Genomic DNA, 144,179 nt, shown 5'->3' with positions numbered 1-144,179 from the left:
CTGAAATCTGTGATTACTTAGAAAACAATCTTGTTAAAGTGCAAAGCTGTATCAGCTGGTTAAGTTTTGATTTATGGTTTATTAAAGATTCCCATTACATGATAAGATGAACAAAAGTAACGAGTTCCTTCAAACTCTTTGCAACCCTACGGCAAAACATACTGATGGCATACGCAAAAGTTGCTGTGAACACAGACATAATCGAGAATTGGACATGTATTCAGAATATGTAGCAACGATCAGTTTTTCATACCAGATTTTATGATATGAATAATCACAAGAGCTGTCTATAGCAAACAGCATATTGTTCAAGGTGGAATAACTGAATAAATGTACTAGGATAGGCGAAACAAGGGTTGATCAACCAACTTGCATTGAAAATCTATGGTAAGAACTGAAGATCACAGCTTTCCATAACCTTTTAGATTTGAAGATAGTTTGTTTGGAGGAATGGATCCAAATCCCACCTGAACAACGCATAAGGCAAGTTTCCTGATACAGGAGATGTCTGGAAGTTGCCAAACAGGCTTTTCTAAAGCACATTGAATACTTTTACAATGCATTTCCCTTGCCATTCCACTTATGAATAGAGTTAAATGTCAACTGCATTATTAGACACATATTTGTTGCATAGATTTACTGATACAACTTAAATAAGAATATTGATGATTAAGTAAAAAAAAAAAAGCAGTATGATGCAAGGAGAACAAGATGCTAAACAATAAATCAAACATTATGACTACTTAATATTACCTCTCTTAAGTATTCGTAATCCCTTCTAATCCTCTATATTTCAATAGCATTTTGACTATTCGGCTAACCCCAAAGAAACCTCTGTATTTTTGTTTTTCTTCTCAGTCAAATGATTTTTGAAGCAGCCTCCTATTTGCTAACCCATCAGCATGAGTAAGTCAAATTAAAACACAGTTACAACAACGAGATAAATCCTGTCCCACCCACAGTTGTTGCTTCAGGAGCTGAGCTGTTCACTGTATTTACTTGTTCGCAGTTTCATAGAACTGTAATTATTCCTGGGCCTCTTGGGTGTGTTATATGTTCTGCCTCAGGTACAATATCTATCTATCCATCCATCCATTTTGTATACCCATGTGATCCCACTAGGGCCTGTAATTATCAGTATGCTGCAGGAATCATTTTCTTATTGTTTATTTATCTCACATGTCTTTGTTACCGAATCTTCCCAAGGGAGTTTCCTTTTAACTTTTCCCCATTCTTCACTTGTGATAAATTTGCTGAATCAGTTTTATTGGACTCTTTATGTCAAACCCTTTTTGTTTTTGGTAACACTTGTCAGTAATTGCTGAATCTGATCTCAAATTTCTTACGTTATTTTTTCCTTATTCTCTTCAAATTGATCTGATTCACTGTACAAGAAAATAAATCTAGCAAACATGCAAAAAAGGAAGAAACCAAGGACTTACTTTTTGGTGGAATAATAACTTCTTTGACTCTGAGGGGGAGAAATAAAACTAGTTAGGATCACACAAAATAAGGTAAAGAAGACATTTGTGGGTATTTAGGACAATAACGACATGTCTTCTATTTTTGGTTATTTCCATATGAATAGAAAAACGTTCAACTATTTAAATTTTAAAGATAAAGCTTCCGTGTCTAACACTAACAAGCACTGATTTACTCTATCTTTGAAGATAGCAAATTTACATGCTAAAATTCATAATTTAACAATAATTGTTTAGGTTTAAGGACTAACTCTTGTCAAAATATTTTCATTCCACCCACTTAGCATACTGCAGTTTTTCAGTTTTCATTGTTTCATGCCTGAGTTTTTAGAAATGAAAAGGATCCTTCTCATTTAATACATTGTAAAATGGCCGCCGTGTGTCAATTCAGTCTCAATTTGACAATCAATAATTTGGAAATTGTTTTCTAAAAAGTGCTTGTTGACTTCAATGAATAATGACCACAAAAAAAGAGGTTGCTCAGTGCTATTTTGGTTAGATGCAATATAATCTGTTAAACCATATTTCAAACAGGGATCAGAATGACATTAGGACTAATTAGAAAATAACATCAAATTACTTTAAATCAATTGTGATTTTAGTTTTTAAAATGTTATTTATCTCCATAATTTATCAAAAATATTTAACTATGAGATTAAAAAAAGTAATGGGCATGAACTCTTGGAAGATACAGTTCATCTCCATGAACAACAATGGCAATATGTATGGAATACAAAATAAGGTTACAAATAGATAAGGAGCAATTTGACTCAAAGGCAGAATATATTATTTGAAATAACATAGATTGGTGCCATCTGAGCAATAGGTACATTTTTATCTGAAGGACGTGATAATAAATGAGGAAGTATAAATGTACTGTGAACCATCTCTACTTTACATTTAAATTACAACCAAAGTATTTTGTTTTCTTGATCTGTTGTGATGACAGCCGACTTTCCCATGTTATTAATGTAAACTCTATTTAAAGGCACACTGTTTTCAAACATCTGGTGGGGTGGGTTCTTACATGAATGAGGGTTTGCTCTTTGTACAAGTATACAGTCAGTTAGTAAGGAGCGGTGTTGTGTCTTTACATAAAATGGCAAACATGGGAATATGTCTACAAAGGAATGCCTGCAGCTTAAAAATGGAGTCTGTACATCGGAAAGTGATTTATTGGTCCATGCATCATTAAGGAACCTATACAACTTTAAGGTATTATTTCAGCACTGGTACCAGACAAAACAAAGCAAGAAATACCCAGCCTAAGTTGTAATCCATGAGAAAACAATGTGTGCAACCATGCAACTCAACTGCAAGGTGGGTCACAGCTGAGCCAGAAAAACAGACAACAAAATTAAGTTAACATCTTTTCCTGCCTGAGTTTGTAACTTGATTAATTAGCAAAAAAATCTAAGCAATATAACTTTTCTCGTAAGCCTGAAGCCTGAAAAGCTTTGTTAGCATCATTACTCACGTTTCCTCTCCCTCCAACAGGCGCCTATAGGTAGCAATCTCCATTTCCAGGTTCTGCTTGATGCGGAGAAGCTGCTCATAGTCGGTCTTGTTGCGCTGCATGTCCAGCCTGAGCTGGGACAGGTCGTCCTCCATCTGGCTCAGGGTGACCTGCAGCCGCTCCATCTCAGAAGAATACTTCTGACCCGTCTCAGCCAGGTTACCCTCCAGAGCTGCTATCTGGGGGAAGAAAAGTGAAAATAACAGATTACACCCTGAATGTCAGTTTAAACAGACCATGGATTTAGCAAGCTCTTATTTATGCCAGTGAAAGCTTTGTCATATACAACGCACCAAGAATGAGATTTATTAAAGTTAAATAAGTTATTGTGAGAATGTAAAATGCAGAAATTATTGATGTAATGTTATTCTTTGAGCTTACAAGGGTTCCTCTGACGCGCAAAGGGAAAATCTCTAAACACATATAGGTTAAGCTACAGTCATATTTTCCACATCTTCCCAAAGTCCACTTCTAAATGATCTCATTAGTCCGTCCTGGAAGGGAAATCTTCTAAGAATGGATCCAAGAAACCATTGATCCAGCAAGCTTGCATATCAAATCCAGAAAAAATTTGGTTGATTGCTGATTCTCTAATTCTGCGTGTTAAATGACCTGTTGGTGCACATTGTAAGTTTCATCTGTTTTCTGTACAGTTTGTGCAAAGTTTAAGACTCCATGTTTTCTATTTGCTGTAAAGATGATCTCAGTTTAATTCTATGAATTACTTAAGTGGTGTTACTCTTTGCTTTAGCACCTGTGTCCAAAGTGTTTCAGAGTTACATTGATTAGGTTTGTTTATCTTTTGTTTTTTTTTAGTGTGAGTTTATCTGCTGTGAGTTAGTGGTTTCCTATCTTACCATCTATACTATTACATGTGTCTAAACAAGAGGAAATTAAGTTTCAATTATGTGTCTCACTATCAATACACTTTCAATCCAAATAGTGCATGTTTATCGGAATCAAGGTGTGGAATTAACAGGACTTTGCTGCATCAGAACAAGATTGTTTTCTTTTTTCATAATGTCACCGTCACTGACTCATTTTCAAATTTACAGATCAACTAACTGCCTGGGAATTAAATTTCAATGCTATGAGTGATACCAAGTAGTTATTATCAGAAAGTAGGCCAAGCCGTCAGTTTCACTTTCAGACATGCTGAGCTGAGTCAACTTTGATCATCTCAGCATGCTTAGATAGATGGTTTCCATGCAGCTAAATGTTTTCCAAGCATTCTGGCTTAGCTGGGGATCAAATTATGTATGATACAGTGTCAAATGTTTAGTAACGTGGGGCTGGAGCGTTATTTTACTGGAATATATTGACTGACTACAGATTTGACTCGTAATTTCAGTGATTTCTGGATCTCATTATTAAGTTTTACATTTTTACTGGTGCTGATTTTAAATAATTTTTATATACTGAAGAATACCCAGAGATCTCAATGTGTGTGTTTTTTTTTAGTTTGACAAAGATAATTCACAGAACTGCTCAGTCCTCAAGTTGATTGAGAGATGAATTTCATCTAAAACTTAATGCAGTTTAACTTCAACAAATATCAAAATTATTAATTAACTGAAGCATAAGGTTGTAGTAATGGAGTCTGTTTAAAATACTGCATGCATAAAAAGCTTTAGTGTTATTACCATGTTGCAGTGTTTTACATGGTACAGTTGGATACTTTAGAGTGCCTGATAAAAGCTAATGATCCCTCGACCGCTCCAGTTGCATCAGAAGGCGTTTTGCTGTGGTAATTTAGCCACAAGAATGTCTCCTACTATAATATCTAAAATAGCTTCTCCAACAACAATCAGCAGATTCCTGTGAACTGATAACACCTTGGTACCCAAAGCAAATACACCCACCTCAAAAACAATTAGCCGTCTCAGCGTTGTACGTAACCCAATACTATTCAACAACTGAATCCCATGTGCTGTTGCGTGTCTTATCAACGTGGGAGAACATGTTCACTGTCAACATGGGATTACAAGTGGAAAGAAAACAAAATGCAAAAAAAAAAAGTAGAGTTCCCCGACTGTAGAGTGCTATAGTTTGGAAAGGCATGAAAGATGCAACAAAGAAAAAACTTGTCTGGTTGAGACTGAAGGTTAATTCCTTTAAAGATTTTCTTTGTAATTGCTCTCTCTCATGAAACCAGCCTCTCTTTCACACTGTTAAATAACCCACTGTGGTTTTGTTCTAGGTTAATACATATAACCGTCATCTTAGAGTACAGGCTGCGGTGTTTACATTGCTTTATTTACATAAGTTGATGTTTGTACAGCTCCAGAAGAGGAGATTTGACTCCGATTATCATTTTCAACGTACTTACTCCTTTTTTCTCCCGTTTATCTGTGTCTCCTCAAGACTTATCAGGAGATGCAGACTAACTAAACACTCCACATTATGTTGGAGTGTCCATTCTGTCTGACCTCTTCATTCCAGCAGCAGCAGCTCACCTGTTTGTGCAGACTGTCCAGCTCCACCTCCAGTGTCTGCAGGAAGCGCTGCCTCTCAGTCAGCTCTCCCTGGGCTCCTCTCAAGGCCTCGTTGCTCTCCTTCACCTCATTCTGCACCATCTCCAGCTGCACAAATGACGTGTTTCAATTGTGTGACTTTTGCCCTTTTAAATCGATATATTGTGGGTATAAACTGAAGAGTGCTTTGAATTGTCCCACACCTTCTTGCGGTACCACTGCTCTGCTTGCTCCTTATTTTTCTTAACAATTCCCTCATACTGAGAGCGCAGTTCAGACAGAATGGTACCCAGCTCCGGTCCGCTGGCAGGGTCCACCTCGACATTCACTTCATCCCTGGCAATGCGAGACCTCATCTGCTCCAGTTCCTTCAGGGGCATAAATATTAGCACACTTTGTGTTTGCACTGTCATACTGAGAGCATGTATTTCAAACATGTTTAACATCTGTGCAAACATGTCTAATAAAACTGAGAGCAGTTCCTGTGAAACAAAAACTCCAAGTTGCAAAGTAGATTTTCATTATTTAGATGTCCCTCATTAATATTTGATTGGACCAAGCTCATCTTACCACCGGCTTTTCTTCTTACCCTCTTTTATTCCTGCTCAGGTGTACTCAGTAAATCTACTCCATCACGTACATATAGGTATACCATGCCTCAAAAACATATTCAACTCTTTACATTCTGTGACGTTACAATCATAAAAGATATTCTCACAGGATTTTATGTGACAGAACAACAATAAATAGATCATAATTGTAAAGTGCAAGTTTGATGATACCTGTTTGAAAAAAAAATCCGAAAAGACTGGTGTATGTTTGCATTGAAGGGGAATAAATATTTTTAAGATATTGTGGACTAAAAGGTTTTACAACTGAGGAAATTGTCCTATAAACAGGTAAAAAACTGCAGACGTACAACACAACATAAAATGCAATACTTTGTCATTATTAATTCAAAAATTGTCAAAATGTAGAAACAATGACTGAAATCCAAGTACACCCATCCTGTTTTAGCAAAATTAAGAAGCTAATTTGAAGTTGACGACTGTAAAGTTAAAATGAATCAAAATAGTATGGCTAGTTTTGAAGGTTTGCCAGGACAAAAGTCAATCTTCTCTAAAAATAACCTGCCGTTTAATCTCAGCTTTGCAAAGTGGAAACTTATTTAATAGTTCTGAAACATTCTTCTAAGGTCAAATGGCACTAAAGAAAATATGTTCTGGCCAAAACGCACAAATCCATTATTAGAGAAACCTAAAAACGGCATGAACACCTTTCTGTGTCGAGCATGGAGTGTTAATTTAGGCTTTCTTTATAGAGTATGCTACTCTATAAAGTAACGTACTATATGCATATCCTACTGCATATTATATTATATTTAAACTTGAGGGAAAAGGAGGTGGAGAATGTTCAATTGAAAGTTCTTCACACTCTGTAAAAACACAGTAAAATGAAGTAGAGATTACAAAAAAAGGGATGGATTGTAGATCAGTGTATCATTTAGTGGGAGCAGAGTAAGCTTATCTTCTTTTGAGGCCACTTTGGATCAGCTGATTTCATCCAAAGTGCATTTTTGGAGCAATCAGATCTGCTTGCCTTTTGTCCACAGTAACCAGAGTTCCACCTCAGTTTGGCTCCACAAAATCTACTTAGACCACTAAATTGGGTCAGGCTTGTATCAAACAATGTGCTGCCTGTAGGTTCAGGTGCTACAATAAAAGATAGCAAGGGGAAAACAGGATAGCACAAATGTGGGGTAAATGCTGCCAAACAGGTGGCTGAAATAACTGCAGTTCACGTGAATCTGGAGATAGACGAGGAGAGAACAGGGAAACATGTCTTACTTACCTCCTCGTGGTTTTTCTTGAGGAAATAAAGCTCCTCTTTGAGGCTGTCTAGGTCTCCTCTCAGAGAAGCAATGATCTGCTCGTGGTCGGTCTTAGCCTTCTTCAGGGCAACGCAGTCTCTCTCCACAGACTGACACATCACCAATTCAGTTTCCCATCTTCCAAAGTTTGGGAAAGTGGACAAAAATGGTCAGCAGAACATCAATTTGAATAATCAAAAAGAAACCTCTACTGTTTGAAACAGAAGGTTATTGGTAAACATAGGAGAAATGCTTCTCCTAACCAGAGATTGTGTCTAATTTTCTTTAAATTAATATTACAGAACTGACTAAACTAATATCTATAACTTACAAATACAGCTCTTGCATGTGGGTACATGTAGTTTCCTTAGTTATATTCTGTGTCATTGATGCAACAGAAACCTAAATTACCAGAGAGCTCTTTACACAGTGAGGTCAAGATCTTAAAATAGAAAAAAACAAAGTGCATGAAATTGTATTTTTCATAGAAGCGCTTTGCTAATAACAGTACAGGTTCCTCACATATTTTTTCTCTGTTGTCAGAGAACATCAGGTCTCTCAAGGTGACATAATTACATATTATTACAACATATCTGCAACAAATTGTATGTTGAAGGATTGTGTGTCTCCCATTTCCTTTAGACATGCCCTGACCTAAGTAATCATTGCAAATATCTACCTTGGTGTCAGTTTTCTGCAGGAACCAAGATGTACACTGTAAAAAAAAGTATTTCCCCCATTTCTGCTTTTGTCTTTCTTAGATATTTCAAATCCTCAAACAAAATTTAATGTCAATGATAACCTAAGTAAAAACAAAGTGGTCCTATGAAAACACAATTCAACCCTTGTTTAATCACGAATTAACTGTTAACCACATTGTTTGGTCAGTTTCATTAGTTACACTCAGGGCTGATCATTGACAGACTAGTAGCATCAAGAAAGCATGTAAATGTTAGCATGGAGGCTAAAGTTCTCAAAATCAACACATCAGGTCCCAAACTAAAGAAATTAAAAAATTACATGGAACAATTGTGAGTCTGTGTGAGAGTAGTTCAATTAAAATTAATTCAAAATTAATCCTGCTCACCCAGGAAGCCACAAACAAATACAGAAGAACACCTTCAGTATAGCAGACCTCACTCGTCTCAGTCAAGGTCAACATCTTCAGTCACACATGGTGGTATTATGACATCAGCAACCTCACCATCGACTTTGGAGCAAGAAGTCAGTCTTTATACCGATTGAGATGTTTTGACCATAAACAAGCAATTCAAGCATCCGATATGGAAAACAAACAGCGACGTGAGGAACATGATATTTTCCACTTGTTCATTGCCAGTTATTGTACAAGCTTAATGACAGTTAAAGGCAGTTATGTTTTCACACAGAAACAGATTGGTATGGATCAGATTTTAACCACAACAGATCAAGTAAACATCTGGAAAAAATAATTCTGCATTTGCTCAGGTCATCTTTGTATAAAATTAAGAATTATTTAATTATCTGAAACATTAAAATGTGACCAAACAAAACTGTATGCAAAAAAGCATGATACAATTGAGCCATTTTGAGTCTGTTTTAAGCTGTTTGTTTTCCACCTTTTATTAGATGTGATGCCGATTTTTTTAAGATCAATTCTCCGTTAAAGATTGAAAAAAGGCTCTGATAGAATAAGACCTAGGTTCTATTTAACAAGTTTTATCACATGAAAGACAAACAATTTGCTTATCGTGATGTAATCTTTAACCACTCACTTGATTCTGAAGTCATCAGCGGCCAGTTTAGCGTTATCGATCTCTAACATGAGACGAGCATTCTCCAGGGTCTTCTTCCGCACCTGATTAATATTAACAGAGGTTAAACACAGCTCATCCAATCTCAGAGTGAAGGCTAAATCCCTTCATTCTTCTGGTTTCTGTTCATGTTTTATGACCTTGTAAAGACACATGCACAGCAGGGTAACTTAGTAACAGGCAGCAGTCTGATTTAGTTGCACAGCTTGCAGTAAAATAAATAATTTTCAAGGATAAAATGATGGAATTTTCAAAAAAAATATGACAGTATGTAGAGTACTTAATAATTTAAGTTTTAAAATATACATACCAAGAAAATATCAAGTGGTTAATGCAGGTCAGTAATCACACCATGAAAATACAGAAATATTTTTATAACGCTTTATTTATCCTTAATTTTTATGCTATTTAAATAAATCAAATGTTGTTTTCGGAAACAACATTTGAAGTGACAAAGTAAAAACATGTCAAAGTTACAAAATATGGTCAAGTAATAAGGTGTTAAAATAAGTTTTAACTTCCTTTTTAATCATTTGAGAGGGAAATGCCTGTTGATCCTAAAAGACTAGGAAATGGCTGCAACTATTGCTACAGTGAAATCAATATAGAGACAACTCCAGGTATGTGATTTTGTGCTTCTGTAATAAAAAACTTATTTAAGGGTTTCTTCACGTTTAACAGTAGTACCTACTACTGTTTCCTTTGGGTTTTAAGCACCTCACAACTGTTATCATGAATGTTTTGTTTCTATAAAATTATGCAATAAAATGAATTATTTTGACCCTTGTAGAATTCTATATGTTATTCTGTATCTTTCATGCCCACCTCTTGCTCAACAGCATGTGCCTGGGCCATCATTGAATCAAGGTCATGACCTTTGGGGATGCGCTCGATCATCAGCTGTTTGATCTTTATCTCCAGGTCGGCATTGGAGCGCTCCAGTGAGCGCACCTTAAAGAAACAAAGAGAAAGGAAGTGTTTCGGGTTACGTCGAGCTGGATCCTTTCCCCATTTCCTGTGACCTGACAATGCTGTTCTCTTATTACACTTCATACCTTATCCAGGTAGTTGGCCAGACGGCTGTTGAGACTCTGCATGGCCTCCTTCTCATTGGTGCTGTTGCCGTGCAGTCCGTTCAGCTGGAGACTCACTGGTCCGTTGAGATCTTGGCTGATGGAGGCTGAACGGGTCAGCGGGCTGGATGCAGCAAAAGAGACGGATGCCCTGGACCGTGCGCGGCCAGTGTCCATCAGAGAACGACTGGAAAACGAGGGGCGGTTCATGGAGAAGCTTCTCACAGAGATGCTAGAGGCCATGATGGTCAGCTGTCAGAGCAGACGAAATGAGGTCAAGCTCTTGTTGCACTGATAACATGTTTTCTATTTATTTGGATGTTCACTGAGTGGTAAGCAGATGAACCCTGTGCCGTGCACAGCAAGCACTGTAAGGAGAAGTGGCTATCAGAAGGCTAGATGCTTCTGATTCTGTTACATTAAGAGGATGTTTTGCCTTTTTAAATGGATTAAGACTGCATTTGTAAAAATATCTAAAAGGAATCAGGTACAGGATTTGTTTCCGTCTCTGATGGCTTTAACAGGTTCACATTTAAAAAGTAATCATTACGAAAACAGACAAGTTTAAATGTCAGCCTGAAGGACCTTTTTAAGACATTTAAGTTGTTTAAAGCTACCCTTACACTGTATCTAGTTTCAGAAAAAGCCCTTAAGCAAATGGGTTGCACTGGACGGTGCTTGGCTAGCCTTTTTTTAAATGGAAACACAAGTAGAGCCTAATAGTCAATTCAACTGATCGCCCACTGAAGATGATGAAAGAAGCTTTTCAGTGAGTGGATTTACAGGCGGCCAGTAGCCATTCAGGCTAACCATCTGCATCTGAGAGACGGACGACTTTATGGTCAGAGCCACTTCAGCGTGTTATTCTCAGCTGTGTGCAAATTCAGCTTCGACTCCAGCCATCATGAAATCAAAATGTAAATGAGCACAGCTTGGCTCTGAGTCAAAGAAGAGCCTCTCAGGACGTGCTGAGGACACTTTTGCAGCCTTTCACTGCGGTAATAAGATTTGTGGTGAATTTAAAAGAAGAATAAAAAGAAGAGAGAATCTAACTAGGGTTAATGTTTTATTTTTTAATGCTTAATCCTCAGATTTTATCTTCTCTTAAACAGGTATTCACATTACTTCCTGTGCATGAAACATGACAGTTGTTTGGATGTGAAACAGTGTGCAAGGCAGCATATCTTCGTCCGGGTGTACGTGTGTGTGTGTGTGTGTGTGTGTGTTGTGCAGGGCTTTGGTGGCTGATTAGTAGTCAAGTGAACCTCTCTGTGTCTCTGTCACTTGATCCTCGCAACACCGTTCCCACAACACCACAAAGGACCCACAGCGGGAGACAGGCAGCCCTTGTTCAGATAAAAGATTGAACTCAGGAAAATGATCTAGAAAATATTCAGAGGGAATTCCACCTGCACAAGGAGACACTTTGTTCTGCAGGAAATTAACTGTCATTTCAGTTTTTCATATCAGCTTCCTAGCAGTTGACAAGTAGCTGGGATGATACAGTAGCTCTGAATAGAACTGAACAGGGGAAAAAAATCCTAATTAATTTTCACATGGAAGGTTGTTGTTGTTTTTTACAATATTTTCTTTATAATATTACATTGAATTTTATCTAAAATGTGTTTTTAAACAATTTCTTTATTCACTACCAATCTTATAAACACATTTTTATATAATTATTTTCTATATTACTTGATAAACTACAACAACAATAGTAGTAGTTTTGAAAATGTTTCCTTCTTACCAGGTTTTACTTCAGATGGAGTGAAGCTGTGATCCAGAAGGATGCAGGAGGCTCTGTGTTGCTGATACCACCACAGGTGAGCATGTGCAGGCTATATATAGCCTGCACAGGTATGCAGGAAGTGGGAGGAGCTATTCTTTCAGGAGGTGTGTTTATTGCACTCCACCTGAATCATGACTCTATGCTTTTTGAATAGAAAAAATGTTTAATTTTACAGTAGCACTGCCGCACTACACAACAGAGGATGTAGAAATAGTGTCAAGTATTTTATTATCTCCTTTTGAGAAGATATTATGCACAGATTATCTCCTTAAAAGGATGATGTTCAATATATTAACTAGGAAAGTAAAAACGGATCAGTATCACAGTAGTTGTTAGCAGGCAAGCACCAAAGTACTGTAGACTGTTTTCTAAAAAATTATGTATTCTGAAATTGTTTTAAACTCTTACTTTTCTAACCTCCAGCAGCTGATGTTCAAACATTATGTAAATAGCAACAATATACAGAAATTTAGATTTTGATTTCTTTCCTCTTCTACAGCAGTAACACAGCTAACATGTTTGTCTGCTGCTGTTTTTAAGTTATAGCTGAGTTATGCTGTCTAGAAAACCACCACAAAGACTTGCTCTCAGGACTCTTCGTCCCATCCACCTTCTGCCTCTTGCTAATGCAAGTTGGCTATATGTGCATTTAGCTTTCTGAGCTAGCTTTGCAACATCAGGTTTCTAAACTTTAAAGAGAGTGATGGGTGTTAAAAAAGAGGATAATTTAATGTTAACTTTGGACAAAACGTTTGGCTCTTTCCTCTTTAATTTTCCCGGGATCCTCAGCGAGTGGCGGCGTGCTCTAAAGTGAAAACAACAACAAAGCGTGTTGACGTCACAGATCACAGAGTTTAATCTCATACAAAGCAATCAACAACAAAACTGCAGAGGAACAGAGATATGCATTTTTCTCATAAAAATAAAGACAGACAAGGGGAGACAAACAAACACAAAGCAAAGACAAAAAGGCAAAGACGCGTCTTTGGAGAGAGCCGATGCAAAAAAGGCAAAATGTTGGCCGCTCTCTGTATTTTTTCTCCTGACACATAATCTTATAGTAAGGAGGTGTTTTTCTATTTAATTTATGCACTCAAGGCGTTCCTCCTGTTGACCAACAGGAAACTCCCTTAAGCACTCAGAGAAACTTGGAACTCCCCCTGATCTACAGCAAAGATCAAAAGGCCATCTGGCTCCTGGCGAAACAAAGAGCGCATCGCTGCGCCCTGACCCCCCGTGGCTCCCATGGTCATTCTGAGTACAGAACAATCCTGAGATAAGACTTCACAGATACCTGTGAAATCTAAAGTCCTCTCTCCCAAACTCAATTTATTGCCCTGCAGGAAAATGCTAATTTTATGGCTGCGTGGTTTGGCCTCACAGCAGGGAGGCCCCATTGAGTGATCTGCATTTTGGCCCCTGTTTGTCTGAATGCCTGCTCATCTGCTCAATCCCAAATGTTCGACACAAAGCTGTTCCAAATAAGAGTGTTGAATATACCTTTTACACATGTCGTAAGATTAACTGTATTAAGCACTAAAAATAATCATTTTTCCTTAACGCAAACTTGCTGGCGCCAAAACAGTAAATCATTAACCAATCCTTAGGAACCCAACACCCACTGTAAGTGACTTACTTTTTAAGTATTATAAAGTAGGTGGTGGAGAAATAGAGAAGGTTAACAGAATGTTAACCATCTGTTTAGCTCTATGTTGCTATCCATATACATATATTAATCTGTTTCGAATTAAATAGTATAATTGTTTAGAAGTTTCATTTTGATGGGCTGCAGTTTTGTAATTTTGCAATGTAGCAAACCTCACAGGAGAAAAATACACTTTAATGTCCATCAACTTTGAATTCTTGCCATAGATTGCAAAGCAGATATGTTTTCTCTGAAGAAGCACTTCCTGTGTTTGGTTCAGACATGTTTTCTGTAATTTGACCTGTTTTTCTGCCTGCTGGTGATTAAATATTTAACCTTCTCCTACAGTGCAGACAACCTGCTTTTGTGCTGCTTTGGTTATATAGTCACAACTATATTTGAATTGTAAAAATGTAGGCATCATTTTAAAAGTGTTGATGTATAAATTTGAAATATTCCAATAAAATATCAATCAGTCTCTTTAGATCAGGATGGGAAGTTTTAGATGTTTGTTGTAGCCTTATCAGTTTAGTTGTGTGTGTTTTTCAGTCTTTTGTAAGGCACTTTCCTGTTCCTGTCCAATCAAGTGATGCTCTCATTGCACCTCTGGTGAACTTTGTCCATGCACAGTCCCTCGAAAACACAGAAGAACTTGTGACATTAAAAATGTGTGTGTAAAGCTTTTAATTCTCACATGCAGTCATATTCAAATTACAGCGAGAGGAGTCGTGCAAAATTGCAAATGTTCTATTTGCATTATCACATGTCCTGCAATGAATACCTGCAAATTCCAGTTAACTGTGAGGTGAAGAGCTGATGTTGGTGTCCTTTTTAACTTCTTCTATTTGAGTTCAGAATAACTTGCAAAGTGTTCAAAGGGTAAGCATATTTTTGGAGCAGTTTTCAGTTAAAAAAAACAAACATTTTAAATAGATTGACTGCAGTTCACCACACTTTTTCTTATTACAAGACACAGCAAGACCATTTTATTTTGACAATACTTTAATATTTGTGACAAATAGATGAAAATAAGGCAAATAAGTTATTCGCACAAACTCAAGAAACTTCTTTCTTTTTGCAGCTTTAATTATATCTGAGAGACAATGTTTTTCTTTTATTTCTATAAACTGTATTTGTCTGACTGCTTTAGTTACTTTACATGCTGAAAAACAATTTACTCATCATGAACAACTTATAACATTTTAAGATGAGTAAAAGCCCTTTACACTACTGTTTTGAACTGGGTGAACAATGTGCATCTAATCCATTTCCCTTTTTTAATTTTCAGCCTTTATGGCACAAATTCTTCTCCTTTTAAATAACCTTTGAGCAGAAAAAAATGCCTGCACATGACATGGTGCAAAAGATTAAATATTAACTACTAAGATGCAGTGATACCATCAGACTCACATTCTGTCTCGATTTTTGACGTTAAACCAGACAAAACATTTTTCCAGTTTTGTCAGCAAAGGCAGCAACTCAAAGGAATCAGCTAGGAGAACTGTGGACAAAACTGTGATTCATCCCACAAATCCCAGGTGTCTGAAAGTAACATGTTCATCCATTTATACTGAGCTATAAAGACCGTAGGAATGTCCAGCAATTAGGGAGAGAAAAAATTCTGAGTCATAAAGAAAGACATTTCCTGCTGTGAAATGTGTGTATCAATCCCAGAACAAACCAAAAGACTTTGTTTAGATGCTGCTTTAAGCTGGTAATAATGTCATTGTAGACAGTGGCAAAAACCCTGTTTCAACATGGGCAGAAACACACACAATAAGTACCATAAAAGCCATATTAAAGTTTTTGATGACACATCCCAAGTTCAGATTAATCTAAAATTAAATTGCTTGGTCAGTATGATCGAGTTTGAACTCCTTGAAAACTGTGAAATACAGAGGTGGCAACATAATGTTTTTTGGGGAGATTTGTTGCAGGAGGAAATGATTCACTTCACAAAACAGTGAATCATTTCTTCATAAGGAAACAATGTTATGAGGAAATATTGAAGCAACATGTTACAACATCAGCCAGGAGGTTTAACCATCCAAATATACAGCCAAATTAGTTCCAAACTGATTAAAGCAAGAAATTTCCTAGAGTGACCATCACAAAGCCCTGATCTCAGTGACAGATTATTTGTGTGCAGAACTGAAGAGGTGTGTGTGAGGGCAAGGAGGCCTACAAACCTGACCCTGTGATTGTCAAGCTAGAGAAAGCATACCAACAATGATTCACCTACGTCAGACAATTTAAACATTATAAATACTGAGAGTATGTAACATCTGGCTTAGAAGAAAGTGATAAGAACTCCTAAAAACAATCTCTCATTATGCTTAGCATTTAGCAAATAGGAAAAAATTATAATAGCTAAATCCAACATCATGACTGAAAAGGTTTAGTTATGACACTGAAACAAAAAAAACAAGCGCAACTGTATTTTTATACAGTGTCTGTAAACGTCTGGCTTTTATCTAAGTAAATAATCTAAACACTTCAAATTTAATACATTTGCCTCAAAGCAAAAACTTTGATCTGAGGACTTGACTTCAAATTCATCATTTTGCATCAGTTTGAGATTTAGTGTTACTATTGTCATCTGCCACCACCAAGTGGTAAGAAGATGTAAATACAAGCAAAATAAATCCAAATTGAGCACCTTAAATCCACTAGGGGGCAGCAACAAGCTACACGTAGGTCATCTTACAACACTCACTTTATCGCTTTTCTAACAAATAAGAGTAAAATGTTATTTTAAAAGGGTTTCCATGTAACTAAAGAGAATTTAAAAATGCATAAACTCATTGTTCTCTAAATTTGTTTGTTACTTCTGTATTTTTAAGTTTTTTTGTTTGTTTTTTCATGACCTGAGCTGCATGGTGGAGTAACTTTTACGACTTTCCTAGGGCTGGAAGGTCACTTCAGTGTTTGTTGTTATTGGTGCAAACAAACAGCATGATTCACAATATGATAAGACATGGAGAAAAAATGGATATGGAGAGCAAATTATTATAGTATGGAAATTTAAGTATTTTTCCTGTGTGACATGTATGGTGAAACAGGAAGAGGTGCGGAAATATAGCAAGACATATATAGTAGCACAAGGAGAAAAAAAGCATGTACATATAATACAAGCCTCTGAAGCAAGACAATACGAGTAATAATGATTATTTAAAAAAATAATATCATCTGTATGATGTGAGTCCAAGTAAATATTGACTGAATGCATAAGTCAATATGCATTCACTTCAAAGTGATTGAGAAACAACTCGTGCTGACCACAGATAGTAGCCATGTGATTCTCATCCCAACATGAGATCAGTCATATCAGATGTTTAATTAATCCGCCCTCACTCTCACTTTCACTTTCTGCCTCCTTCAGTCAGTGCAGAGCAGAGTTTGGTCATTAAATAAATAAACAGATGATTAGACTGGCAGGATGTCAGGATGCTACTCATGACCCCACTTGACCCCTTGTGACCTCTGTCACATGTGATCATGTGACCACAGAGGGCAGACCCTGTAGGACTCCAGGAACGGTGATGCTGTGGGTCTGCCAACGTCCAGGTGAGGTACTCACAAAAACAGAAACGAAACATTTACTTGTTCTTTTATAATGCGTAAGTGTTTCAGACAGAAATAACACAAATAAAAACTAAATGTAATTTTTGGGAGGACTTACTTAGTGGAAAAAGCCATCCAAACCAACCAGGCCTTGACTAAGATTTTTATCCAATCTATTTTTGTTTTAGCAAAAATAGATAGCCACAACCAGGCCTGATTTGTGTGAAACCCAAATAATAAAAAACAATCTATTAAGTCAAATCTGTCAGACAATATGAAGTAAGCCACAAAATTTCTAAAGCAGGTTTTACTGACATTAGCTAAGATTAATATTTATTTAACAATGAGAAATAGGCTGGAATCCATTGGAGTTTCAATACAAAAACCTCTCCTGACTGACAAGAATGAAAAAGGTCGCTCCAATGTGTCCCAAAACATACAACTAAAAACAACCTGATGACCCTGAAAAATTTTTAACAATATTTTGAGTGGAACTTTTTAAAAGTATCCGCTGTGTTACTTACAGTGTAAAACTAACAACACCTGATAGAAAAATACCACACTTGTAGTTCAAAATACTATACTTTTTTGCAATCTAATTTAGATTTAACAATATCAGAGTGGTACATATTTAACTAGTTCTCTATATTTGTATCTAACACCAAGCAGCCAAGTGCAGAATTTATCTTCTGATCGTTCAGTGTGGTAATGGCTATTTTACTGAGTTTGTGACCTCTGGTTTTCTATTCAAATCATTGCAGTTTCGAAATATTCTGGTGTCTAAAGAGCATTTTTAAAGAACCACTTCTTCAGTTTAAACACTAAATTAAGAGGATTTAGGGGTCAACAAAGTGCAGGAAACGGTGATTTCATTTTCTAATGACTTGCATTGAATGATTTCCAACACAGATAATTTTTCAGGTAAAAAAAAAAAGCTTACAAAACAACTAAAACAAAGATAAGAATGCAAAAATATATATGAATATTGAGTGAATTAATTCATTTTAGCAGCTCATGCCTCATTTTGTATCTCTGTAACTGAAATATCACTTTTATTTACATATTTTGGATGCACATGTTGAAGCATTTTTCAGAGGCTCAAGATGCCATTAATCAGGTAAATCTCAATGACCAGTGAGCATTTAGCTTTCATCTTATGATCTCATTTCACTTTCACAGGACAAAATTGGCCTTCATAATCAGTTTGCCAAAACATCTGTTGTTCAGATCCCTCCAACAGAGTAAGTCCAAATGTTTCACATCCTCTGATTTGCTCACTGCAACCAAAAATACCTGAACTGAACTCCCTATCATCTTGTTGGACAGAAAGGTTTTGAAGGACAAACGTTCAGCTTTTCTTGCAGTCTGACTGAAGAAAAGTAAGTTTAAAATACAAGCTGGACCCAACAAACTTAGATCATGACGTCAAACTCTCCAGAAGCAAAATTTGGTGAAAATAGATGGAGTCTGGGTAGGTTTTTTTTTGTTACTACTTAAGTTCTGAGAAGCCCTTATCTGCATTGATAAGTAGATCCTTGAAAAGGCTCAATATTCAGTTACTTTTACGTTCATATGAGGGGCATCCAACAGTTTATCTCCAGCAGGTCAATGGGCGAGAGGCGGGGCTCACCCTGGACATGTCGCCAGTTCATCATTGGGCATTTTGAAGCCTAATTTTAAGAAATTATCAATTTTACAGGAGCAAAAATTCCAATAACTATATCTGAACTGTTTTGAGAGTCAGTTCATAGAAATAAACTGACTGCATTTTGTTTTTGTGTTTTTGTTACACTTATATTTAACTCCTTGATTTGGTCTCTTAGCAGTTCAAAAACAGCTGAAATAAATCTTTCATTAATTTGTAGTTACTGCAACAGAGTTAAGAACATAACCCAGTTTAAGTTTTACACTGCCACTAGCTGTAAAGCTATTACATTTTGTGCTGTATGGAAAAATAAAGAGGACCCAAAACTGTAAGGGACAGGTGCGATTCTTTTATTTTATGCCATAATAGTAATGGTGAGCTACAGTTTAAAACAGAATAGTCACTAATTCAATTAAAGGCCTCTGGAGTCTAAAAATATTTTTTATACTCATTCATTTTATACTGAGGAGAGAAAACATTCTAAAAAGGAAGCTTGTGATTTGATTTCTTAAATAGAAACTAACTCCAGAAATTGACCTTATTTTTAATGAATTAATCCTAAAGTTGTATGCTTTCTACTTTCACATGAGTCCCAAAAATAAGTGGGTAGGATAAACTAAAAGAACAATATTCAGAATTCTGTACAGCAATAAAAACAAAGACTGTTTCCTTTGGCACAGATTTGTTCTGCTTCTGCCTTGTTTCTCACTGTTTTCCATCAAAGCTTTAAATCTAAAGCAACCCTATATGGAAGTGCATTTGTTATTCCACCAATTTGAAGCACTGCTTCCCCTTACATGTAATTTAGCCCCCAAGTTGCTGTTTGATGAGTTAGACTTCAGTCCACCAGCCGCACTGCGATAAGGAGATAAGTATCTACGGTGGAGAAATTACACACAGATAACAACATATGTGAGCAACTCTGGAGGTCAGCACCTGCACATGCTTTTTCCTCCTGTTCTTTCGCTTCAAGTATCTGTTGTTTTTTTTCCTTCTTCTTCGTTTGGGTTTTCCTCCCCCCCTGACTAAGTGCAGGTTGCTTTTGTGTGACGGAAACATGTCAGACCACTCAGTGTGTACTTTTAGATGACTATCAGGGAGTTTGGTAATATTTTAGATACAGATCTATATGCATAGCTGGTGACTGTATAAAAGTTGAAAGGAGAAAAAAGCCTGTTTGTGTGCTAGCGTGCGTGTGTATGTGTGTGTTAACCGTTATTTAAGAGAGGAAACTTGACTAAGAGTCTTATTCTGCACATGATCTATAGGAGCAGCAAAAGGACACAGGGCAGGGCTTTTAAAAGCTGCAAAACAACATAGTGCATTTTTGGCCTGTGAGCAACTGTGCAAGTTATTTAAAATAAACTTACTACTTTTTCCAATGTCTGCACCTCTTACGCAACTAAAGTTAGTTTTTATTTTCAGCTCTCACTTTCCTTTCCTTGAATGTTCTCTCACGGTTGATCTCCACTATTTTTGACACTGTCTGATGATTTATACAGTGTTGGCTACAAAAGCAAACTTGGTTGTAACAAGTATGTTTTTGTAATGTAATAAGTTAGTACACGTCACCCATTATTAGCTAATTTGCGGTTCTTTCATGCCATCAGATTAGGTTCTATAAACTAGCAATAAAAACCTTGAAAACATGCCTGTTTCTGTTAATTTCCTTTTATGAGTGACGGGATTAGAATATAAAATTTCCTTCCAAACTGGAAGCACTTTTTGTTATTTCGTGATGACAGCTTATTGTTTTTTTGCATATATTATTTTTCTCCTGGGACAGGAGCTGGACAAAGATGATGTGTGATGACAGTCATGGAGCAGTTTGGAAATACAGCCAAGAATAAATGCAGTCATATCACAGAATTCACAGTCACAGCAAGAGAAACAAATTTGTACATCTTTGACATCTAATTTCATTAAACATATTGCATGAGTATAATGAATGCATAATGGAGTTGGATGTTGTTGTGGAGAGATTTTTAACAGTTTTAAATGCTTTACTTATTAGAAGCACCTGGGGTTTCATCGCATACATAAGAAAGCAACATTTTTCTGTTCACAGTAACAACTCAAAAACTAAGAATAATACAACAGAGAACAGGAAGGAGACAAATAAATGACAGAAGCACTGAGGCTGGTGTACTTTCTATGGGAAAGAAAGAGTGAACATATTTAATGGCAGCACCAATAACTCCATGCAGGAAAGAGAGAGCTTAAAATGGAATCAGGCAGCTAAGTGTACTAATGCACTAATGCTGCATTTAACTGACGGTAAATGCAGCACTGGTTTGTCTCTGTCATGAAAAGGTGCAAGCTCAACAAAGAATCTCCTTGACAAAAAATCTGTCTATGGAAAGGACAGACAATGACCACACACAAAGTGCCAAATTGAGCCAATAGCTTTATCAGTGGCTCCATTCAAGAAAGAGACGCAATTAAACACAAAATCAGTGAGCAAGAACTATTTTCTATCACCAAGATCATATGGCCAGTTATATCCTCTATGGAAAAACAAGCACAACAATGGAAACAATTTCTCTGTTGTTAGTTTTATCCAGGATAAAAACACAGAAACACTCAGCTAGTTCATTTGATGAAATAGAACAACAAAGATATCACAGAACATCAATTTTAACAAAACTTCCATTAATGGTGGAGAAAATGAACACAGAAGGACAGAAGGTATACCAGGTAAATCTTCCATTAACATCAACAATCAATTTTACTGCACTTACTTTATCTTCCAATGTATTTCATTAAAATCAAACAGTGAAGAAAGTAGGCAGAACATTATAGTCATTTAATATACCAAATGCAAGAGGTAACAAGAAAAAAAACATCTTATCAGTATTTCCTGTGAGATAATGCATTTAAGATGAATTTTCTTCAGCAGCTTACCTGTCTAATTAAAATAAAAATGTGTTTGAAAGTAAAATTGGATTTCCCAAGCGATAATCTGAGTTTCATTTGCTTCGTGTTGCTAACTATCAATGTGGTTACTTTGGATAAACTACCAAGAGTTTCACTATGCTTTCTAAAATAAGCTCCCATGAAAATAGCTTTGAACAGAGGCTGAGTCAGAGGGCTTTGGTACTTTAATTTACTCCTTGACTAAAGCATTTAGAAACTTTAAGAAAGCATATCAACCTTGGGGGCATTGCATGTTTCTATTGCGAGCACTTCTATAAAAATTAAAGCCCCAAATCTTCCCTAATTGGCCAGCTAATTTGAAAAGATAACTCTTTACTCTTTCACTGGGGCATGTCAGACCTGCTATCTGTTCAGTTTTGCACACATTACAAACTATGATTTATTTAAGTGCCAGAAGAAAAATTTCAAATAAAAACAAAGAAGGCATTTTAAGCTGCTCATGTTGTGCTGAATTTCTACCTGCGGTGTTGACTAAACATGACCAAAAGGCCTCCAAATATTACTGAGTTCGTATCTCAGTAAACACCTCAGGGTGTCTGAATATTAAATTTATTACATAGAAGCAAAGGTCAATTAGCACTTTTCTAGTTTATTTGAAACAAATTGTGGCGTTGCTATGTATGCTATAGTGTACAGCAGAAAAGGGAAATGTTTACAACTTTTTCTGCCATCCTGAGCCCATCTAGTGTCGGTGATCACAGATCGGTGGTGGGCTTGGTCTGTAAGTGTATTCAGCATTAAAGGACCAGCATTAAAGGACTAGTAGTTTTGTCACCATGCATCTAATGCTGAACACTAATTCCTGCTTGTTATGTTTTGTGATTTCAGCATAAAAAGCTTGATGAAACTGTAAAAAATTTACTTAACATTAAAATATGAAAGATTCTATTGTTGCAACTATTTGTTTTTGAAGCATTGATGGCTAATGCCAAGGCTCTGAATCCAACACTGACCTTAGGGCAACAGTGGCATCTTTCTGTCTGCGATCCGTCGTCCGTCTGATCGTAACATGTTTGTTTTTGTTTCGAGGGAAACGGTTCAGAATCCAGCGTTGCTCAGCTTTCCTACATTTGGTCCAATTTGCTGCTGGCAGCGCTCTTGTTTTTCCGTTGTCGAGAGAGAAGTCCCTTTCATATTCATATGAAACGCTCTGAAGTCTGCAGAGAGTGCATGTGTATTCCCTTAGAAATTATTTAGAGAAAAATATGTATGCTTCAGAGAGAAGTTGATGGCAAAATATTAAGTCAAAACAATCAAAGCAAAATGGAAATTTGATGAAGAAACTAGCTCAGTCCTAACAAACACCTAAAAGAGAATGATTAAACAAAGGTGGTGCAGAGAAACTCACTTCATTAATACCCCTGTATATCAAATAATAAGTCTTCTTGTCCACAATTATCTAAATATTTGTTATTTTCCTGTGTGGGGATGGAAGCAGAAAAACTGGACCTGGATAACATCAAGGAGGGTAAAGAACATCAATCACAGTTAATAAGGTAAACTAAAAGCAGAAATTAATATTTGAGTTAGATCTTAATGACTGTTGTATTTCGCCACAGTTTTTGCGACAGGATGTATTAGCAATTAGCACACGCCTTAGCCTGATTAAAAATAAGTGTTAGTTCATTTTTAAACGGTTTGTCCTACTACATATTACTGTCAAATCTGACAGCAGGACATGAAAGGGGTATTTCTTTCAAAAACTGACAGAGCGACATGATATATTTCACTGATTCTTGCCTTAAGTAAGTTGTTGATCAATATGCCCAGCGGGTGCGATGAATATGCACGAGGCGTCCGCCGCCGCGGCCCGGTAATTGCCGGTCGTCAGGGGTGGCAGGCACCGTAATTTGCATCTCGGGGATCCTGCAATCAGCGTTCTATTCATTACCGCGCCAGCCGCTTCATCTGCTGGCCACTCAAAGCTGCCAATCTCCTCTCAGCAGCCAAAGCATTTGAAAAAAAGAAGAAGAAGAAGAAAAAAAAAAACAGAATAGAAAAGTTTCAATTATAAGCCAAGGCTGCGTGTAGTGGTGTAACAAGTCTTAAACCCTATATTTAGGCTGCTTTATGCAGGTGATTGACTGTTATTGCATTGTGTAAGAGAACTGGAGGAAGAGCTCAGTGTAACGACCATAATCTCTTGTATTTTATATCACCTTTATCTCTGGGTGACGGTCTGCATTCACAGCGGGAGAGGGCAGCGGCCAAGACTTTTCTGCCTGTCTCAAGTAGGCCTTCCATCAAAATAGAGGGGGGGATGAGTTACATGAAAGGAAGCTTGTAATAAGTGAACACTAAGCCTTAAGGCCATTGTCTCATGACAAAACACATAATGGGCACACTTTGGGCCTCCATTCAGGAATATCTATCATTTTCTCTGCAACAAAAGGAAGTGATTGCAATATTTCTGCATCCGATGCATTAATAAAACAGAGTTGGCTGATGTAAAGCAATACTGAAACATTGTTTTTCTTCTTAAAGCCATAATTTCATAAATAAATATGACACATCTAGTGTATGGATTCTCTTTAGTGTCTTTATATATATATATATATATGCACTATACCTATACAATGCAAGGTATAGTGTCCTACCTTGCATTGTTCTGAAAAGTGTTGTTAACAGTTTAGCTCAATTACAAGCCTGAATGTGTTTATCACATTTGGATGGACAAACAAAGTTAGTACATATAGTAGTTGTGAAGTAGAAGGAAAATAACACATGATTATCCACATTATGAATGATACAACAGCTTATTGTTCAGATCTTTGTTCAATAGTTTTGGCTGCATGTTTAGTATCATTTGGCTCTATTTAAAGTCTTTTTTCCAACATTGACCTTTATCTAGCTCCATCCATCCTCCCGGCATCTCTGACTAGCTTTCCTGAGTGGTAAAGACGAGCATCCCCACAGGTAATGCTGCTACCACCAGGGTCATGTGCAGTGTCAGCTCTGCACAAAAGCTTCAGCTTCAGTCCTCAAGGGCCGGTGTCCTGCCAGTCTTAGATGTGTTTGTGTTCCAACACAGCTGATTCAAATGATCCAACTACCTCCTCAGCATGCCAAACATCCGCAGAGTTCTGCATATCGAACCATCATTATATTTAGGTGTGTTAGCTGTAAATCTCTGCAGCTCCTCCAGAGTCATCATGGAGCCTTTTACCCCTGTGCACAATGTCAGGTAAGGTAGACAAGTCATCAGACTAATTTATGCTGCAATTACTCTGGATTTTATCTATTAGTATCAGAGTAAAGGGGAGTAAATGCAAATCTGTCACAACTGTCAGATTTTTATTTGCAAGATCATCGATATCATTCCTTTAATTTTATAATCATGACTTTATACAAGTAGGGGGACAAGAGAAAATGCAAAAAAAAAAAAAAAGGAAATAAGAGTACTTTTGTAAGGATATTTATTTGTTCTACATTATAAAAAAAGTTCTTAATTTACCGTACAATCCTGGCAGCTGTGGTTGCCGTATATGGTACAATTCTGGCAACCACAGCTGCAGGTATTTTACTGTAAAGTATAGAGGAGGATGCATAACATCAGTCACTTTAAGCTGACGTCAAACAGGGGGGGTGTGTTTCTTAGAGCACTTCAGCAGGAAGGGAGTTTCTTGCAGGAGACGCAAGGGCTTTGCTAGACAAGTGAGAGCAAAAATGTTTAATGTGTGTGTAGTTGTGAATTTTCTGCCTATTGTTTTTTAAGTGACACCATCGCTGCTTCCTGCATCATAAATCTAAATACACACATAGCTATAAGCTAGCAGCAGCACCACCACCACTCTTAATGTTCATTAAAATCTACTTCCACAGAAACACAGCTGACCAACATATGAAATAATAGGATGTACTGATACATTTGCCTGCTACCATTGCAAACACAACTCTGTACACAGCTGCTCCGCCAGGCCATTGTCTTGCAGAGGAAGCAATGAGTTTAAGAGGTAGAACCTTGTCTTAAATTGAGGATGAACATGTGATGAAGTTGGTTGTTTGGAGCACACACCAGGATGGAATGATGAAGGTGAAAAGGGAAGAGGAAAGGAACAAATTGTTACTAGAAAAAACAGTTCAAGTTTTGAACTAAAGCTACTTGACATATTACTGATGGAAGTGCAGCTAAATGCCAAATTTTAGTCTTTCATTTCTTTCTGCAGCTTTCCCAGACAAATTACAGCCATTTGACTCCTCAAGGGAAATGTTTTAGGCTTAATAAAGAGCAATAAACTCTCCTTATGCATATGCTCAAAGATATTTTCTCAGTTAAAAATGTTTTATTTAATAATTTAAGTATCCTGAATTTGATCTATTCATTGTATGAAGATGCAGCTATTGTAAAAAGCCAAGTTGGAATTTAATCACAGAGAATCCAGGCAGAATTTCCCCCCATTGAATAAATGAACCCAAACAAAAGGTTAAATTTGTCCTAATGTCTTGGTGTGGTAGATCCCAAATTTGATCCCCCACATAACATTGTTTTTCCAGTTTATGTTGGTTGAGATTATTGTCCATGATGATGATTCAAATCACACCGTAGCGCTCGGGCTGAGTTGATCTGAAACAACCCACAGGTGAAGGAGAACAGAACTGAAACATAGAATGTGTCTATCACATATATTATCATCAGGTTGGTAGTTTTTTTAAGTAAAAAAAGAATTAACTGTGACTAAATGAATTTGTCAGAGTTTGAGATTTTTGTAGAAAATGGAGGAGCAAGAATCTCAGATTGCTCTGCCATTTTCAAAAAACGTAGAAGTTCCTCCACTCACTCCATTGCTTATGATATTGCTAAAAGTTAATTGCGAAGGAAGTTTCATGGTGCCATGTTGAAATTTATTCTTTTACAAATGTGTGTAGAAGCGATATGCGTATGTATGCACCTGTGGTTGTGGAGGTGAAGGGAACGCCTGAGTTTCATATTTTGGAAAATTTTTGTTTTTTTTCAAAGTTGATATCTTCAACTTCTTTAAATAGGTATTATTATTTTGAATTCTGAATAAAGGAATGGGGTTTGTATAGAGACACATGGGTGACTTCATGGCTCATTGTCTTTGGTTACCGAAGGCAGACTCCCATGTTCTAAAGACCTCTTGGTCTAAAGGTATCCATCTGGGTCTTTGCTTAAATTACATTTGAAATCTTATATCAATCAAATATCAAATGGGTCCAATCTGTTTATTTAGAGATACCATTAAGAAGAAACTCCTTGAATGTCAATATATATTTAACAGAGCTCAATAATTTGTCCTAATGTATGTAAAAAGGCAAGCAGATGATGCGTGTCAGGGGTCTGATGACTTTATAATAGTGTCTGCCTACCGGATTGAGCTGGCTGGCAAAGAGCCACTTAACTGATTAAAGCCACCACATCAATCTATGTGTGTATAAACATGGGAGTGATTGATACATTACTTATGTTGCCATAAAGAGTTAACAGCTACCATATTGATGTGAGCAGCATGAAACAAAGGATTTGTCCGATTTAAGGATGTCATATTTTTGTAAGAAGTGTTACTGCGTTATTAGGAAGGGAAACAACACTCCTTTTATCTCAGCTGAAACACAATTTATCTTGTGACCACAACATCTGCATACAAAGTCTTCCTGTGTAAGCAACATACTACTGCGCAGCTTCTGATTTTTGTTTTTTTTACTCATTAAACTGTTTATTTTTAAGGGCAAATATGCTTTGCTTCTAAAAATGATTCATGTGGGGAAAAAAAAGAAAAGCAAAAGTTCAAAATAATGGTGATCCAAAATCACTAACCAGATTATTCACGGGTTTTGATAGAAACTATATTTCAATATGGCAAGTAATTTACTTGTAGATGTAGTAAAGTAATAGAAAACCAACAGAACCAACCGTCATCACATACAGATATCACACAGGCTGTACTTTTTTAAGGACAAAGGCAGCAAATGTTGTACATGCAAGCTTAGGTGCATTCTTTCTAAAATCTGATTAAAATGACTTATTCAGGACATGAGAATAAATTTTCTCAAAAGCTTTAAAATGGAAACCAAAATTTGTCAGTCTGCATGTTTAACCAGGTGGTTAGCAGCACAGGCGGACCTCAGGGGGCTGTACTCTCACCATTTCCTTTCACTCTACACCCCCTCAGACCTCCAAGATAAGTATTTTAGAAATGGTCAAGAAGAGTACAGAGAGCTGGTGGTAATGAGTGACAACAAAAAATGTTTTAAGTATTGAAATTGATCATACTTAATATAAAAATATAATTAAGCAGCATTCTCAATTGTTACATTTATTGGTCCATTGGTCTTTTTTATTCCCTTCTTGACATTCTTCCTCAATAATTGTGTTTGATCCAGTTTAAGGAAACTCCATCATACCAAGCAACATGGATCAAGAATTTATCTTTGCATTTTAGTATTGTATCTGTGAAACAAACAATTCCGTATTCAACTGTGAGAACTGAGACAACCTTTGTGTGGGTGATCTTGCACAAGACTGTCGTAGATTTTTCTGAAACCATGTTGTACACCCTTATTTTAGATTATCACTAAAACCACAAATGTAAGCAATTCCTCTTTCTGCTTTCACTAAACCGACATAATTGATTTGACATGTCTGTGTCAAATTATCGTGTAGCACCTCTCCCATTTCTGCTTCGATGCATATCTCTGCAATGCTTGTTCAACTGGACTCCACACGCGCAGAGACTCCCTGTCTCCAAATGATTGGAATAACACTATTACTCCTGCCATCATCACGTCAAAACTTTTTTCAGTGTCAGTCTGTCTCACGCAGTGCCGATGACCAGACCCACAGCTGTCAAAATTGTGCAAATAAAAGAAAATAATAAATTTTGCCATGAAAAGACTCTCCGGGATGCATAAAGGGGAAGGGAGGAGCCTCTGCAAAGGAAGGTGAATTCCAGGCAAGTCAAATACTGGGAATTTTCGCTGGGAACCCTCCTTTCCCAGTTTAAAACAACAAATCTTTTTTGTTATTGCTCTTAAGAGGTGTGAGCGGTATGCCAACACCGATGCGCCTCTCTGGGCTTGAATAGTAAGAAAGTCTGCGCGGCTCTGTGCAACCGCGGCAAGCTGAACGCCCTGCTCATGCAGACACCTTGACACGCACCTGCCAGCTCCACCAATGCAGCTTCTGCACATGTGCACGAGACACAGAGGGAGCAGCCGAGAATGCTTTGCAGCTTTGTGGGTGGCAGAGGAGAGGGATCACTGGATCTGACAGGAGCTATTTGACTAATCCAAAACAACAGCTGTAAGGTAGGGGTGAGGAGGAGACAGGGGGCAGGAGAGGGTGGAGGTGTAGGTGGAAATGGAGGTGGGCTGTCAGTTGAGGGGGTTTGGGGAAAAGGGAAGCGCAATATTAAAATTAATTCCTCATGTAAGCCCTGGGGTGGAAGAAAACCTAAACTGCAAAAAAAGAAAAAAAGTAAAAGTTGGACATCACAAAATAAGCATGTAGGGTGAGTTCATGTAAAATCAGCTCTATAGACGGAAGAAATGACACGTCTGAACCCCACAATAACTTGGGGTTGCATCCATTAACCTCTCTACAGGGGGCTGGATCCGCACACACACACTATGACCCAGGTGAGAATGATTACACACACACCATCCTCATGTATGCACTGGCCTTCATTACACATCTGGTTGAATTTTGTGGGAGGAAGCTACAATTGGGTGGTCCTCGCGCCTCTAACATGTCTGCCTGTTAACAGGCCAGGCCGCTTCCCTATGCCATCTTTATATCTTTACTTTTCAACATTTCGGCTCAGCACAGTGCAATAAATGTCACCACTCAAGGTTGGATTAGCAGAAGATACTCAGAAAAGTAGAGGTTTTTTGTGCGTTTTTCTTTTACTGTCAAACACAACTCCAACTAGAATTAAAAGCTGATAAAAGGCCATAAGCACAAAAAATGAACAAAACCTGCAACTACAAGTCACTGAAAATAGAGGTCTACTTCATTAAAGGAAAGCATGTAGATGCTGATGTTTTTGTAAAGCTAGCCCTATTAATTACCAACATAGGAAGCTAAATTCAGATTAACATGCCAACTCCAGAATTTTCCATTTGGAAGACCAAGTGTTTTCATCATTTTCTCATAATGCCCTTTATTTTACAATGCACCAGTCCCTCCAGCAGCATATAACCACTGTATCTCACTGTACTTCGGGATGTGTTCTGAAAACAATGAGAAAGCGGGTTTGATGACCTGACTGCCGAAATGTTATTGATTTTAGACAAAATCGTAAATGGCAGCAGTTGAGCAGCAAATACCATTCTGTTCCCTATCTCCAGTAAATGTAAATTAAGTGATTTTTTTAGATAAGCTGCACATTCTGTGTAAAATGCATGCTAACCTACCTGCCATTCCTGGCATATACTAGGCATCAGGCAAAGAGCAGAGTGCAGTTTGACATAGAAAAGGAAACATAAAATTCCTACCTAAAATAGTCTGAACTTGACTCCACATCTAAGTGCATACAAAGTTAGATGATTTGTGATGACCAATATTATGAGAAATACATACATTTTAACGTAATCCCTGAGGATGTGTGAAAACATGCAGTGTGTTTTATCTGTGCTGGTTTGATGTCTGTGGCATGTTTCCTTCTGGTTGAAAGTCATCCATTAGTTTGTGTCCAAAACTACTGGATTTACACAACTGGCATTGCCAACAAACAGCAGACAGATTAAAAATATCTTCAGCAGACTCAAAAAAGGAGCAGATGAGTCAGTAATGAATCATGTTTCAGTTAATTTCATTCACAAACCTGAGTTACAAAATGTACACAAATTGCTTCATCAAGTTAATTTAATCACTTACAATGCAACTTTATCTTGAATGTAAAAAATAAAAATTTTTAATTTTTTAAAATTTCTGCATGTAATGTACAGAGCTCTGTGGCATGGAAGCATTAGGCTTCAGTGTCAACAATTTCTAATTTTTTTTATCTTGCTACTTGCTGTTTTTTAAATGTCATGCTAGTTTTAATAAGAGCAAAGACATTTGTTGTTTAGTTCCAACAGAAATCCTGAGCAAAGTTTCTGAGCAAAAATGTGGTTTTGGGAAATGAAACATCAGTTATATTCTTAAAGATGACGAGTTATGCCGTGGTCATCTTCAACAAGACTAAAGCTACTCAACTTCCTCAGTAATTTACTGTTTTCTCAGTAATCTGATATATGAACTGGAAACACAAATATACTATGAAAGAGACACTACAATAAAGTCATAGACAAGTTTTAATTTTAAACACTATTTTTATAATTAAAACAATGTATTGACATAACTACAATAGACATAATACTAAAACAAATAGTAAAACTCCCACTCACACCGATTTACATTACATGTGGAGGATATGACGTGAATCGTTCTTTAAAGTCACTTTTGAAACTTTAAACATGCCTTCATGTCTGATTGGGTCTCAGCTCTTCTGTAACCTTTACTGATGCGCTCTATGTGTGTGTGTGTGTGTAGGTGTGTGTGTGTGTGCACGTGACTCATGACTTTATTGTGGACATAAGTAGCAACAGATGCTGCTGTGACCTCAGAGACTTCCTGGAAACACAAATTTGTCAAAATGAAGCAGCAGAAAGAGACAATAGAAATTCAGGTAAGTGCAACATGGGGCAGACGTACGCTTACACACACACGCATAAAGGACACACTCATCCCTCGCACTAACTGAACAAATTAGGACAGCAGTCTGCAGCTTTGACAAAATTTTGCCCTCTGTCCTGCAAAATAAAACCCGTCTAGAGCTTTTGAAGGCGACAACTTTAATTTCTGGTACATATCTAATACAGGAAATTTGTGGCCATTTTTTAAATACCAGCATTTTATTTCTTTCTCTTTCGATTTTAAAGTAGAAAAAAAAACATAAACCTTTTGCAAGAAAAGGATGGGCACATTTTCTTGAATCAGATGCTGGTGTTTGTCCAAAATTATGTTGAAAAAGCTCTAGTTTTCAAACTAATAACAAGAAAGACTGATCTAAAATTATTGCTCATAGCCTTAGTAATTTTGTAGCAGCAATTAAGTGCAATTATTCGTTTAAAAAACTGATAAACTACGAAAATCGGCACCTACATTTAAAACATTATTTGTTTGTTTTTTATAATCTTTTGCCAAAGTTATTGCCAGTCATTATGAAAGGTCCAAAAGAAACATGTAACTTTTTAACTCCTCTTTTGCAAACCCCTGAACAATAATTAAGCTTGCATAATATGATTGCACATATTACACATAAAAATAAATATTTACTGAATAACTTTGGGTTTACTGTTAGAACACATGCAATTTACGTAGAATGAGTCCAAAGTGCAAAAATCTGACTTTCTCAATGAAATGCTGATTCTTTATTGAAAAAGTTAAAACAACAGATTAAGCAACGCTAGTGTGTTGCCACAAAAATCCGAAAAAGCAAAAACAAATTTTGCATAAGATGAAATAGGCTGTAGCCAGACCAAAAATCCTCACAGCTGGTCTTTCCTCTTGAGTCATTGAAATCATAGGCTACAGCAAATTATTTTAGCTTTTGATAAAGAGCAATTTCCTCCTGACGTAATCACAGAACATTTAAAATACCAACTTGTAGAAAAGGTCCTGTTCTGACTGTATTTTGGCACATTCTCCATCTATTTTAGCGATAAGTGCGCATGATTTGAAGTGTGATTTACCGACCCAGTACCTCACAGAGAATTATGCTGCCCTCTCATCCATCTTTACTCTCTTTTTTTCTCCGACACCGGAAACAATCACACTATCTCACTGACGAACAAGCAGCCTGAGCGCATGATATCACCTCTTTTAGGAAAACAAGAAGGAAACGCGTGCCAGTGCTCTCACATGCGATCAATTATTTGACGCTGAACTCAATGGGGGGAGAATTTTCAGCCATTAGCCCTTTAGTGCAGGGATCACACTGAGGGTAATAGTGACTAAACACTGAACAAACACATTTGGCTAATAGGTCATTCAAACCTGAAGTGGGCCTGTTGATTGGCTGGAAAGTTGCTGTAAGTACACGCATTAGCAACACTTTCAGTCTGAAGAGCTCAAATGATTCTAAAAATATATTTTATTCTGAGATAGAACAGGTAGAAAGGATATTTAGCAGAAAGTATGAACGATTTAGTGTAATAATTTCCAGAATAACGTGCAAATCTACCACCTTTCTTGGAAGTCCTGGTAAAGGTGTATGAAAAGTCTTCAAATTAACGAGTATTTTACTGTCGTATAATAATCTAAGAAAATCTGAATAAATATAAATAATTTAAATACATCTATTCTGCAAAAATGAATAAATTGTGAATGACATCCGAAACAGTGTAATATAAATTTGAAGCATTTAAAATTTTTTTTGCCACCATTTAACTTGTTTTATTTTTAATATTTTGATGTGTAACTGTGTAAATATAATGTGATAAATGGCATTTTGTTTAGCAACTCTTCCAAATCAGAAAGAAAAGAAAACAGGTGATTTAAAAAGTCAGGAAATCGGTCAAAGAAGCCATGTCTATCTTGGCACCCGGCTGCAAGAAAGTAAGGTAAACTGATTGTTTTGTGTGTGAGAGATTATGCTTCTGCAATAAAATAAATGTTAAAAGCCCCCCCAAAAAATTCTGTATTTTTAATGTGTGTTAATATACACACCCACACACCTTGAGGCAATGCAAGGGCACAGTGAAAAACAACTACTTCCGTAATTACTGAGGACTGAAAGTTCACCCTCTAATTCCAGCACCTTTAACCTCAAAGAGCGATCGAGCCACTCATCAGAAAACCATGACCTCAAGTTCACTGCGGCTCTACTTCAACGGTTGTTCTCATTTTTGATACATTTGCAGTGTAATTCACAATTAGGAGGTTTGGAGTATTGACAGCAGCAGCTTCACTATGCGACTCAACTTGTTTGTTTTCACTGTAGAAATACATTAACAGAGCGGGAACCAAAATGGACGTTTCCTCACTCTTCCCATTGCTTGGGCGTGTTTTGAACCCCGCCCTCTGTCCTCTCCGCCTTCTGTTTATCCTTCTGGTGATGCAGACCGGGCCCCAGAGCCCAGAGGCCAGTCCTGTTCTCAGGGAAACAGCAACTCTCCATAGAGCTGATATCAAAATAGTTTAAAATGTGAATTGTCTGATAGTTCCCAGTGTGTGCAGAGGGAGCCAAACACTTCGAGCTTCCCCCTGCCAGTAGAATGTAAACATAGACGGGCAGAGAGAGAGAGAGAGTTTGTGAACCTGTTGGGTTCTGGAAACACAAAACAGCCTGGCCCGGTCTGCTTGCCTTAGTTGGTTTGTGCCAAGGTTCCCAAATTGTGTTTCTTTTTTCCTGTTGCTGTTGTTTTTGCACAATTATCCGAGAAAGTTCGAGGGGGAAAACCGTCAAGGTTAGAATAGTGAGTCTTTAGCAGACTTTAGTGGTCTGTTATTTACACATTTAAAAGCTGAACAGAGCAGTGAATCTAAAGTTTCACATTCCGCTTTGAGACATCATTAAATAATAGTTTTACAATCAGGTTGCCTTAAGGGGTATCATGTGCTTTTTATTAAAGCCAATAAACTTTCCTTCATTTCCGTTGGGTGGCCTTCAGTGTATATTTTAATGGAAGAAAAATATGTGACAGTCCCTATGAGGGTCATGTCCATGATGCATTATAAGCACATTTGCAGGCCATTAAAATGTGTTTAAGTATTCTTAGAAAGTCTTCACAAATGTTCCTAATGGTACTTAATGGAATGTAAAGAATGGAAAAATTTTATTTTGGAAGTATAAATTATAACTATGAGAATATAGCCAATCCAGATCTCTTAACATTTCATTATAAGTTCAACATACAGCTCAATGTGAGCTCCAGTATAAATATTATAAATTAGTTGCACATGGAAAAATCTCAAAACTTTGTGACAAAATTAATGAAAATTCCAGCAATATACAAAATTGTAAATTGTAAACAAAAGAAGTATTGAAAATAAATAAATACATAAATAAATAAATAAATAAATAATAATAATAATAACGATTGCATTGGTCCTAAACAGCAATAATGTTATATAGAGTACCATAATCTAGCTCTATAGTCATGCCTAAATGCCTCAGTTTTCAGGCATTTACAGCTGAACAAAATTGTACACATTAGAAAAAAATAATAATATGTATATAAACATTTTTGCCTGCTTTATAAATTTATGTTATATTTACATTGTGTTAAGTGCAAGTAATTACTTTTTTAAGGGTTATGAATAGCATTAGAGTATGTTATAGATATAGCCCCCTATAAACTTCTGAAAGGTTTTTGTTATTAGGTATACTTTGCTGCAAGACACAATTCTTTGCTACAGTTTTCAAACAGAGATCTTTAGAGATTTTGCTTATCATCCTCACTATTTTGGTGAAAATACAAACTTTTATTCAGTTCTTTGAAACTTCTTGGTTTTTGCTCTGAGTGTAGATATGAGACATTGAGGTGAGCAGCTATGTTCTGTTGGCATCTCTTTACTAATGAAGAGTAGCACATATCTGCCTTCCTGGCATGTTGCTCTGTTTCCTATTTTGCAGAATAAGTGAGCAACTTTCCCTTCAAAGTTTGACTCTGTGGAAGCAGGCAGTATCACCTTAAAAAATTAAAGAAAGCATTTTAAAAAAATTCATGTGAAATACCTCACATTTTAATTAGTGAAAGGTTAAGATGTTTGAAAGGTTAGTTACCTTTCAAAGATGCTTTTTAAAAACTAGCTTTTCCCCTTAATGAAAGAGTTAAAAGGTTTGAATTTTGAAAATGTTTTTATTATGCTTGTACAAAGTATTTTTTCACATATCATTACCAGACATGCCAAAAATTGTAATATCTGATTGCAAATACAAATGTAGTTTTTCATAAAAATTCAGCAGGACATCTCTCTACCATCAAAGCTTCATGTAGCTTTGTAAAACTGAACGACCAAGCACACATGAAATGTCTGCTGCTTTGTTTGGGTAATATCTGTATCAGTACTTGCCAAAAGTTAATTGCAGGAATCTAGAGATTTCTCCTAACATTTGCATGGCCACTCAGAGCATATTAAAGTTATTAGAAATGATTACTTCCTATAGGTTACGAAGGGCAAACTGAAAACCTTAAGAAACAGACTGAAAATATAAGAAAACACCTCAGTTTCTGTTCAAGCAGGAAAACCACGTGAGGAAAATGAAATAAAGACAGCTGAGTAAAATCTCATTGTCATTTTTCAAACCTTTGTTGATAATAGTGCTGGACTTTTAATCTTTAACCTCTATTAAATGTGGAAAGTTAAATTCTGTTCTTAACCTATTAGCTTAAAGAATGCTGGAAGAATATATTTATCACCTTCTTTTAATCTAAAATAAAGATAATTTTAAAGTATCTCTACTTATCTCTACTTACTTCTTCAGACCTCACACACACAATAGTTCTTTATTAGTGTTTTCATTATCCTTCCAAAATCTTGCAAGGTACTTAGAAATGCATAAAATCTTGTGTGCAAGGTGCCATTAATAATATGTATTTGTATAGGATTAATTGCAAATAAAAGAAAACACTGAAAACAAAAGAAAGTTTTCCATGAGTGTGTTTTTATATGAAGCATTTGTGGGCTTTGCCTGAACGCACACTGGAACTTTCCAACCTTTCTTTTCCTTCTTATTTATTTTTTTGTCTCTGTTGTTTTCTCAGGATTGCAATGCATCACTTGACATTACCCAAGCAGGTTTGAGCAGCGGCGCATCAGCTGAAAGCAATTTTGTCCAGAGCGCAGCTGCCAGGCGGATAAGACTTTCCTTCTTTCGTTTACTTTGAAATGCTCCTTTTTTTCTTCAACATCCAAAATACACAAGGCAGCCAAATTGCTGACATGTGTGCGAGAGGGGCAGCGAGACTTCTGCATTCTTTCATGCCCCACTATGCAAAACTCCACATTGTTTATTTAAAGAACACTGAACACTTTAGCACTATTAAGAAACATGTCATATGGTAAACTAAAGGTTTCCTCTCAGGAAAAATCCCTGTCAGTTTATTTTTCTGTAGTATAAAGTTATTTTAGTTTTGACTCACAAACTGACTACATTCACAATTAAGAATCAGTGTAGTAACATGGTGTAGCGAAAGACGCCAACAGCCTAGGTAAACCTGAAAATGCTGTGTGTTTATTTTGGTGGTAAGAAAAAAAACTCCTGGGTGAAAAGAAAGGACTTTGATTCTTGGTACAAAAACTTTTAACACATATGATCATATTTACTTAAAGAACAAAAAATTAGCTACATAGCAATTTCAATCCAATGCTAGGAGAAAATATTTGCCTCCTTACAGATATCCCAACTTATGTTTTTTTGTTACAATTAAATATTTTGAATTCTCAAACAAGTTGTAATATCATGCTAAGACAGCAATAATTAATAAAAAATAACTATTTTAAGTAATACAATTATTTACCTAAAAATGGAATAGTCTTTCCAAACCAACCTGACTCTCTGCGAAAACAGAAATTGTCTCAAATTAGGAGCAAATTTCATGGTTCTGCCATTTACAGCAAGTCAAGCAGCAAAGAAGTCCCAGATCTTTACATTGTCACATTTGATGGCTGGTTTGATGTTCTTGTATTAAAATGGCTATGTAGTTTTATGCCAGACATCCCAACAAGGTCCACTTTTGTCTTATCAATCCACACAATATTTTTCCTGTTATCTTGGGGGTCATCAAGATCAGTTTAGGGGTAATGCTAGCTGGACATTTGCCTTTGTTTCGTCTGCAGCGTGTTTTGACTTAGAACTCTCAATTGTCTTAATATTGAATCATGAGCACTAATCTTAACACATGTAACAGAGGCCAGCAATTATTTAGATGTTGTGCTGGAGTTCTTCTTTGATCTCCTGGATCAGTCATCGATTAATATCAAATATTGGTTGGTTCACGGTTGTGGGTGTTGACTCTCACTGCAGTTTGCTGGAGCACAAATCCTTAAATATGTAACTCTTCCAAACCGATAGAGTTTCTATACATCAAGGCAAGATGTGTTGCTTTTGAGATGTTTTAGCCTACTTCATGTTGTCAGACAGGTTCCATTTACATAATGTCTTGGCTTTACAAGTCTGGCATTAACCAAACCTGGTTGATCCTTGTGAAGTTGCACCAACAACACATTGGTAATTACAATTGATTCATGATTTAATAAGCAGGAATCAGACACCTTCATACTGGGCTAGGGTGGGTGTGACAGCTTCATTTCTCCTTAACAAATGAAAAACAATTATTTGAAAACTGCTTTTTATATTTACTCAGCTTTCCTGTGTGTGGCAACCTGATAATGATCTTACAAAAAACAACAAAAGCAGAAATTTGTAAGCGGAATGGTCTTTTAATAAAACAATAGGAAATTGCAGAAAGTTAAGGATAAGTGATTTTAGCACAAAAATAACATTAGCAAGCAAGCATTAGCTAGGACACTATCTCAGGATGGATATAACATGGAGCTATATGACGACTTAAATTGAGTACAATGAAATTTGGCTTTCCATTTTCTATTTAAGAAACTGCAAACATTTAAGGTCTGGCAAAGTCATACTTTTAATTCATACAATTTTAAAGATGACAAGTGAATACTGGGCTTTGACACACTGTGACACAAGTGGAAAACGGAGCACAAGACAGCAGGATGTGAGGCCCGACAGAGTCTATAATAGGAAAAACCTGACATCTGAACTCGGGACGATTGTCAGAGGTTGTATTATGTGGCATTGCATACTAGGTGGTGTATGGGAGGCGGCCAGAGAGGGAGGAAAAGTATTGTGAGTAATAGCCCACCAGGGCATCAGAGCAGACTCGGCGCTGGAAGCAGTTAATTTACCTTGACATGCGTAGGAAACCCAAAACTTTCTGAGCTCCGTGTCACATAGGAACCACCCAGAGGAGACCTGCCACAGCCGTGCAGCCCCTGCCTCTGCGCGTCCTTTCTAACTAGCTCTGTTTAGATGAACACACAGTGGAAGAATGCTGCAGTATACCTAGCAGAAACCACAAGCACAACAGGATAAGGGGCAATGTGAACTTCCCAGGGGATTCCATGGGAATAAGACAGCCAGCAGGGTTATAAGTGCTGTACGTCAGCTGATGTGTATCTCTGTGTGTCTGAGTGCACACAACATTATCCCTGTCTCGTCACTTTGATGCTATGATACTGTCAGAAAGCAGTCAATAATAAGAGCTGACGAGGGGGAAGTTCCTCCGAAATGATTTTGACTTATGGGTGGGATTTTAAGTTTTACAGTGGTCATTGAAATCATTCATCTGTTTAAAAGGTATTAAACTGCATATGCATGAAAAAAAATCTGCGAATTAAATTCATCTGGAGATGCGGGTTATTGTCAAGGTTGGACTTCACAGGCAGTGGTTACAAGGAGCAAAAGACATGGTTTGTCCTCCTAAATAAAGCATGGACTTCACCAGGGATGAAACATTTTTATCTAGAAATTCCTGTTTTCCTCTAAGAACATAATTTACGTTATTACTTCAAGTGTAACTGGGTCTATATTGTTGTATATTTTCACAAAATGTTTTCTTTAATTTATTTGCCCTCTTATACTTGTCTGTCTTTGTGTTCCTCTGTGTCTGCTATGAGGGGTTTGGTCCTCCAGCTCCGCCCTACTTTCTTCTTCTTTTGTTCAGGGTCCTCCAGCACCATTATAAATGTTAAGTTGTTCATTTCCTCTTCCCTTTTGTTAATCGTTCCACTGGGAAGAGGCAAGTTTTATAATCTATTGTAATCCTTTCATTTATATTGTCCAAATGTTTATTTTTTTTCTTCTGTATTAATGTTAGGTTAATATTTTCATTCGAGTTGCTATTATGCATTTATAAGATTTGATGCATGCTAACATTATGATTTTGTATAGATCGGGTTGGAGAACTGGAGCACATGCTACGTGCTAATGCTAATATCTCCCGATTGACAGGTATGTTAGCGCGCCCTTTTGTTAATCGTTCCACTGGGAAGAGGCTGAATAAACGGAGTCCGCCTCCAAACCCAGACTCGGTGTTTTTATGGTTTGTCCTATAAACACACAACGCAGAAGTCCACCGGTCACACTTGGTGCCGTTCGACCCGAGACATCTCTGATCGAGTCCGCAGTCAGCGAACCCCAGTCCAGCGGAGCTGTGACAATCTCTGGCTGTCTCGTGATCCCGAGCTGCGCCACTAGAGCCGCTTTGCCCTGAGTGCGGTCTTTCAGGTTTCATATTACTATATATATATATATATATATATATATATATATATATATATATATTTTTTTTTTTTTGCGCTAGACGCTCAACACCGACAACAACAAAATAAGTTTCCCATTAAAAGCTGTGTTTTTTTTGTTTTTTTTTCTGTATTTGCTCTGGGTGTGTGATTATTTTTTTTCTATATATATATTTTTAAGTCATTTTTCTTTTAATTGTTTGCTTTGTTGCAATTCACAGACATGTCTCATGCAAATCTGCCGGACCTTGAATATGTAGGCAGTGGTGTCAGTTTTGGTTCAGCAAACAATCCACATAATGCTTCACCGTGTTTTGGGAGGGGTAGGCCTGTGGTGCCTGGTCACAATGAATGCACAGTTGACCAGTCTGTGATAAATCCACAGTTTGTGCCTGTTGCAAACTCCACGCCAGTTCCTTTTGTTAATTCACAGCCTACACATGTTTCACATGAGGCACTCAGTGGTTTAATATCTGACCTGGCAAAACAAATTGGAGATAATATTACAGCTAAAATGTGCACCGTGCAACAGGCCAGTCACTCCCAGGAGTACCCTGCTAATAATGCATCTCCTACTCTACCGGAGTCTCCCCATGTGAAGGTTGTGGTGCAGTCTGAAGCCAAAGCCCCTCCATTCTTCAGGGGTGACAATAGTGACACATTTTCCATCCAAGAATGGGAAGATCTGATGAGGTGTTACCTGTCTCGGGCTAACTGTGGGACGCCTGAAGAACAATATGGGCTGCTAATGTCAAGGTTAACAGGCAAAGCCCGTGATGTGGTGAAGGTCTCTCTACGGTGCCGTCCTGAACTGTGTGGTGCTGGGTTAATTAATGCTGTTTTTAATGTATTAAAGCACCATTTCAGTGAACTTACATGTTCCAACCTGCCAATGAGAGACTTTTATGGTACTGTTCCCAGGACTGGGGAGGATGCTATGGACTATTGGATCCGTCTTAATAAGACCATTGATGCTGTGGATGAGTGTCTCCACAGGCGTGGTAAATGTGTGGAGGACCCTCATGCAGAGGTTGTGATGATGTTTATCAGTCACTGCCCTGACCCCACCCTTTCCTTGTCATTTCAAATGAAGCCAGCAGAACAGTGGACAGTAGCTGAGGTCCAGCAACGCCTGGATGGTCGTGTGAGAACAGTCAAGAGCATAGTGGCAAATACACAGGCTGTTGACGGTGCCGATACGTTGCATGACCCTGTGGCAAGCCCGCAACCCACTGGGGCGTGCAGTGTTGCCACTATTGAACCTGTTTCTCAACAGATGGTGACCATGTTTGACAGGGTCCTCTCTCTGTGTAATGCGTCTCTGGCTACTGGTCACCAGAGAGCGGGCCGATCTCAGGTTCCCCGGCGAACACAGCCCCTAGCCTGTCGAGTTTGTGGGTCCAGTGAACACTCCACACATTCACACTGCAGACTATACAGGTTATGTCTTAACTGTTTTGAGCCAGGACATGTGAAACGTGACTGCAGGCAGGAAGTGGGACAGAGATCCTCAAATGCTGCTTCGCATGTTGATTTAAACTGACTGGCCTGTGTGATGAGAGGGGCAACATGGGCATTGTACACAACACCCTCACTGATTCTGTTAATCCACACTCAGAGTATGTTGACTGCTGTGAAAGCTTCCCCAACGAGAAAACAATAATTTTGGTTGGGTCCCAAAGAGTTGAGGAAGCAAGTGAGTTGTTTTATGCCCCTGTGTCTATTGGTGGCCAGACGTCACTGAGAGGGATGCTGGACTCGGGCAGCATGTCATGTACACTTAGTGAAATGGGGGAGGCTAAGCTGAGAGCGGCAGGTGTTGTCCTGTCCCCGCAACCTGTCCCTGAAAGAGTTGTCCTTGTTGGTTGTGGTGGACTTATTACACGACCTAAATGCATTTATGAGCTGAGCATGAAGCTCTACGGTCTTAACTGTCTGGTGCCGATGTTCCTTGTTCCTGGACAGAGGGATGAGTTGATTATTGGCACAAATGTGCTTCGACCAGTGATCCAAAGAATGAAGTCTGATGGGAAATACTGGGGGATGGTGTCCTCTCATACGACTGACCCTGATTGTGAACAGTTCCTCCAGTTACTGAGTTGCACCTCCCGGTGGCAGAGCCCAGAGGTACCTGACAAGGTGGGTACTGTGAAATTGCAGCAGGCCGTTACACTGCTCCCCCGAAAGGAATACATTGTTTGGGGAAGGCTTCCTCCCTCTGCCCCTGTGTCTCCTGGGAGCACTGTCGTCGTGGAACCGACTTCAGCTCGCTCCACACCAAAAAACATCTTGGTTGGTCGGGTCATTACACCGATGTGGGGCGATCGTTGGATTCTTATGAAGGTTCTTAATCCCACTGATAAGCCTCTTATATTGCGCCGCAATAGTAAGTTAGCTGATGTGTTCCCTTGTGTGGCTGTTGAGGACTTCCCTGTCACTCCGGTCTCATGTATGGTGCAGTCTAGCCAGACTACTTCTTCATTCTCTCTGGGATGTGAATCATCAGATCCTGTGCAGATGCTAAAGGACTGTGGCCTTGGTGATGTGGACTTGGAGGGTTGTGAAGTGTCTGATGAGTGGAGGAGGAAGCTGGCTGATCTCTTGTTGAGCTTTCAGGATGTGTTCTCCAAGGACCATTTGGACTGTGGAGAAGCAAAAGGGTTTGTCCACCGGATCCATCTATCTGATGCTCGCCCCTTCAGGTTGCCTTTCCGCAGGGTGCCCCCAGCACATTATCAAGTGCTGAGAGAAGTGCTATCAGAGATGGAGATGAAAGGCATAATCAGTAAGTCAATGAGTGAATATGCTTCACCCTTGGTGTTGGTGTGGAAGAAGAATGGCGACTTGAGAATATGTACTGATTTTCGTTGGCTTAATGCTAGGACGGTTAAAGATGCCCATCCACTGCCCCACCAAACTGATTGTCTTGCCGCACTGGGAGGGAATGCCTTTTTCAGCACCATGGATCTGACCTCCGGGTTTTACAACGTGCCTCTGCATGAGTCCGACAGACGTTTGACGGCCTTCACTACACCACTTGGCCTATATGAGTATAATCGTCTCCCCCAAGGTCTCTGTAATAGTCCTGCATCGTTCATGCGCATGATGCTTAGTATCTTTGGTGACTTAAACTTCTCCAGTCTCCTCTGCTACTTGGATGACCTATTGGTGTTCGCGCCTTCTGAAGAGGAGTCGTTAAACCGTTTGAGCGTTGTATTCTCCCGGCTGCGGTCCAGCAACTTGAAACTCTCTCAGAAGAAGTGTCACTTCCTGAGACGGTCTGTAGCATTTCTTGGACATGTAGTGAGTGCATCTGGTGTTTCTGTTGATGAGGAGAAGGTGAGAGTAATATCTGGCTTCACAAAGGCTGATCTAATGGAGGCTGATGGTCACACCCCATCTCAACAGAAGGTTAGATCTTTCCTTGGAATGGTAATATTTTACCAACATTTCATCCCTGCATGTTCTCGTGTTGCCAAACCTCTTTTTGCCTTGACTGCGGGCCAGAAGAGAAGACACAAGGGCAGCAGTCGTTATGTGAGACCTGGGACGTTCAGGAAACTGACACCACTTGATTGGACCCCTGAGTGTGAGGAAGCCTTTGTGCAGTTGAAGAATTCACTCCTCAATTCTGTGGTTTTGGCACACCCGGATTTTGACAGGCCTTTCATCCTCTCCACAGATGCTTCCACTGATGGTCTGGGTGCTGTTCTTTCTCAGGTACCGGTGGGTGAGGAGAGGGCAAGACCAGTTGCTTTTGCTAGCAAGTCTCTCAGTCGTGGCCAAACCAAGTACCCTGCTCACAGACTTGAGTTTTTGGCTCTTAAATGGGCAGTGTGTGATAAATTCAGTCATTGGCTGAAGGGTCATAAATTCACTGTTTGGACCGATAATAACCCTCTCACGTATATTCTGACCAAGCCAAAGCTGGATGCTTGTGAGCAACGCTGGGTCTCCAAGCTTTCTCCATACACTTTTGACATCAAGTATGTCCCGGGCAGGTTGAATATTGTGGCAGATACTCTGAGCAGAAGGCCATTTGTCAGGTCGCTGGCTGAACGTGTGCTGGCGGAACCTTATGTTGACCTCTTGAAGCAGGCTTGTGATGTGACAGATGAGTCTGTGCAGGCGGCTTTCCATCTGACTTGCCACCCCCAGTCTTTGGTTGACTTACCGTTCTCAATGGCTGTCAACGTCTCCATGTCTGAAGATGATGTCTCTTCTGTGCTATCGTCCATCAGCAACTTTGAGGTGGCGTCCAGACACCGAGCTGCGTCCCTAGCTGACCACTTGCCGTCAGTTGTGGTTCCTGATGATGCTTCTTCTGTACTATCCAAGGCAGAGCTTCAGTCTCAACAGGAGCATGATGCCACGCTCTCCAGGGTTCTCCATTATGTGACCAGGAAGCGGAGGCCTTCTAGACGTGAACGCTACAATGAGTGTCAGCAGACCTTAAAACTTTTGAAGCAGTGGGATAGACTTGTGCTTTTGGATGGGATTCTTTACCGTGTCACCAAAGATCCCTTAACGAAGTGCAAGCGCTTCCAATTTGTTGTACCAGAGTCCCTGCGGTCAGTGGTACTTTCTGGCATACATGACAACGCCGGTCACCAAGGCCAGCCGCGCACTTTGTCGCTTGCTCGTCAACGTTTTTTTTGGTTTGATATGGACAAGGATGTGCGTAACTATGTAAGGCAGTGTTCAAGATGTGTTGCCAGTAAGACCCCTGAACCAGCTGCCAGGGCACCACTGGAGAGTATAAAGACCTATGCCCCACTTGAGTTAGTGTGCATTGATTTCTGGTCAGCTGAAGACAGAAACAACAAGTCTGTGGATGTACTTGTGATCACTGACCACTTTACTAAGTTGGCACATGCCTTCACCTGTCGTGACCAGTCAGCTAAGAGTGTGGCAAAGAAGCTGTGGGAGGGTTTCTTCTGCATATATGGTTTCCCTCAGCGCATACACTCTGACCAGGGCCCAAGCTTTGAGAGTGAGTTGGTGGCAGAGTTATTGGACATGGGGGGCATTATGAAATCACACACTACGCCCTACCACCCCATGGGCAATGGTGTTACGGAGAGGTTTAACCGAACTTTGGGGAGCATGCTGAGATCTCTGCCCCCTAGAGTGAAACAGAAGTGGCCACAAATGATTCAGTCAATGACGTTTGTGTACAACTGTACTGCACATGAAACGACTGGGTTTGCGCCATTTTACCTGATGTTTGGACGGGTTCCACGGTTACCGGTTGATCTCATTTTCAAGAGTGTTCTTCGTGATGACACAGTTTGTGATTACAATGCCTATGTCAAGTCACTCATGAATGATCTACATTCTGCTATGGTCCTGGCTCAAGAACACAGTGCTGCTGAGCAGAGACACCAATCAAGGCAGTACAACAAAAGGGTCAGGGGCTTACCTCTGTCGGTGGGGGACCGGGTGCTGTTGGCAAACAAGAGCGCGAGAGGGAAACGTAAACTGTCAGATAAATGGGAGTCTACAGTTTTTGAGGTAGTCGCTTCTAAACCCGGCCTTAACCTCTATAAGATCAGGGATTCCTCAGGACGTGAAAGGACAGTTCATCGCAACCTCCTACTCCAGGTCAACTTCTTGCCCTTGGACCCTTCATTGGATGAGCAGTGCTCTGTTAGTTCTGTTGCTGCCCCAGGGAAGCCCGATACCTCCTCCTCAGAGAGAGGAACTGACACCCTAGGGCCTCTTATCCCTCCTTGTGTCTGTGAGTCTAGTGAGGTCCGTACGGCATCCTGGGTTCAGGCACAGTCATCATGTGAGAGCGAAGACTTACCCTCTCCTGAGGGGATGTGTTCTGCCTCCCTTGGGTGGGCTGGTGCAGGTGCTCCTTCACTCCCTTCCATTGAGTCACATAGTCATCAAGGGGACTTACATGACCTTCAGGACAGGGGTTTAGGTCACAGAGTCACTACGCGTCTTGGCAGGATTATCAAGCCGGTGTGTAGATTGATTGAGTCTATGGCCCAGATTGAGTCTGTTTTTGGGAATCAAAAATCTCCTATCAGAACTGTGTAATTATTTTTTTGTTTGTTTGTTTTGTTTTTCCCCACACTTCATCCTTGGTCTCCTGATTGTTATGCTTCTAGGCAAGTACTTTGTTGAGTATATGGATGGCGTGTACAGGCTTTTATTTCTGAATATTGTAATTAGCCAAAACGGTGTGGTGTATAGGGCACCACATCCTGTCTGATAGGTTTCTGTAACCTCTTAATCTTTTAGTAGATGGCTCTTCCGCCGACTTTGCCCATTGGCTGTGGTAATTTTTGGCCTGTGATGTATGTTTTTTTGTGTGTATGTTTGTTTTCCTTATGGTTTTATAATTTTGTGTAAATCTAGGGGGGTGAATGTAACTGGGTCTATATTGTTGTATATTTTCACAAAATGTTTTCTTTAATTTATTTGCCCTCTTATACTTGTCTGTCTTTGTGTTCCTCTGTGTCTGCTATGAGGGGTTTGGTCCTCCAGCTCCGCCCTACTTTCTTCTTCTTTTGTTCAGGGTCCTCCAGCACCATTATAAATGTTAAGTTGTTCATTTCCTCTTCCCTTTTGTTAATCGTTCCACTGGGAAGAGGCAAGTTTTATAATCTATTGTAATCCTTTCATTTATATTGTCCAAATGTTTATTTTTTTTCTTCTGTATTAATGTTAGGTTAATATTTTCATTCGAGTTGCTATTATGCATTTATAAGATTTGATGCATGCTAACATTATGATTTTGTATAGATCGGGTTGGAGAACTGGAGCACATGCTACGTGCTAATGCTAATATCTCCCGATTGACAGGTATGTTAGCGCGCCCTTTTGTTAATCGTTCCACTGGGAAGAGGCTGAATAAACGGAGTCCGCCTCCAAACCCAGACTCGGTGTTTTTATGGTTTGTCCTATAAACACACAACGCAGAAGTCCACCGGTCACACAAGCACCTTATAAACTTGTCATCATGTCTTGCTATATTTGGGACATTTTTTTCTGTATTTTGGGTTTGCTAATATTTGCTTTGAAAACTGCGTTCATATGGCTTTTACCATAACGGTTCATGTCCTATTGTTGAGTGTCTTGTTTATGTTTCTCTTCTGTCATGGCAGCATACCACCATTACATTACTTATATGTTTATTTTTCTTTCAACAAAAAAAAATGTCTTATTGCTCTCTGTGTTCCCTGTGCTAATTAGTTAACATATTTGTAGATTTACAGCTCTCTGCACCCCCCCTGTTGTTGCCACCAGCCTGTGTTCCTTCCATGATTTATTGTTTTGGATTTCCCCCAGTCTATTTTTTTGTATGTTTTTTCCTCATTAAAAAAAAAAAAAAAGTTTATTTTTTACCTGCCTACAAAATTCTGGACTATGTAAATGGTAACCTTTCAGAACCTTTTGTTAATTTTTTACAGTTTTACAAATTAACACTGAACATCCCAGATGACTTGCGCTTCTAAAATAAATGTGAACTGAGGTCAGGACATTGTGGTAAGAGTTTACCAGGTGGGATAGCTGGGAATTTCTCAACGGTATTTTCCCTTTCCCTCAAGGCCGAGATGAACAACACTCAGACTGAACATTGACTGCCATAAAATGCCAAAAGAAACAATTATCTATTTAGTCGAGATCAAAATTTCTACATGTTGAATATTTCTCTCTTGCAACAATGCTTTTTGGCAATAAATTGTATTCTATTGGGAAAGCCTGTTTATTTTTTCTTTGTTTGGTACCACATTTGCATGGAAAAGGCATTTTGGGGTTGAGCAGCAAAGTTGAAAATGTGGGTTGCGGCCATGTAAAACTTGCAAAATCATCTTTGCCAATGCCAAACAACTTATTCTGCTACTGACTTCTGTTTGGTCTCGCCTGTTGATCAGAGGATTGATGTTTTAAGAAAAAGGATATATTGGCAATATACTACGCATAACAAGCCTGGAGCCTCCTCTTTTTGCAGGTCACCAGCAATAGTCACCCACCACTGTAGGACGGCATTTGTCACAAGTCAGCCAATTAGATTGTGTTGATCATTCTGACAAAAACAGAACCTAAAGTGATCCAACACATGTTCAGTAGGATTGAGGTCAGGAATGAAGGCAGACTATTGCATCCTCTCGACTCTATGAGTGAAAGCATCAATATTTCTTGAGGATGGAAACTCATCCCTAGGAATGGAGAGATGAGATTATAGAATCAGGGAGATTTTGCCCCACAGCATCATGCTACTTCCACCAAGCCTTTCATCAGCTAACTCTCAAACTAAACTCTGCTACACCACTCACACATTAATTTTCTTTACAAATATGGTACCATTTAAATGGAAATTAACTGGATTTCTATTGCATAAGATATACTGACAAAAATCCTTAATACAACAAAGAAATAATCGCAGTTATTTTCTTGTGATCGGTTTGATATGTTATGACGTAATTTCATCTGTGCTCATTCCTGTCCTCTAGTCTCTGCTCAATGAAAAAAAAAAGTAATTCTGCTTTAAATTATTAGAACAAAGAAGATTTGGTATTTAGCCATTGTGCTTCTAGATTGGTATTTTGTGTATTAACCAACAGATCTATGTATCCAATTCAGTCGTTGAAAGGCCTAGCCACATAAAAAACAGTGTGAGAAAATAAAAACTATAAAAAGTTAAGTCTTTACAACACATTTAAAATTATGAGCATGTGCCACACAGACTGTATTTAATCACTGTACATATTAAGCAACGTGGATACTGTTTGGTGGTGAAGTGGAAGAAAGTCCCTCATAGTGAAGTGAACATGTAAATAAATCAAGGTATTGCTTGCAAATAGGGTTTTTCTTTTCAAAGAAACTTGTTGCATTTGCTTCAAGTTGTTTTGTGTGTGTGTTCAAATATTATCTTAAAGATTTTTACCCCCAGCGTGTATCCCCTAAGACCTTACAATGACATATGACTCCTCTCTGGTGTTAACTCTGCTAACTCACAAGTTGTTCCTGTGCTTTCCAACAGTAGAATATCCATAAACAATCCTCTACATGTGCCACAGAGAAAACACACTTCAGATTGTTTTCCCTTTATTTTTGTTTGTGTGGTTCAGTAGAGGGAGGTTCCATCCCACTGCATGTCTACAGTATGGTTTATGAGTGAGATCTGCACAAATACAAAGAAATGCTGAGAGACAACATTGAGATTTTTAAAATACTTTCTTCAAATCTTATAGTTTACACAATTTTTCTTAATATTTGGCACAATTGCCTGTTAAACTGTAGGACTTGTGTAATTGAGTCAGGTTTGTATGCTGCTCCTTGCTCGTACTGTTTTAGCTCTGTCTAAAATGTTCTATGAGACTGATATCAATGAGTTGTGATGGTCTCTCTAAAACTGTTTCTTTTTTTTTTTTTTTTGCTGCTGCTTGTTTCTTATGGTCCTCAAGCCTTTTTGTGACTGATTTGGTAGTATTGTAGGTGCCAGTCTCTATTTTACCTATCTTTTTATGTAGTGTATACACATTTTCTTTCAACTACAAATTATGAAAAAAAAAAACATTTTGTTGAATGCACTGAATGCAATTCCCAACCAAAACTGTCACATCGGCTATGGGAAGCGTCTTGACTTTTTGTCTAATGCAAGTCAACAGAAAGTTTACTTTAGGAGTATTTTAGTCTCCACATGGAGAACAGGAAGGGACAATTAGCATATAAACAATCAATAATACAAAGGGAAAAATGAGTCAAGGATGGATATGGATATACACTTAGTCGGGATTTAATCTGTTTGGCTGAGAACAGGAAGAGCAAGAAAGGGGAGGGTTTTTTTGGAAAGAGAGAGGAGAGAGAGAAAAAAAGTATAGGATGTTGGCATGCGAGGAGAGGCAGTCTGCGGTAGACTTGTAAATAGCCAGAGGGACAGAGGGATGGAGGAATAGAGCTATCAGCGGAGAAGTGATGAAGGTCTGGGATCTGGCCAAGATAAACACACACCAGCCCAAAAGGAGCAGCAGCAACACACACTCACACACATTTCAGAACTTTCCTACACATAGAAATGCAACATATAAGGCTGCAAGCACTTTATATCCATCATACACCTACTTGTACTCAAGCACACATACACACCTGCAGAAAAATAAACAGTGTTCTATATGGATCACCAACCACAGCTTCTTGAGTGTTAAGCTGTGTGACAACAGGCTGGGCTGTCATTTTGACATCTCTTTTCATCACATGCTACATTAGTCCATTTGCTCAGATACCACAGAATAAACATGTAGAGAAAAGAAATGGTTGGAGTTTTATTTTTAAACACGTGAAATAAACAAAGTTCAGTCCTCTGAAAATCCCTCTTGGCAGGGTCATTTCAAAAGTTTCTAATTATCATTAAATTCTCTACTTGAAAAAGCGGTGTCCTGCAGATTTAATCGTGGATGCAAGAAAGATTCCTGCCACTGCTTTTAATGTGTATGCTGGTCTTTTTTTTCTTTTCCCCACTGCTTTTGTGCAACTCTGTATGACTGAGCAGGGATGTTACGGTGTGCGTGTGACCAAGCTTCATTGGTGAGCCATGAAGCGAAGGCTCTCCTGCACTGTCTTGCCTTCAGCTGACACACACCTCGACTGAGACCTTAGAAGTTGCTAAATGTTATCTTAAGAGTGGCATTCAGAGGCAAAACTGCAGCGTGAAAGAGCAGCTGTGAAGCGTGCCGAGCTGGAATGCAAAACACAAGCTATGGTCATCACTCTGTCACCATCCTGATTTGGAGGACCAGTGCGAATCAGCTCAGTTTCGGCTAAAACTGTGTGCATGTCATTGTCGTAAAGCAGATACCTGAAAAAAAGAAGCCAAGATTACCTAAAGCAACTGTGAGGACTACTTAAAAAGCAGTTCAAATTATTTTCATTGATGTGTCAAAGGCTGCTTCTTAAAACAACTCAGCTTAGGCTACATACAGGCTTTGTGGCTTTGATGACTTAGTATTTGAACTGCTCCTTGTCTGGACTAAAATAATTATGCAAGCGACTGCAATTAGATGCAAGAATTGGGCCTGCAAGTTTGAGTTTGAGAAGGATTTTCTCTAATCCACACAGGGTTATACATGTTTACACACACACTCAAATATATGCAGTCATATGGAACAATGTGGACACCTTACAACATCTTGTGTGTTTTCTGACGTACTTTACAGACATTAAATTTCAGTTTTAACAATAGGCCAAGCTGAAGATTAAATATACATCAATAAGCAATACAACTAAAGACCTTTATTTTTTTCTGTGAAATGTAACTAAAAAAAATGCATTTTTTTAGTAAGTAATGGATTAGGATATTTTGACATTTTTTTCAAGCTTAAAATGGTTAAAGTTAGACTTTGGTATAGTTGATTAGGTGGACATTAGAACATTGTTTCTCTGCATTTCTAAAAACTGTAGACTGTAGCATCACATGAGTCTGATGAGGAATTAAAGACATTTGAAGTCAATCACAATCACAGTTTGATTGTCCTCCAGGGGCAGGACGATCAAAACAACTGCACTCATGCCTAGTACAGTTGTTCATCCTGAAAGCAGACTGCAAGATGCTAAAAGAAGACTCAGCAGGTGCTTGCAGCTCTTGACATAAAGGTGGATTCCTGTACAATCAGAAAGAGACTGTTCAAGTGTAACGTTCATGAAAACATTTTCTGTGCAAGAAAATCATAAAGTCCAGACTGAATTTTGCTGGGGAAAAAAACATAAGACAAAGTCCAGGTTCTCTGGAATAATGTTCTTTGGACATTTGAGTCTAAAAGGAAAATAATTGGACACCAGAGGCAATTGCATGTTTGGTGTAAATAAAATACAGCATTCCAGGGGCAAAACCTCACACCAGCAGAGTTCAAATTTGCAGGGTTTTAAAATAAGCTTTAACCACAGCAGAACTGGTCTAACTAACCATTAACACGAGTTCCACCCTGAATCAGAGAGAAATGTGAAACCATTCGTGAAGAAATTAAAGCTGAACAGTAACTGGAGCCTGCTACATGATTAGGATCTATCAAAATATATCGGTGAATCCGCCAAGGATTCGCTTGGAATTAAAAAAAATGGAAAGTCACGGGTCAAGTTCAAGCCCGGATCTTCATCTCATTGATTTGTTGTGGAGTGATTTAAAATAGTCTGAACATGAAATAAACCCCTCAAACATCTCATGGTTACAAGAGGAGTAGGGAATGCTTTCCCTAGACCAATGTCATCTGGTAGATGGAGCTTTTCTGCACTCCTGTTTCCTGTAGAAGCTTAATCTTTTGAAGCTCTCAGATTAGTAATCCCCTTAAGTGCTGGTTGGGGATGCAGTGGTGGTACTTGTGACCTGGTGGGCATGTGCTTTATGCGCCAACCTGCATAGTAGTTCAAAGCCAACCTGTGCAACATGAGGAGGGGGGGGATAATGGGACACATGAAAGTAACACTCACCAGTGTGTAGTGTCTAAAGATCAGAGCCAGTAGGAAGGAGGGAGCGCCAACATAAACAAATCAAAAGCACCTACATTTCAGAGTTTGTCTAGTGAAATATGCCCACATATTGTTGGTTCTTAAAAGTCCTGATGCAACAGATGTGGACATTTCAAAGTAGTGTTTCAGACAAATAAGCAAGCTGAAAATGTCTGATGTGAAAGTGTTTTTTTTTAGAAATTTTCTGAACAAATGTACATTCTCAATATTATTGAAAAAAAATCTTCTCTGGGTTTCTGGTTAACAGATGAACATTTCAAACATTCATTCTGCAAGACAACAGAGATATTGACACATGAACAAGCCAGGCTGCTTCAGTGTTTTAACGCGTCAGTCTCTGAGGCGGGTTGTAGCTTTAAAAGAACTTTGTATTGTATTTCTTTCCTGTGCCAGAGCCCCCTTCCTGTGGCGGTCCTGTGTCAAACACTGATGACCTCCCGCTTCCTGCAAGTCGCATGGAGACAGGCCTGCCACGAGCCCCGGGCCTCACCGCTGGCCCCTGAACAACCTCTGAGCCCCTATTCTTTATCCATCATCAATCTGTTTTGAAATTGTTCCTGACTTTTACTCTCAGCTTTCTTTCAGTTTAGTAGTTTCATTATTTTCTATCATTCTTCACCTGTATATCCTCCTCTTTTTTGCTTTCCTCCCCTTTTTTTCTGTTTGCCACTTCTTGCCAGTAACACCCCCTTCTCCTTACCGCTTCCCTCTGTCCACACCTCTGTGCCCCTCTGCATCCCTTCTTTCTTTGTCTGTCTGTCCAGGTCAGAAGAGGGTCTGTCAGACATTTCCTGTGCAAGCTGCAGATCTAGACCACACCTTGCGAGGGGATTTCTGCAACTGCTGTCACCAACACCTCGTTTGTAAACTTGATGAAATACTACCTGCATTGAAAAAAAAAATAAAACAGTACACACTCACATAGGAGCCATTGGAAATTTATGTTGACTTTTCTCTGCTGAACATGGAATGTATTCATGATAAAGAATGTGATATAAACCTTCATGATATAAAAATGTGGTTATTTCACCTTACCTGTGGATCAATGCAGCTCCTCCATAGTTCTTATGGGTTACTGCTGAAAAACTGCATTTAAATTGATATTAAATTACACAAGCCTAGACTACTAAGTGAGTGATCTGAAGGCAGTAAGTTAAAATCGAAGGGAATCAAAGTAAAGACAAGTAGAGACAAATGACTCTCCATCCATTATGTGGTGCCTACCTCCATCAGTCATCAGACAAGAGGAGGGGTACACCTAGGAAAACCTGCACACCTTCCTTGGATGTTTTATTTTTAAATGCTTTTACAAATCAATTAAATATGTTTTGTCATTATTTTGTAAAACTGAGTTTTTATTTTGACATTAAAAGGGTTTTTCTGAAAATGTTTCTGTCAAAAAAGCCACATTTTGTTGATCTTAATTGCTTTGTTAAAGCAATAAAAGGGTAAACCATCCGAGGGGGTGAATACTTTTTAATAGACACTATGTGTTCCTTTGCTTGAACTCAGTCTCTGTCATACGTGAGCGCCTGTGTGTGAGAGTTGGCACAGTCCCACATGTTCCACAGGCCAGCGCGTCTTTGACTTGGCCTCACTTCTCCTTGGATCCGAGGTCACCGAAGTGTGTTTGTGCACACGTGCCGTCGGCAATAACATACCTTTGCTGTGAATCTGTGCACACTGCCCCTCTGGTCTTCTTCCAGTCCAGGTCAGAGGCAGGAAGAGCACCGAGAGAAAGGGAGGAAGCAGAAGCCTCTTTCTCGCTGGCTGCAGGTACTGACCCTGAGCTTTGACCTTTAACTTCAGCTTGAATCTTTCTGGCAAAACACAGCTCTACAATTACAACTCTAAATACCTGATGCTACGGTTACAGAAAGTTTAATATGGGTCATGTGAGTAACAAGTAATAAGCAAGACACAAAAAACTCATTAAATTCCAGAAATATAATTTAAATCTTTATTTAAACAACAATGTTGTTTTGACACATTGGACAAAACTTGTTGTTTTTGTTCACTCATTACATTTACAGAAATGTTTCAGAAAGCTGCATGAACTGATTTATTTTGTTCTGCCAATCATCTGTTTTTCTTTCCTTCATCAAACTGTTTGACAAAGACGGTGCGGTGCTGCTTTTAAAAAGGCTGTACAGACATGAGTCCTGTCCAAATCCAACCACATCCACAGAAAAAGGTGTAAAACGTTCACACCTGAGTGATTTAAACCACTTGATATCATCATCATCATCATTACATGGATGCTCATAGCTAGCCTCACTGTTTTTGGACAGAAACCATGACTTTGGAGGGTGATAGATTTTTTTTTTCTCCTAGTGCCGTTTCACCAGGTCCAGAAAAATAACCTGCTGCCATGTTTGGCAGGCTCCAGGTTGCCTTCGATGGTCGGGTTGGGCTCAGGACGTGGTCTAGAGTGGTAGGGGTTCTCTGGGAGAGGCCGCGAAGTTGACACTTTGGTTACCTGTCAGAAAGCAAATGGAAAAAAAAAATTCAAAGGTTTATTAGATGTTCATTGCAGAAGCAATCATGTCTTTATGAACAAGTTATCATTATCACAGTATATCAAAGTTTTAAAATTAGAAAAGATTTGTCTATCGCTTATAAGAAAAGCTAATTTGTTTGTTTAAAAATATTAATATGGTTTGATAATCTACAAGCAGCTTTGTAGTGTTTACTAAATGGCCTGGTGCTGGCAGGCTGCCAGTTACAGAGTGCAAATAATTAACCAGGAAAGTCAGTTTATACTCAGTAATACTCTCTGTGCTACTCTATGAAGAGCAAAATGGCAAAACAGGTTTAACATATTGCAAAATTACCAAATGTACATAATAGAACAACATGTAGATGGTGTTTATTAGATTTATCATAAATCTCTATATCAAAATTAGAGTAAAAATTAATGCCAGACACAACGATTCTGTTCATTAAAAGCAATTAGATCATATAATACGTTTTAGTAATACCATCAGATTTTGAAACAGTGTCAATTTTACTCAAGGTTATCAGATGGTGAACAATTTGTGTTGGGGTGCGTAATAATCAGCACAAATAAAGAATCACAGTACGTTCATCTGTCTCACCTTAGATAGATCTCCCAGGTCAGGTCTCACCCAGCCCAACTTATCAAGGACACAGCTGTCAAAAGCTTGCTGCTGTTTGCGGCAGTGACGTAGTTCTGTCAGGTTGGTGTAATCCAAGCAGGTCCAGTACTCCGTGAAGGACTCAGCACAGTTTCCCTTGATTTGTCTGAGATGTATACAGACATGCAATTATATTTCAATCTACTGCTAAGTATGACTCACAATTGTCAGCAAAGAAAAAAGTTTTTTTTTTCTGGTTTTCAGAGATGACGTTTGTCACCTAGAAAAACGTCAAAGCAACAGACAAGTGACATACTGCTGTGAAACTGAAGACATTTTTCATTAAAAACTAGATAAATTGTTCAGAAACGTTCAAATAGGTTGGACCAATTTTATTGTTGTAGATATTGTCAAAATTACAGTATTTCTTCAGACTTGGAAAATGCTGACTCCCATATACGATGACAAATAATAAACACATGAAAAAAAGACCCATAGTTATATGGTCACAGCTTTTGGGACTACCTTTTACACAATGGAAACCAACAATTGACATCAAAATGTGTCTCAGAAAACATAAAGTAAACAAATGTTCAACCAAAATTTTGAAGTTGGTAAATTTACTTATATAAAAACTATTTTTTATAACTCATTATCAAGGTGTAAAATGTCTTATCGCAATATGTACAGAAATGTGGAACTACTTTCAAATTTAAAGACAGCTCCTATATAAACAGCATTAAACTTTGCCCTTTTCAACAAGTCAATCTGCCACATTATAAAAAAAAACACCATATAAACTGTTTGAGGTTGAATTTCTAAAATATTTCATAAAACATGAACCTTACATCATCAATCCTAAAACCTAAAATCTCACCAGCTTTTTCTCCTACTGTTGTTCAGCACTAGTTTTTGTTACAAACCTCTACAGGCCATAATAAATTACAAAGCCTAATTGCAGAACAAGACACAAAACCTGAAACTTTTTACATCTTCAATCTATATAACAGCTTTGAAGTCCATAAAAACAACTATCTAGGACGAACATTTGCAACTTCAGACCACATTTTCTTCCCACATGTCCATCACTGAGTAAGAAACATACAAACTCTGACCACAAACCTCTTATGACCAGAGTTTCATATGGACTCCTAAGGTCTGCACTGTGTTGGCTCCAGCATTCAGCCACATCTTTAATCACTCTCTGAGCATAGGACCTAGGATCCATTTTGCAGATGACAGCAGGCATGCAATTTTTAAATCTGAAAATGTAATTATTCTTCACAATCAACACAGTGTTGAATTCTCTCAAATATAATAAGAATTTTTCCTCTGAAAAGGCAAAGAAAATTGTTACACACTTATTATTTACCCTTAAATATGAACCATGAACTCAAGAAACCAGTTAGTCAACTAATCTTCCTAAATGTCATCTTTCATAGATTTTGGGTAAATGCGCCAGGCACTGTTTCCATTCTTATGAATTAGGTATCAAAAACATAAAATGCTGAATAAGTAAAGTTACCTGAAGAAGTTAAGTGCACATTCATTGACCTTCCTCCCTTCTTGTAAACACTTTCTTGGGTCTTTCTCCTCCCAGCGACAGAGCATAAACTCCTTATTGGGTTTGTCACACTGGGAGCCATAATGGTGTGCAGCAGCTTTCAGAACTGCAGATGAGACGTTTACCTAAAACAAAAAAGAATGACAAAACATGGAGGGGTTCAGAAAAAAAAGAAGAAAAAAAAAGGTCAAAATAATTTATTTTTCTAGCTCCTTCATGCAGCCTAAAATTTTTGCTCCTAAATGAGAGATGAATAAACAAAGGTGTGTCGATTAAAGGCAGATCTAGAATTTAGGGAATGTGCCATTTTAAAAGTTTCATCCTTGTAATATTATTCATTTACATTCTTGTTCAAGGAGAAAAGTTAATTTTAAGAAAAAGACAATGCAAAAAATATGTGATCTATGTTTTAAGAAAATCTATGTTCCCCACAATCACCTCAAACGTTTTTCCCCACAGACGTTTAACTAACAAAGCAGTGGATTAATCTGTCAACTATTTGATCCCAGATATTTTTCTTCTTCACTAAAATAGTTACTGGATTAGTTGACATGTAAAACACATAGCAAATAAAACACCACCACTGTTAGCGTGTGCTTTAACGGGAAATGTAAAGTTAATATGTTTAAGATGTTTTTGAATGTGTATCTTCCTTGCTCTCAGTTACTTCCTGAAAACATGAAAGATTAAATTAAGTTATGCAGTGCATGGGTTTTATTTACTTTCTTAGAATTTAAAGTGATACTGTTTTTGTTTTGGGTTTTTTATGTCCCACCTTCCCCCTTTAATTTTCTAAATTATAAAACTATACTGACACATGTTTTAGGGTGCAAATCGCATCATAGCGCTGTCATACTGTGCACTGGTCTTTTATCCCTAAACTTTTGTGAGCAGGAAAAGGATAGGTGTTAAAAACTTCTCTTCAAATGCTCTTACAGTCGATTATAAGAGTATATTAAGAGAAAAGTTCCATTTTCACTTTTTTATACACTATCCTTTGCAGCTAAAATATTTGTAGAAATAAACAACTATGAAACTTCACAAATCCTACTGCAATCAAAGAATATTTATCATATGCCTTTTTTTTCTGAAGGTGGTACACAACTTTGTATCTGTAAATGTATAAATAAACTTCCATTCTTAGCGAAGGCTTGAGTAAACTGCAAAAACACAGACAAAATAAAGACAAGACAGGCATATGCTAAAACAATGAAGTAAAAAACTTGCTCGCAATTGTTAAATAATTCTGCACAAGTTCTGTCATATTAATAAAAGTAACAGATTTGCTGCATAAATAATGGTTTTATATATGTGAATACGACAAATGTCGTCAAGTGTTTCGTAAATTGAACAACTACTGAAATACAGAAAGCTTCCAGTTTATCTCAGTGTTGACATTGACCTGAACTACTTACAGCGATGACCTGAATTTCAAGGACAGATTTTTTTTTTTTTTGCCAAAACGAAGCCACCTGAATTGCAAATCCAATTCAACGAAGGATGTAAAGTAGTTTCTATAAAGTCATTGTTACTTAATAAGAAGCAGAATGTGAAATATGACTTGTTTGTCGTGCCGCAAACCAACGTTATCGTTCCTTCAGAAGGACATACGTACATTTTAGAGTTTTTACTTTGGACGTGCACACAGTAATTTCATTCATACATAATTAATCGTGCAATCCTTGTAACTGACTTTCACCGATATGACTTCAATGGGACAGCTTTAGCAGCTAGCCGGTTAGCTTGCTAGTTGGCTACCATGCCTTCTCTTAGTAACAGTAACCACTGCTTACCTCATCCACTTTCAGGTCCTGCAGAGTAGGTACTTCCAGTGTTGTCGGCATGGCCAGCTGCTGGTTTTCTAATTCAGGCGACTAAAATCAAACACGGCCGAGAAAACCATTCAACGTCCTCCTCGTCTGTTTCAGGGACGAGAACGACAAGGCCGCAGAGAGGAAGGTCAGCTTACGTCGTCGTCATCCTGATGACGCAGTCACGTACGAGCTACGTGTAAATCTTAAATGATTTAAAAAAAAATGTTGAAAGAACTTATTTACGAAAAATTAAAAACAAGTAATCTTTTCGCTTGGCATTTGTTTTATTTTTACTCTTTTAAGCAGTTGGCTAAGCAAAGCGTAACCCTTACCACGTTGCCATGGTAACAATGCACAAACATTACCCTATCTTAATCTCTTTTCTTCGTAGTTGTGTTTGAGTACATGCGAAAATTACCGCTAGTAACCTTTTTTTCTGGCATTTCTATTGTTCTAAATTTTAAAAAAAAAATTGTTTTGTTTTCACTTAGTCTTTTTCTGTATTTTTGTGTTTCCAGAAGACACAAAACAGTTTAAGCAATGGAGCTGATTGGAAACAGATACAAAGGAAAAATAAAAAATGGAAGGTAAGTATATATATAAAAAAAGCTAAATTGCATTAATATTGGGCCATAGTAAGTTAGCAGTCGAGAAGAAGTTGATCATGTATTTAATATTTATCTTTTTATTTATTTTTTACCATAGGATGGAAGGTGATGGAGAATACACCTTTCCCACGGATACTAAGTATGTGGGAGAGATAAAAGACGGGAAGTTTCATGGCAAAGGCGTGCTGTACTTTACAAATGGAAGTCAATATAAAGCCACCTGGGAGGAAGGCATAGCTATAGACGTGAGTTTGTGTGTGTTTCTTGCTTTAATTTTGGATTGCATCCATTCAATTACATGACTGTGTTTCGCATTGGTTATACTTAATGCTACATCTGTTCCCTTTTAGCAATCACTCACCATTATTGTTGGGGTAATTATGTTGCTCCCATTATTTCCAAGTATCATGCTTTGTTCTTCCCTGCTCTGATATGATCTTTCATGAGCTTTGCAAGTAAAGCGATCATTCCATTTTTTTATCATTGCTGCAGTTGTGCTCCATTTTAAATGTTGGCAGCTCTGATCCATGGTAAATTCTGGCTCATGCTACCTTCCACCTGCATTCAGTGCCAGCCTGAGAACCTAGCTCTTTTCAAAGAGTCTTTAGATTAGCTGATGCAGTACTAAGATTTACATTCACAAGGGTCTTATTTTTTTCTTTATGTGTAATCTCATATAGTATTTTAATTCAATACTTAAAATTTGAAATATTAGCTATTTTCTCTATTTGAGATTATAAAAAGTATTAGTTGATTCAGTGTTTCCAAAGCATGAACTATTGTGGCTTCGTACCCTTGAACTTTTTCACATTCTGTCATGTTATATCCCTATGCATTGAAGCTCACAGCTCAATTGGAAAAAGCTATTATTCAGTCTGCATATCTGACCTTTATGAAAGAGTTGCGAGAAAAAAAATCCCAATACTGACCATACCTTGCCCCAACAACAATTTTCCTCAAACGATATAGGAGACACGGCAAAGATGTATAGAGATGTGCTCTGATCAGTTGAAACTTAACATTAATTTTCTTTAGGTTTTTTCTTTTTGCAAAACTGAAAGTGCCCTAAAATAGTTGTAGCTGTAATTGCATCACAGTTTGATTGTTTAAGGCATCTTCTCAGAACAAATTCTGCACTACACCCTTTTCAGATTTAGTTTTGGCAAAAAAAATAATAATTTTCACTTCCCTGGTGTTGGTCTATCACACAAAATTCAATTAAGATACAGTTAAGTTTGTGTTTAATACTTTTGCAAAACATGAGACAATTATTATTCTGCTTACATTGTTGGTTTTGCACAGAAAAGGTTTGAGATATCCATCTCAGAGAGGCCTGTCTCAATCTAAAGACAATAGGGGGAAATATAAATTCTTTTGTGGCACTTTAAGTGCTGGAGAATGTCATTTGAAAACCTCAGCATCTACTTATCTCTTCAGTAACCATGTCTGAGGTATGCAGGATAACCCCCTAGACCTCATATGCAAATGTTTGTGCTGTAACTATTTTCTGTGAAAGAAGTATTCACATGGGAAATGCTCAACAACACTGAGCATTATCTTGACTGGTATAGGTTTGTTTCTGCCTTTCATCTTTCAATTTACTTCTTGTTTGTTTTCAACTCTAAAAGAAAGCATACAGTTATACCAAAACTCTGTGCATTTTATCAAAAGAGGTGAAATAGCAACACCGATACTATTAATGAGGGACAAAATTCTGATTCATGTTTTTGATGTTTTCTTTCCTAAGGGGACATTTATCTTCCCTGATGGTCTGGTGTACCGGAACAAGAACTGGGACTACTGTGATGGTTATGACAGGCGTTTCTATACTGAAAGATGCTATGGATTCATACCACCAGGTTGGAATTTATTATATTTGCACTGATTCCATTTTTTCTCTGTTCAGTTTTCTTCCAAACGCACACATCATTTAGTTTAAAAACAAAATAATTCACATAGTAGCAAAGTGAATGAATAGTAATGTGACAGCAAGATAATTGGCAGGTTTAAAGGCTTGAATCAAAATTAGCAAAAAAAAAAAAATCCAACAAATTACAAAACAAATAGAGAAAATAGGCAATAAAAATGTATTCAAATACTACTTTTGATTTTAAAGAGTGATAGACTACATATAAAAAGCTGAAATATTTTCATTTAGATTTTTAAAACCATACACAGTACATCATTTGGATCATATAAATAGGAGATTAGATTGAAATTTTGGCTTTTGAGGTGAATTGTTTTCCAATTTTTGGGAATGGGTGTGCCACATTTTTATTATTTTTTGTTTCACTAAGTCCAGATGCTTTAATAGCGCTTGCAAGGCCAGGACTGGGAAGTACCAAATACCACTTAATATGATCTTGATGGAAAAGAATGAATACTTTAGCTGAAAACTGTGAAAACTATTTGTTAGAGTTGCACAACAAGACAACATGATTTTTCCAGCTCCTTTCTTCTTTTTTTTCCTTCATAGCGATGTCCCCACAACTTTTTGTGAGCTTTAGCATCTCAGCCACAAAAATATCTGTTCTGGGCATCAAGGACCAAATATACTACTGCCATGCACTCTAGAATTTATTGTGATGTTGCAATAACAAAACTGCTTCGATTTACTTTCTAACTTTACATGTACATGCCTCAAAAACCATACATCTGCGATTTACAGTTTCTGTTTGCAAGAAATAGCTGTCTAAGAGTCCAAATAGTCATTGTCAGCCTCTGATTTTTAGGGAATAGTTTAACTATACTTGTTATTTCAAATGAGAAAAACTCAAAATCATCCGTGTTTGACCAATGAAAAAACATTATTTGCAATTTTTTGGGCAATCTACTTGCAGTCTTTGATGGAGTGACCCTCCTATTATTTGTAGGGTATTCCACCATCTGTTTTTGTTATTAACAATAACTGCTTTAAAAGTTGGAGACTTTTCCATCTAGTACATGGAAAAGGAATCAGGTGGGACACATTAGAAAAAACTGAGTAATCAACCAGGAGTCACCTTGGTTTTGTGCAATAGCATCAAATATTATTTTGCCCTTCAAGTTAACATTATGATTATGGAAAAAGAAAAGAAAAAAATCTTTAACTCTCTAATGCCAAGCTTTCTGTTTACACAGGAGAAACTCAGCTGACAAATGTACACCCACCACCACTTATCCCTGATGGCTGCTACGATTGTGCAGATGGTTTCTATGACCCAAAAATCAGAGTCATCACTACCTACTCTGGCGAATTCCTCAGAAATGCAGGTAAAACAAACATGTGGTTCATGAAGAAAAAATATGTTATTTAACCACTTTTGTAGCCTTCTCAAAGACAATCCTCACGAATTGATGTCTTCACTATTATAATGCAGTCACATATAACAGTGGATTGCGTGCTGTTGTGAACAAAAGAGCCTATAGTTATTGTGTAACTGCACTTTTACTTTAAAGTAAACTGAGCTCACGTCTTTCAGTTTATGCATTTTTCTTCCACTAACCTTTTGCCAAATTGGCTCGGTCTGAGTGAGAAATATCCAAGCATGGAGGGCTGTGGTGCCAAAGTAAATTAGAAAGATGAAAGTCAAGAGCAAACACAAATTTCCATTTCAAATTATGTACACAGACTTTTTTTGTTCGGTGAAGCATCTTTCACGGATATACCGGTGAATGTTAAATCTTTTTACTAAGTGACCTAGTAAAGAAACATCATTACAACAGTAAGAGTGTTACTGTTCATTCAACTCCTATGTTTTAACTTGAACATGTTTCAGTTCTTTATTTGTGTAAAACAAAGAATCCTTCTAAAGTAGGATCAATATGGCTTTGCAGGACTCTTTAGAGCATAGTCCTTTATTCATTTTCCAGTTGTCTGGAAAAGAATGTTGGGTGGAGCAGTTGGTGGGAGGGACTATTGCCTTGAAACAAAAAAGTTTTGGGTTCAAATTTTAGTCCGTGATCTTTCTGCATGGAGTTGGCATGTTCGCTCTGTGCATGTGTGGGTTCTCTGTGAGCTTCCAGCTTCCTCAGTCCAAAAACATCTGTGTTAGGTTAATTAATCTGCCTGAGTTGTCTTCGGTAGTGAGTGGGCGTGTATGCATGTTTCTATGTTACGCTGTGATGGTCTGGCGACCAGGCGAAGGTGTACCCTAAATATTCTCCACTGTCCACAATCCTGCAAAGGAAAAGCTGATATAGATGATGGAAAAAGTAATGTCTCTTTTCTAAATTGTATTTATATGTGAAGGATGCAAATGGAATTTAAAGTCAATTCAGTTAATTCAATCCTAAAAAGTGGAATAAATAAAAGACTTCAGATGTTTGATTATTTTATCTTTTCAACATAATTTTACATAAAAAGTAAAGAATTAATATTAAAATTAAAATATTTCACTTCTGAATAGTGGCGGTAGAAGAGCAGGTGTTGCCTGAAAGACCTGAGCGTATAAACCAAGATGAAAGCTTGGAGAGAGAGGTCCAGCTGGGTAGTTCTGGTTCTAAAGGGAACAACCAATAGGATTAGATAAAGAATATTGAATAAGAGGTGGCAACACAGACAACATTTCCTGATAAGTAGATTTTATGCCTAACTAAAGCTACAGTTGTTTCATACATGTGGTTTGAGTAGAACATTTTTCTTTGCCTATATTCTAAAAGTTTCCTTGGTCTAGGAACATTCACAATGAACCTATGGAGTGAAGTTAAATGAGACCCTACATTATCTGATTTGAAATTTCTGAGTAATGTCATCTGACAGGTATCCTTTTACAGGCTTTTTTTTTGTCCAAAAAGAAACATTGGATGCACATTTCATGACTGAATCAATGCCCAGAATTTAAAGTACCGTAAATGCAGTCTGTCAGGTGCCCAGAGAGATATTCTCTAATCCTGTCATCCTCTGTTCATCAAGTCTCCTAGACTTGTTGTAACAGAATGATAGCGTTGCTCACCTCAGGACCTTACAGGAGATGCTGAGGAATTGTCTGGGAAGACTAATCATTTCAGCACTTTGATCCAGAAAGCAACAAACTTACTTGGCACAGGAGGGAAACATGAACGAAAAGCAAAACCCCAGCCACTGAGGAGCATTTGAGAAAAGGCATGGAAGGAAAAGCACTGGTCCCCAATCCTGGTCCTCAGGGTCCACAGAACCATTTGTTCTGGGCTGTTGTCTGCTGTCCAATACCTCTGCAATAACATTTTTTGAATGTCTCAGAATAGGGAGACATTTAAAACCTGTTTGGCAGTGAGGTCTGAGGCTCATAATTCGGGTCCACTTAGGTAAATAATGAAAGGATCTTGATAAAAATGACTAGAAATTACTAAATGCAAAATAAATAACTGATCAGGATAATCACACAGGAAAATCTGAATTGAAGAACAAATTGTATACAGTCTTTAACACCAAATATGACAAATAAAACTAAAGTTCTGCTCATGTCAGTGTAATAGTTGTTCTGTACACACATTCATCCACTTCAGCTTTGGACCTCTGGAGTTCTTCCAGAGTACTATGAGCCTTCAAGTTGCTTCACTGTTAAGCAATTTCCTTCCCTGACTTGCCAGCTTTAGTAAACAGCCATGACTTGGTTGGTCAACATTTGTGCCATACTTTTTGAAGATGGACACTGTATGAGCTATTGAAAGCTTAGGATATAGTTTTCTAACCTAAGCCTACTTAAAGGTTTTTCAAAACTTTATTCTTGACCTGAAACCTCAAAGAACAACCATATTTATACTGACATTACATCAGAAAATCAGCAATTGGTTGTACCATATTTAATTTAGGGGCATCTTATTAAGGGGACTGATTCTGCCAGATTTTTATTCATCAAAATTGTGAAAAAAAAAATTTTTTTCCACTTCACAATTATGTTTGTCTATCACATAACATCCCATTAAAAAAAACATTGATGTTTTTGATTGTAATGGGGCACAATTTGAAAAAGTACAGTGAATATGAAAACTTGCATTGCCTTTTGTGGCTTTTATGTTTCTTAACTGGATCTTTGTTGAACAGCACCAAGCATTTAAAGACTGAAAATGTTACATTTCATTTTCAAGTATGGCAAAGATTAACCAAAATGTCAGGATTATCATCTCTATCAGATTGATCCTGCATTTGAGATTTACTGGCTGTTTGCCCAGAATAACGAAAATAGGTATTCAGATAGAAATCCTGAAAGGAATGTATGAGTGACTCGCCTAAATGATTTTTTATGCAGGGTTTGTATTCAGATTAGCTATTTGCAATGTAAAACAGAAGTTCCACAAGCACTCAGATCTCATTTTCATACATGTAAAGGCAGAAGATAAAATCTAGATCAATATCAGATGCTTAAGATTGCAAAAATGTGCTTTTTTATATTTCTTCCTGATGCAAGTTAATCTTTGCTATTTTAACTCTGGCAGTGACGAACAGAAAAATGAGATAAGGGGGGAAAGGGCAACAGAAAGACAATATGGGAAAAAATGTGTACCAAAGACTGAAGACATGAGGAACAGAGTACCTTTGAACAATACTCACTCTTGATTTAAATAGATATAGAGGAAAAACAGGAACTGTGGAATTGATGTCTGCCTGTTTTCGGCCGTGGTCGTGTTCGTGCCCTCCGAGGGATGTGCTCTATATGTGGCAGCTGATGACAAATACTATTTATGCCTATGTATTCTCTCCCTTTTGTCTTGATATACAACTCTTGAAAGGAATGCTTCTGTATCCTGTAAGGATTTATTTTTCAACCCTGGGAGGTGAAGGCATATTTGTCAGGGTGGGTGTGAAGACTGAATTTATTGCCCAGCGGCTTCCGCCCAGGATGAGGACTGCAAAGATGATGGGACACAGGGAAGACCCGCCCTCCCAGTGGGGGCGCTTACTGTGGCAAGAAAGAGGAAGGAGATCCCCATGCAGCTGTGGATGTGAGGTGATGGAAAACTCTGCCAGTGAAGACAAACATTAAAAAATGTTGCATAGATAAAGCTTCTTTTTACCTGCATTCTACTCTGTTAGCTTGGACAGATGTAACTAGGAAGCATGAGCATATTTAAATTACCACCTCCTTGGTTGCTAATATTAACATGGATAAACAAGCCGTTCTGGAAAGGTGCCAAGCTGCAAAACAATAGGATCTGTGGCTAATATCTCCCAAGTGGTTACAGATTCTTTTGGAGGATCTCTGAAGCAATTTTTGCATAGCATCTTGCAGGACAAGAATGTGAAAATCTACAGGAAATTGTAGTAGTGAGTGGACACAAATGATTCACTGGGCTTAAGAAGTAAGTTCAAGCATATATCTCAGTCTTGTGTGTCCTTATTTTCAGCAGAGTGTCTTGGTGAACCTAAAGGCGTTTCTTCCATTACTGTATGTATTTTTATTCTTAAAATACGATTTAGACACCAAATGAAAAATGTGTCCATTGGTTTTGAAAACAGAAGAAGAAAAAAATGGCACAGATATGAAAGTAGCCAAAACATCCATTTAACATAACAGGGTGGATTGGGGAGAGGGGGCAGCATAACGAGGGAAACACGTACAACCCAGCGGGAAGCATGGCCGCGTAATGAATTCCTGCCGTAAAGGCAGGGAGGTGGAGAATAACAGCCACAATGATTCAAAATAGCATTAGTACTTGTAAGAGCTGAGAGTCAGGACAGATGAGGAGATGCATGTATGAGCAACAGCAGCAAAAAGATCTGCTGGCTAAAGAGTCCTGCATGGTCAGACCTACAAGCCAAAATCGGGTTTCATTGCCACAGGAATCGTCATTTTGGTTTCAGCCCCCTTCAATCAAATTTCCTTAACCTGATTAGCCTCGAAAATGCACAGACAATAAAAATCTAAAGCATGTATGAAGAATATTTACAGTACATTATCTAAATCTGGAATACAACTCACACCGTGAACAAAATGAATATTTCAAATTTATTTAAAATGTCAGTTTTATTTTATTTCAAGGAGACTTCTATGGACATTTAATTGTATTTAAATTTGTTGCTGCTGATTAGAATTGTTGCTTAACTTTGGAGGTGTAATATGAGCGATTTGTGTAATTAAAAAAATTGAGAAAAGACACAAAGTTCACATCTGCACAATCAAACCTCCAGCATCATCTGATTGAACACGTTGAGTTATTTTCAAAACAAACACCCTCCCGGATACTTTTTACTGTTAGCAGAATGGCCCGCGTGTTGCCATATGATTTGGTCTTACTTTCCTGTTGCTGGAATGACTGCTTCCATCTGAAACTGTGGACAGAAAACATTCCACTGCCAAGGAAAACACCTCCAGTGACCGAACCGTGGCCTGCTCCCTTTGTCCCCGTCCAGTCGAGGTGTTTCACAGACAGATAAAATCAGCCTGGGCTCTGGGGAGTGGAACTGAAAATTCTTTGGAAATTCTCCCTTTTCAAACATCTTTCAGGCTTTCACCCTAAAATTTGAATTATAGCTTAATCCCCTGATCTTTGACTGATGAATTAATGTCGGGTTTTTGTTTTGTTTTTTTTAAGTTTTAATCTGATATGAAAGCCACAAGCTGATTTTCTGACAGTTTCTGGGAGACGCTTGACTTATGTGAGCATATTTGAAGGTTTGTTTTGGCGTTTTTATATTGTGTGATTTCACTGTAGTGCCTCTACAAACTGTGCATACAGGATAATAGCACATAATGATCTTAAACTCAGCCTCTGGTAACTATCACAGGAGCAGTCGAAATGCTCCTATTTCTGCCTCAGTTTCACTTTAATGTCCCGCAGAACCCCATTATATCTTATGCAAATTACCACAAATGAAGAAAACTGATTTTTTTTTTTATTGAGCCAGAGTGGGTGTAACTCTTTGTGTACATGTGCAAGTGTTAAATCACAGCGATCAGGCTGGAAGGAAACACTTTTCCCTCAGAGTATGTTTTGAGGGTTAAGATAAACAGACTTTAACAAGGTGCCATTATCGCTTCCACACTCACTCCTGTGTGCCTTGTATGAAGATCATCCATGTTTGTTGTCAGTCCAGATCGGTATCCACAACAAAAACTGCTGAATGGGAGTACACTTCCCATTCAGCTTCTTAAATACACTTTAAGAAGTGTATTTTATTTTTAAGGTCTGGATTAATATGAAAAACTATTTATATTTATATTAGAGATGCATCAATCAAATGTTTCCTCTCTATTTTTGATGTGTGGGGTTTCTGTGGGGGGGGGGGGGTTGTGGTTCTGATCTGTCAATTTCCAAGTTGACCCGGTATGATTTACTTGCCTAATGATTGTTATATAGTGCATAAAAGTTCATGCTGTTGGCTGACACTTGAGCTGAAAAAGGTGGGAGTTCTCAGTTTTGATATATTAAATAGATTAAGGGGAAAAATAAGATAATTTAGTATGCTCAAATCACCAATCAGAGTCAATTAAAATAAAAATTGGCTGATTCCAACCACTGGCTAAGCATTTGGTACATAATGCTTGTTATTTAAAAATTGGGACATAAAAAAAATTGGAAATATAAAATGTACCATAGCCCTGAATATAAAATGTGTGATTTTAGCTAGCTAAAATCTGAATATTTTTACGTTCATGGACTGGAAATGTTATGCTTTAATACAGTGCCTGCAAAGCCTAAAATATACCAGCCACCTGTGCCCTCATTTAACTTAAGCTGCCAATTACATGTGACTTTAATCCTCAGATAAACGCTGCTATACAATCTGAAGAGGGCAGAATTACAGCAAATATAAAAATGTCTCAATCTAATTATCATTAAGCCTCGGGGCTGTGACTAATTGAGGTCAGTCTCATGGAAACACGGATATTGCCGTCAGTAATTACCTGTCCCATTTTCAACTACGTCACAAAGACGGCGCAAATGTTTGCTGTGGCAGCTGTCGCGTGGCCTTTAGAGGGTCCAATTGCCCTCGCGATCGGCGCAGGTAGAAAGGAGAGCCGGGCTGTTATGCCCTTGAAGTGGCTGGTGGCGACCACGCCCACCACTGCCAATTACACACAATCAGCGCGCGAGCCGCAGACCTGCACCTCTGCGTCTACAATAGGGTCCCCGCGCGCTTCGTGGACCCTCGGGGTGAGGCCCGCGAGCGGCTCAAGTGCGTGCAGCTGCGCGCGCTCCAGAAAAAGCTCACTTCCCCTGCAATTAGCTTCTCGTTTCAGCGTCTAACAAGGAGAAACTGGTTTATTATCGGCTCCTCTGGCGGTCGTTTGGTTTATATAAAAAAAAAAAGATTGGCGTCCATTTTTGGTGGGTTATTATTTGTTGGTGTCTGAAGTGGCACTAAGAAGTTATTTTCCTCTAATTTTCCTTATCTTGCTTTGACAAATTTATCCAAGATTTGAATGACACTTCAGTTCTGCAGTCTAGCGCAAAAAACGACCTGCAGTTTAAATATGCAAGCTACTGATTGTTACACTTAAAATGAGCTCAACAAAATGCGCTCAGCCTCTTCTTACTGTGCACCCTTTATGCCGGAATAAGAAGACGGTTCATTTTTGTTGTTTTGTTTTGTTTATTACGATTGTTGATTGTCTTCAAAAACCAGGAGATGTCTGGAATTTGCTTTCAGAAAAAAAAAAAATGAGTGGAAAAATGTTTTGGTTTTTTTTCCTTTCATTTTCTGAAAGACAAAAATCTGGTAGTGCTTAATCATTGCGAGGGGATTTTCCCATTGATTTTTGTGATATTGGCGATCCTTATATTTAATTTGCCTCATCACAATCTGATTTGAATATTTTGTCATGCAGAAGTAGGTTTTTGATCCAAAAACAAAAGACACATTACCTAAAAAATTAAAGACCATTTCACTACATGTTTGGTTTATAAACAACAATTCGGGATGAACTAAACCAGTGTTATTTTCTACAATGCTAAGGAAACCACTAAATATGATATTTTTATTACATTTTAGTAAAGAAAATAACCATGTACTAAAGTTTACAAACTGTGTTTAAATTGGTCTAGAATATCCTATTGCTTATTTTAATACCCACGAGTTACAGATTTTGAACTTGAACTGATATAAATTAGACCAGATGCCCCAAACGTTGTGTAACTACCCTCCACAACACTCCAAAAGCCAATTCCAGAATTGTTTTGTTTCAGTATTTGTGGAACTCAAAAATGATAAGATACTATTTAAGCAAGTTCATCATTGATTTTTTTTTTTTTTTTTTTGTACTCAAATATCCAGAATGTTATAAAACAGCTGAAGAAATAGATTTGCTCCTGAAAAGGGTTATTATGAAAAATATTTTATTGCTCTGGAAGCAACAAGTAATAGCTTTTACTGTTGTTTGTTTTTGATATTAATAAGAATTTATTTCCATCTAACCCTTTCCACAGATGACAATGAACATGAGTGGATAGTGAGCACATGTCGCAGGGCTTGGGATGTGCCTTTAACTGATATTCCTCTACAAACCTCTTGCAAGCAGATCTGAGGAGAACAGCAAGATTGTCTTAATAGTGTTTTACAGTGTGCTGTTTCACATAAACTGAGCTGTGGGGCTTTCCCTCTTTCTTTATTGTACTCAAGACATAGCTGAATAAATGAATAGAATTGTAATCAACGTTGTTTTTTCTTTGAGATGTTTTTTTAATCAGCAAAATGCTCTCTTTCCTTCTCAACACTAAGGCTCTTTCCACCTGCAGGATTGTGTGTTTCAGTACTAATGTACCTTTATGCCTGTGAAATCAGTTCACTTAAAGTTAAACACTTCAGTTGTTGCAGCAACTGAAATTCATTTTTTGCTCCTATTGAACAAACTCTTCAAGCCCTAAGCAAGCACTAAAGCCAAAATTCATTTTCTAAAAGATTCATTCCATACTTTTATTCTCTAAAAATGCAGTTAGAAGTCAGAATAAAATGGTTATAGACTTTAATTAAGACGATCAATAAAAACTTCAGATATTAGCAGAATTATTAGTCAGTTTTGTTGCTATGCAATCATAAGCAGGTAGCACTTGTTTACATAATTTCAACAAGTCAGTCACATAGCTATCTTTTAATAATAATTTAAAATTACATTTCTTTTCTCCTCTTTTGTGGGCTCTAGTGTCCCTTATATGAAAGCAGGCTGACAGGAAAGGGGGAAGACATGTGGCAAATGTCGCCAGGTCTGGGAATCGAACCCGCGACGGCCGCCTTGAGGACGCAATGCCTCCAAACGTGGGTCGCGCTATCCCCTACGCCACCACAGCACGCCCCAAAAATACATTTCTAATTCAGTTTTGGATGCCGTTTTCCTGCTTTCTACCCATCAGTAACAGGAACAAAAACAAGGTGTCCAGTAATAATGTGAGACAATCATCCTTCACCCAAAGAACTAAACATGCACAGAGCCATCAGCACACAAAAACCCATAGAAGTTGATCCAATAAACAATTAGATTTTGTGTATCTAAATAGATGCTTTAATTTCACTCAAGACTAATTTAACTATCAGGCTAATTTTTTGTGCTGCTCAATTGGTTTGATAATGTTTTTAATAAGATAATGTTCATCTATGCATTGTCATAAAGGATCTTTAAAAAAAAAAAACACACACCCAAACCAAATTATCACATTCTGATTTATTGCATTTTATTACACAAAACATTTATGATGCACAGTCTCTCAAATAAACCCTTTGTTTTATTTCTTTTTCTCTTTTTTCTTAATATTTCTTGACTTAACAAAACGATGTCAGAAAGTGGGAAAAAGTGCTTTTTACAGGAATTCTTATCATGTCAATAAATACAAGGTCTTTGAGGTGTCGTTGGATTCTGTCTCAACACAACAGCCATGGCACTAAGATACAAACACACACTCACTCACTCTCCCCGCCCATAAAACACACAGAAACACATGCACACTTCTCACTATGTACAAACCCACTTGGTTTAATTGGGTCGATATTGTACCAAAGTTCTGTTTTCCTTATGGTATAAAAAAAATACACACACACACACACACACACACACACACACACACACACACACACACACACACACACACACACACACACACACAGAGAGGCAAATCAAGCAACCTTCTAAATATAAATTACTGAAAATACAAACATGTGACTTTCTTCAGGAATGGTTTGAGTAGATGTTAAAATGAGATTTTCTCTTTATTAGGAGCATTGTAAAAGAATTAGAACAGATGCCAGAGCCTTTATTCAATAAAAAAAAACAACTCATCCAATTTTATGCCTTTTGATTTTAATTTAAGAGCGAAATGTGTGAGTGTAATCTGGAGGGGCATTTTATAAATATTTAATACCATTTTAAACCATCTACCATCTTTAGTTTTTAATTTACTAATGAGGAAACTTTATTTTAATGAATAAGGCACATCTTGCTTTATTTGTATTTTTTTATACCAACATTTTAATTGTAAAGCTGTTAAGCTAAAGTGTAATTGAAAACTTGAATTTTTTTTGTTTTGTTTTTTACAATATCATTAAGTAAATAGTTATTTCAAATGCAAACAGTATATCGTTTACATTTAACTTTCCTTCATGGTTGCTTTGAGAAAACAAAAGGGAGGAGTCTTACCTCTAATGTGTGAGCCCTTCCCAACGGGCCACAGTGACATTTTAATTTAATCTTCAACAATCTGACAACCTTCGAGAAGCTGCAGTCCTGCTTCTTTTATCAATTACATCCATTTAAAATTCCCCAAGTTTGAAGGTGGGTGAACAGAGCGGAAGATGCTGTACATGAGAATCAGGGTGGGTCCATCAGTGGGTGTAAAACACAGATTGAGAGTTCCTGCTGATAATAAATGCTGGAAGGTGATTGATTTGACACACTGGCCACAGGCTGAATGTCCCCATCCACTGAAAAGAAGAGAAGACGACGGCAGATCTGTCTCTTTCTCTTTCCGTCCATGATTGGAAGATTAGTCTTTTCTCCACGACTCTTGCACAATTTTCAAGTGAGGTCAGGCGGCTTCACTGACGGCAGATCCGGAGTAAAGATTCAGAGGTCAGGGGTCACGTGGACCTTCAGCTAGCGGCTGAGGGGGAGCTGGGGTAGCGACATGGCCTGGTGAGGGAGGCTCTGAGAGGTCAGGACGGAAAACGGATGACCTGGAAAACATGTATTTTAAAAAAAAAAGAGACACATAAATGAATATCTTGTATTTGATGAAGCTTCAAAAACACCGTAGGGCTGAAAAAAAAATAAAAGTAAACTCACTATCGATGTACCCGTGAAGAGCTACCATGCGCGCTCGTTCAGGACTGCCGAATGGGGAGTAATGCAGCTCATCGGGCAGCGACGAGGGAATCCTAGACTGAGGATGACCCTGCGGAGCACCGCTGTGCTGGGGCGTGTGCTTTTTATGTCGCGCTCTGCAGTTTTGAAACCACACCTATGAAGACACAAACATCATGTAGCTACGCTTTTTCCCTTCACCGCTTTATGCTGATGTAAAAAAAAAGTGTAAGAAAAAAAAACACCTTTATTATTCTATATATCTGCTTTGATCAAGACAAATAATTGTGGAACTGAGTTATTTGAGTTTGCATGCAGATGAGTAGATTGTGAATATGTGTGACCTTTCTGACCTGTATAACTCTTCTGCTCAGGCCCGTCATGTCTGCCAGTTTCTGTAGCGTTTGGGCGTCTGGATTGTTGTCCTGCGCAAACTGCGCCTGCATGATCTTCATATGTTGACAACATATTAATAGAGATCAACCACAAGAGTTGCTAAAAAAGATGCAAAGTTTCTAAGACATTCATTGAAGGGAGAGTCTCACCTGTAGCTGTTCTGCAGTGAACGACGTTCGTGCTCTTTTGGCCGGTTTAGGCTGACTGTCCTGTTCTGTCGGGACTGCACCCTCTAATGTAATACCATTACCTGAAAAACACACCGAATTATCAGATATAGATCCAGTCCACATTTGCAGCTAAGAGGTATCACACGTTTTGTTTATTGTCAGCATCTTCCAGCAGATCCATATTTTACATTTAATATGTTGTGTTGCACCATGCTTTCAAAATATTGGGATAGGAGTTTAATGTTTACAAAAACAAACAAAAAAAAGAATTAAACTTTCAGATGACTTACAGAAAATTGGCAAAAGTTTTGATGAGCATTAAGAAGTTTCACAGCATATATCAACACTGTTAAAAACATTTTTAACCCAAAAGTAAGTCAGATTATCTATTAAAACTCATCAGTTGCATTTAACTGCAAAATATTTTGCTAAGTTTTATGAGTTATGGTCCTAAAATAGTTTCAAATTAACTTCAAACAGCTGTCAGTGATTGAAAAGGCAAAACAAAGGACACTTTTATAGTGTGTGCTTTCATTTGTCATGTTAAGTGCATTTATGTTATCTTCTAATTTAAGCGCTAGAACTTACGTGAAAGATAAACTTAAAGAAGTGCATTTTGTTTGTTTTTTACAGAAAATTAAATCTGAAAAGTTTGTTGTTCATTTCCACTCAGCCCAACCAAGTCAGTAATTGTAAAACTCATCTTTACAATTAAAACAGCAGGTATTTTGGAGTGTATCGCTACACCAGCTTCACAAACCTAGAACTGAAACCTTTCCCCTTTCTTCTTTGCAAAACAGCTTAAACTCAGTCAGATAAAGACCTTCTGTGAACATTGATTTTTAAGTCCTGCTTCACATTCTCAACTGAATTTGGGTGGAGACCAATATGTGACTATGCTTTTTCATAATACATAATAATACAGCTGCGGTTGTATTTTCTACCATAGTGTCAAGTCTTTTGCAGCATATTACAGGTTTTCTTCCAGAATTACACTGTATTTAGCTTCATCTAAATACTAACAAGAAACTCTGACCAGCTTCCTGGGTCTCTGCTGAAGAAAATAATCTCCACACCCACAGTGCATGTAGCTCAAAAGATTTTGACTGACGGCAACGAGTGCTTGCTATGTGTCCTGCTGCAAACGGCATCTTTTGCCTGTCTGTTAACACTTCTTGCCATTCTTTCATATTGGCTAGATTTGTGAATCAAGTTGTCCTAAATAATAGTGTGAGCCACAAGAAAATATATGCTTGCAGCATACAGAAAATGCCTAAAGGCACAGGGAAACATCTTTGCCCCTCACCACTCTCAGCCGCCCGCTTGAGGTTCTCCACCATGGTGTCGTAGTGGATCCGACACAAAACCTTCTCCTCCACCAAGCCGAACTCTTCTCCCGTAGACAGCTGCCTCTTACATGAGTAGCACGCAAAGCAGGCCAAGTGGTATGCGTTCCCCCTCGCACGACGCACCCAGTCGCTGGCATATATCTGCCGCCCACAGCGGGCACACTTGGTACCAAACCTACTGTGAAGGAGAGAAGAGGAGAACAGCATGGGGCGGAGAGGGAGAAGGAAACACAGAGAGAGAAATGAGGACAGTGTTCACTCGAAAACAAATCCTAAAAATGAAACATCCACAATTACATCCTTTTCTTTCAGAACATTTTTTACCAAGATGAAGTATGCGTGTGTATGTCTGTATGTGTGTTTAAACTTGTGGCATTTTCCGAAGCCTTTGAGGGAAGAAACCTTGGAGGAGGATGAAGCTTTTAGAAAAAAAATCCTGCAAACTGAGCCTTGAATACAAACAAACCAACACCTGCAATTTCCTGGTTGATCCATGAAGGCCCTGACACACACACACACACACACACGCACACCCACCCCCTCGCCCCCTCCCCAACGCACACACACACAAGTAAACACACATCCTAAATTAGACGGAGGAGCAGGGGCTTGCACACATTGGAGTAGGAGGAAAGACGATGACATCATTTCAGGTCACAACACTGTAACTGATAGTAACAGTGAGCTCGTCTGTGTGTTAGTTACTGTTGCGGGTGGGTGGTTTGGGGAGTTGATGAGCATGGGGGGAGACAGTGGGTGAGAAATGAATATCCGAGGAGGCACTGCAAGAGAAAGGGGATAGCCGTAGTTGAGGAAGTGGACATTAAGTTGTTAGATCAACAAATTCTGCAGAAAAAAATATCTTTCATCCTAAAAAAAAAAATGAAAAAAAAAAGAATAGCTGCATTTCAGAGGCTGTGAATATGACAGATGAGAAAAATATAACATGTTTGTAGATATAAGAAGTTATGGTACTCTAAATGTATTTAATGAACCAAATCACAGCCACCATCACAAAATAAATATGTGCAATATCACAGTCACAAAAGATTGGTTGGCCTCTGCACCCTTGATACCTACAGCTGTTAAATGTAGCTATGCCAATGCTAACCAAGAGTGGAGGTGAATTTGTGATGAAAGAGAAAAAAGGGAAGTGGTAGCAAAACGTGGGTTAACGAGAACTGATGTGTGAATAAAATAAATAAATAAATAAATAAATAAAGCCAACTGCATTTTTCATACAGCACTAATTGAAAACAAATATATCTTGAGATATTTTGCAAGACAATCTGGTTTCAAGACTAATTGTATAGAACTGCCTGGTCAAAATTCTGTTTAAATTAATCTATTTCATTCTAGTCAAATCAGTCATGAAGCTAGATTCAAATTAGATTGCATGCAGTCCAAATTGAAGAATACAATGCAGTCAAATTTAGTTGACTGTATTGTATGGTGATTAGTAAAAAAGTTTTGTAAGCAAGGCACTCAATTTCATTGAGTCATTAACAACAAATCCTGAGAATGGGAAGGAAGACGTCCCTTTTTAATAGGAAGAAACCAATCAATTCTGGCTCATTATTACTGGGCATCTGCCCTTGACCAGCTGGATGTTAAGAGTAAAATAAGCAGAGAGAGAGATAAACAAACATGGGAGCACATCTAATATGGAAAAAGGAAAACAAAATGAGTTCACAAAATTCATGGGAAAAACACTTTGATTAATGCCGATTTTCTGACTCCATTAAGCACAGAAGTACTGAGTCAGGTGTTCTTTCTATGGGAAAGAAAAACAAGGGGAGTAAAAGAAAGGAAACAGTAGCATTAGCACTATCCAGGAAATAGACTCATCTAAACACACAAATACAAGGCCAAGTGTATTGACTGTATTTGTACAAAAGAAGAAACTTCAAACAGTAAAACACTTTTCACTGTTATTTTCCAGGTAAAATATAATATCCAATGATGACGTCCTCCTCTGTTTTTTACTACTTGGTTTTTGGTCACATGCATTAATAAATACAGTTGCTAAATCTAATTTTAAACAATCATACAGGAATAGACAAGACGAATAATGCAAATAAAGAAAATTGCTGTAGAATATCACGTTTATCAGATGCTTTAAAATGTCCAAAAAAATCTGCTTTACACATGAATGGAGCATGGGATTGAACTGTGTTCTGAAGTGTGCATTATGGACTTTAATGAATGTTAAATGCTTCAAGTTCAAGATGGTTGGGGTTAGGTTAAGAGCTATTGTTGAGGTCAGCAGCTGGCAATTCTGGTGAAGGAGGCAGCCTGAAAAAAAAATGAAAAAAAGAGCTGCATAAACGGTAACCTTTAACCGAAGTGTACAGCCAGATTTATGGTGATTAATGCTTGCTATGGAGATATCCTTTTCAATATCAGAAGCCATGAATAAAGCTCAAAGGAAAGTTATATTTCAAAAATACTTTAGAGGAATATAGGCAAGGGGAAGGAGCAGGATAATAGACATCCATCGGGAAGGCGAAGGACCGGGGCAAACAGTTGTAGTGCAGAGGGAAGTGGCAATGTGAGGAACGTAAGCGAGAGAGCAGGAGGACTAGGGTGCGTTGCCAAGTGAGTGGGTTTGGCAGCGTTTCAGTGCACTCAAGTCCACTCTGTCTGGGATAAAAGCGTACTACAGCCTCGACATCACAAGGTTGCAGCTCCTCTTCTGCATAAGAGCGAGAGGTTTCATTTTTATGCATGTAGTATCATAGAGGGCAAGTCGTTGACTGCGTCTTACTCGCCATCTAACTGTATTCCCTTCTGGATTTTATCATTTCAGAATAAATCAGCAAGTAATAATAGATCCAATAAATTGTTACTAGCCACAGAGGGATGAAACTCGCCACAGCATGGACCGTGCTTACGAGCCAATAAAGCCGAGCCAGAAACAAATTGACCCTGTGGCTCGCTGTGCACATTGTTACAAAGGATTCCAGCCCGTTTTTACAGTAAGAAGGAAAACATTGTGAAACGTTGTGACTAATCCAGCATGACAGCTTGTCAGTTTCATGCTAAGAGACAGAACCCAGAAAAGCTGTAAACCATCCCCATGTTTCAACCTCTCACTCCTCTATCTCGATCAGTTCCCTCCTTCTACACTGTTCTTCATAAAAAAAAAAAGAAAAGGAAAAAAAACATATTTATGTTGGAACACTGTCATTTCTGGCCACCTCTACAACACCCCACACCACTAAACTCATTTTCATTACCGGCCTCTTGTTTGACTAATTTTCATATTATTTTTTTTATAGTAATCTTCTTACTGCTGAAAGCGCTTTCAGGAGCTACCGATTCTTGCATTATTCCTTATGAGCTTTGAGAAACTCGCTTCGCTATTATTAGATTTGTAGAAACTTTGATCATGCCTGACTGTGTGGTTTTATGGTTTGTCTCAGGTTTGCAGCAGAGGAATCAAATAAAAGAAAAGAAGAAGTTGTTCGCATTCTTTGCAGATTTTTGGATTTGGTTTTTTTCTTTAACTATTCAAGTCTTTCTGCTCAAATCTGAGAATACAATCATTGCATTTAACTAAATAGAACAAATGCAGACAGATTTATTTTTTTTTATTTGCTTAATAAAATTCAAACCATTCTCTCTGTGCCCACTGTTTTCCCCTTTTTTTTTTTGCTACCATGGAGACCTAATCAGTTAAATAGAAGTGGGTAGGTGATGAATAATTGCTATTCCAAAAATAACAAAGAGTGCACATGCATAAAGAGGTGCACGGACATTTAGATGTGAAACACACACTCATAGTTACAGCCCTGACGTCCCAGGGAGCCCCTGATTAGTGCAGCAGAGCAACTTCCCATATTGCCTGCAGCTCACGGACGAGGCACCGGTGGAGTGAGGGGAAGGCTGGGAAGAGTAGGAGGCTGATAAAGAATCATTTTATATATATATATATCTATATATATAGATATATATATAGATATATATATATATATATATATATATATATATCTGTAAGAGTGTGTGCGAGATAAACTCCCAAGGTCTGACATTGGTTTGAGAGGCACAGCGGGGGCTTTATCCCCTTCAAACCCCCCTTCAACTCCATCCCTGCACACACATACACAGAGGGAAACCCACTCTGATTTCCTGCTATTACGCCCCATTAAAGGAGCTGTCAGTCCAAAGCCAGATGAGAGGCTGACACAGATGAGGAAACATCTCCAGAGGTCTGAAAGCGGCCCAGAGGATGGGGACTCCAGGGGTGTTTAGCTCACTTTTAAATCTGATGGCCTAAGCCCAGACTGCAGTTTGTGTTTACAGAACGGGGCGAGGCACAGCAGGCCCTGCAGCAGAACCAGACTGTTTACTGCTATGCATTTACACAATTTTATACTCTCAGGCCAACTTAAAGAAACAGCAAATCAATTTTTAAGAATTTAATTAGGAAATTTTGATATTTTATCTGAAAATCGTTACAAAATTAGAGGATTCACTTTTTTACTTGATAGGGTTTGACCTGCAAAACATAATAAATCCTCACTATTATGTTTTGATTTATTTCTGCGTTAAAACGGTTAAATTGTACTTTTAATTTGGCAATTGGAAGTGTTGCCCTATTTTAATCAGCTAAGATGTTAATATTTAGCCAAAACCATAAACATACTTGATTGGCAAACTTCTCCACTTTTCTTAGTTGAACTTTTTTTTACATTTATTTGGGCATCATAAATAAGAGCTCCATCTGTAGCTAAATAACTCTACTGAAGGCCTCTTAACACTGGCACTGCACATAGCCATGTAATTATTTCATCAAGAACCCTGCTGCTCTGTGGGAAAAAATGGTCGGATGATTCGGTTTATAATTCACCCTGTAAAATAGCACCATATGCGGGATCTCAAAAGGTAAATATGTACAACTTTACATACAGAAAGTCAAACATTGTGCTTTGATGGCATTACTAAGCTGACACCCATTCAGAATTAAAGCCTAAAATATAACAATCAATATTTTCAATGACATAAAAGCTAGATTATGTTAATTTTTTTTTGGAAATATGAATCGAATTCAGAATAAACTCTACAGTGTGGCTTTGTGTGTCATAGTTTAATTTTAAAAAGCAAAGGACGGAGCCTTTAAACAGGCCACTGGTTCAGTAACACAACATAGCAAGGCAAATATGAAACTCCAGTTTGTTTTTAAGAATTGCAAAATGACTGACAGCTCGTAAATGAACACAGATCTCCATGTGAAATCATATTATTTGTATATAATATGCATTTCAAATAATACGCGTGAAAGTGTGCAGCTTCGTGTCTCTTTGTATCAGAGTTTCAGTTTGGATAAGAGTCACATTCATGTCAGGAACATGCTGGACCAGACTCTCGGGGCGGTCTAATTGCTGGTCTGGAGGCCTGTGGGTCTGGGGTTGGAGGACAGCTAATTGCGGGTGATTATAAACCTCAGAGCGCTGGCCTGGCCTGGTGTCAGGTTTTGATCAGACAAACAACCAAGTTCACGCGCTGCTCCATGCGCTCTCTTCCTCTGCTCTGTTTGACACACACACCACACACCCTCACACACAAACACTCACAAACTGCAGTGTTAAGCATAAATAGGCGTTGTGTGTCTGACCCCAACCCAGCTACTGAACATAATATTACTACGCTGCTGGCGTGAACCCATTTCAACCCCACACACCACACACATATGCATGCATAGAGAGCAATATCTTTTGATCACCCTTTGGGTTTAAGAAAATAATTACTGGTAGATCCAAGAATGAAGTCATTAAATATTGCAAGCAATAAAAGCTACAGACACTGCAATAATAATTTGGGGCAAAATTATCCAAATGATTTAAAACTTTGTCTCGTTTTGATTTATTTTTTTTTTTTTAATTAAGCAAAAACTTTATAGCAAAATTATATTTATCTTTCTACATGAGCAGATAATTTTTATTACAATCAGTACAATAAAATCTTGTTGCTCCAGATTGCTGAGCAGATTGTTGTGCATTTCTACATTTGATATTTATACTTATTGATGGTGAGCTTCAGCTCTTTCAGGTTGGAAGGCCTCCCTTGAATCTCCCTAATGTCTGACTGACCAACTCCAAAACATCAGCACTTCCAGTCAGAAGAAAGAAGAAATTCTGAAGAAAAAAAAAATCATCTTTAAACCTACATTTACCAGGGTTATGATATAGATCTATTCATAAATACATAAATTTGACCTGTTGGTCTTGGTGCCTTAAGAGTGGGTTTGCGATTTGTAACGTAATTGGGTAAATTTTGGCGTTCGGACTAACAGCAGCTAAATTCTGACTGCTCTGTATGCTACATTGTGTGAATCATGTGGAAATCTCGTTTACAGTCAGGAAACAGCAACACCTCCAAGCTGGTAATAGTGGGAAAAATAAGAGATTAAATAAACTCAAGGAACGCATAAACGCATTTTTAAAAGCAGTCAAATCCAAAACGTGAACTTGTCCTCCTAATAAGTATAAAGATTTAAACTCTCATAACAAACACGTTTTATGCTTGAGAAGCAGAGAGGGGTGCTTTCCTTTCTGTGGCTCTTAGAAACGTTGTGCGTCAGATAGCCATAACAACAACGCGGATCTTTCAGCTCTTCCCTGTGAGCAGTGGCTTTTATTTTGATACACACTTTCAGCTTTTGAAAGAGCTTTTCAAAATTACATGAAGCAGCCCGCATCTATCTCCAAGGATATACAGGATGCAGGGTGCGTGTGCATGCTCATATGTTTGCGTGTGTGTAAGAGAGAAAGAGAGAGAGATGGAAAAAGTATAGAGCAGACGTGGTGTTTTGAAAACGCGACCATAAACTTACCCCTACCTGAAATAATCCATTTTGCAGAAGATCTCCTTGTTCTTGATGTAGCAGCTGCTGTGCTGACGCAGTGACGTTCTGCACACCGAGCACTCCAGGCAGCGCACGTGCCAAATCAGGTTGTTCACCTGCGAAAAGACACCAGCCGTGTCAAATCCACGATCAGACCCCCGCCACCTCCCGCCCCCAAAAGAAAAAAAAAAAAAAAAAAAAAAAAGAACAGTGAGTTAGCTTGTCAGTGCTGAGATAACCCTGCTGCCAAATGCTGCAGAGTTCCGCCTAATCAGCACTAATATGAGGCTGATCTCGACTCGGTTAACGAGATTATCGCCAGTTTTCCCCGAGAGGGATCAGGCCTATCACTTATGATTTACATTTAGTAAAATGTAAAAAAAAAAAAAATTAAATTAAAAAAAACAGGAAAATAAATAAAATATTTAAAAAATTGTCAAAAAATTGTTTCGATTTGTCTCGATTTTTATGTTGCTGTTTTTTAAAAGTCAGTCCAGTTTTATGTTTGCACATACTGTGAATTATTATATTGTATTTTTAATCTATTAAAAAAGATATATAGCATTACTACTACTACTACTACTGCTGCAAATAATAATAATAATAATAATAATAACAATAAAAATTTGGTGATGATAATAATAACTATTTTTGCAGTTTGTGAAATGCGTGGTTTTTTTTCCTTTTGTTTGGTTTGTTAGCCGCAAACCTAGAGAGCAGCATGATGTTTTAACAATTATAAGTTTTCTTTACCACTAGATTGTCAGTTTGTCTACATTAAATTATGTAGGGTTGAATTACCAAAGAAAATTTCACAACAAGAATTTGACGTAATAAACTACAACCTCTGTTATATTTTAGAATATAGAAAGAAACATTTTAAACGCTGTATTTAATGAGAAACACGGTAAATATAACCTTTCTTTCTATTTAGCTACTTCGTTTACTGACTAAAATATTTTTAGCATAAATAATTCTTACATGCATTTATTTTTTTCAAAATATTATTGAAATAATTTCAATGATTAAATAGTTGGTCGAATTTAAATAATAACTTGGAAAAACGAGGGGAAACTATTTTATTATTGTTGTTTTTAGGTTAATATTTAAGTAATAAAAATGTCTATTACAACATGCATATTTTTTGTTTAAGCTGTCGTAAAAGTTTGAATATGTAATTATTACTGTTGTGAGACAACAGACCTCACAAAACCAGTTTCCGAACATTTGACGCTGGAGATAACATCAGCCGCATCTGTTAACATTCACGATCCGTTCAAATAATAATGATGATAGCCTTTTTTCATTTGTTGTATAAATACTTTAGATTTGTTTTTCTCTTTGTCGTTCCGCAGTTTGGGTATTTAAAGTGCCATCGTCCAGCACAATAGGCGCATTAAGATGTTGAGACTTTCTTTTCACTCCAGCACACCAGAACAAACACACAGCGCGTCTGTTACATTCCCAGTAAGACCACAGTAAACACGCACACTTTGCTTCTGTTTGTACTTTGCAGACAGGCTGTTGTCTGTCGATTTTCATGCAAGATTTTACACTTTTTTTTTTTTTTTTATGAGTCTGGAATTACAATAGGGAAGGTCTCCGGCTCACCTTCAGCAAGTATCTGTCCAGGATCTCCAGCCCGCAGCTGGCGCACACGTTCTTCCCGGTGGACGGCACGGAGCTGGCGGTGGAGGTCGGCGAGCACACGGAGGGGGTGGACGGAGTGCTGGGAGGAGAGCGGATGTCTTCCCGCTCCATATTGGAGCGCTGGGACTCCCCGTCCGAGAGAGACTGAAAACAGAGGCAATCATAAAAAATAAAATAAAAAATCCGGTTCGCATCATGTCGCCATTTTTATTGCGCAATTTCCCACTTCTAAACAGATGCACTGATGTCAAACGATAGAGAGGCGCTCACCATCGGTGTGTGTTTGGAGTCCACAGTGCTGCGCGGGGTTCCCGGTGTGCTCTGATGCTCGGCGCAGATCACCTACGAGAAAGCCTTCAGTGAGTTCCCGGTCTTCATCGGTTTCCAGATCTCATCTTCAGCTGAGAAAAATCCCCGGGAGACATTTGCGGAACCCTCTTCATGCAGGGCTGCTCCTTTATAAAGCAGTCCCGACAATAAACCGCGCTTAAAACCGCTAACGGGGCCCCCGCAACAAAAGGCACATTTTAATGAAGCTATTTCAATTTGGATTGATTTTTTTTCCCCCCTCATGCCCTTAACCCATGCCTCTGAGAATAATAGTATTTTCTGCGCAATCCAGGACAGCAAGAGTGGAGGGGGGGGGGGGGGGGGGGGGGGGACAACTACCTGTAATTACAAATAGCTGCGGATAAGAGGGACCCGGAGTGTCAATTTCATCTGTCAATCAGCAGAAGGCAACGGGTCACCCAAAGAATTGCAAATTTGATTTTTAATGGCTGTAATTAAAATCTAATTCTCTTCAGGGCGAACTGGCTGCGCTCGACACAAACGGAGGAGAGAGAGGGAGAGAGATACGCGGACCGCAAATCACGCTATTCATAACAGAGAGGGCGCGTGCCTCCTCACGGCGGCTGGCGCGTGCGGCTGATCTCAGTACACAAGCCGTGATTCCTGTGACATCACAGAAAGGCAAAAAGAAAGAAAAAAAAACGCACAAAGCGGGAGGCTGCGGGATGCAAAGAAACAGCGCGGTCTGGCCGGAGGAGACATGCAATGAAGGAGCGTTTTTTTGTTCTTGTTTTTTACTCACAGAGTTTGCGCAAAACCCAGGCCCAAAATGGTGCTATACGCACCCCCTGATAACAGTTTCCCAAAGTGTCAGTACCTGCTTTGTTGGAATTCCTTCAGACATAATCTTATTTCCCTCTGAGAGAGGGGACAAAACTTCATTTTTCCAGTACATGAACCCCCCCTGCAGTCTCAGTCTTCAGGGTCTCCAAACTCTGCGCCTCAAACCAGGGGAAGAAACAGCGCGTCAGTCGGCGTCAAGGTTTGCAATATCCGTTGGATATCTGGTGCACCGTTTCTGTTTTTGATACAATACGTTTTTCTCCGCTGAACCCTGCAGCGCGTTCAGATCTGGGCAACCAGGCATAAGCTTTGCAGATGCAATGACTCCCGTGTCCGACTTCTTCTCCCTCCTTCTCTCTCTCTCTCTCTCTCCACTTTTGAGTAGAAGCCCGTCTACAGGAAGTGAATCAAACCGAGGGCTTGGCAGCTTTTTTACTCCGAGTCTTCAGGACAGGCGGGCTGGGCTGCGGCGACCAGAGCGCAAGGAGGACAGAACCAAAGTGTCTCTGCAGAGCTGCAGGGAAAGTTTGCGCGGCTCTGCGGGCCTGCCTTATAGTTAAAGAAGGGGGAGGGAGAGGAAAGAGTTTCAGAAGGGTGGACACAGTTTGCAACAGCTGTGACACAAACTTACTCAAGTTATGCATCTCCGTGTTGGTGTTCTCTGAACGAATAAAAAGAATAACAAAAGTAATGCACTGAACTTATAAATAAATGTTACTATTTGTGGATTTCTAACAAGTGATCGTATAAATTTTAACTGTTAAATTGTAATTTTTTAATCATATTCATGTAAATAATAATTACAGTTCCTTCTAAACCTTTTAACCAGGCATTCATCATGTCTGATTGGCTAAAAGAAAAAGAAAAAAAAACAAACTAACTAAAATATCAAAAAACAAAATTCCCGCATAAATTTGTTTGGATAAATTTCATCCTGAAATTGTAAATTTAGTTCATATGCTTTCAACTACAATGGACCCATTTTCCGTTTCCTGTGGAGGCCTTGTTTTATAATAATAATAATAATAATAATAATAATAACAAATAAAAAATAAATAAATAATAATAAACAGTTCAGAAAAAATAACGAGTACTCTATCGAAATTTATTCGAATCATTGATTTTATACAATCCCCAAGAAGTCTCTGTAAATCGTGTCTTAAATGATCACCTAAATAAACAAAAATATATATATGTAATTTTTAATGTTGTATACAGCTCCATTTTGCGCGTTTTCTTGAAGAATAGTGAAAACGATCAATCAATCAATCAATCACCAAAAGCATCTGAACCCAATAGTAGCTTTCCAATTTGGTTTTTAAAATAATACATAAATAAATTCATCAAGTGTCTGGTTGATGGATATATGATTTTGAATCTCGAAGCGCCATTAGCCAGCTGTCATCTGTCCCCACAAGAATACCGGTGATTTTCTGGTGCATTTTAAATGCACCTGGTTAAAATACGAGGCACAATGGTACTGTCAGAGAACCAGTTTACCCTCTAACGCTATGTGTTTAAGATAAAAGCTAAAGGGAAAAAATTACAATGAAATATTTTATCTTCAACATTAAAACAATATTAATGTTCACTGAAATCACCTAAACGTAAAGACAGAAGCACACATCCACAAAATACTCCAACTCTGAAACATCCAATAAGCCAAGTTTTTCACCCAAAGATACTTGATAGAAATTATTGCAAGTCCCACTTTCTTGATTTTCTTAATACAAAAATAAAGTTGTAAGTTGTAAAGGTTCATGCAGCCATTGGAAAAACACCTCAAGTAATTCAGCTGAGAAAAACAAGGGCAGACGTTTATATTAGTAGGGCATTGTAATTACTACCAGTCATTTATGTAGCCTAAAAAGAAGCATTAACCCAATCAGTTTTAGTATATGGCAAACTTAAACTGTAAACAAATCTATTAGGAAGCTGAATATATTGTCTCTTCAGTCTTGTTTCAAACCAACTTTTTTTTTTAAATATCCTCATCAATTCTGACTATTAATGAAAATGTGATATAACATTTTGGGTATTGAAGCCCATTTTTTTAAAAAGCCTCATAAGACAGTTTTAGTCCCCAAAGTCCAATGGCAAACAAATCTATGAAATACATCCTGCTTCTATTTTGCTTATTACTTCATGAAAACCTGTTTTAAACTTCTCTAGAATAAAAACAGGAGCCTGCATGAAGTTAGATGTTTGAGATGCACCAGAGGGCTGTGGGCACCACACTTCCTTTGACTTCTAATCCAACTTGTAGAGTCAACGGATGCAGCAGGACGGGAAGTCATTGAGAGAATATATCCCACCTCCTAACCCAAAAAATGACAAACACATCAGGGCTGGGCTTTCTTCAGTGGTTACAGTTGTGGAGACTCCTGTTCTCCAAAACGCAAAGCGTCCTAAAGAGGTAACAAAAACAAAGACCCACGAGCAGCTTGTGCTTTAATACTTCAGTCTACCTGAACAAATGAAAGATTATGAAAAAAGTAGAACTCAAACACAAATCCAACACATTTTAATAATTAAATAACATGAAGTGAAAACAAGAAAACATGTTAAACCAAAGATTAGATGTGTGTAGAAGATGTGAGCTGCATTAGAAATGCGCACGAGTGAAAGAGCAGTTTAATAGATGAGCCAGTCAGATCGCTGGCACAGCAGTAAAAATAAACACATCATCCACAGTCCTGGTGCTGTTCATCTGCTGCAGCTTCAAAATCTTCTCAAATTTACAAGTCTGTGAGAGAGATGGTGGGGGGGAATTAGGAGCAGAACATGGAGGAGGGGAGTAGAGGGCTTCAGAGCAGGCAGGAGGATGGGTCATCTCCTAAACTTGCGGAAGGGCCTGCTCTGGTTACTGTGGTGCGATTTAGAGTAGGGCTCCCAGCGCTTCCTCTCAGGCGGTTTGTTGTAAACATAGGCCGACGGGCCCGAGTAGCTATCATCTGGATTCTCCTCCATCATCTGGAGCTTGGCCTCAATGGCACGTATCTTAGCGCTCGTGCTGGAGAGGTAGGAGGAAAAAAAAAAATTCAGAGAGGAGATGTTGGCAGTGAGGGTGAGAGGAGACGCAGAACTGAGAGAGGAGAAGGAGAAAAAAATGTAGGCAATATCAGTTTTACTGACAGGTGGGGCGGATTACAAACAAACTGAGATCAACAACCGTGCTTGTATTTAAATGAGAGAGAGTATGGAGGAGCAAAAGAGACAGGACTGCAGAAAAAATTGTGGGGCTTGTGTGAGAGAGAGTAGACGAGGGATGGGTAAAGGTAGGAGAAGTAAGGAGAAGTAAGGAGAAAAAAGAGGGGGAGTGTATGAATCAACTGGGGGAGGTGTTTCAACACTATATAGATGTGGGGTTCACACCACAGAGGCGAAGTATGCTAATATGTCCCAGAAAACCTGACGGATTTTACCTTTCTACACAGAAGTGTGTTTATTGGAGCTGACATTGTTTGGCTGATTGGTGTTTATAGGGATAGGCCTGCATTAGTTACACCAGCATTAAGAACATGCTAACTTCTGACCTAAATGTTACATACAATTTAAATACCTTTGACGCCTTACTAGTTGGTGACTAATCCAGTTCATACTGGTCTAGGTTTCTTAGGAGTGACACCAGAAACCAGACCAAGTAGAGCTTACTTTGAGAAACACCATAAAACTATGAAAAAAAGGCAGTTCTTAAATTTTCATACACGGTTTAGTTAGGTATTGAAAACACACAGTTGAAATGAAATACATACAATTTATGAAAAGACTAAAAGCTTCCTGTTTTAGGTCAGTTAGGGTTACCATTTGTTTCTATTTGCTAAACACCAGAAAAATTAGACTACCTTAGAGTATTTCTTTATGATATTGTTCAAATTCAGAATATTTTTTTTCTGTTTTGAATGTTTAGGAAATACTAAGTTGTGATGTCATGGCTTTGTAAGCATTGGAGTTAAGTAGCAGCACATCTGTTGATGTCTTTAAGGCGACACCTCAAACTCAATACCTTGTGTGACAAGATAAAATAAAAAAAAAATAAATCAGGCAAGATTTCAGGAAGAGAAAAGTGAACCTTCACAAGGCTGATTCATCCAATTTCCTGATGCCTGAAGTTGGCACTCATCTGTTCAAACAATTATATCCAAGTATTAACACCATGAGGATGCCCAGCCATTATTACTGCTCAGGAAAAAACACTAGATCTGTGCTTTAGAGATTAATGTGTTTTGGTGCAAAATGTGAATATCAACCAAAGATCAAAGTGAAAAGACCTTGTGAAGATGCTTCCTGAATCTGTTAAAAGCATCTCATTATCCCCAGTAAAAAAACAAGCAACCAAAAAACAAACAAAAAAAATACAACACATGTACCACTCAAAAGCCATTCAGCAAGGAAGAAGCCATAACTTCAAAAGGACCATTAAAAAAAAACCCAGATTACAGTTCTGCAAACAACAAAGGCTCTAATTTTATAGGACATGACTAGTGGTCTGATCATTGTTACATTTGGAGGAGAGAAAAGCTTGCTTGAGAACATCCTCCCAACTGTGAAGGGAAAAGTCTGGAACAGTTTGTTTTTTTTCAAACCGAATTGTCTTTTTCCATCTAATCCAGACTTGCAAACTGAAATAGGATACCAACCTGAGGTTGCTTGTTGTAATAGAGCCTGCCTCTGTTGAACCACTGCATGACGGTTCCAGGCTTGCAGGCATCGTCTTCTCATTGCGAAAACCTTCAAACCTCTGTGAAGAATAAGTGGCGAGAAAAAAAAAGATGGCAAGGGACAAACAGATGGGAAAAAAAACAAAACAAGAAGCAAGAAACAGACATGAGGACAGTCACAAATTATGGATAATAAAACATAAAGATGTCAGCATAAGATTAAATATTTTCTGTTGAATAAGTAGAAGAGGAAGAAAGATTTCTATTAGTAGCAATCAGAGCAAAGTAAACACAATCATTTACAGTCATCCGGAAATTGAACACTGACAGACTTAGTTCCACATGTACGATCAACAAAAAACTTCAGAACTTTTTCCTCGTCCAGTCAAGCAAATATTAACCAATCGGTGCACTGTGTCCAGCTCAGTCACACCCTAAGAGATGAGTGAGGATAATGTTGGACCATCTGATGAGCAACAACAAACATCTGCACTCATTCCTCTCAAAACCACCTTCCAAATCACCATGTAACCTGCAGAGAGAAAAAAAAAACACAAACAAAACAAAGGATGATGATCACATGGCAGGTTATTTCTGTCGCTTCCTGTAAGAGTCTCCGTTAATAAACACATTTATAGACCTTGTTCTCAAGCTACACTGGTGGAATTAAAAACTGCATACTGTTCAGTGACATAAGAAATGCATAGAGTGTGAAACAATGACGTTTCCCCCAGCCAGGACCCTTCCCTTCCACCTATTCCTCCAGGCCGGAATGCCAGGGATCTGCACAGAGCCAATGAGGCTGGAATAATCTGTAAACAATCCAGGAGAGCTCAGAAAAAAAAATGTTTCAGGTGGGTCAGTTAAATCTCTGCACTGCAGAGTCCTTTTAACAGCTACTCTATATTATGAATCAGATTTTTTAAAAGGCTTTTTTAGTGTTGAAAGAACACTATGTATAGATATGTATTTATATATTCACCTAATATTTCAGAATTTAAAATAAAGTTAAAAATTCTAATGAAATCAATTCTTGATTTAGGATATTTTCACATGAAGATGAACACACTGATTTACGGTAATATGTTTAGAATTTCCTGTATGCCAAACCTGATACAATAATGACATTTTACTAAATGAATATATTACGTGTAATCCAATGTGTATATGCAGGAGAAAACCAAACTTCTGCTGCATTTTACTTGAAACTTTTACTTAAACTTCACAAAGTTACTACACAATAACTCCGAACACAGATAAAATGTAATGACTTTTTTAGGGAAAATAAATTAGATTTTGACTTCTGTTTAATTAAAAATGTATTTTATATTATTTATAAAATTGTTTATAAAGGATGTTTGTTAAACCTCAGGACATTTACTTGGATCTTTGTATTTCAGACTGGCTTATAAATATTTTCAATACATGCAGCCAATGAGTCACTTATTTGACATCTTTTGGCAGCTCCAGGAGTTAAACTCTAAGAAGAGGAAATGCCCTAGAATCATCTCCACCAAAGGAGAGTCCAAGCAGCTCTGAGCTCTTGACTGGTTTCAGATTTGGTCAAACACTATCATTGGGGTAGAAGTGAAGGAGGCCATCTTGAACCAAGCCAAAAGCATGATCTGAGCTGCTATAAGGAAACAAACTCTGCTAAATTCTTCCAGGGTGAAACAACTGTCAAATCAGCTTGAAGTGCTTCAGACAGAGCATGGCCTAGAGTTAGCTAGAGTACAGTTCTCACACAATCTTTTCCAGACTCTGCTTCTGGTTTAGCACATTTTTAAAAACATAACAAAACATGGCATAGAAATTATGGCATATATTTTTGCAGGATGGATGCAGGATGCAGAAATCAAAAAACAAATGTTTTTCAGAATCACAATTTATCTGCATAAACATGAAATTTGACATTGATGTCACATGCTCCCAGAATACAGACATTAAATATGAATACATAAACATTAGAAAAGATTGAAAAACCAAAGAACGCTATGTACAGATATATATTTATATGTTCACCTAATATTTTTTTCTTAAAAATGGTGCAAATATACTTGTCTTGTTTTACAGCTGACTACTCAAGCTGCAAGGTGTTCACCAGAGAGACAGAAATTGTCTCTGGGTTAACTAGATTTTGCAAATAGTGCTCTGCAGTGCTGACCTGACCATAAAATTTGTGTCCAGTATGTGTGGGATCTGCAGAGATTTTAGCTAACATCATAAAAGGTCTGGAAAATGTAGACAATTTGATTGCAAGAGTGAAAAACAATTATACAAAATGTTAACCCTCATATAATATTTGCAATAAAACATGTAATGATTCTGCTGCATTATATGCAGAAAGTTCAGCAAAACAACATAGAGGAGGGTCCTGACAGCTCAAACTCAATTTCAAATTACCCTTACAAATACAGCAATGCATTAATTCTTGATATCTGTGAGGATATCAATGCAGATAGCTTCCATTTCTAATCCAATAAGAAAATTCAGTCCAGCTCCAGATTTATTTAACAGCATGTTGTTAAAGAGGTTCCAGCATTGACCTTCACCTCCCTCTGTCATGTCTATGTGCGTATGTGTGTATGAAGGGCGGGATTCGTCTCTGTGCAGGATATCCCTTCACCCTTCGTCAGACAGCTGCCTATTGTTAGACAGCCCTGGGTTTGTGCAGGGCTCTCGCTGCTCTCTGTAAACTGCATATAAAAGAATATAGGATGGAAACTACAAAAATAAATGTTTTTTTATCTTACATTTCGATTCCCTCAACAATACATCATTGATTTCACGCCAGACAAACAGCACCGGCTAGAGATCTAGACCAGTGGTTCTCAAACTTTTTTCAGTGATGTACCCCCTTAAAAATATATTTTTAGTCAAGTTCCCCCTGACACGGGCAAAACATTTTTGGAATTAAAAAGAGGTACAGTGCTGTAAAATCACTGTCTGATTTATTAAAGCCAAACAACTTATATCAGTGAACCTGACAAATACATCCATATTGCAAACATTGCATGGTTAAACAAAAGAGAAAAACAGAAGACGGTGACCACCAGGAAGGTATAAAACCAGTCAAACCGTTTTATTTTAAAGGATATTGAAACTAAATACTGAATATAAAATTCAGTGCATGAACACACATTTGTATTTTATCGAACTTTTTACAAAATAATTGTTCCCAAGACTTATTATGAGGAGCCTACTGATTTTTTAAAGATATTTTGAAAAGCTTCACGTACCCCCTGCAGTACCTCCACGTACCCCCAGGGGTACACGTACCCCCATTTGAGAACCACTGATCTAGACAATCAAACAAATTCACTTTGACTTTTACATGCATTTACAGAAGCAATAGTAAACTGCTATGATTGAGCGTGACACTTACCCTCACCTGAGCGTGCGCCCAGCGCACAACCAGCTTCTTGGACAAAGCTAGCTTTCCATTTAAACACTGGATCGCCCTCTCTGCCTCCTGTAGGCAACACAAAGAAGAGGAAAGAGGAATAGGAAAGAGGGAACAACAGACTGTTCAAAATTATCACTAAAATCAGTGTGCAATTACATCCACACCATTAAATCATTAGATAAATGATGATAGATGGCAAAGAGACAATCTGCTTACAAAGGGCCGAAGGTAAATCATGTGTAGCACATTCTGAGCTTTGTCTCATCAAATGTACGAGCGGCTTTTATGTAAAATTATATTCCTGAAGTTCTTTATCTGACCGTGTCTACAAGCGAGTGAGTGCGAGTGTGTAAGATAAACAGCCACTTCCTCTGTATAATCCTGTTGGGAGGGCTTCATATCCCACTGATAGACACTAGCTGTGAAACGAGATGCTTATCATGATCCCCAGGCACACTCCAAAACAAATACTGCCCGACAAAACCTGTGAAGTTGACCGCAGTCTTTTTAAATCCTTTTATTTTATTTCTTTTTCCTTAGAAACACGGTCCACTTCAATGAAAACAAACAGTGAGTTCCTGTCTTCTCGTGAAGTCTATTGAACAATTTCACTTAACATTTTACACCAAATGAATGGCCCTTCTCTGATAAAATATACAGACTCCATCTGTGAGAGTCTATATGACAGACTTTTCTGCTTTCGCTCCCCTCTGAATGTGTGCACAAACATCAAAATGGGTTCCTTGACAACAAAAAAAGAAGTTTTAATACAACTTACCTACACAAACCCAAATTATATGTGCAGAATATTTACAACAAATCAGATAAAAACCAAAAAAATGATACATGTCTGGTTTGTTTACCTCTCTGGTGCTGAAATTGACGAAGCAGTAGCCACGTGGCTGCCCCTCCAAAGGCCCGGACTTATGAAACAGGAAGTCAAACTGTTTAACTTTGCCAAACTTCTCCAAAAGCTTCACCAGGTGATACCTGTCAGGAGAATGAAGAAAAGGCAAACAAAATAAAGGGTAGTCAAAAACTATATACATTAAGTCATGAAACAATATTAAACACCTATTTGCCCACACTGAATTAATTCATGCATAAAAAAAATTCTGAGCAATAAATTAATTAGAATCTTGTGGAAAAACAACCAAATAAAGCTCAAAACACAGCAAAACAAAAACATTTTAAGTGGTCAGAACAATTTTACAAAATGCATTCCCCATGATTATTAACCAACAATATTTTTAAACTTAATCTAAAAGTATTCAACCTTTATGAAGAATCAGAAACTAAAACTGCTAGATATCATCACCTTCCTAAAATAATGGCTGAATTAATAAAAAAAAAAAAAAATCACTTTTGGCAAAAAAATTACTTAGGACATTATTTTAGAAAGGTGACAATATCTATTATATTATATTATTATATGATTATGAATAGTAATAATAATTTTTAAAAAGGACAAGAAGACAAGCTCCAAAACGTAAAATCATTTTGCCACTGCTTGTGTGAATGTGTCAGGCCTGGCTAATGAGAATGACAGCTTTCTCTCCTTGACACCTTTTTAGCAGCAGGCCAGCTGGTGTGGCCAGCCACTAACAGTAAATCTCTTATTGAGACAATGCTGAGGATACAGTAGCAGGACAATGAGGGAATAAAACAGAGGAAGTCTCAAATCCCCCCTGAGCCCTGGAGCTCGGCACAAACAACCTCCAATGACGACGTAGAAGCTGCAGGGCACCGCTGGACTGAGGATGACGACAGATATGCGGCCATTGAAAAGATACGCAGCATGTGTGAGTGTAGGCGTGTATGTGTGTGTGTGTGTTATGACCATTAGCAGTCATGGGAATAAATTGTTTCTCCAACAGCACAGAAGAGTATTAAGTTCAGGGGCACTCAAAGAACTCATTTATTTATTCTGGAAACAGCCAGAAGATAGTTAGAGGGCACTAAAACAAGTAAGTTATGCTTGGTAGGATTATAGCAATTATTTCTATTTACTAAAGACCAGGATGAAGAAGTGCATACATACTGGAAAATCATGAAAAAAACAATATAATTTCCAATAAACCCACATTTACCCCACTCCTCCTTTTCTCATCTGTTATTACTATCCTTCCAGCTCTTCTTGTGATCTTCAGCATCTTAAGTACTGTCATCTGGGCACCTACTGCAGTCAGACTCAATCTAAGAGCTGGAATGTATTGCTGGTATGCAAAGAGTCAAATCTTGACACCCTCAGAAAATACTGCATTCCACAACAATCTTCATTCACACAGCAAAACTGTGATTAAAATTTATTTGGGATATATTATGCTGTTCTAGTTTAGCATATACATACATTCATTGTAGAGGGATTGCTGTGGTGCCAATGATTGAGTTTTTGATTATTCTTTTATAAAACCCCACTGGCTCCCTTACAACACTGTCTCTGCTCCTCACTGTACTAAGGGCATCTTTAGTCATATCTCACCTTTTAGGTTTGTATGTTACACCAAACATTAGAAAAAGTTTTGATCTGTTTATATTTTCCTCTGTAATTAATCATCTGATGGAGTCACCCAACCATTAATGACTTCAAAATTCTTGAACAAAATGAAACAGTGCTGTTTAATGATCCTTTATAAATGCCTTACAAAACACAAAAATAAACTCACGTTGAAAATAAATAAACAAAAACCGTGACTGAAGACCTTCCTGTGTTTTTGTTGGCGTTTCTCACTGTAACTGTTCAGGCCCGAGAGTGACCCCCAGGTGCTTTGTGTAACTGTTCAGAGGGGCTTAAAACTGCAGTCTCTTATTGTTTAGGCAGTTGTTATTTTTAAGTCCGTAAATGGTTTCGTGTTAGTGTGTGTGTGTGTGAAACCACAAAAATGACTGTGTGACGTGACCGTGCAAGCGTGCGCTATGTGTGTTGGAAATGGACTCGGTGCTGGATGCTCAGGATGAATCTGGGGGGGTTTGAGCAACAGGTTGCACTAATGTCTTCCACCTCTCTCTCTCTATGAGTCCCTAGTGGGCAGCAGGCGACACAATTTCTGATTTTCCCAGACAACACCCTAAAGGTCTCCCACCTGGAGGTGGCTCATCATGCACTGCATAAATGTATAAAGAAAAATCAGAGCTAAAAATGGATCTGATTTCTAACCTTGTTCTAATGTAACAATTAACTTCGATGTTGATCAGCAACAAGACCTTCCTTCGATTTAACACATTTTAAGACAGCTGTTTCCAGCAACCAAAAAGCAGCAATTTAATTTGCAATTCATCAAATTTCACGTAATTATTCTATTTAGCCACATACTACTTTATATGTTTATTTTTAGAACAGATTAAACTCCAAGAACATTTTTTGGGATGCTTTAGTGAGCTGAACTACAATGGGTTATGCCTCCTGGGGGCTATAAAACCCACCAGAGGAAGAGGGGGTGGGAGGTGGGAAAGAGGGGAGGAAAAGGGAGGGTAAGGTGGGTAAAGGGAGAGTAAAGTTCAGAGAGGGGATGTTGACAGCAAGGTGAAAGGTGTGGGAGAAGGAAGATGAAGCTGAGGAAAAAAAGAGATTAGAAACCAGGTGAGACAGAGATGAGAGGAAGGAAGGAAGAGAAGGTCACAGAAGTCGAGTCTAGAGAAAGATAACAATAGGCTTTAAGTGGGATAAGTGTAAGTTAGGAGGAAAAATAGGCTTTAAGTTTAGGATTTCTGCAGTTTCTTCATCCTATGGCGGAGAAATGAGTCATTGCTGGTGGTTATCGTCCAAGTTCGCTAATAAAAACACATGACAAACGGCAGGCCCACGACACTGCATGTAACACGAGGTCCAGAGAGGGAACAAAGAGGAAGACTGTGATGGATTACCACAGAGCAGGCAAACGCACAAAAACACAAATGTGTGTTGAAAGTTTCAGTAACACCTGCTTTGCCTCAGGCCTCAATTGTGCGCAAGAAAAAGTGGAGTGTTTGTCTCTTTAACTATAAACAGCTACATAGGAAACACAACAGATTGTGTTGATGTGCTGCTTTCTTCAGCGTCGCATCCTTTATGATCCAATACTTTGCTCAAAACAACCACAGCAGAAAAGAACTTTGCGAAAATATTCCTCTAACTTGAACATCTTCTGTAATGCTAAAAACCAAACTTTGATGCATTTATTAGAAGTTTCAGTAATAAACAAGTAGTTTATATGTATAAAGAGTTAGAAATAGCCATATAGTTACTGTTTTAACCACTTATCCACAGAGGATCACATGTGGCTGGAGCCTATCTGCAGTAGTTATTGGGTGAGAGGCAGGATACAAGACCCATCCAGAAAAACATTCGAAAATGTGGCATATATACGTATTCAGCCCGATTAGTCAATACTTTGTAGAATCATTTTTGTCTTTAATCATTACTGCAGATATGGTTGGGCTGCACTTTATTAGCTATCCATCCTCATTTCCTTTCACATTATAATTATACAACACTTTTTGTGTATCAAAAAAATTCTAATCAAATAGATCAAAGTGTGTTTGTTATGTGACAAAGTGCAAAAAGATTACAAAATTAAGGTGCTTTGAGTGGCTTGAATTTCTTAAATATTTATGCAAATAAATACAAAGTAAAAAATTACATCTTAAAAATATAATTCACTTACTCTACGATACAAGCTAAGCACGTTTCCACACAGATTCTACGTTTTTACACGGTTTTGAAGAAAACATTGTTGGTTAGTTAATTAGCTGAAATAAACAACAAACTAATCTTATTCACTGTTGATTTGAAACGTGTCAAAGCAGTGCAGCGTGTTCAGCTCCTGGTCTCCCCTCTGCACCAAGTTTGGTTTTGCTGGACAATCAGAGGGAGTCCTGCATGTTTAATCCTGGAGTTAATTAATCTTCCCAATCAGTAACAGGGGCCACGTGCATTTCTCTTGTTTTCCCTCCCTACGCTGAACCACTGGCCTATTTAAAGAGAAGGAGAAGCAGAGCAGAGCACAGTTAGGGGAAGGAAACGCCTGTCTAGACGCCCACCAGAACCTGGGTCCGTACATTTTCCAGCAGCCCCAACAGGCTTCGTAACGCGCCCCTCACCCTAAAAATGTTTTCTGAATATTTTTATCAATCAAGACCATCTGGCAAGAGAAGATGCATGCAAGCGAGTGAGACAAAGTGAGTTAATGATGTTCAGACTCTTGTATGTGTTGAAGCTTGCACCTCTACAAGCTGCCACTCAAACGTCTGGTGTGGATTTTAACACCCTCACACACAGACACGCACACACACACCTTCAGGTTGACACAGAGAGAGTAAACAGGGCAGGTGAGTGAGGAATGATGGCTGCTCCTTAGCAGAGCAGGTCTCCTCGCCTCACTGCATCTCCTTCACACACCCAGGCTCGTCTGCTCTGTCTCAGCCCATGACACACACACACCAGCTCACCCCCACACACAACATACACAGTTAATTAATCATACATGCAACCATGATATGTTGCCTCCTATGTGGCATAGCCATACATGTTAAAACTAAACTCTTAGGGTCATACCATAAACTCTATTATGGCATCACTTTTTAAAAACTGCATGAAGCATATTTATTACCCTGTAAAAGCTTATAACACCACCTTGTAATAAAATTTTATTCTGCATTTTAACACCTTTTTATCAGGGATATATTTCTATAAAGATAAGTAAAGCTGACACCTTTAGGATCGCAGTATATAATAATTGACGGGTAAAAGAAGCAGGCTGAGAGCTTTTCTGCACATACATAAAATAAATGCCCAGCTGAAACTGGACTGGATTTACTCACTCTGTGATTTTGGGATCAATGTTGCCAATCCACAGGCGGTTTCCATCATGAGACGCACTCTCTGCAATAATGGAGGCATTTTCCACAGTCTCTGCTGCAGACGACATGTGTACCCTGTGGAAAGTAGATTAAAACAATGTCACCAAAAACTTTTAATAACAACGTTTTGAGTTCACATATACACATGGCTTTACAATATGGAGAACACAATGTACAGAGCCTCCTACATCCAGGGTTTTAGGTCTGGATTTAGTTTTTCACAAACTTGTATAGTTGGTTTAATTTCTGTTTCATTAATAATGTTATTGTGGAATCTACTGTGTGAGATTTTACACTCAAACATTTATCTAAACTCTAGGATCTGGTAAAACCTAGATCCTAGGATCTAGGATATATCCTAGATGATATATATATATATCATCTAGGATATATATATATAAACCCTATCAAAACCCTTTAATTAATGAGGATGTACTTTCTTCTAACCATAATAGCAGAAATAAGATTTAAACTTTCTTTATTGAAAGTGTACAGCTTTAAACTTTCAATAAAGAAGTTTTTTGTTCAAAATTAGAAAACTGGGTAAAAAAAAAAACAACAAAAAAACTATACCATAGTTTGATAAAACAAGTATCCACAATTTCTATTAGCAATGCATGATATTAAGAAATGTGAATATTGCAATATTATCATTGAATAATAATACCTGCCAAGGGAAACTCATGGGAAAACTGCAAAAGTATAACTTAACCACTGAGAATTTACATCAGCTTTACAAAGCGCTGAATGATCATTGGTAAATATTGATATGATAACCAAACTAAATGAAAGAAGACAAAAAAACCCATAAAGAACTTACGTCTTTATTGATATGCTTGAACTATACAAATGAAAAGATGAATGTGTCAACAAACCAAAACTGTTATAAGAACAGAGTTTTTTGATGATGAACAGTGACTTTTAAAATATGGAAAATATGGATCAAAATTTGGTCCTGTTAATTAAATGTACTGTAATCTCCAACTTTTTTCCAAGCAACAAACACACACACACCAACAAACAATGCATGCATTCATTCCATTTTGGGGAATTTAGTAATAGTCAGATAACGATTAAGGATTTGTTTTTTGTTTCATAATTGGAACCATCTCAAAACTCCTTATTTTTCTGTTGGGCTCAAAACATTTTCAGTGTTTGTTAAACTTAATTGCAGAATTAAAGCAAACTGAACTCAGATCAATGTGTATAACTGAAATTCATGGGTTAAACTGCAAACAAAAAGACAACTCAAATATTAGCCAATAAACTCATCATGTGTGCATCTCTAACAGAACTACTAGATTATCTAGCCCTATTGTATTTTTTATTTTATTTAAAGTTTTATTTATTTTTGTATTTTGCTTGTTGTGTTCTCTATTTATTTTTGCTGTTTGGTTGGCAAAATTGTGGAGAACTTTAATCAACTTTTACTATTTTTAATGTGCTGCGGAAATAAACGTAACTTAGATCATTTTTATTTTTATTTACACAGGCCATGAACTGGTTAAAACAATTGGCAATTTATACCTAAGAACGATCTCCAACGTAATACTTCCCCTGTTGTTGCAAAACAAATCACGTCTATCTAGAAAACAAATGGAGAAGCAATGTTTAATTTCATCTTTTAAAAATACAAAAGTGTATATTTTCTTTCATATTGATTTACTGCTGCTGAAGTGAGTTGTACCTTTTAAAACATTTGTTGTCACGTAAAAACTCATTTCCTTTTAGAGAACGAGATGTTCACAACAAATAAGTAATTTTGCTTTTAACCTGATCTTAACTAACACAGCAAAAATGAATTATTTATTACCAGTAGTTAATAATTACACATATTATACAGCATAATCCTAAACGTGCTACGTTTTACTAAGAATAACTTTATCTGAGAGTAAAAGCCACGTTTCAAAAGAGAAGTGGGACGTAGCTTCTAGCTGCTCTGACATTACCTTTGTTTGTTCTTCTTCAACAACAAGTCCTACGATTTAATGTTCACTCCAATCCCACTTTTGGGATGATCCAGTGGCGTCAAAACGTCACTGCAATCATCTCAGATCTCAATTGTCCACCTAAATAACTGACTGAGTTTGTTAGCTCCGAGAGAAAACACATCCGCTCGGGTCCAGCCTGACAACAAAGGCGCAGGGTGATGGCGTAGATTTTTTAGCTGCCAGACATCTCCGTGGAGGCAGTTGGTTTAGTATCTGGTATCTCCCGTATGCCCTCTGTGCTCGAAAACGTCCAACATTATCAACGTGTAACTCCGCCCGCCCGGTGCAACCCGTAGACTGTCTCGAGCGCACTTATCTGTGATAGCGCCTCTTGTTGATGACGAACTTGTCAACTGTGGCGCTTCTCTCTTTAGCTAACATGCTTCTTCTGTAAAGCCTGACCCCGAATAGGTAAGGAAGACTTTTGTGTAATTTAAAGCGGTGTTACCTTTTTGGCGCAGTTAACACTAGATATTTGTTGAAGAATTTAGTCACGTTGCTATACTTATGTTGATATATTTATTCTCATTACCCCGACCTTCACAAGGCTTTAGTTGAAAATTCGTAAAGATACAACATGCCTGAATGAAGTATATTATTTAATGGCTCTACATTTTTCGGTGTGCTTATTACTCAAGTCTATAAAGCTTACGACCTGGTTGCATTTTCAGGACTAATAATTAATTGTAAAAACAGTGTGTTGTAAAGAAGCCTTGCCATCCACTGGTTCACCACAAAGATTTGTTTTGCTCACCTTATCTTGTGCATATACATTATGTTGAAGTAGAACCACTCTAGCGGAGGGATAGCAGGGTCATAATTGGTCTGCAGCATGGTGAGTGGTATTAAGCACTTGGCCAGGTGGTTTAAAGACTTATTTGCATCTGAAAATATTTTTTAAAACTCAATACATAACCGTGGATTCTTCCCCAAGTCCAAAACATGAGTTGGGTTAACTGGTTATTACAAAATTGCGATAATATGTCTGTGTGTGTGTGTGTGTGTGTGTAGGGGTGTACATGGTTGCTTGTTCTGTGATGGACTGGAGATAGATGGGCACCAGCCATCCTGCTTTTATCAATCTAAATAAACGACAACCAATTCTGTACATGTCTGCAGCTGTTTTTATTTGTTTATTTTGACTGGAAATATCTATGTCTTTATTCATTGTACATTTTTAACTTTCCATTCCTTTTGGATTTTTGCCTACAGGGTTTCAGTTTTGTAGCAATGGAGCCTGGAGCACTGATTTTGTAAATATTGTCCTCTTATAAAAATCTAATCAATAAAAGAAGCTAAAGATTGGCAAATTTTTAAAAGGAGCTTTTTAATCTTTTTTTTTAATACTTAAAAATACAGATTAGACTTTGTAAGATCCAACAGTGTTCTTAATTTTAAGTTATTTGTAAATGTAAAAAAAAAAAGGTCAAAATTCTGATTAGTTTTGTTATTTGAAAAAAAACAAACAATCCATGCTTATATTTTGGACTTCCCAGGGGGGAAAAGGAATAACAGGATGTTCCTTTTATTAAAGCTCTCCTTTAGTACTTTTTTGACTTCTTTTCTCCCCTCCCAGTGGAAAATTTGTTGCAGAGTGATGCAGAACATTATCAGATACTCTTCAGTGTTCCTTTCTAAAGCAAACAGTGAGGGCATGTGGGCTGACCAGCTGGCTCCTCGCTGCTGGATGAAGAAACAGGGGTGTGGCTGCAGCTGGTTGTGAAACCTGCAGGATACCAGACTACAGTGTCCCATTGAACACCTGGGCTTCACTTTGTTCGCTTGACTTATTTTGTAAAGAGATCTGTCACCTTCCCACATCTCTACCCGTCAGCTCTGCCACTGTGTGGCGAATCATGTCGGCTTGTTCGGACCCCCTCCTCCCCAGTTTCAGCTGCCTGTTGCAGATTTATTTCAGGAGTGGTGGTCCAAAGTTTAGCCTAAGTAGAAAGTTTCTTGAATTGACAGCAAAGACTAGACACTGAGGAAACATCGGGATTGTATCTGGGATTTTGTAATAATAAGAAAAAAAAAACTTTTGCTATGATTTTTATAATTTTATGATGTGAAAGCACACATAAATTTCACAAAAATGAAATGCTTATGGAGAACTGTACACATTTTAATCTGCATACTCGGCTTCAATTGAGAAAGAACTGAATTATTATACATGACGTGATTTTCTTTGTAATATTTGACTTTCAATTATTTACTGTTATGTTGGTTTTTTTTTTTATTATTATTATTTGGCAGAGTATATAGATGAAATATACTGCAGTATCAGCTAAGTAAAGTTCTCTTTGGCTGAACTACTTCAGTGCAGAACTGATGGTATTTTCCTCTTCAGAGTTAAAAGCTGTGAATTTTCCCCAGACAAAAGAAGATGCCAGTCAGGGACTAGCGTACTACAAGCCCTGTACATTCACTGACTTTGAAAGACAGGCTTTACTCTGTGCTTGTGTCTGTGTGGGCTTAACTATTGCAGAGATGGTCTTTGTTTGCATGTGCAGAAAGAGGGTCAGTGACAGAGTTCACAGTCAAGAGGCAAGCTGGAAGGTGGGCTATAATTCATCTATAGAAAAGCAGAGCATGGAGTCGAATTGTCGTGTTTCTGTTCAGGAATGCCCAAAATGACTGAGTGTAGGCTGAATGTAGGGATCATGATGTCTTCATAGTTTTGTCAGTGTAAGAAGAAGTTGCAGAATTGGGTATATATTGAAGCTGCTGCTTGTGCTGCTGTTTGCAAGATTATCTACAGTATTAAATCCCATTCTTCTCATTGAGAACATATAATTAACTATGCTTTAGGTTTTTTTTAAAACTAATTTCAGACATTCAGAAGACTTTAAATTGTGATATTTTTTTTGCTCCTCTTTGCTTTGTGTAAACTGGCTTATTTTCCCTTTTATAGATGGGCAAGTCTATAGTTATAGAACTAGAGATGCACCAATCAGCTGACCAGTGATCAGAAATTAACTATTTTGCTTTGATGAGCTCTGATCCATGATCCTTTTTGTTATTTTATAGACTGATAATGGGAACTTTAAATATCTTCAGTCTATAAAAGCATCAACCAAAAGGTGATGCATCCAAGTGTATTTAAAATGTTGCCTAACTTTCAAATATAAAAGTAGACTTAAGTAGACTTCATCATCATGATAATTAAAATCATCATAATTATTAAATGTTCACTGACCTTTTCAACAAAAATATGTGACTAACTTTATTTATAAAATAGTTTTTATTCTAACTACTTATTGACATGTTAATTCTCATTTTTATTCATCATGATTCTGTTATGTTGCAACCAAATTCCTGCTGCCAACATTTATAGGTTATGAACATTTAGTTTCATATAACCACCTTTGAACCATATGAACTTGTAGAAATTGTAAGGAAATATATAATGTTTTTTGGTTTTGTCTTGGTATTTCAGTAGATGGTAATGAGATGTTTATTACAGCACAAAAAACAGATTTCCTCCATGCAAAACAATCAACAAAATTCTCCAACTGTTTATCTATTTGGGTGGATTATGTTTTAGTGTTCTAGTTAAGTTATTCAGGTTTTCTTTTTTGATTACCATAGGATAAATTATGCATATGGCTGGAGTCATATTTTGCTGTGTATGAAGGCTTTGTCCACATCACCTGTTGCTAGGTACTTTTTTTATCAATAGAATTTTAATCTTAGTCAGTTTCTTGCCTTACTTGAAGTAATTCAAAAAAGACCCCTATTTATACTAATACTCTCCATAGCTGTGCTTAATATTGCATCAAGTTATATATTTCTCGATTAGAGGAAGCACCCTTTATGCTGTTGGAAGTAGGAAGAAGATGTTGGCCTACCTCCTGCTGGCTAACATGAGCTATTACCTCATTTTAATAAATATGTTCATTGCAGCTGTCAAATGGTTTAAAATTATACATGACTTTTAAAATCTGTACATCACATTCATGTCTTTTTATCAAAACTTTTCATTTTTGGCTTGTTTACAGTCATGGTTTTGAATCACTTGAACCTGCTGCGACCCTTTCTGTGTCAGTCCCTGGTACGGCCTGCCAGGTCTCCACTCACAGTCACCTCATGGGTCGGTTTCAGACCACCGATTTGTCCTGGTACCTTCCTCCACCCTGCTCCTGCATGCATCAGGCTCTACGCCACCAAGAAAGCAAAAGGTCAGAGAAGAGAGTCGTGACACTGAAGCTCAGATTTGTGTAACATCTTCTCTTCCTTTGGCTCAGATGGAAGTTTGTTGATTAGATGTTATTTGTCTTTATATTTGAGTCTCATTTTCTCCTTTTTCTTCCTCTAAGCCAAGGCAAAGGGCCAGTCAGCTAAGGTGAATATTAATTCATCTTTGGTGGAAGACATCATCAGTCTGGATGAAGTGAAGGAGGACATGACCGCAGTCCTCAGTGCACTCAAAGACGAGTTCACACGTAACCTCAGCATCCGAACCTCGTCAGGTAGTTGGCTTGTGTCTCTTGGACCTCCTCACACGTACCCTGTTTGATTCACTCTCATTTTTCTCCAGGTGCAAGAGAAAACAGCTTACAATGAGATAAAGCATAATTTCTGCATGCACAGCCAATTTCAACATGTAACAATGTTTTGGAATTAGATTTTCTTTTTTAGGGTTTTTAGACTCATGTTTTAGTTTTCAAGTGTTTTCTATTTGAGATAAAACATTCTTAAATCAATCTTATTTAGTTTATCTTATTAGACTAAACTTGAAAAAGGTTGTTGGAATTAAAGTTTATGTAATATGTAACAAATAGACATGATCCTACACTCAGAAACTCCTCTGAAAGCAAAAGTTACTGCTGAGTCCACACTTGAACTTACTTAGGATGTCAACAGATAAACTGTAAAATAGAATAAGTTTTGTTAAAAGTCATTCTGTACATCTACAAGACAAATCACTCTGAATCTTATTTTTATATATTACATACTTCCTTTTCAAAATTAGGTCTATGCAAATCAGCATAACATTAAGAACAATCACAGATTGAGTGACTCTATTTTAATTTATTCTGTTTTTGCGTAATGTTGTAGATTCATTGGACCCTATTGTTCGTTTTTGCTTTCAATTAGAAAGCAAAAACTGTGTTTCCATCTTCCTCACAAAGTCCCACAGGGTTTAATATGAGGAGATCCATGTGTGACATGAGTTTGACCTGGCTTTGACCTTTGTTTCCCAAACTACATCCGGGCCGTGACCCTTTGTTTCTGGGTTCTAACAAATTGGGGGAGTGGAGTGTGTAATAGAAGCTGCCATAGAAGGATACTGCAACAGAATCTGTCTTAAAACTGAAAATTACTTCCTTCTTGGTTGTGTTTTACATCAGGGATTCCAAACCCTTCCAAAGAAACTTTCACTATGTTTTGCACAGAGACCAAACAATAAGCTGTATATTAAACAAAAGCCTAAATGACAATTTGATTGTATCAAATCCTGATATTACGCACATATCTGTTTTTCCCCATGTATGTAATGACTTCAAATAATAGAAACATAGTCTAAACTTGGATCAAGCACATTTTAATGTGTTAATATGACATTTTAAATCTTTAGAATGATGTCAACAGTCTTAATGCATAGCATTAAGACAGGAAATGAAAACATCATGCTAGTAGAAACTAAGAAGAAGAAAACAAAGCCTCAGCGAAAGCGTACTGTTGAAACTTTGCAGGCAGATTTTTTTAACATCATTTGGGAAGAAATTTTGTCCGGTTTACAGATGTTTGCAAAGAGCCTACTAATAAAAAAAAAGTGTCTGCAATTCAGACATGCAAAACCTCAACGGTTTACAGCAGGGTGATTTATAAAAGGTTTTGGATAGTTAAAGGTAAAGATGATTTGCTGGAAGTGATGATTTGCTTTCAAGTTACTTTTATTTATAACTGTATATGTACATGTTGGATAATTTAGCTTGTGGAGCTATAGTATAAATTGAGCCTTGATTTGTATGATCGGTCTCCAAGCTTGCCTTATGCATTTTTCCCCCCTGATTTATTACTTGGTCGTTTAGAGTGAATCTCCTGTGTTGAGATCTTCTTTTCATTTATTACAATAGATTATTACAAGGACCTTTATGCGAACTGCACAGTATAATAATCTTGAGGAGCAATACCACAGTATCACTACATTTACAAAAGACATTTAAATATGTTGTTTAACTTGATCTAATGTATTCTATTTAAGACAGAGAAGTGTAAAAAGTAATAAACAAATACATTTATTATTATTTTGATCTATGGAGTCAAACAAAGGTTTTAAATAAACCCCCTGATAAATTTATTTGTAGTTGTCATGTAAACTTGCTTCTTGTGAAGAATATTATGGAGTAACCCTGGGAGTAGAACATCCATATATTAGCTGCTTATGTAGAAGCTGCTTAAGAAACATGTCTACACTTCTCAGAAATATTTCACACAGTCTCACTCCTAAACCTCTACCAATTAGCTTTTCCAATTCCTCTCTTTACTGTCTCTGTTGTTTTATTCATCTATTTTAGATTAATCCCTTTGCTTTGTCATCCTTCCTGTCCTCTCCCTCTACCGGTCTGTCTGTCACTGCTTTCCTCTTGATTGTCCATCCCTCCCTCCTCTGTCCAGCTGTACAATAATCCAGGGAGGCAACATGACTTGGATCTGACAGGAGAGATGAGGAATTGAATGACGTCAGTTTTGTCTCATGCAACTGTATGCGGGTTTGTCATCTGGGTCTTATTAAAGCTACCAGTGGGAGACTCTGTGTGGATAGCATTGTATCTTTTGCTGTGTGTTGCTATGAATCCGTTCTTGTATGTACAGTATGTGTTTGTGCGTCAGATGTATAACAGGAAATCACACAGATAGATGCATAGAGCGTGGAGAGATCAGTGGCTTGTCCAGCATATTGAGCTGATTAAGTAAGGGTTTTACCGCTTGGAAACTAAATTTGTTTTTATGTAAACAAAGAGTGCATAGGTCATTCGTTTGGGGACTAAATCCTAAACGCATTGTTGTTGCAAGAGTCAGCAAGACTGGAAACTGAGTAACGAGGTTTTATCTCTCTACAAATCAAAATTTGATTACCTCTAAAACTAATTAATTCATTCATTGTTTTTCATTTTCTTTTATTTGAAACACTGTTGTCCATGTCTGCTTTTATTTTGGATGGTATTAGCAAAGTTTTGTTTGGCTCCAATTCAGGTAAGTTTAAAAGAAAAATAGTCAAGCTGAGTTGTCCCTTCTGTAAAGCCAAAGCTTTCTTTCATTACTTTGTAATGTCTGAATAATTCATAGATCATATTTGAGCAGCAAGACAAACATTCATCTAAAATAAAAGAAAGAAAAGAAAATGCATCTCAGTATTGAAGGAAAACATTGAAAGATCTTCAGAAAGCCTGCAATGTATAATTGGAAACTATTTCATAAGATTATTTAAAAAAAGGCTGGTTGGGAGCAAACTATGACGAAATGACATGTGCTTCAGAATGTAGTTCTAGCTAAGGCCTGTTTGTACATGTTTAAAAACCAAGCTTCAATTTATGCATGCACAAATATTAAAAGTTTTGTACACATGTTCTTGCATGAAAAAGATTGTAAACATTATCGTAACATTTAAAGGCCTTTTAAATACATTTTTAAATACCTTTTATGGTGCAGCCAAATACAAAAAAAGTAGATTATCTCAAAAGTGTGGGAGATGTTTAAAAGAAAAAGACAAAGGTGACAAACTTTTCAGGTGGCTTGTGATTGAAGACTATTCAGTTATGCATTTATATTGTACTGCCTGCATGTTACAAGCCAAATTGTCAATAAGTCATATGAAAACATGCTAGGCTAATGTCAGCCTAGCAATATTGGAACTGTTCTGCATGGAAAACAGTCAGCTGAAAGAAAATGTTATTTTTTTTAAGTCTTGAGTTGTTTGCTTAAAGTCAGATGGTTAGAAACATGAGAGAGTCCAGTATTAACTCATGTTGGAACAAATTATTTGTCAACGATATACTAGTAATACTTATTAATTGCAGTATGCTATTTTACTTCACTTCAAGGCTACTGAATTGTCATGAGCATACATGGAATTTAATTTATCAAAGCAACTATAAATATCCATGCTTAGATGACTGAATGGTATTCAAGATAAAACATAAGAAATTTTCAACTGGAAGATAGAAATCGGGTTTTGCTTTACCCCACTTTGACAAATTAAAATCTGTTTCATCCCAATTAATCCGCTAAGAGAGTATTCTGCACAAGTAAGATACTGATTGCTCATATTGTCTTATCAGAACCCCACTTTAAACAAATACTAAATTCAAGCACTTGTAAATATGTAGGTAGTCAACAGAGTAAATTCAGGTAAAAGAAATTAGTGTTTGCCCTTTTACTTTAAACATCTGGTTAAACTGACATTTAAAATAAAACTAAGATGTTATATAATTGTGTTATTCATTCAATATACATTTGATCACATCTATCATTTTTAATACTCCTCGCTCATATTGACTCTCTGATTAGTGCGTCTCCTTTTCTGTCCTTGAAATCAAAAGACAAATTGATCCTATAGAGAAAATTACACCACTGGCTCACCTCCCTGTCACCCCACTTCTCCACACACAGCACCAGCACACCCCCCTGGGGGAAAAGAAGGGAGGAGATGATGTAAGGCAGAGGTGGAGGAGAAGGAAACAACTGCGTCTGAGGTTAGCCAGATGGAGGAGGTGGAAGGATGGATGGAGCAAGGAAGCAAAAAAAAAAAAGGGATGAGAAGTGGGTGGAGCAGGAGTCAGCTTGTGTTGGCAAAACATTTGTTTCTGTCGCTGGTGACTGTTAAGGGGAGACAAAAGATTGTGGAAATTTTTAACAGCTTGACAGTAGGCTTAATTTTTACATGTGTTATTTGTGGCTTCTGCTGTAGATTCCTTTGTCTTTCTGTTTGTTAGACTGAGCAACTGGATGATTGATTCTGTTTTCATTAATTCCAAATCTACATAAACGCAGTCACATCAAGCCAGAACATATTACCACATTGATTAGAGGCCCAATAACAACGGGAGAACTTGACCTCAGTATATAATGCAAAACATACGAGTTTAAATACTTCACAAATTTGATAAGTCTTTTTTTTCACTGCCTAAAACAATGTTAAAAGAGAGTCCTTTGTGTGAAAATTCTGCCAAATATTGAAGAAATGCAGTTGCCACAGTGTAAGAGTGCATATCGTGTTCGTCACTGCAACCAATGCGACATGGAGGCAGATAAATAAAGAAATGAAACACCTCCCCTGGTCTGTATTTATTTAGGGGCTCTGGATCACATTGTGGTGACGACTCAAGATGGGAAGTTTCCTCTGAACCAGCTGGGTCAGATCTCCATGAAGTCCCCTCAAGTCATTATGGTCAACATGAGCAGCTTCCCTGAAGTAAGACGATCACACACACACCCACACGCCCCCACACACACGTCAATGTAGTTTCTTCCTACCTGTATCTGTTTGTCCCATTCCGGACAAGCGCTGAATAAATAAGCTTTGTACAAATAAGCCAAAGCAGAGACAGATAGATGGTCTTCAGTGAAGGAAAAGTGAGCCAGACCAGAACTGGAACCCCACATCACTCTGTGTGTAAATGAAACCTGACCAGCCTCTTTCTGGGCCCCGAGTCTCAGATGCTAATTGATTGATCACTCAAGGACCCCTTTGTTCTGAAGGTGAAAGATAGCAAAGAAGGGTATGTGTGCACTGTAGTGGACTTATGTCTGCGTGTGAGTCGTCCCAGATAGGAAATGACCTCATTTTACCCCTGGGTAAGGAAGAAATGGATTATTTTTCTTTTTTCTTTTAAATGGCTCAATTTCTTTGTAGATTTTGTTTGAGGGGTCAGAGGTATCCAGACTCTTTGATGCTAGAATTTGCATTTGACCCAACATTATTAAATCATGTATGTGAGAGTTGGATTTCACAATGTTTTTTGTGTCTGCTCAGCTTCCTGATCAAGTTTAGTTTTATTTTGAGGTATAATTTTACAAAATGATGCAAAAGAAAACACTTGGCAGAAATGTCGAGATGCTTTATTGCTAAAATCATGTTGCTTTCATCACATAATTAAGGTGTAGAGCAGTAGATTCCTAATGGTAAAACATTTCTGGTAATGTCGCTGCATCGCCATTTCTGTAAAAAGTCTCGAACTAGATTCAACTTTTGATGCAGTGGTATAATCTTACACTTTAGCATATAAAAAGTATATCAGTTAATTTATTCAGTAGGGAAAAAATATCACCTTTAAATTAATATGAAGTTAGTGTAATTTGAATGTTTTTATTTATACTTTGCAACGTCTAGGAATATTTACTTAGTAGTCAATGACTTCCTGTTTTCCTAGGGCAGTGGTTCCCAAAGTGTGTGCCATTGCAGGGGGGCGTGGGAAACGGTATGGATAAATGAAAGAAAAAAATAAACAGTTACACAAAAGTCTTTCACTGTACAGATGGTTTGTAGTGTGTTTTGTTGCAATCTGAAGTTGCAAACTTCAGTGGAGTTTGAAAACAAAATATGTGTATAGGTTTATGTCTGGTTGAACAATGTGTGTGCCCAGTTGATTTTTTTTTTCTTTGTTGTGGGGGATTTTATTGTAATCCATAGGGGGGTCCAGAAAATCTTTGGGAACCACTGCCCTCTGGTAACACCCAGGCCACTTTCTGTAAACTTCTGTTCAAAATGAAAAAAACAAGAAAGCATACCGTTTAAATAAGGCAAGAGTCAGGATATGGTGACAAGACAAAAACAAGCATTAGTATCCTGAAGGCACCATTAAACATTTTACACATGCCAATTAATTGTTCACATCTGATACCAGGGAAAAGGCTTATTTCCAGTCCTACCATCACAAATGTAAACATGCAAACGAAATCTATGCCGTGGAGGTCATCAGAACCTTATTTTTTATTTGCTTTGCAATAAAAAGTGAGGTTCCAGTGTGAAAATGTAAAAAGAAACACAATTCCTTTTAGTAGCAAGTATAAAATAGATGCTAAGATCAGATGAAGAACTCTATAAATATCAACAAAATTTTTAACTATCTCTATATAATATTAATGTCATTATATTTTAGCAAATGCTCAATATGTTAATGCTTTACCTTTGCAGTATGTGAAATAGCATTATATTTTGCATTCAGAAGACTGAATAAATGGAAATTAGCATTTTGACCAATTCCGGTGTATTTACAGCAATATTTTATGTTTATCTATATTCATTTTCCCTTTAAAAAAATCTATCCAGTTCAACTTCCTAAAGGCCTCAACAGTCCAGACTGTTGCTTTTCTGCATGTAAACCTTTCCTTGTTACTTTACAGATACGGTTCCAAAAGCATCTATTAGCTTAAGCAGATGTGATAAACGTGGGTGATTTCTAAAAGGGCAGGTTGTCGAGTAATAACAGTTTTTCACCTTGTCTAATGTTATCCGGTCATCAAGGAGCTGTGACTTGCCTGGCTTTGTTTCCAGGTGGATCAGCAGCATAAAAACATCAAAGTTTTTATCAAAATTTCAATCTAAGATACAGTTCTAAAGCTGAATCAGGTTAAATATTTCCCCAGAGAATGTTTTTTTTAATTAATTTATTTTTTTCCATCTTTTATTAACCACAGACCACACATGCTCAGACAGACACACTCTGTTTCTCTCACATGCCGCTCTGTCAGGACCAGTGTTACCCAAGTCCTGCACAGAGGTGAGTCTTCAATCGCAAGACCTAATAGGCTTATAATGACACCTATCCATTACCTGCCACTGAAGAGTCTCTGCCATTGTTTTTATTCATTCATTAAGAACATTCAACAAAAGTGGACAGTGCAGCCAACATATGTAAATGTGGGAGCAGTTTACTATGTGTGTGGGCATGTATGCCATGTTTAGGCATTTTAATATTGTCCCTTTCAAAGGTACACACAGCCTTTCGATCACATTCCTCTCTGCTCTCCTGCTTTCTTTGAACTGGGCTGGGAGCGTTTGATGCAAAACTTCACTGTAATTTCTCTTCCTCTCCAACACATTAACCAGAACCTGCCCAGCACTTTTTTTTATTTTTCAGAGGAATTGAACTCTTGCTCATCTGAGAGAGGAAACTGTGATGAATTCGATCCTGAGAACAATCAAACATAGGTATGGGATAAATCTATCACCCTGCTCTCAGAAAGCAACTGGAGGCCTGCTTTCCGGATGACTTTAACAAAGGAAAAGAAACCTCATGAATTTTTTTAATACTCACAAATAAATTCCTTTAATCTTGTTGCCATTTCTTTGCCCCCAGTGGGAAAAGTCCTGAAGGAGCCGTCAAAGAAAAGAGTGGAATAGAAAGGTGGTGGGGCGGACAGGAGGAAATTGAATGGCTTAAATTTCTGTGTATAACACTTTTGCATACTTTCAAAAGATCAGTTAAGGGAATTATTATGCAGCTGAAAAATTAACTTCCTTCCTCTTGTGCATATATACCATTACTGTAGCTCTCCAGTGTAGTTCAGTAATCTAGAGAGTGAAGGATTGTGTTGGATATTGGTGATACTTTATATTCTCCTGTTGGTGAATGTCAAGCTTAGATTTTTTTTGGTACCAGTTTAAAAAAAAATGCATGATAGTAGATACGTTCTTAGTGGGGTTAGGGGTTTCTGTAACAATAATTTGTTGTAGTGCAAAAAAGATGACTGCTATAAAAACTTTTATGTTTTCTTTACTATATATTTAATATAACTGATTAGATTTTCAACATGAACACCAACAATTATAGAGCCATGAAAAGTCACTTCTGCTTTTTCAGTTTTTGCCACACTTCAAGTTGTGACAAATCCTCTGTGGCCACAATAACAAACAAACATTTGCATTAATTGTAAATTAGTCTTTTTTATCACTTTGGAAGAATTTTGGCAAACTTGTCTTGACAAAACTGTTGTTTTGCCTAGCTAGAGTTCACGTCTCTAGCTACACTCAGAACTGATTACTGCCTCACCTGTTCTAAATCAAGACATCGCTTAAATAGGACCTGACTCACAAAGTGAAGAACACCAAAACATCCTCAAGAACTAGACATCATGCTGAGTTTTAAAAAAAAATCAGAAAGAAATGAGAAAGAAAATTAGATTTATTAGTCTGGAAAGCCATTTTTTAAATGTAGGGACTCCAGTGAACCAAATCGCAACCCGTTATCAACAAAACATGGCGAAGACATGGAACAGTGGTGAAGCTTCCCAGGATCAGCCAGCTGACCAAAATCACTGCAAGAACAACTCATTCAATAGTGCACAGAAAACCCCACAACAAGTTCAGAGGTCATGCCTCCACCATAATAACAAGATTAGGCAAAAAAGGCCTGCATGGCAGAGCTTTAAGACAAAAAACACTGCTGAACAAAAAGAAGGGTAAAGCTCATCTCAGTTTTTTTCGGAACATTTCTTGATGATCCCCAAGACTTTCGGGAAGACTTTCTATGGACAGATGAGACAAAAGTTGAACTCTTTGGATGGTGTGTGTCTCATTACATGTGGCATAAAAATAACACTGCATTTCAGAAAAAGAACATGCTTCCGACATTAAAATAGGGTGGTGGCAGTGTGATAATCTGGGGCTGTTTTGCTGCTCCAGAACCTGGAAGACTTGCTGTGATAAATGGAAGCATAAATTCTGCTGCCGACCAAGATGTCCAGAAGAAGAATATCCACCCACCTGTTCAGAACGTCAAGCTGAAACAAACTTTGGTTTGGACAGTGTTCCAAAACACACCAGCAAGTCCACCTCTGGCTGAAAAAAAAATTAAAACAAAATGAAGACTTTGGAGTGAGAATCCTAAATCCTATTGAGATGATGCGGGACGATCTTAAAAAGGCCGCTCCCCTCCAATGTGGCCGAATTACAACAATTCTGCAAAGACAAGTGGATCACAATTCCTCCACAGTTGGAAAAGATGCATTAATAGTTGTCACAAACACTTGATTGCAGTTGATGCTGCTGCTAAGGGTGGCACAACCAATTATTAGGTTTAATACCTAATAAGTTTTTCACAAATTGCCGTGTAGGTTTGCTTTATTTTCTCCCTTAATAATAAACACCTTCATTTAAAAACTGCTTTTTGTGTTTACTTGTGTTGTCTTTGACTAATATTTAATTGGTTTGTTCTGAAACATTGAAGTGTGACAGTCAAAGAAACTGGAAATATGGAAGATAAACATTTTTCACACCAGACAATTAAGGCAAACCTTTTTTGAATATTGAGATATTTGATTAAATCAGTTGGCCTTCATATATTATTTAGTGCATACAGGTGTTCAATAAATCAAATCTGATATGAATGAATGAATTCATTCTCACAATAAAAACATTGTTTCTTTGGGAAAGCAACCAGATAAAACTATAAATAAAGAAATCTAAATTTCTATAAACTGAATTAAAAATCATTCTTTGGAAAAGGTTTTATTATAACATGACCTTCTTTCTGTTGCATTGCAATGTCACTATATGTTATATAACAATTGTAAATAACTATTTGGATGTAATATTTAGTGCCATGCATACTATGGTTGACAGTAATATATTTAGCCACTCAGATGGAATTTTACTGTTTTTTATGTGCTTACCTGATCAAGATCTTAGAAATCAAGGTTTTAATTTGTTGGAAGGGTGTTGGGATGATGGAAAAGAGGAAGAATGTTGTAAAAAGTATGGATCAATTGCAATCAATATCACAGGTATAATATTCAAAAACTATATTGCAATTGGATGCTTTCCCGATACCATTAAACAGTAAATATAGCCCATATAAACCTGTGTAACATCTGTTTGAGAATCTGCTAAGGAATCAGCTTGGAAGGGGTTAGAGAAGAATTTTAAAATAAAACATATCTATGGTATTTGTGTTTTTTAAATATGGCTCAACTAATCATCCTTACTTCCATCTTTCTGAACAATATTTATTGAATTCAAATGAGCTGAACACATGTTAGTGTTCATGTATCAAATGCGAGTGCAGGCAGACTCTCCTGTGAGGTTGTCAAAGGTCAACTCTGTGCCCCTGCAACCTCTCAGGCCCGTCCCATGAGACCCGGCGCTGACAGTGGCCCAAGGCACTTCCACGCTACATGGGATTCCCCTGGCACACACACTTACACACACACATACACTCACTACCCTAATGATTGCCAGCTGGAACGCAGTCACTACCTGTAGCCGTGGCTCTGCTTTTCCTTTCACACCGGTGCTGAAGTTGTATTTCTGTGTGTGTGTGTGTGTGTGTGTGTGTGCGTGGGTGTGTTTGTGTGTTTCTGCCTCCCGCCCCAGGCTACAGCGGCGGCCACCCGCGCCCTGAGAGAGAGCAGCATGAACTTAAACCCAGAGGCGGACGGGACGATCATCAAGGTGCCCGTTCCCAAGTTAGTCCCCCTTCTGACACATAAATATGCCAGAGGCCAGAAAGCCTTTCCTCCGCTTTACCACTTTTCCTTCTTTTCCATCTTCTCTTCACTTTTGTTTTTCCTCTGTCATTTTTCTGTTTTTTCCCCCTTCCTCTCTTGTTTTTAACACAAACTTCTGTCTGTTCTTCCCATGAAACATCATCCAGCATGCAAATATCGCAGCCAAATCTCACACATAATTTCTCACGGTTTTTGTTTCACTTCATTAATAAATAAATCCACAATCTTAGCTGTAGCTGACAGGTTTATTGACTTTTCAGAAGGAGTTTTAGACAGCCTCAGTGTGTTGGCATGATTGTCAGGTCACTCTCTCTATTTCTACTCTTGCTAAATATCTCGCACCCTTTCTATTTTTTCCCCTGCCAAATCAAACAACCTCACACAAAACAATCCGTCACTCACTCAACAAGCCGCTCTCTGTGTGTAAAGACTACGGGTTTTTGCATATACACAGTGTGCATGTGAGTCTGCACGCCTCCTGTGTTTATGTGCATGTGTGGTGGTGTGCACGTGGAGCAGCAGGTGTTAGTCTGGCAGAGGAGGGACACAAGAGTCGGGTCTGCTTTTCCCTCTGCAATCAGTCTCGGCACGCTCCGAGCCTCCATTTGCATTTCCAAAGAAAGGCGCTTCTTGATTGGCCCTGGAATCGTTAATTAGGCCGCATTGTTTGCAGTAAATAGACGCGGCACTCGGATTGTTTGCAAATTGTTCCCGCAGCATAAACAAGACGAAAAAGCCAATTAAGGGCAAGAAAAGCATAGTGTAACGGGAAGCTGGTCTTTTCTGACTGACAAATGCAAAGTAGATGCAAACTTGTTGGGAGGATTTTTTTTTTCTTGTCTCCAACTCAGCTTTATGTCCTCGAAGTGATTGTAGTTCAAAGCTGTGAGTCAGAACTACAAGGTTTATGTTTAAGGCTAACAAGCACTAAGTATATCCATTTGCCTGAGTGAGGATATCATTTTGTGCATTTATATTCACGATCTTTTTTTAAGCTCATCCATGCTACAGTCAGATAAAGTTGTAACTATGTAGGATGCAAAGAACGGCAAAAGTATTTTTTACGACGACCCTTCACTAGTTTTAAGTTTTCTTTTGGACTTTACACTTATTTTGCAGTTAGCAGTTTCACTTTTTTTTTTTTTTTAGATGTTTCAGAAATAAAGTTTTCTTTACCTCAAGTGATTAGCCTTGATTGTCAGTAAGATACAAGGCAATGTAGGAAAAATCATGTTTTAAATCTGCTCTCTAGCTACTTTATTAGACATTCGTCACAAAGATAGTTACAATTTTTTTCATCTGAATGTTTTATAACAACTAAATTTCAGACGTAAAATATATGAATTTAGTTATTACATAACTTTGAGATCATGTGTGGAATTCTTTCTCCTGTTAAAAACATATATATTTTTTTATTAACACCATATTTTGTTTGATTATGATTTTGGACTGGCTTGCTGACAGCAGCACAAGAAAAAGTTGCGTTGCACAAACCTACACAAACATAGCACAAACGTTTGAAGCCAGTTTTGTTTAATTTGAAGAAAGTCAAGGGAAGGGGCAACTTCACTCAAGTTAGCACAATACAAAACTAAACAGTTTGGGATCTCAGAATAATATGAGCAGCTCACAGTGACCAGTAAAAGCACCTACATTTTGGATTTTGTGTCCAAGATTATTTCTAACTGTACCCTCTGTGATATGTGTTCAGGGAGCTGCAGCAGGTCAACCTTATTACACAGGAAGTCGCACTGAACAGTGCAACGAAACTGTACATAAAACCCTCACACCTGCATTTTCTCAGGATGCTGATTAATTGACTGTCCTAATCACATAAGCTTATCCACAACAAATCTGAAACTGATGGTGGAGTTGCAGAAACCTCTTATTTTTATTGAGCTGTGAATTTGTTGTGATTAGGCAACCCTTGAACTGTTTCAGAGATCTCCCTACTCCAGCGGGAATCCTTGTCATCAAACTATTTTTTTGCCAATGTTTTCCCTCCTTTTAACGGCAGGGTGACACGGGAACACAGAGAAAACCTTGCCAAGTTGGCCAAACAATTCAGCAACAAGGCTAAAGACTCTCTGAGGAGAGTGCGCTCCAATTCTGTCAACCAGGTGAAAAAAGCAAAAGAGGGTCACTCTGAAGACACAATACGACTCGTAGAAAAACAGGTACAAACCCTACAAGGCACTTTACAGCTAAAAGAGAAAAAAAAATACTTTTAACTTCCTATAAATTCTTTTTTTTCATAGATTCAACAGATGGCAGACAACATTGCTGTGGAAATCGACAAACAACTTGCAGCCAAGACCAAAGAGCTTTTAGGATAACCGTAAGAAAAGAAAACCAATAAGTCTCCAGTTACATATTTCAGCATCGATAAGACGAACTTGAACCTGTTGGTAACAGAGACTGGATCATGATGGAGACCTCGCTTCTGAATCATCCACAGACGCACATTTTGGTCTGCTGAATCTTTTCTTCTTGACCACACTGTTGGATACCCATCATTGCTGTGCGATATCTGCGTCCAGCTGCATAAAGGCGTAAACAGAAACTGGCACGGAAACGGCAACAACGACGACAGACTGCCTGTCACCTCCCTCCTCTTCCTTGTTACTCTCCCCATCTTCAAACAAACATCCAACAGGGGACGAATGGCCTTTTAATGGGATTTGTGGGCCTCCTCCTAATCAAACTCCTTGCCACAGGGGCTGCCTGTTTATACAAACCAAGCGCACCCATCCGAATGTAAACTGCGTCTTACCCTTGGTGGCAAGAGCAAGACGCAGTTTGTTCTCGAAACTTAGGCAGATACCATTAGCGTGTTGCCAAACATTTGTTTCGCATTGATTTTCAGTTTGGTATAAATGCACATCAGGAGGGAGGAAAAAAAGAGCCTTTAATTTCTGTCCATGTCTAGGATTGATAACATGGCTACTCTATTTTAAACACAATAAAGTCAGGAAAGACACATTATTGATGGACCCCATTAAAGAAACACTGCTTTGAAGCATGTGCGTCATCTTGTTCTCTCTTGTTTTCTTTTCATTTGCTTTACTTTTTGGTTTAAAGCCGGCCCCTTGCTCCATTAGCTGGAGTGATAATGGACTTTTCCTGTGCAGGGACCTTCTGGGGGCCCCGGCTGCTGGCACAGTGGTCGTCCATTAGGAAAAGAGGCTTTTAATGTTCTACACTTGGCCTCCTTTGTCTTTAAATAGCTTCACTTTTCAAACTTGCAGCTGAGAATAGCTGGTTTGCAGGAGCTGTTGAAACCAAGTCAATAACAGGAATAGTTGGAATGGAAAAAAAAAACACACACACTCACATTGTGTCCGGCTCTGCTTTCATCTGCCCGCTGTTTATACCAGCTGGAGGCTTTCTGTGCCATTATGTGGCTGGTGTCATCATCTTTATCATGATTTCTTTTTCTCCTTCCGCTACTGGTCACAGGCAGCCCGCAAGTCAGACAGTCTTTATTTTCAGTCTGCCCACACTTGATCGCACAGCCACACAGTCATTTGATGACTGCAGCTGCTAATTAAATTTTTATTACAATGCATTCTCACTTCTTCAAATTGGATTTAGGAATAGGGGAGCATTGCAGGTTTCACTGGGGGTCCTACTGTGCGTGGTTTTAATGCCCAGAGTCCTCTGTCTGTGGCTGCTCTTTAATGGTCCAAACAGTCCAGAGTCACTGGATAAACAAGAATTTAGCAGAGGAGTGGACAGGCTGGGACAGAGGAGGGCGGGGTGGAAATGTCAGGTTTTTGTGGTGATTCTTGGTCCATATGTCAGCAATTTGAGGGCATTGTGTACCTTGGCCTAAAACAGAGGCTTCATGATCGATGGAGGGGAGAAAATTCTCCCAAAGTCCCTGGCGCACAACACAGGCAAAGCACAAGGAAATTGCTTTCAGCTGATAGCTTCATTTCGGTTGACATTTATCAACTGAATTACCCCTGTTCCTTTTCGAATGTTTACTACTACCAGCAGCGCTGCCTTTTTGACGTACATGTCTGCGAGCGTCCGCCGTTAGCGTGTGAGACCGCGCTTGTTTGCCAACAAGAAAGCGGTAGAGGTTTGTCTCTGTGGAAATTTGGCTGTATCCTTTGGCGACGCCTCAAAAAAATATACAAGGCCAAATTAGTTCAGTAAACGTTTAATTTGATAGGGCAGGCCTTTATTCACAGCCGGCGCAAAGTGCAAACATGTTGTTTGTAAAAGTTGTTTTCGTTCTTTTTGCAAGAAGGGTCAAAGTTTGAATCCTAAATATTAGAAAGGTCACATTCAGTAGCACTTCCTGTAAAAATACATAAAACTTAAGATGAATTCATCCTCTACTGCAGTGTAGCATACTAACACAGTAAAAAAAAAAGGAAAAACCGAACTTCTGATTTGAGTATATTTATTCAGCAGGGGAAAATCCTACATTAGGTAATAAATGTTATTTAACAAATTTACCAGTGGCACAATTACTGGTTCTTCTTCTGTTAATAGTCTGCTCAACCCCCTTTATGGACGACACTCCTACCATTTCACAATGTTGTTGCCTACATGCTTGGCACTTGGTATGACATGGAAAAGGGTTGTCTTACTGTTTGGTAAAAACAAAAAACATTTATTTTAAATCATCATGTCTTTGAGATCCATTAATGTTAAATTCTCTATTTTCCTGGCAGAAACCATCAGCCTTTTAAAATCTGATTGTGTGTCAGAGAGTTAATTGTTTCATGCACTCTTAAAATGTCACATTGCTATTGGAAGAAAAGAGTCCAACAGCATCAAAGATCCTCTACTATACTTAAGAGTAGAAATAAAGGGTTTTTTTCCCCTAAAAATCTGCCAATTGTTTCACTCCATAATCATATGGAGTTTGATTTTGTCTCAAATATTAATTTTCACCGTGCTAATCCAGAGATATCACTCTTTGCTGCAGTTGAGAGGATGTTTTTTTTCTCAACTTCTATTTTCCCCCCGCTGATTTAATGTAGTGAAATTAAAGGCTGGATTTTACTACAACTTTCCCTGTGTTGTTTTGCCAAAAGAGTGTTGTACAGCAGGGGAACCAATGATTGTGCCACTGTTGAGTCTGTTAAAAAGCAATTATTTCATTATGTGGTATTTCTTTCCTACTCAATAAATGTACTGAAATTAAAGGTCACATTGTTCCTCATTCGTCTGTTTGAGAATATGTTGCTGCAATACAAGACGGATTTATGTTAAGGCTTTTTACGCATCTTTACCTGGACTGCTTTTAAATGTGGTCAGCAGTGTATCTACTGATTAAAGAGCACATTCCTATAAACGCCCAGGCAAGCAATGCCTTTTTTTTCTTTTTAAGTCGAGTATACATTTTGACAGGCCAATAGAAACCTGAGTCTGTACCATCAGAGAACTCCTCTACAAAACATTTTCATGATCTGTCTGATAAAATACGTAATTTGGCTTAGTGAGAAAGATGAGTAACATGTTGCTTAGAAGAAATACTAGGATCTGCAAGCACCAGAAGAGAATTTGGGCTTAGTTGTGAATATTTTCTAAATACTGACGTTTTTAACAACTACACTCTTTAATGAATGACAAGAGCCTGACATGGTGAACAAACCGAATGGACTAACTCGTTTTGTCACGTTTGACCGAGGGCAGACGGAATGCAACGATGATTAACAACCCCATCTTGAGGCGCAAAATGGTATTACACCTGTGTCCATTCTGGCGCTCACTGCTAAGCAATGTTGAATGTTATTCCCTCAAAGATGGATGTCCACAGAAGATTAAAAGTTTGATATTATAGCAACCGAAGAGTTGAGACACTGAACTGTCTTAAAGTTTTCAAGAACACAATAAGCTTCTGCTGCTACAGATTTTGTCCAGGATGTGTCCTTTCTTGCATTTTTTTTGTTTTAGGTGTATCCATGGTTTAACTTGACTGATTCACCATCCCAGGTTTCTACCTAAATTAAGGAAAAGTTCAACATTTATGCAATTGAGTTTTAGGTCACACAGCACCTCTAAAATTTAAATACATAATTTCTGTAAGTAGATAAGTTTAAAAAAAAACTACTGGCCATCCAGGATTGTGCAAAAATATTTTTCTATTCTGACTTGATGCAGACTTTCTGGTCTTGATCAACTTTTTCATTAATTTTCACATTAATGTTTGTGGTAGCAGCTAGACTCTGATCTTAATTGGTCATATAAATGCTTGTAAAGGCATTTATACGGCATTTATATTTGACAAACAGGAGTAGGATTTTCTTCAGACTGTTATGTCATAAAAAATGACCAAAAAGCCTTTGCGTGCACTGGTGCTGCATCATTGGTTGAAAGTAACAGATATAAAATCTTCCATACACCCAGAGCCTCCTTTAGTGATCAGTTTAATTTTTAAACATATTCCCGAAACACTAAGTTGGATTTAATATCAGTCTATTCTGTCTTTTTTATAGCCTGCTGTGCTTTAATTAAATTGTATAAACAACGCAACATACAGATATAGCCTCTTGTGTGTCGTGTTCCTTCGCAAATCGCATAATGTTGCAGTGAATGCAACACACCATCATCAGCACCTGTTTCTGGTTTCACACTGATGATATTAGGTTAATGCTGGCATTTATCAAAAACATTTTTCACTGAGCTTGTCTTTTGAGAAGATTCTCGCTTCGTCTTTTAGGCTGTCGGTGTTTAGTAGCTCAATAAACACAAATACAGTGGGAGTTCTCTGGTTCGTTTTGTTTAATTTCCATTCATTTTACAATATGGGGGCGCAACATTATGAGACTGTGAAAACCAAGCTACAGAAAATAAGAGAAAATAATGAAAAATAATTATAATTGTGTTATACAATAGGAGGATCAATGATTAGTTTACCTTTAAAACAGCAGTGTGCATCCAATTAATTTAAAACAACAAAACTACAGTTAATCATCATAAACTGAAAACAGAATAACAGATTATTACAAACAAATAGAAAATTAAAACTCATACTAAAACTACTACTGCCAAAATTACAATATATTGATTCTATAATATAGAATTAATACATCACAATTTTATAATTAATAAAATGTATAATTTTATAATTAAGTGATATATCAAAATTATGTAATATGTAAACATTTTAAATATATAATTTTTTGAATTTGTTATTATATACAGTATATATATATATATATATATATATATATATATATATATATATATATATACACACACACACACACACACACACACACAAAACAGGTTCAGTTTGTTACTACCAACAAGTTCCCTTCAAAAGGCTGTTTGATAAAACAAGATGAAGGCTGATGCATTTTTCTGGTCCTGCATAAAGAGCAAAACCTCACACACACAAAGGTCCATTGATCAGAATCACTTTAAATGACTATAGTAGGAATGATTCCTTGGACTAAATTAAAGCCTGTTTAAAACTTTTGCACACAACTGAATGTCTTTCCAAGTAAATTCAGAGCCATTCATCATTTTTGATTTCCCTTTTGGAATATTTCCACTTTGAAGCTGCATTTTTCATACAGTCCAAGAGAATCTTGGCATTCATTCACCAGTCAGATGTTCGTTTTACTGTACAGAATACACTGACGAAGAGGAACACATGCTGCCGTCTTGCTCTTGTCTTGGTCACGTTGCTCCAGCAGCAGATAGAGGACGGTTGGACAACAACAGCGTTGACCACTTCAGGACAGACAGAGTGGGTTTGACTCCAAAATACTTACCTCTCATCCCCCCTCCTCCTCCTTCCTCTCTCTCGCCTCTCATCACCTCTGGAGAGTGAAGGAGCATCGCAGTGTGAGAAGCCACCCTGAAGATCTCATCAAGGATCCAATCAGTGCTTGAAAATGAAATGCACTCTCCTCTCTGGTTGTGATGATGGGTAAAAAGACATATTGAGAGGGCCTGTTTGGAAGTAAAATCTCTGCATATGCAAATAGGGCCTAAAAATTTTAATGAATTTAGGAGTGTCTCTGATCATGTCAAAGCCACAGAGGGGAGAAAAATATGTGCAGATTAGCCCATTAATATTTATAGACTTTTTTTATATATACATGTGCACATAGATATATCTGGCATCAGGTTTGGTTGTGTCTATTAATCCAGGTGGGTGCTCTCGGTTCCTCTAACGGGGAAATGAATGAGCATTTTAGGAGGAAGCTGGATATCCTAATAATCAGGTAAGCAAATAGCAGGCAATGAGAGAGTTTCCTTCTGTCAGTCATTCCCAGAATTGCTCCTGTCTGGTCTGTGAGTCATTTTAATTTAATGGAGCGTGTGCCATGCTCCCCTCCAGCTCCCCCACAGCATTTAGAGAGACCACACTGGACCCCAGGAAGGCCTCCACACCCACTAGGACGCTCCCCAACCTCCACAGGGACCCAGCAGACGGTCCACCCTGGTTCTCAAATGGGAACAAAGCGTTCCCCAGTCCAAAGTGGTTAAACTGTCATTTCGAATTGTCTGGACATCGTGATTACCGGCATGGGAGGAATTATATATTTAGCTTTATGTCCATCGCCATTTCCTCCCCCCGCCCTGATCTGAAGTGACTGGCCCAGTAGTGCTTTCGATATTACTATCTCTGAGGGGTTTAAACCTTCCCCCAGGAGACGGGAGTAATCAAGGACTGCCAGCAGGAGAGCAGCAGCAGGAGGAGGAGGATGAGAGGTGTGGGGCGGCTGCTGATGGGATGGCGAACAAAATGACAATGGACGTGATTTTACAGATATAATTGTTTCCCTGACGCTTGTCTGAGAAAGAGAAGTCTAACAGAAAGGAAAATTGTGTGATATGAGTAACTGGGATCGAGAAAGTTTTTTTGAACAGAATTGTTTTTGGAAAATCGGGAAGAAAATATGTTTTTGTTAGAGAAATGTTCTTTAATTCATTTTTCCCACTTCTTGATATTAGGAGTAAAACTTTTTGTCTGAGTTCCTCCAGCATATACATTTTTCCTAGTTTTCAAGAATGGCAAAAAACACAATTGTGTTGCCATAACCTTAGTGCTGTTAAGTAAACACTTACCTGCTTTTTAAAATTATTTTTTAATTTAAGCAAACCAAATAAGGGTTTTGTCATTTATTTTAATGTTTTATTATAATTTCTTATTTTTGCCCTTTTTCCTGCCTTTATATTTCTAAAAACAACATTTTTATCTTTTAGAAACATTTTATGTTTGAATGGTTTTTTTTTTTTTTCAAATTCTATATTTTTATAATTTCTTGTAGCTCTTTTAATTTGTTTATTTATTATCTGTTAATACATGATGAATTTGTTGGTTGAAATTCTTTGGTGCTTTTAAACATGCTTTATTTACTTTATTTATTTTATATAACTGCATATTTCATACATATTACATATATAAATCTTGTAGATTTATTTAGTTTCATTTATTTACAAAATATTGTGTCTTGGTATTTTATTTGTAGAGCATAATTCATGCATTTAAATTAGATGACAGATAGACAGAAAAAATGAACAGTACAGCTATAAATAGGTCAGCATTGATATTCTTCATTTAGGTTCTTAAAAATACTGATCAGTGAATACTTAGACTTTTTTTCTGTCATTTATCCGTATTTTTTTTTCTTTTGTAAACCTCTTCCCCTCAGCCTCTCATCCATCCTAATAGGAATCATTTATCCTCAGTAAAGTCACTGTGTGGTTATAAACAAAAGTGACCGTCAGAAAAGCAGATGAACTCAGCCAATGAACAGGACAGGAAGCCTCTTAATCTGCAACCCAATCCAGCCGTAGTTTAGTGAAACCTGGCTCAGCTTCGCCGGTCGAGGCTTGCGAGGAAGGAAGTGAAGGGCTCAGGAAGCAGCGCTCAGAGCTTTCACCAGTCATATCCATCACAGCACACAGTGATGGAAGCATGTGTGTGCATGTGTGTATGTGTCCCTGTTTCACCAGTCATATCCATCACAGGACTCTGTCTCCAGGCCCGGGCGGGGGGACTTGGAGGGTCATTAGAGGGGCTGGGCTGCAGGCTGCAGTGCTGCACTTTAACTAAACATCTTTTCCATAAAATAAATGCTTCCAGGTTAGAGCAGGTCTTGGAGAAGCCTGGTCGCCTCGCTTTTGCTGCCACTCATCTGATCCCAATTACCAGACACATGGGGTCAATGCCAGCCAAGAGTTTATGGCTATAAACTGGAGCCGTTGGACTCCAAAATGAACCCTACCACCAAAGTGTTGCATCTTTGGGGCCTGCTTGTCACTCAGCTGTGATACATCATTTAATGTAGCCGCTATATTTACAATAGCTTTGTCTGTAGGTAAAGTGTTTAGTTTAGTGGTTAAAACTGTTGGGATATCAGACCAGAGACTTCCTCCGTTTTTATTTACCTTTATTCAAACCTTTTCAGCAAGTACAGAGAATAAATATTTTTGATTTCATAAAATGTACTTACAATACCTTGCTAAAGTATTCATTCCCTTTTAAAATCATTTTTCTTATTGTCTGAAAAGTGACGTGTGCATTTGTATTCAGCCCCCTTTTATGGGGATGCCCCTAAGTAAAATCCTGTGCGACGAAACAGCCTTCAGACTTCATCTAATTAGTAAATAAAAAACACCTGTTTGTAATCTGATGCCAGTATAAATACAGCTGCTCTCTGACTCTCAGAGGTTTGTTAGAGAACACGAGTGAACAAACATTAAGATCGAGGAACACAGCAGACAGACCAGGGAGAACGTTGTGGAGAAGTTTAAAGCATGGTTGTTAGAAGAAAAATCATTCAATGTTTGGAGCATCACTCTGTTCATTCATCTTAAAAAGGAACCAGTATGGCACATGTGCCAAGACAGAAACTGACATGCCAGGTATGAATTTAGTTAATCAGAGAAGCAGCCATCAGAAGTTTTTAACTTCTGGTTAAAAAAGAAACTCTTGCCCAAAATGCAAAATATTGTGTGGGGTGGAACGTTAACTGCACACCATCCTGAATATGTGATTTCACAATAATGAAACATGAGATGTAATATGAATACATCTCTTTATGTGGGCTCATTGTATAAAATGCTATCATATACTGAATATTGTGGTTTTACCAGAAATACCTTGTCAGCTGTGCAGATCAAAGTCTTGTTATTGAATATTTACTGTACATATTCCACTTTTACAATTTAGTTTTTTATTTTTATGTACATTTTTGTTTCTACAACCTTCTCTCAGGTTATTAGGATACTTCAAGCTTTCATGTTGCAGAGTACATGAAAGCATGTAGTTGCACTGAGTAGTCTGTGAATACCAACGACGGACACCATAGGATTTGTAACAATGAAAAATTATGCTAAAATGTGATTTGTGTAAATTAGTTAAACCACCGTTTGTGTGTAGTTGCATCAAACGCAAGTAACCTGATCTCTGAGGAGAGGAAGAGTCGATCATGGTGATGTATATGTGCTTGTGTATGTGTGTTTGTGTGGACTGAGTGTGCATTTGCATCCATACATTATTGAATAATTGCTTCCCGATGCTCTCCTCTTTTCCCTCGAATATTAATTACAGATTGATGAAACTTTGTTGGTCAGAGGGGTTGACGTTGAAAGAGGAAATGGGGGGGTGAAGGTGGGGATCAAGCTGTTTGAATGGAGGGTAAACTTATTCAGTGCTTGTTGTGTGTGGTTTGTGGCTGTGTTGGGAGGCAGGATGGGGTTGATGGGTAATGGAGTAAAGCATCAACAGCGTTCAGTTTCAGGGAAAATCATTTTTCTTGGTTTAAATGATAAGATTTTAAAAGCAGCACGATAACAATTGACATTTATCCCCTTTTGACTGAAAAATACGCTTAAGAAAGACTTTGTGCTACTTTTGTAAAGTCCCTCATATTGAGGAGATTTCTAGCTTGTTAAGTCTAGTTGTAATACTCAGTATACAGTTTCTGGAGTTTGTTCAGTGGTGCCTTATTGCACACTTTAAGCTAAACCACAAAATGAGATTGCAACATACCAACAACAGCTAAAGTGAACTCAGATGCTTTTGTTTCTTTATATGTGTTTTTATTCTGCATAACTATTTAATTCCAGGGTAGCAAACTAACTCAAATGAAGCTATATGGTTTTATTAACACAGAAATCGAAAAACCCAGAGGCTGCATGGAAAAGAAGATGGCACCATCTAGTGGACGTCTGAGGTAAGATTAAAAAAAATTAATGGGATTGTATAAACAAAAAGCCGTGCATCAAGCGTCTAGAAAACTAATAAAAAGGTCGCCTTTTTACATTGACATAAAAAAAATTTTATTTGTAATTTATTGATTGTAAATATTTTTAAGATATCTTGAATACTCCTTTTAAAGAGCAAAAAATTCTACTGAAAGAAATTTTATTAGGTTATGATTACAATAATTTCATATTCACAATAGAAGACAGATACGGTGTATCTGTTTTAGAGCTGTGTTTGTATTGTCTGATGTGCATTCATATCAAGTTAAAAGGCAAATTTTCATCCTCATTGGGTAATCAGAAGCCAGACAGTGACAGTCATGAAATTATAGATTTTTATATTGTTTAGATATGCTTTGTCCAGTTGAGTGGACAGAGGGTCTGAAGGAATCATTTCTCCATACTGAAAAATTGGGGAACTCAAAAAGTGGATAAACGTTTCTCAAATGATCAGGAGAAACTGTTGCAATCGAAACTCGTATTCAGTAGATTTGAGGTTTTTATGATGGGAAACAAAGTTAAAAAATAGAGGAAGCCTTTCTTGCACAATTCAGAATTTTTAAGATTGCAACAACACCTTTGGTACTTTACATTATTAAGATTCCCTTCACTGTGATACAAATGAAACTATGTTATGATACAATATGCAGTACTATTGTAAACTTTATTAGCCGTGTTGTTAGTAAAATGCTTAGACACATAATAATAAAAAAATAAAATAATATTTTAATCTTCTGCTGATTTTGTAAGTCTGTCATTTTATAGCAGGTTCATTTTAAAGCTGTGAGACTGAATGTTGACCAAAAATATAGAAAAACAAAAGGTGCACAAATGTGTCATGGGGGTTCCTCCCCCGTGTCTCACTGTGTGGTAAACTTTCAGCTCAGTTATGATTGTGTCACACATGTTTGATTTTATAGATTCTGTCTTGTTCTATCTGCCTTTTGTTAGATAGAACAAAAGTGATGTTATAAAATACATGCAGATTCCCTCAAAAATACCAGTACTCAAAAGGGGCTGTAGTACCAACTGTAATGGGAGTTTCCAAATGATGCATTGCTTCCTGAACTCAGATTTCTTAATAAGGATGACACATATAGCAAATCCCACAGAGGCCTATCAATGAATGATGATAGATGTGGGTATTTTTTTTGTTTGTTTTGTTTTTTTGACAAGGTTGCTGAGACAAATTACAGTATGTCGCTGTAAATTACCACAGTTCCCGTATTGGCTTCTGAAGTTTATGATTTGATAACAATCTGGTGATTCCTTTATGAACATCAGAGGAATTCCTGTCTCTTTTTTCATGGAGCTGAGCAAAAAGTCTTTTCAGGAAGAAATCCTATTAAAAAAACAACCAAGCAGGGGACAGATAGTGAGGGACATTATTCATATTGCATGTGGTTGGATAAGGAATTCACCTATTTATCCAGGCAGACAGAATAAAATAAAAACAGGGCACAAGGAAGTGTTTTCCAACTAACGGGCTAAAAAAACACAACAATAAAACTGACAGATTGTACAACCTATTGCCTTTCTAGCAACTGGTCCAGTTTCTTTTTTGCCATAGGCATTTTGAGATAAGATCATCTTAACCTTAATCGCTTGTTATTTCAATGTTCCAGGAACAGGAAATGTGTTTAAGTTGTGGTTTTAGGTCACAGTAACAAAAAGGCCTAATGACAAATGTAAAAAGACCAGAGGTTGTGAATTCGTTCTGCAGATTCAGTATTTGCTGCCATGCATGAGGAATCCGCCACAATTTTCTAAACTCTGTAAGTTGAAGTGGAAGCTTTAAACTTTACAATAAGCTCTTACATATGTAACAAAAGACAAAACTTTAATAACCATTGCAATCTTTCAAATTAGGTTTGACATCCAATCATGTTCGTCTTTGACTTTGACTGCTCCTGCAGCTGTGCATTTTTATCTGATGCATTAATAATTTCTTATGAAAATGCAACAACATGTGCAAATTTATGTCACTGTCACATGTCAGCCATAGGAACTTCAGGGTCGCTATCTGTGGTTGGTATTTAACTTCTCCATTTATGCTTCATAAAGAAAACAACACGATATTTGCCAGTTACAGCAGTTTAAGGTGTGTCCACACAGACACAACTTAAAATACTAAAACTTAGATTCAGCCATGTAGTCTCCTGAGAGTTAATGAAAAGCAGCAGTGCCCTCGCAAGCATTTTTACACTTCTTCTCAAATCTAGTCTTAACCACAAGCCTTAATATATTTTATTAGGATTTTATGTAGTAGACCAAGACAAAGAAATGCTTAATTGTGAAGTGGAATGAAGTGGTTATGCAAAAGTTTTACTCATAAAAACTTGAAGCGTCTTCACAAAAGAGTGGCAAGAAGAAAGAAGGCCAACTTTTTGGTCTAAATGCAAAATGGTAAATGAGATGGAAGAATAATATGACGCATCTCTATGACACATCATTGCAATGATGTGTCATAGCAATGAAACATGGTGGTGGCAGTATTAAACAGAGGGGATACTTTTCTTTAGCAGGGAAAGAAAAGATGTAGATGATGACAGGTCAATCCTAAAAGAAAACTTAGAGGCTGCAAAAGACCTGAGGCTTTAGTGGAAGACACAAGAGCTTGAGCTATTTTAAAAAGAACGGGCACAACTTTCAGTTGTTACATGTGCAAAGCTGGTAGCAATACAGCACAAAACACTTGCCGCTGCAGTCGTAGTTAAAGGAGATTGCAGACTTTGGTAGATGAATACAATACACAATTTTCAGGTTTGAGCTAGTCAATCACATAAAATCCCAATAAAACATTGAACTATGTGGTTGAAATGTGACAAAATATGTAACAGTAGAAGAGGAATGAACATTTTTACAGCAATGTAAACCAGAAGTTTCTTGGCCAATACCCTGAATTACTCATAATCTCAGAAAAAAGTCCATTAATTTTTCTGAAAAAGATGATGTCAAAATAAACTGTCTTATTTTAAACTAAATATTACTGTAACAAGTCCAGTCTCTTGCCAGTAAAGTCATGGCACTTCCTCATCTTCAGCTGATATTAGAGAAGCTGTTGCTGCTTCGCTTGCAATCCAGCAACTGATCTAAATCAAGACCTTTCTTTTTCTCATGCACGTACAAAGAACTGAAACCTGCACAAAGTCTCAAAGTATGCTTGAGTTCAAAGTATGCTTGAGTTATCAAATGTTTTAAAAATGAAAGAGTCTGAGACCAATATTGCATGTCTTCACTATTGCACAAAAGGACGGAGCTCAAATTTCCCCTGGCAGCATTTCGAGAAATGTTAAGAAGCCGTCTCTTGAAATAAACCAATGTGTGAAATGTAATCTCTTTAATTAAGTAGACAACAAAGACAAATTATAAAAATACAAAAATCTATATTTATTGCACATAAATTTAAAATGTGTTTACTTTGCAGCATATTTGGGCTTTAAAAAACTATACATACTATCATTTCTTAAAAAATGCAACATGTTTTTTGTTCAACGCCTCTGTGTCCTCAGTACTTTGTAGATTGTTCTTGACACTTCAGTGTCCCTCTTGTCTTCAGATCTTGCTCAAGAACAGGGCAGTCACATGCAAAGGATGTGACTAATGCTCTATAATATCCTCTTTCACTTAAAAACCTCCTCAAAGTCTCATGAAAAAGCGGCTCCCTTCTTTATCCAATCGCAGCAGAGTCTTGTTGGACTGGGACAGAATAGTCCTCAACTTCTCCGCTGATATCTTTTCCACCAAGATAGAGCCGCATTCTTGCTTCCTGGAACAAGTCACCTTCCAGGTGGTGCAGTTGACATACATAAGAAGATCCAAAAAGCTGGCATCAAGGAAAATAGAAGCAGCATTAGTCCAAGATGAGAGCAGGATGTCAGCTACGGTTGTTTTCCCACTTCCAGGAAGTCCCTCCCTCAGGTAACAAGACTTCACCGGTATTTGCGAGTAGATCCTGGAGTCTCACTGACATCCCTTCCCTGAAAATGAAAAGTAGCTCTGTAATTCTGAACCATATAACATTATTAGCTGAAGGCATCAGTACAAACTCTTAGTTTCATAACACTAATGTAAATACTGCCAGTAGGAAAAAAAAGAAAAGTCCTAACAGTGAGCCATGTGGGACACCTCAGATTTCTCAAAAGTAACATATAGTGCAAGGGAAAAAAATATGCTGTTTGTGTGTTCATATGCTTTGAAGTCCTTGAACTGTGTCACCTGGATGAGCAAAATATAAGTAAAATCCTTAAAAATTATTGAAATATGAGCAAAATATGAGCAAAATTTGAACATCTGCATAATTTGCAAAAAATACCTAACAGAAAAAATATTGGTTTGAGTTAACAAGTATGAAATTGTTTGTCTATGGGTAAGAAATTAGTGCACTTGCGTAGCTACAATGTATGGGTTGAAAGAATCAGCTGACCTTGGAATCGTTTTAATTTCATGCAGTCAAATTATTGGGCTTCCAGTAAATGAGATTAAAAAGGAAGAGGAGTCTGCTCTTTTTTTCAATGGGATTGGAAAACTGTCTCTGACTCACTTGTTTTGCAGCCTGTAAGGCAGCGAAACTATCACAGAGGCGTCTCGTTTTTTTTGTAGTGAGATAAAACTCGGAGTAACGAGCTTTCAGATGCGATCTCAGATTTTCCTCTGTGGGACGTTCAGCAAAAAACAAACTCGTTGAAAGAGAATGTTAAAAGAAACAATGTTCTTCTTTTACTTCCTTCTTGAACATATAATTTTATATTATTGTGTCTAAAATGGGTGAATTTGTCTAGTAGCTTACTAATGGAGTTTCCTACATTAGTAAGCATTCTTTTATTTTATGCATTTAGCGCAGTATTTCAACTTCATTTCTTTCTTCTTTTTTTTTTTAGATAGTTGTTTTCTATTCTAAAGACTTTTACTAGAACCTAAAGGCAGTGATGATAGTAGAGGATCATATCACTGTGGACAACAAGAGACAGATATCAAACAACACAACAGTATCGTAACTCAGCGTCACGTCTTACCTTCACTAACAACTATTTCCTCAACTTCGTTTCCTTTGTCTTTCTGTAGGCCTGAGGGAAAATTAACATTATCAGGAAAACAGGGGACTTATTTAACACCTTAGCTAATCAGTTCCAGAGTTAATAATTACCAACTAATTTAATCATGACAAGTGTAAACATAGAAGAGGCCTAATATATCAATGATTTGACTTCAACTGACTATTTTTTTGAAGCTGTTAAATGGTGCTTTCAAAGATAGTAACGTTGTTGTTCGGTACAGAAGAATGGAGCTGTTCAGACTTACAGGCAGCTGCAGACATGGACTCCACATCACCAGCCAGGCAGCTATGGGTCCTGGGAGTTCTGATATCTATAAAACAAGGGGACCTTTGATTTAGTGTGTTGATACAAAATGTTAGATAAAAAATATATAAAAGCACAAATACAAAGAAAAGAATAGTGGATGGTCTGTCTGCCTCTAAAAGCAAAACACAGCACATTTACATTGGAATAAGACATATTAGCTTTAAATTAATGCTTTACAGTATGCTTTCTATTCATTTCTCCTGCAACACGTTTAACGAATTTGGAATTTGAAGTTTAGGAACAAAATGCAGCACTTTTCAAAAGATTTTATGCTAACCTTAGTAAAGATGATTAAATTATTTTTTGTTGCATTATAATAATCTCACAATGAAAATTTAAGAAAAATCCAAACATTAAGTAACTAATAAAATTATTGGTTTCCACACTTATTTGAAATCTTAACGTTTCAATTAAATGTAGCTGAATCATTTTTACTGTAACCATTTCCTTTGCAATGTGGATGAGAGTATTTAGGAACTATAACATGATCCCCTTTTACTTTGAGGTACAAATATGTGACAAAGGGGCCAATTTCTCTTTCTACTAAGCAAAGAGGGAAACACAAGTACTTGTACTTATGTTAAACAGAAATTAAGAAATGGCTGCAAGAAAAAAGCCATAGTGTCTTTAAAAAAAAAATAAAATTTCTTAACTTGGGATTTTTTTTCTTCCAACTCAATATTGAAGTTAAAGTTTGGATTCTTCTACTATTTTTGTTTGTGAGCGTATTCAACTACAAAAAATGTGATTATTTTAAGAATTTTTACACTTTTATAGTGACACCAACAAATGTGGAAGATGCTGGATGATAATGTTAAGGTGTTATTACAAGAGCATTATGACTTCATTTTTCTTCCCGTCTCTTATTTACATAGTTAACACTCAGTCTTTGTGTCAACAATATTCTTGTAAGTATCGCTCAGAATGCGATACTTACACGAAGTAAGTATCTGACTTTTGCTGACGTTTCCTGAATATAGTCACCCAGAGATTTCTATACCCGTAACTCAAACAGGATTTCTTGTCAAATTAGCCTGTTCGTTTATCTGAAAGTGTGTATAATAAGTGTACAAGGGAAGAGGGTGTTAGTTTGGATGAAAAGCGCTGGAGCAAAAAAGCACCTACGCATTCACAAATAGCTGTGAATTTCCCCTTTTGGCAAAACCAAGCAGGGTGATTCCAGGCAGATTCATGAAGTCCTCAACTTCAACAAAAAAAAAGCAAAGTCATGCTCACATGTCTAGTATAAACAAAATGTCACATGCTGGTGAAATTCCACTAAATTAAAATGACAAAGGGTACGGTACTAAATCAAACATGAGATCGTCAAAAACATTTTGAGAAACACTTCCTCTTTCAAGTGGAAATTGCATTGCCATTGCCATACATAAAAAAACCTAGATTTATGTTTCTGATTGAAATAATGTGTTATTGTTGATTTTACCACAAAGCCTTTATTTTTTTTATCTCTTTAGCAACAGAACTAAAGTTCTGTTGCTTCCTGTTCTGGCTTGGCTCCAGAACAGGAAGGATATGAAGCATGCTGTGAACTGCACAGACAGTAATGTCAGACTGTTTGAGCTTTTAGGTCAAACACTAAAAACATGAGAGACACTCCAGAATTTTCTAGCAATGCAGCAAGTTATAAAGCTAAATAAAGAACCAAAGTGAAAGTCAGACTCAAGTGATGCTTCCCTTTTCCACTGGTCTGTTATGCATCTCTTCTAGATTTATCTGTGCATCACTTTTTGTTTTACTTTCTTTCTCAACTTATCTATGTTGACAAATTCATTTAACATTCCCAAATGTGGAAAATTCTTAGCTATTTTTTCAGATTTGGCTTGTTTCACACACTGATGCTTCCTTAGAAGTAGACGTTACTCTACAGAAGAATATTCCGATTTTCTCAAATACTTTATTCAGTAACTGTATAGCAATCTGAAACTTAAGTGGTCAGAATTATATGGTGAAGTAAAATATGTACAAATGCTTATTAACAAAATCTAAACACTGTACAATATGCTGCTAGTAATGATTTATATTGCTATTTATATTGTCAGATTTTTAGTATATATTTTTTTTCAGGTAGTAGCATTGCAAACCAACAAATTAAAAAGTTTTAGTGATGACATTTTAAATACAGGCTGCAATTTTTCACTAAGCTGCAAAACAAACAAAAAACTGTGGTAGGATGTAATAGTCCTGAGAAAAATCCCACAGCCCACGACCAATACAAGATTGAGGGATGGATGGATGGATGACCCATGTTGACCCATGTTGTAGTCACCAAACAACCCCTGTACTATCACCACTTCTAACACCTACACATAAGCAATGAGTACCAATGTGAACTTATCAAACCAAAGAGCACTTGTGTGCTGCAAGTCCTTCTGAGATAAGATTGTACATATGCAATACAACAGCTCCAAGTTGCTGTCTTACTTTTTCTTAACTGAAATAGTTTGAGCTTATATTTCTTGATGCTGCAGTGAGCTGCTAAAATACATCCACACTTCCTGTATTTATTCAATATTGTATTTTGCTAAGGAAAGTGTTTTTCTTGCAATGGTTGGTGGATCTCTGAAAGAGTTTAGCACAAAAATATCAGTGCTGAATTTGCTTTTCATACACAACCATAATCCCCCCAACCAATTTTCAAGCACCAGCTTTATTTCTAACAAAGTATCCGACCGGGACTTGGCATCAATAAATGCCTTTCCTAAATGACTTGGGTTGGTATCAGGGACTGAAAACCTTAACTGGGACATACGTGACTTCATCTTTCTTTACAAATTGATAATTTTTGGACAGTATAATGTTGCCAAAAATACTAACAAATGACATTAAGTTTTGGTTCTGTGTTTAATTGAATAAGCAGGCAGTTACCTTTTCGGCGTCGGTAAATGACCACTCCAAGACCAATGGCAGTCAATACTAATCCTACACACAAAACAACGATGAGGATGTCATTTTCTCCTTGACGGAGTGGTATGTCATCTGTAGTAAGAGAGAAAATACAGAGCAACCTCTTTAATAATGTACATAAAATTAATCTCAGACAAACATTTTGTTTATGTCCACATATGGGTTTTATAAACCACTTTGGAAAGAACCAAATTTACCAAAGACAAATTGCAGCAGACTTCCCTATAGTGGGCAAAAGCAAAACTAATAGTCGCTGTGAAGGAGAAATAGTTTAGCCTTATGCAACAGTATTTGTGCTGAGCATCAAAATATCTTTTCAGATTACTTTTACTGTTTTAGTTGGTGATTTTTATCGTTTCCTAAAGAATACTGGATCCTCTCTGCTTTAAGCTGATCAAGTTCTGTCCCTTAAAGACTAAAATTAACCTCCAGTCTTTTAGAATATACTTTCCAGTGAACCTAAAAAGCAGACCATATAGCCAAAAAATAAATAAAAACTAAAGATTTTTTTTCTCAGCACCCCTACACGATGTTGAATTGTTCCAAAACACCTACAGTTGCAGTAAAAAGAAGGGGTAATTCTTGCATCTCTTTGCCACTGTAGGTAGGTGCAAAGATAAGTTTGCTTTCATATCGACTTGAGGGAGCCTGAGAGTTCATTTAAGATGTGAAAAAAGGGGGGAAAGCATGAACAAAACAGGAAACTGAAGTAGCACAAAGAAGAAGATATAATTTCTTGCTGATTTCCAGAGTCCAGAGTAAATTTTCTATGACATTTAAACTTTGAACTGATTCTTTTCCCATTTAGTACCTTTCTAAAGCAAGTTCTTTGAGCACTATATTAAAAAAAAAACCTTCACAAATGTTAAGAATTTACCTGGAATGTGAAATGTTGCAGACGAGTGGTCTTTTGTAAAGTTACATGTGTATTTTGTTTTCTCTGAAGAGCTGACTTCAATCTGACTGACGACTTTAATGAGACCGTCTGGCGTTGTTGTAGTTGTGGTGTTGGAACTGTAACTCTGCAGATGCCCATCCTGCCACACAACAGGAGACTGAGGGTATCCCTCAGACTGGCAGGTTAACACCACTTTATCCCCCTCTGCTGTCCTCTCAATCTGTTTTGAGACTGAGTGATATGGTGCTAGAAAAGAATAAACAAGATTAGCGACATTTTATTAGAATAAATAATGTAAATAAGAATTCAAATGTTGTATTTGAGTTCAGACATAATGGATTGGTTTAAACTAAAGCACATTTATGTTTTGGAGGCACTGGATCTAAGTAGATGTCAAACTTTGCCCATTTTTGTTTGTTAAAGTCAAAGTCTGTGCATGCCTACTTTTGCACTTATTGTCTCAAAAGATCAAACAAAATCCCAATAAAGTCTAAAAATGTTTTAGGTATGTGAAAACCTCTGCAAGGAACTGCATCTGAAAAGGTCTCAAGCTTTTTCTCTATCAGACTGAACAGTGATGGGTTTAGTTTCATTTTCAAAATTAGTTTTACTTTTAACTGCCCAGAAATAACCATGTGCAACAGTCATTGAGCAAGACCATTCCTGGAACAAACGTCCTGCTGTAATGAACAAAAAATGCACATCGTAACAGACTCAAAGAGTGATCTTACCTCCAACTGACAAAGCTATAGTTTTATAATCAGTCCCTTCTGTTGTTTGAACCAAACACTGATACGTCCCAGAGTCAGTGATCCTGAGATCTGAAATCTTTGAAGTGAGATGGAAGGGAAAAAAATTATTATGTACCATAAGACAAACTACTTCAAATGAACTTGAATCATAACTTCATTTCTACTTCTGTCTCCAAGCATTTAATGAAGTACAACAAATCATAAAATTGTGTTGCATATTGTTAATGCACATATTGCCCTAACAGGATTAAGAACGAACAAACTTCAAAGTCATTCATTTTTGGCAGCATAAAATGTGTTGGCAAGTTCAAACAGGCAAGCAACATATGTTATAAAGAAATTACCCAACTGTCTCATCAGTCATCTGACAATTGTTATGTAAACTCTGGTTAACAGAAACTGATTCGGTGCCAGAAACATTTTATTTTTCTTTTTATACAGAGAAAAGCTTCTTGTGGCCAGGCATTAAAAAATGGCATGTTTGCCATAATGCTTAAACTAGAATTCATCTGGTCAATACAATACAAACACATTGGTGTTTGTATTGTATTGACCAGATGCCAATTGACCAGATGCCAATGTGTTGTATTGACCAGATACCAATACAAACACACCAGTGTGTTTTGTATTGTTCATATTAAGTAAGTAAATAAATAAAAAGAAAAGAAATACCTGTATCTTTGCCCAGCTATTTTTCAGTTCATCAGTGAGAAGCTTCACTCGACCCTTGAACTTTGAAGAAGAAGAGCTCTCCAAGTTGCCTACTAGCCGTATCACTTCCTGATCTGGACTGCCGTCCATCCAATGCCAGATAACCTTGAGGTCATTTTGAGAATTTGCTGGTTTGGAAGAAAACCTGCAGCCCATCACAACATTTCCTCCATACTCAGAATTATATGAAGTGTGCTCTGCCTCCACTGTAAACAAGGCTGCAAGACAATAATGTGTAGTAGATGGTTTAGAATAAACTTGCACAAAATACATAACATACACACACTAAATCTCAGGTTCATTTAAGTAACAAGCTTGCTTTGCAGATTTAAGTTGGCTTGTGTGTAAAATTGAAATAGAAATAGAAATTCCTCATGTTTCACAAGTATATAGTTACTACCCACCTGCAAGAGATGGCTGCAGGGACACTTGCAGAACTACAAGAGCTACAACAATGACCAAGTCCATTGAAATCTGAGAATGAATAAAAAGTGTAAACAAAATATTGAAAACCTTTGGTCACAGATAATCACAAGTCACTTTGCAGATGAAGGTCAGCTGAAAATTTTGCAGTGCATGACACTGTGATCATCAACAACACATGATGCTAAGATATACATTTTTTTTATCACCGACCTAAGTATGACTAAGCTCTTACTGTTGCAAAATGTTTAGTTTAGATAACATCAGGAAACCACAAAAAATATAAGAATGTGTGTTCAGCTGTGGATAACATCATATTTCTTCGGCAGAATGATTCATAACTAAGAACTTCATGGAAACAGCTAAATATTTTCACACTGTGAAATGTCATCTCTGGTTTTGCCATGAATCTGTTTTACGAATTATTGTACAAAATAGTAACACTGAAACGGTATTACGTTTTCAGTGCTTACCACCTATGACTTCCACAAATGACTTAACAACATATGCTGAAAATGGTTTTGGGTCTCAGCTAACGTTCTGACTTATCAAATAAGGACTGGGCTATCAGACAGTTAATGCAGATTTTTTTAAAGCTCAGTTGGTAAAAGTTGGCACCTGCATTCCATTAGCAGGTGGTAACATTGCTTTTTTATTTTTGAAAACTCAAAATACTGTAATAGTAAAATCAAGTTGAGATGTAAATGTAAATCCTCTACTTGTCCAGACTTATCAAGACAGCATAAAAACCTAGATAAATTATCATGGAGTAATTTACAAACGCTTGCAGTTTCCATAAAAGGAGATTTATAAAATATATATATATATATATATATATATATATATATATATATATAAAATAATTTTAAAAAAATTGTAGTACTAACAAATAACTAACCTTTAAAAATATTTTTTTTTAACGTGGGGCAAAACATACATTAAATTAACGCTATAGTTAAGCTACTAAAATAGAGAGACAAAAGGTTTTTTAAAAACCTTTCGAAAATATACCTTTAAATATTCCCCTTGTATTACTTTAGTATGACTATATGAATAATAAAAATAGGTACCTACAACTATTAATCGTGGCTAAAAACAGAGTATTACTCAAACTGCTGTCCTACCTGCAGATTGATACAATCAGCCTTTTGTATTTTCATGTGCTGCTTCCTTCTTCCTTCACGTCTAAATGATACAATAATTTCTTCGAGCGCTTTTAATAAAGAGGAGGTCCTTCCTCCTTAAGTAATACACCCACACCGCATGGCTGTATCTAACTTAACTCAGTCATATGAATAAAGTTGAGGCGTGCTGCTCATCAGGGACTTCACAAATAGTATTATTACTACATACTATGTGTTCACTGTGTTTTAAAAAAAATGTAAAACTGTAAGTAAACGCTGTAAAGAAGTATTTAAACTTGTTTCTTTTTTCAAATATAGATATAAAGACCAAATTACACTTACCATAAACAACGAGTAGAAGAAGCAGTTTCCACTGTAACTGGCAGCCTCCCTAATCAGCTCTTTGCAGTTGAGGTGCGACGTCAGTAGTTTGTGACAACAGCGTAAAAAAACGTCCAGGAACTGTGAAGGCGTGAAGAAATGAGTCCCAGCTGACTCAGTGTGCGTTTTATACTGTCTGTTTTCCCCCCGCATTCTCGTGTGGTGTTTCGGGATTCTCCAAATCACAGAGACTCTTTTAAGCCAAGTCAGTCACTATTACCGTAAAAGTGACGGCGCATTTTTCTTTTCTTTCTTTTTTTTTTTTTTTGCTTTTGTTTTGTTTTATCAAGACCTTAACCATGATTTCTCACCAACATGAGAAACCAGGAGCTTCTTTAATAAACCGTGAATCAAATTATATCGCATGTAAAGTAACATAATACAAACTCACGTACAGTAAGTAACACAGAAGAATAAAAACGAAAGCATAAATTACCACAGACATTAATTTCAATGCTCATATATTATTACAGCATTAGTAACAACTCACTCAAAACTGAAACTATTCGATTTGTCTTATGACTAGGTGAATATACAAGGTTATAGTAACTCTGGGAGCATAACAGGGTGACTTTACAAGTTGATATTCAACTATCAGCTCTGGTAGCCAACCAGCTACTTAAGTCGAGGTCCTGCTTGTAGAATATTACTTAGTAATAGAAATACGACATGAGTGCATGGTGCACTTGTAGTTTTCTCACCATGACTGTTTTTATTCCATCTATATTTCTAAATAGCTGACTTGTCTTTCTTGTAAGAAAGGGTCAGCTGATAGGCAGTGAGCAGCAGCATGTGGAGGAGGGACAGTGCTTTGTCAGGGACAGTATGAAAATTAAGTGGCTATCTTGCTGCCAGTGACTAATCATGTTTATTTAAAAAGTTAAATCAACATATCTTTTTCTATCTCTATCAAATCTTCCACTGCACAAATGTATTTTGTTCCCTGAAAGTAACTGATTGTAGAAACATTGAATAAGAAAACATCAGAACTGCTAAAATAGGCAAATGACCAAAACGACCAATAAATAAATTAGACAAACCAGCCAGAACTGTTGAATAAAATATCCATATTCCTGGTTTAAAGAGATAAAGGGAAAACTTTTGGCTACTTTTTGAATAAATAATTTGTTTATTTATATCTTTCTCTTGTTTCTTTATTGTATCTTGTGCCATATAGCTAACAATTTGTGGTTTTTCAAGCACTGTATGCAAATGCCGTTCTAAAAGTACAATCCAGAATAACAACAATGTTCCCAACACAATACAGATACATTCACAAGATGTAATCTCCAACAAAAAAAAACAAAAGAACGGAAATTTAAATAACCCTGAGTTTCCATCACCAGCCTTGCTGCCAGTCAAGTGGAATTCCCACCTGTCCTGTAAGAAAGATATGTAATAATTTAACTATTTATCTCTGGCACATATCACCATAATATATTTACAATGTGACTGGGGAAAGTTTTGTGGGTTTGCCAGTGATTTTCTTTTCTTCCTGTGCAAGCTGGTACACAACAAATTTCCTTCCGGTAGTAAAAGTCTGTGTCTGATTCTATCAGTACTAATGTTATCTCAGAGTTTAAAATCCTTTACCATTTTTTAATGCATCTCCTGGAGAGCTGTTGTTGTTAATGCTACCTCCTCTGTGACTTAAGGCAAAATGATACCTGTCACAACAAGAAAGATTTCTGAGATGGGTGAAAACTCTTGTGTGGAAACTGCTTTTCCTCTGCTAAATTCAGACATTAGTGTTAAATAATGTTACCAGAAAAAGCCCTGGTAAGATTTTTTTGTTAATGTTTTTTTGCTTCTTTCATCCTTTCTTTGTTTCTTTCTTCCTCTCTTTTTTTGCAGTCCCAATGAAAGGTAAGTCAATCTTAAAGTTTCTGGGTTATCCTCCAAAAAATAGATTAGTATGAAGAAAATATTTGAATTATAATTTTAAAGCACTGGCGAAACACACAACATATATTTTTGTCCCTGTGTGTATTAAACAAAATGTTTTTGGGAAAACATTTGTGGGAAGAACTCAGTCCTCTTTAGATGTTCCCACAGGATGTAAATGGGAAGGTAACCGCTTAGTGCTGTTAATCAAATTCACAATATCTAGTGATCATAAAAGGTAAGAACACCTAAATGTTATACATAGGAGAGTACTCTAAACAGAATACCAAGGTGGAAAGACGTCAGCAATTTCTTAAGAGAAGTATCTGTTTCTACCCATCAATCTGGGAAGGGTTATAATATCAACAAGCAATCAAAAACTCCATCATTCTACATAGAGAAACATTATTTAGAAGGAGCTTATTGCCCAAGTTTGTGTGCACAAAGAAGAAATTTGAAGTGCTCACAGCACAGTATAAATATATTCACAAGTAAAAAAGAAATAAGACAGCAGGTTTTACCTCAAGAGCCAACTGTGCAGCCAAGAGAGAGATAAAAAAGACAAGCGCTAAAGTCTATGTCATCTCTCTGTCTCGCCTTAATATGGTGAAGGTTAAAGTTCATAAGAAGACAGAGATACCAAAAAAATTGGCTTTACTTTGTCTGGAAGTATTGAAGAAGAAAAAATATTTGGCTTAAGTTACAGGCTAAGTCTTTTTTTAATAAATGTTGAAATTATGGAAGTATTTGTGTTTTCACTCTTGATGATGGTAGAGGACAAGTTGATTTTATTATGTTCTAATACATAAATCCCTAG

The 144,179-nt window shown here is 37.6% G+C and overlaps 7 protein-coding genes across 12 annotated transcripts in view; 2 read left to right on the top strand and 5 right to left on the bottom strand.

The window, feature by feature from the left end:
* The window catches only part of LOC114149013 (keratin, type I cytoskeletal 18), a 12,994-nt gene extending 951 nt beyond the window's left edge, over positions 1 to 12,043 (bottom strand). The window contains exons 1-9 of one of the 2 annotated variants that reach the window (XM_028024552.1): positions 11,955 to 12,043; positions 10,190 to 10,459; positions 9,960 to 10,085; positions 9,096 to 9,178; positions 7,323 to 7,479; positions 5,675 to 5,839; positions 5,454 to 5,579; positions 2,959 to 3,176; positions 1,443 to 1,471 (exon numbers count right to left, since the gene is read on the bottom strand). In XM_028024552.1, the coding sequence (XP_027880353.1) occupies positions 1,443 to 1,471; positions 2,959 to 3,176; positions 5,454 to 5,579; positions 5,675 to 5,839; positions 7,323 to 7,479; positions 9,096 to 9,178; positions 9,960 to 10,085; positions 10,190 to 10,450 (1,165 nt within the window). In that variant the 5' untranslated portion in view covers positions 10,451 to 10,459; positions 11,955 to 12,043. Of the gene's footprint in view, positions 1 to 1,438; positions 1,472 to 2,958; positions 3,177 to 5,453; positions 5,580 to 5,674; positions 5,840 to 7,322; positions 7,480 to 9,095; positions 9,179 to 9,959; positions 10,086 to 10,189; positions 10,460 to 11,954 lie in introns of both variants that reach the window. The other variant, XM_028024553.1, reaches the window with a different exon arrangement.
* A 42,444-nt stretch (positions 12,044 to 54,487) lies between these two features.
* Positions 54,488 to 59,212, bottom strand: ndufa8 (NADH:ubiquinone oxidoreductase subunit A8). Its single transcript, XM_028026345.1, has 4 exons — positions 58,997 to 59,212; positions 57,165 to 57,328; positions 55,640 to 55,805; positions 54,488 to 55,020 (listed from the first exon to the last, which is right to left on the bottom strand). Exons 1-4 carry the CDS (start codon positions 59,045 to 59,047, stop codon positions 54,883 to 54,885), a joined length of 519 nt encoding a protein of 172 aa, XP_027882146.1. The 5' UTR covers positions 59,048 to 59,212; the 3' UTR covers positions 54,488 to 54,882.
* A 164-nt stretch (positions 59,213 to 59,376) lies between these two features.
* Positions 59,377 to 71,180, top strand: morn5 (MORN repeat containing 5). Its single transcript, XM_028024861.1, has 5 exons — positions 59,377 to 59,604; positions 59,723 to 59,870; positions 61,373 to 61,484; positions 62,746 to 62,877; positions 70,954 to 71,180. Exons 1-5 carry the CDS (start codon positions 59,558 to 59,560, stop codon positions 71,049 to 71,051), a joined length of 537 nt encoding a protein of 178 aa, XP_027880662.1. The 5' UTR covers positions 59,377 to 59,557; the 3' UTR covers positions 71,052 to 71,180.
* A 1,974-nt stretch (positions 71,181 to 73,154) lies between these two features.
* On the bottom strand, positions 73,155 to 85,882 carry lhx6a (LIM homeobox 6a). Of its 2 annotated transcripts, none has more exons than XM_028024568.1 (9): positions 85,395 to 85,882; positions 84,497 to 84,568; positions 84,188 to 84,370; positions 82,571 to 82,692; positions 75,687 to 75,907; positions 74,360 to 74,460; positions 74,168 to 74,263; positions 73,797 to 73,971; positions 73,155 to 73,687 (listed from the first exon to the last, which is right to left on the bottom strand). In XM_028024568.1, exons 1-9 carry the CDS (start codon positions 85,470 to 85,472, stop codon positions 73,608 to 73,610), a joined length of 1,128 nt encoding a protein of 375 aa, XP_027880369.1. In that variant the 5' UTR covers positions 85,473 to 85,882; the 3' UTR covers positions 73,155 to 73,607. The 2 variants fall into 2 exon arrangements, with proteins under 2 accessions (XP_027880369.1, XP_027880370.1); XM_028024569.1 differs by having other exon boundaries at positions 75,687 to 75,904; positions 85,395 to 85,876.
* Positions 85,883 to 87,796: 1,914 nt separating this feature from the next.
* rbm18 (RNA binding motif protein 18) lies at positions 87,797 to 101,426 on the bottom strand. Of its 3 annotated transcripts, XM_028026331.1 has the most exons (7): positions 101,215 to 101,426; positions 100,793 to 100,850; positions 99,227 to 99,340; positions 94,291 to 94,417; positions 93,407 to 93,493; positions 90,001 to 90,101; positions 87,797 to 88,373 (listed from the first exon to the last, which is right to left on the bottom strand). In XM_028026331.1, the coding sequence occupies exons 3-7, from the start codon at positions 99,331 to 99,333 to the stop codon at positions 88,190 to 88,192; spliced, it is 606 nt and encodes a 201-aa protein (XP_027882132.1). In that variant the 5' UTR covers positions 99,334 to 99,340; positions 100,793 to 100,850; positions 101,215 to 101,426; the 3' UTR covers positions 87,797 to 88,189. The 3 variants fall into 3 exon arrangements, with proteins under 3 accessions (XP_027882132.1, XP_027882130.1, XP_027882129.1); XM_028026329.1 differs by lacking the exon at positions 100,793 to 100,850 and having other exon boundaries at positions 101,215 to 101,425; XM_028026328.1 differs by lacking the exon at positions 101,215 to 101,426 and having other exon boundaries at positions 93,413 to 93,493.
* A 141-nt stretch (positions 101,427 to 101,567) lies between these two features.
* Positions 101,568 to 122,021, top strand: mrrf (mitochondrial ribosome recycling factor). Its single transcript, XM_028025526.1, has 7 exons — positions 101,568 to 101,667; positions 105,255 to 105,434; positions 105,573 to 105,725; positions 110,556 to 110,674; positions 116,576 to 116,667; positions 118,727 to 118,886; positions 118,968 to 122,021. Exons 2-7 carry the CDS (start codon positions 105,257 to 105,259, stop codon positions 119,043 to 119,045), a joined length of 780 nt encoding a protein of 259 aa, XP_027881327.1. The 5' UTR covers positions 101,568 to 101,667; positions 105,255 to 105,256; the 3' UTR covers positions 119,046 to 122,021.
* A 10,704-nt stretch (positions 122,022 to 132,725) lies between these two features.
* Positions 132,726 to 141,644, bottom strand: LOC114150253 (programmed cell death 1 ligand 1-like). Of its 2 annotated transcripts, none has more exons than XM_028026599.1 (9): positions 141,440 to 141,644; positions 139,955 to 140,024; positions 139,512 to 139,768; positions 138,819 to 138,915; positions 138,067 to 138,333; positions 137,151 to 137,261; positions 134,203 to 134,268; positions 133,917 to 133,967; positions 132,726 to 132,881 (listed from the first exon to the last, which is right to left on the bottom strand). In XM_028026599.1, the coding sequence occupies exons 1-9, from the start codon at positions 141,629 to 141,631 to the stop codon at positions 132,865 to 132,867; spliced, it is 1,128 nt and encodes a 375-aa protein (XP_027882400.1). In that variant the 5' UTR covers positions 141,632 to 141,644; the 3' UTR covers positions 132,726 to 132,864. The 2 variants fall into 2 exon arrangements, with proteins under 2 accessions (XP_027882400.1, XP_027882401.1); XM_028026600.1 differs by lacking the exon at positions 141,440 to 141,644 and adding an exon at positions 141,098 to 141,193.
* Between the last annotated feature and the right edge of the window lie 2,535 nt (positions 141,645 to 144,179).

The sequence above is a fragment of the Xiphophorus couchianus genome, chromosome 8, assembly GCF_001444195.1.
Source record: "Xiphophorus couchianus chromosome 8, X_couchianus-1.0, whole genome shotgun sequence".
Taxonomy (NCBI): domain Eukaryota; kingdom Metazoa; phylum Chordata; class Actinopteri; order Cyprinodontiformes; family Poeciliidae; genus Xiphophorus; species Xiphophorus couchianus.
The sequence above is the reverse complement of the archived record's forward strand: the minus strand, read 5'-3'. Positions and strand labels throughout refer to the sequence as shown.

Bases quoted from the DNA above. Each gene is read 5' to 3' on its own strand.
- ndufa8 (XM_028026345.1), bottom strand. From the start codon at position 59,047: ATGCCGACAACACTGGAAGTACCTACTCTGCAGGACCTGAAAGTGGAT. The intron at 57,329-58,996 runs GTAAGCAGTGGT...TTTTTGTTTTAG, and splicing joins AGGACCTGAAAGTGGATGAG to GTAAACGTCTCATCTGCAGT. The intron at 55,021-55,639 runs GTGAGACAGATG...GCTTTCTGACAG, and splicing joins ACCTGGGAGATCTATCTAAG to GTAACCAAAGTGTCAACTTC.
- morn5 (XM_028024861.1), top strand. From the start codon at position 59,558: ATGGAGCTGATTGGAAACAGATACAAAGGAAAAATAAAAAATGGAAG. The intron at 59,871-61,372 runs GTGAGTTTGTGT...TTCTTTCCTAAG, and splicing joins AGGAAGGCATAGCTATAGAC to GGGACATTTATCTTCCCTGA. The intron at 61,485-62,745 runs GTTGGAATTTAT...CTGTTTACACAG, and splicing joins CTATGGATTCATACCACCAG to GAGAAACTCAGCTGACAAAT.
- mrrf (XM_028025526.1), top strand. From the start codon at position 105,257: ATGGTTTTGAATCACTTGAACCTGCTGCGACCCTTTCTGTGTCAGTCC. The intron at 110,675-116,575 runs GTAAGACGATCA...CTCCCGCCCCAG, and splicing joins ACATGAGCAGCTTCCCTGAA to GCTACAGCGGCGGCCACCCG. The intron at 116,668-118,726 runs GTTAGTCCCCCT...TTTTAACGGCAG, and splicing joins ATCAAGGTGCCCGTTCCCAA to GGTGACACGGGAACACAGAG.
- lhx6a (XM_028024568.1), bottom strand. From the start codon at position 85,472: ATGTACTGGAAAAATGAAGTTTTGTCCCCTCTCTCAGAGGGAAATAAG. The intron at 82,693-84,187 runs GTGAGCCGGAGA...GTCTTTTCGCAG, and splicing joins TGGACAGATACTTGCTGAAG to GTGAACAACCTGATTTGGCA. The intron at 75,908-82,570 runs GTAGGGGTAAGT...TCTCCTTCACAG, and splicing joins TGCAAAATGGATTATTTCAG to TAGGTTTGGTACCAAGTGTG.
- LOC114150253 (XM_028026599.1), bottom strand. From the start codon at position 141,631: ATGCGGGGGGAAAACAGACAGTATAAAACGCACACTGAGTCAGCTGGG. The intron at 139,769-139,954 runs GTGGGTAGTAAC...ATTGTCTTGCAG, and splicing joins CCTGCAGCCATCTCTTGCAG to CCTTGTTTACAGTGGAGGCA. The intron at 134,269-137,150 runs GTAACTGCCTGC...CTTGTTTTATAG, and splicing joins CATTTACCGACGCCGAAAAG to ATATCAGAACTCCCAGGACC.
- rbm18 (XM_028026331.1), bottom strand. From the start codon at position 99,333: ATGTCGTCTGCAGCAGAGACTGTGGAAAATGCCTCCATTATTGCAGAG. The intron at 93,494-94,290 runs GTAAACAAACCA...TGTTGCCTACAG, and splicing joins TCAATTTCAGCACCAGAGAG to GAGGCAGAGAGGGCGATCCA. The intron at 88,374-90,000 runs GTTGGTATCCTA...CTACCTCTCCAG, and splicing joins ATTACAACAAGCAACCTCAG to CACGAGCGCTAAGATACGTG.